At 48.2% G+C, this 137,276-nt stretch overlaps 7 protein-coding genes and 2 long non-coding RNA genes across 27 annotated transcripts; 4 read left to right on the forward strand and 5 right to left on the reverse strand.

Annotated features, from left to right (window-relative positions):
- Positions 1–507: 507 nt before the first annotated feature.
- Nphs1 (NPHS1 adhesion molecule, nephrin) lies at positions 508–19,314 on the reverse strand. Of its 6 annotated transcripts, none has more exons than XM_013149819.3 (29): positions 18,715–19,314; positions 18,405–18,620; positions 18,208–18,330; positions 17,922–18,050; positions 17,285–17,366; positions 16,808–16,911; positions 16,391–16,518; positions 16,132–16,321; positions 15,794–15,951; positions 15,438–15,582; positions 15,283–15,347; positions 13,769–13,955; positions 13,457–13,586; positions 13,200–13,372; positions 12,524–12,664; positions 12,303–12,443; positions 11,650–11,771; positions 10,550–10,721; positions 10,296–10,452; positions 10,069–10,220; positions 7,991–8,102; positions 7,739–7,920; positions 7,361–7,417; positions 4,633–4,752; positions 4,470–4,494; positions 4,297–4,372; positions 4,069–4,162; positions 3,871–3,977; positions 508–1,562 (listed from the first exon to the last, which is right to left on the reverse strand). In XM_013149819.3, exons 1-29 carry the CDS (start codon positions 18,806–18,808, stop codon positions 1,431–1,433), a joined length of 3,714 nt encoding a protein of 1,237 aa, XP_013005273.1. In that variant the 5' UTR covers positions 18,809–19,314; the 3' UTR covers positions 508–1,430. The 6 variants fall into 6 exon arrangements, with proteins under 6 accessions (XP_013005273.1, XP_013005272.1, XP_013005271.1 ...); XM_013149818.3 differs by having other exon boundaries at positions 15,274–15,347; XM_013149817.3 differs by having other exon boundaries at positions 15,223–15,347.
- Positions 19,315–20,964: 1,650 nt separating this feature from the next.
- Kirrel2 (kirre like nephrin family adhesion molecule 2) lies at positions 20,965–30,847 on the forward strand. 6 transcript variants are annotated; one of them, XM_013149822.3, is made up of 15 exons: positions 20,970–22,404; positions 22,592–22,741; positions 23,855–24,004; positions 24,182–24,342; positions 24,727–24,877; positions 25,142–25,247; positions 25,444–25,592; positions 26,024–26,151; positions 26,352–26,484; positions 26,724–26,824; positions 26,998–27,217; positions 27,730–27,834; positions 28,198–28,301; positions 28,609–28,674; positions 29,908–30,847. In XM_013149822.3, exons 1-15 carry the CDS (start codon positions 22,353–22,355, stop codon positions 30,241–30,243), a joined length of 2,112 nt encoding a protein of 703 aa, XP_013005276.1. In that variant the 5' UTR covers positions 20,970–22,352; the 3' UTR covers positions 30,244–30,847. The 6 variants fall into 6 exon arrangements, with proteins under 6 accessions (XP_063108691.1, XP_063108692.1, XP_063108688.1 ...); XM_003467217.5 differs by having other exon boundaries at positions 20,971–22,404; positions 27,730–27,828; XM_063252622.1 differs by lacking the exon at positions 27,730–27,834 and having other exon boundaries at positions 20,966–22,404.
- Positions 30,848–31,929: 1,082 nt separating this feature from the next.
- Aplp1 (amyloid beta precursor like protein 1) lies at positions 31,930–41,361 on the forward strand. Of its 5 annotated transcripts, none has more exons than XM_013149826.3 (17): positions 31,930–32,159; positions 33,039–33,182; positions 34,177–34,309; positions 34,480–34,592; positions 34,830–34,963; positions 35,060–35,241; positions 35,699–35,829; positions 36,201–36,275; positions 37,273–37,431; positions 37,509–37,637; positions 38,477–38,576; positions 39,699–39,806; positions 40,049–40,075; positions 40,267–40,337; positions 40,533–40,595; positions 40,729–40,872; positions 40,964–41,361. In XM_013149826.3, the coding sequence occupies exons 1-17, from the start codon at positions 32,013–32,015 to the stop codon at positions 41,060–41,062; spliced, it is 1,959 nt and encodes a 652-aa protein (XP_013005280.1). In that variant the 5' UTR covers positions 31,930–32,012; the 3' UTR covers positions 41,063–41,361. The 5 variants fall into 5 exon arrangements, with proteins under 5 accessions (XP_013005280.1, XP_063108693.1, XP_013005281.1 ...); XM_063252623.1 differs by having other exon boundaries at positions 40,052–40,075; XM_013149827.3 differs by having other exon boundaries at positions 35,075–35,241; positions 39,696–39,806.
- On the reverse strand, positions 32,077–32,995 carry LOC134476846 (uncharacterized). Its single transcript, XR_010048613.1, has 2 exons — positions 32,507–32,995; positions 32,077–32,227 (listed from the first exon to the last, which is right to left on the reverse strand). It is a non-coding gene; the product is annotated as an uncharacterized LOC134476846 (long non-coding RNA).
- Positions 41,362–41,557: 196 nt separating the features above from the next.
- Positions 41,558–42,784, forward strand: LOC111756000 (LYR motif-containing protein 2-like). Its single transcript, XM_063252624.1, has one exon. It carries the CDS (start codon positions 42,501–42,503, stop codon positions 42,738–42,740), a length of 240 nt encoding a protein of 79 aa, XP_063108694.1. The 5' UTR covers positions 41,558–42,500; the 3' UTR covers positions 42,741–42,784.
- Positions 42,785–47,773: 4,989 nt separating this feature from the next.
- On the reverse strand, positions 47,774–55,880 carry Nfkbid (NFKB inhibitor delta). Of its 5 annotated transcripts, none has more exons than XM_003467323.4 (12): positions 55,682–55,880; positions 54,190–54,293; positions 53,929–53,989; positions 53,350–53,567; positions 52,943–53,130; positions 52,755–52,860; positions 52,452–52,598; positions 52,283–52,334; positions 52,043–52,191; positions 49,298–49,414; positions 48,848–49,012; positions 47,774–48,404 (listed from the first exon to the last, which is right to left on the reverse strand). In XM_003467323.4, exons 1-12 carry the CDS (start codon positions 55,854–55,856, stop codon positions 48,351–48,353), a joined length of 1,536 nt encoding a protein of 511 aa, XP_003467371.3. In that variant the 5' UTR covers positions 55,857–55,880; the 3' UTR covers positions 47,774–48,350. The 5 variants fall into 5 exon arrangements, with proteins under 5 accessions (XP_003467371.3, XP_063108698.1, XP_063108695.1 ...); XM_063252628.1 differs by lacking the exon at positions 55,682–55,880 and adding an exon at positions 54,795–54,808; XM_063252625.1 differs by lacking the exon at positions 53,350–53,567 and having other exon boundaries at positions 54,801–55,876.
- Positions 55,881–59,549: 3,669 nt separating this feature from the next.
- Tyrobp (transmembrane immune signaling adaptor TYROBP) lies at positions 59,550–62,837 on the reverse strand. The gene is made up of 5 exons (XM_003467220.5): positions 62,660–62,837; positions 62,272–62,298; positions 62,003–62,137; positions 61,604–61,647; positions 59,550–59,774 (listed from the first exon to the last, which is right to left on the reverse strand). Exons 1-5 carry the CDS (start codon positions 62,718–62,720, stop codon positions 59,706–59,708), a joined length of 336 nt encoding a protein of 111 aa, XP_003467268.1. The 5' UTR covers positions 62,721–62,837; the 3' UTR covers positions 59,550–59,705.
- A 33,675-nt stretch (positions 62,838–96,512) lies between these two features.
- Positions 96,513–107,467, forward strand: Lrfn3 (leucine rich repeat and fibronectin type III domain containing 3). The gene is made up of 3 exons (XM_003467222.5): positions 96,513–97,697; positions 99,523–100,952; positions 103,624–107,467. Exons 2-3 carry the CDS (start codon positions 99,538–99,540, stop codon positions 104,087–104,089), a joined length of 1,881 nt encoding a protein of 626 aa, XP_003467270.1. The 5' UTR covers positions 96,513–97,697; positions 99,523–99,537; the 3' UTR covers positions 104,090–107,467.
- A 7,116-nt stretch (positions 107,468–114,583) lies between these two features.
- Positions 114,584–130,830, reverse strand: LOC134476847 (uncharacterized). The gene is made up of 2 exons (XR_010048614.1): positions 129,738–130,830; positions 114,584–114,866 (listed from the first exon to the last, which is right to left on the reverse strand). It is a non-coding gene; the product is annotated as an uncharacterized LOC134476847 (long non-coding RNA).
- Positions 130,831–137,276: the final 6,446 nt, after the last annotated feature.

A 137,276-nucleotide genomic window follows, 5' to 3' on the forward strand; every position in this document is an offset into this window, starting at 1 on the left:
TGAATGTTCAACTTCAAAAAATGATGTCAAATGGGATTTTTTAGGCAGTTGCACCAATTTAGCCCTATGATTTTTTTTCTTAGCCAACATGGGCCAGTTAGATTTGGCCCATCTGAAATTCAGAATAAAGACCCTGTACATCAGATTGGGAATCGAGGTGCTATAGAATTGGGGCAGCCAGTCCTTGGACAGGCAATAATCAGGGTCAAAGAAGAAAGCAAAAGATTCACAAGGAGAGTGTGGAGGAAATTTGCTAAGAGATGCAGACAGAATATGATCTAAGCACTGAAAGAAGAAAAGTGCTGGGTAGAATAGTGTAACACCTGAGATCCAGTAACACATCTAATCCCTTGCTTTCTATGATACTGCCATGCATCTTTATGAGAATTTTTGGGTTTTGGTGGGATTTTTGTTTGTTTTGGGGGGTTTTTTGGTACTAGGGATTGAACTTGAGACCTTGCACTTGCTAGGCCGGCACTTATGCCAATGACCTAAATCCCCAGCCCCTTATGATAACTTTTAAATTTTAATTTTTCTATAATTTCAGATCTACAGAACAGTTCCAGTAATAATACAAAGAATTCCAATGTACATTTCACCCACATTCCCAGATGCTAACATTTTACTGCATTTAAATTATTCTTTTCTATTCCCTTATAACTGTACATATTTTCTCAGCTGTGTGAGAATAAGTGAAGCCACAATATCCTCTAACCTTAAATATATAATAGTGCATACTTCCCAAGAACAATGCATTCTCTTGTGTAACATGAGTATGATAAATTAGTTCTGCCTATAAATGAAATCATAGAGCATGTATTCTTTTTGCATTTACCTTCTCTCAATAGAGTTTATTTATGTTTGCACATGTGTCAGAGTTTATATAGCATGTTTTTGATACTATAAAAATAATGAAATAAAAATAGGCAGGATATAACCATTAGCTATTTCAAATGTAATCAAACTCTAAATGAACTTAGTTTTGTTTTTGTTTTTTGTTCTATTGTGGTACTGGGGTTTGAACTCAGGGCCTTCACACTGAGCTATACCCTCAGTCCCCCTCTTTTTTTAGATAGGTTCTCTCTCTAAGTCACCAAGTTGTTCTGGCTGGTATCTTCCTGTCTCAGCCTTCCAGAGTGCTGGGATTACAGGTACGTGCCACAATATCTGGTTCTGTTTTTTGTCATTGAGATGGCATTTGCAAGTAACCCTGTCACTTTGGAGAGGCCAACCCCAGGAGGAAACTTGCTTATACTCTGACATTAGGTTAAATCATCTTCTATCACTTACACAAACTTCATTTGGCCTCTTCAGAAAAAATCTATCCTTTTGTGTCCTATGAAGCTCACTTAACAGGCTTAGGCTGGGATGAAAAGGTCCAGTAGAGAATTATGTCCTGTAGATGCAGGAGAGGACTGCTGAGAAGGCTGTCACACAAGATCACCCCTTAGCTCAAAGGGAAGAGAATCTGATCCCATCGTGCCCAGATCTCCTGCCACCTGGTCATAGATTCTTCCTGGATCGTCATACTTGTCCATAGGCCAGCGGAGGTCATAGGGGCCCTGACAGAAAAAAAGTGGATTTAGAATCACAGAGAAAGGACCTATGGGTCATAACCACAGCTCTAAGGGACATACTGTCCTGCTCAACTTCCCAGGAAATATATTTTAGCCTTTAATTGTGGAAAATATCTAACAGCGAGAAAATTAACACAGAGAGAGGTTATGATTATTAGTCTCACTCATCACCTAACTTTAACAGTACTGATCTTGGAGGCTGGGGATTTAGCTCAGTGGCATAAGCGCCTGCCTTGTAAGCAGGCAGTTGTGAGTTCGATCCCTGGTACCAATAAAAAGGAAAAAGACAAAAAAACAGTACTGATCTTTATTTCCTGTTTATTTATCTACAGTTCCTTCCTCTACCGGCTGAGCTATCAAAGGGTACACTTCTTATTTATCTAAATCTCTATTTTCTCATCCTCCACTTCCACCAAATGGATTATTTTCAAGCAAATCCAAGATACCCCATGATTTCATCTCAGGAAAATAATTTAAATGTCAAGAATATGAAAATTTTAAAAAGCTTGTGGTGTGAGTTATCACATCATGATTTGTTAGTCCTATCTATTTCCAAAATGTTTCTCCAACAAAACAGAAGAGGGAAAGGGCCACAAAGGCTGATATTTGCTGGGGATGTTGCTTTGTTCTAGAGCTGGGGGAAAACAGTTGTTTAGCTCAGCCAACTAGAGCAGATTGGCCCATGAGTCAAAAATGGCCTGTTGCCTGATTTTTCTTTAATAGCCTGAGAGCTAAAAGTGGTTTGATATTTATAAATTGAGAAAGATTGAAAGAAGGGTAATACTTGTGACATATGAAAATTATATGAAATTCAAATGTCAGTGTCCAAAAATACAGTTTCATAGGAACATAACCACACTTAATCATTTTTACACTAGCTATGCCTGCTTTTACCTGTCATGGCAGAGCTTAATAGTTCGGAGGAAGGCCATATGTCCCATAAGCCTAAAATATTTACTTACTCTCTGACCCTGCAGACTCCATCTGTGCTTTTGAAGGCACATACGGCTCAGCACCATGGACAGTGCTTACACAGTATATTTCCTTCCTGGTGCAGCGCTGTGATCTGTGAACAGTGTATCTGGGTAGGATGTTGTTACAGGGGGAATTCCTTGGTCTAAAGGTGCCAAAGCAAGGCCACGTAGAGAATCAGGTGTCCTGCCCCACCTCTCTTACTGTAAGACAGTTGGGTGGGTGGGTGGTCAATGTTCCTGTCTGTTTTCATGAATCCACCACTGTCTGTACTTTCCTTGGGTTCCCTGTCACCTTCTACTCTCAGTCCAGTGAAATGAGTAGGGCTGGCTGCTATTGCCCGATCCCGTGGGTGGGCACTGATTCAAACCTGTACAATTGGTATTTCTATCCCCTGTTTTAGTTTGGTTTGGTTTCTTGAGACAAAGTCTTGCTATGTAGTTCAGACTGGCCTTGAACTCACAATGTGGTGATCCTCCTGCCTCACCCTCCTGAATGCTGGGATCACAAGTGTGTGTCACCTGTTCTGATGATTGGCTCAAAAATAAGTGTATGAGCCAAGCTAGACCAGTGTGTCAGTGTTGGGCATTTAAAGCCATTGAGAAATAGGTAGTCTGTTTATTCGAAGACTTCTAACCTAGCAGGACATCAAGCTGGACTTGCTGAGAAATATTTAGGGAGAAAACACTGTGTCCAGATGGTCTTAATGACAATTCTGTCTCCTAACTTTTCTTTTTTTTCCCCCCATTCGATTCCATGGGATGTCTCCTAACTTTTCAAATGAGTAGACAAATTGTTTTTCTTTTCAGTTATTTAACCAGTGTGACAGAGACAGCTAAGTCTCCAAGGAAGTATATTCTCCTTTTCTTCCATAAGAACAGAACTGTAATGAGGCATATAGCTGCCAGGTAAGACTACATTTCCTAGCCTCCTTTGCAGTTAGATGTGGCCAGGTGACTATGTTCTCACTGATGGGTGTGTACAATTTCTGGGCCTGGGCCATAAGGCTGGATTATACCTCCACCATATTCTCTTTTCCCCCTTTCCTGTAGCTGAAACCTCCAGTAAATCTGCCTATCCACATAGACCAGGACAAGGGATGTGATTAGAGATGGCAAAGGAACATAATGGAAAGAACTTGGGTCTCAAATAATCATGTACAGCAGGGCTCACCTTTGACAGCTATGTAAAAAAGAAGCAGACTGTTCTCTCCAGACCCTGCATTAATCAGGCCTCTTTGTCATAGCAGCTGGATTACCCTAATACAACAGCATAAAGTGGGTCATCAGCCTACATGGGCGGGTAACACAAATCTGCTCACCATCTGCACCTCATCATACAAGGGCCCCCAGACCCCTGGTGGGGCATACATCCTCTCCACCTCATCATACAGGTGTCCAGGGAAGGCCATGTTCTCCTCTTCAAGACCTGTGGGGTGGGAAGTTGGAGGATTAGGGCACCCGGCCTATATGGCAGCAGTCCTGCAGGATGCAGAAATCCTGATATTTTTATAACTCACCTTGGGCATAAGCCACTTCCTCCAGTGTGGGGGGCAGCTGGGGGCTGAAGTCCCTCAAGGAGTGGTAATGTGACTGCACTTCTATTGTGCTAACCTGTCACATGTGCACACACACAGAAATCAAGTAAAATCTTTTCCATAGATCCAGAAAAGGGCAACGATTAACCTGAAGCTATTGGTGGAGTTTGTTGCCCCTGTCCACGAGGATGTCCAGGCCACCCCACTTACTGTAGAGCTTCGAGTGTCCTGGTCCCCAGTCCACTGGCTCTCCTCATATTCATTCCTGACTCTGTCCTCCTCCGACCTTACAAAATGGAGATGGCAGTTGGATACTATCTGCCGCCTGTCACCCCCAGACCTCTTCTCTTAGAGACTTCTCTACGGAAAACATGCCCACTTACCCTGCCTCTGTCTTCTCTGAGATACCTTGGAAAAATAGGAAAAGAGTCAGAGTCCACCTTGTTCCAGCCCACTTGGCCCTAGAAAAGTCTTCATCATGTGATAACCTGAGGTTCTGCGTCACTCTTGTGTCTCTAGCCCATCAGGAAGTGGGTATCTACTCACCCTCAGTGCGATGTCTCAGTCTTCGCCACCAGAGGAGCCCCACCACACATGAGACATTGGAAAGCAGCAAAAGACTCCCAACTGCAAACACCACAGGCAGCAGAGGCAGTCTGGGGGATTCTAGCAGGGGAGAAGATGTCCCTTAGTGACCTCAGGCAATGGGCTTTATGCCTCGAGCAGACTCAGGAAAACCTGTCCCGAGCTGGGTGTGGTGGCACGTGCCTGTAATCCCACCTACTTGGGAGGCTGAGAGAAGAGGATTGCAAGTTTGAAGCCACTCTGAATAATTTTTTTTTTTTTTTTTTGTCTTTTTTGAGACAGGGTCTCGTTATGCAGTTCAGGCTGGCCTTAAGCTCACTTTGTAGCCCAGGCTGGGCTCGAACTCGCAACAATCCTCCCACCTCAGCCTCCCGAGTGCTGGGATTACAGGCGTGAGTGAGCCACTACGCCCGGTGCTCTGAGTAATTTAGTAAGGCCCTGTTCAAAATAAAAATAAAAAGGGCAGCAAGGCATGGCGATGCACACTTACAGTCCCAGCACTTTGGGAGGGTGAAGCAGAAGGACCAAGATCTCAAGCTCAACCTGGGTAATTTAGTGACTTAGCAAGGCTTTGTCTCAATAAAAAAAAATTTAAAGGGCTGAGGATATATTTTAGCATGAAGGCCCTGGGTCTAATCCCCAGTACTGCAAAATTTAAAAAAAAAAATAAAATGGACTGGCAGTGTAGCTCATTGGATTTGATCTCTAGTAGTGAAAAGAAAGAAAAAATGTGCCTCATAATCAAAACCCCTCCAGATCAAGATGAAAGAAGTGAATGAGCAGGGATCTCTATTCTCATCCCTTTTGCTGCCCAGAAGCAAGTGGCTCCTTTCCCAAGTTAAGGGATTAGCAGCAGGTCCTACCTTTGCCTGAGCAGTGACTATGGACTGAAAAGAGAAGCTCAGCTCCCCAGCTGGGCAGTCAGCTCTGTGACCCGGTCTCTTCCCATAGCTCCAGCCTTACCTGTCAATCATTGACCTTTGTTGACCTTCCACCCACACAAACCCACTAGCAACAGATTCCAGAATCACTCAAGCAAACTCATAATTCTGAGCCTTAGAATAATCAAGAATCTGTCCTCAAAGTTTTTCCCTCTTAGGTGCATTTCAGGTCACCCTGCAGAGTGACCTATTTCCACCAACTGTCACCTCAGTCAGTATCAGGCTGCCATGTCTCTGAGAACAGACTTCTAAGTAAACATCTGCTTGACATCCATTTCCCAGCCCTGGAATTTGTTTTCCTTTGGGGAGCAGGCACTTCCCCGCTTGTGGCCCCTATGACCCAGGCAGGACTCCCTGATAGGCACATGGCCTAGCCTGGCTAATAAGATCACCTGTCTCCCTTTCCTTTGGTTCAGAGACCAGCTTTGACCTAGGACAGCTTTTTGCCACAACAATTAGGATACTTCCATGGGCCACTAAGAGGTAGAAAGAAAGCTGGCAGTGGAGGAGGGCTTCTCCCCGCTCCCTTGTAGTACTAGTGATTGAACTTAGGTCTTTCACACTGAGCTACATACCAAGCCTTAAAATTTTTTTTTTTTTTAATTTTGAGACAGAGTCTTGCTAAGTTGCTAAGATGGCCATGCTAGGCTTAAACTTGCAATCCTCCTACCTCAGCCTCTCACAGTGCTAGAATTACAAGTGTGTGTCACCATGGCTGCCTCCTTCTTTGCCCTCTTGAGAGAAAAATCTGTGAAAGAAGCTACTGCAGATGAAGGTCAAATTAAGAGACATGAGAAACAGATTGCTAGTGAACAGTTTGAGCACCTGAATCCAGCCACACCTGGAATGTTCAATTTTGTTCACCAAGCAATTCTTTTTTAGTGTCAATGACAGCTGAATTTCTGTCACTTGCTACCTTCCTTCCAAACTCTGAAGGAGCCTGTCCACCAAATGGTCACAGTTCCCCTCCTGTATCCACTGTTGCATCATACTCTCCCACACTGACTCTTCACTAAGCTTTAGTAAGCAAAAGTAAATGTGACAGAATTAGGCCCCTGGAACATTCTAGCAAGCTGCAGCTTGTCCTTTCTGTCATTACTCATACACCTGTCACCACTTCTATGTGAACAAATCAAGGAGAGATACATGGCTATTATCTCTATTGTCCCAATTACGAGACAGGTGACAGTCAGACACATGGCCCAATCCAGCCAGCTTACTGTAGAAGTGATTTAAACCAGCCCAGACCAGAACTGTTTCACTGGACTCAAAGAATTATGGGAAACAGTGTGGTTTTTTTTCTTTCTTTCTTTTTTTTTTTTTTTTTTTTTTTCTTTTTTGAGACAGGGTCTTGCTATGCAGTTCAGGCTGGCCTTGAGCTCACTTTGTAGCCCAAGCTGGTCTCAAACTCACCATGATCCTTCCACCTCAGCCTCCCAAGTGCTGGGATTATAGGCGTAAGCCACCATGCCCGACTACAGTGTGGTTTTTCTATATGCACAATGTTTGGGGTGGTTTGCTATGTAGCTAAAGCTAACTGATACAGCCTCCTCCCAATTCAGCTAACTGCTCTAGAGCTAAACTAAATCAGGAAGAAAGAGAATGTATCACTCTAAGCGAGAGGATAAAATGAGTTAAGGATAAAAATGAGAGTCCACTGGGACAAGGCTGAGTCTTAAGCAGTTGCAACCAACAAGGAAGTGGAAATGGGATCAGGAAAGAGGTCGGACTCAGGATTGAGGACTTGCCTGTAGGCTGCTCTGTAGGCAGCTGGTCATAAGGCTCTCCAGAAGGCTGGTCCAGGCCTGGGGGATGGATATAGAGATTGTGAATTAATTCTAAGAGCTGCAGATAAGCCGTAAGTATTTCTTATCCTCTTATTAAGCTTTTCGGCTGACTTTGAGACTCAGGATAGTGGCTAAAAGCTGGTCTCTAGAGCTCATCTGCCTGAGTTTCAATATTATTGCCACCTCTCCCTAGCTGTGTAACCTTGGCCATTTACTTATCTTCTCTGGTTTTAGTAGCTTCATCTGTAAAAGGCAAAAAACAACAGAATCCACTTCACTACTCCACTCTATAAATCGTCTGAGGAACTCTCCAACCTCCCCGACGCGGTCCCTTCCTACCTGGGGTAGTGATGGAGAGCTGGATTCCCTTTGCACCTAATCCACTGTCCCCCATTGCATTGCTGGCCAGCAGCCAGACCCTGTATCGTGTGGAAGGCTGCAGCCCAGTCAGCGTGAAACTGGTGGCCTGAGGTGGTAGGACGTCCACGTAGAGAAACCCTGGAGTCTCCAGCGCCTCATACCTGCATGACAGGGAGGAGTCAGTTCAACCCTTACTTCTGCCACCTCGTATCTGCCTCAACAGCGACCCACCTGATTCGGAACCTCTGCGGCAATCCCCCGTCAAAACCAGGCCTCCACTCCAGCCCCACTGAGCGGGGAGTCAGGCTCACCACCTTCAATCCCAGTGGTGGGTCAGGGCGGCCTTTGGGCAGAAGTATGGGAGAAGCAGTCAGAAGATACACAAAGGTTTCCTCCAGGTTTTTACTAAGAATGATTTGTGGTGGTGTACACCTGTCCTGCCAGCACTGTGGGAGGATAAGGTAGGAAGATCACAAGTTCAAATTCAGCCCAAGTAACATACTGATTAGTGAGACACTGTCTCAAATTATTTTCTGTCTCACTCTCTCTCCTTTTTTTTTTTTTTTTTTTTTGGTACCGGGGATGGAACTCACGACCTTGCGCTTGCCAGGCAGGCACTTAGACCACTGAGCTAAATCCCCAGCCTAGACACTGTCTCAGATTTAAAAAAAATAAAAAGGGCTAGAATATCGCTCAAGGTAAAAGTCTTGGGTTTAATACTCTATTGCAATCAATCAATCAATCAATCAATCAATTGATTCTAAGTATTCATGGTTATTTTCTTCAATAAGGTCACTATGAGTGCTGAATTAGAAAATACCAAATGTTCTTTCTAGGGGAAATGAGGGATTGGGGCCTTTCAGACCTCTCTACACCGCATTTTCACCAACCAATCAATACACAATCTTATTTCATATGTGTTTCTGTTAAAGGTATCTTATTTAGTATATATTGTTGATTCACCCACATTGAACTCGTGGTCAACAGCATATCACTTGGATCCGAATGAAATTTATGTTATAAGACATGTATTTTTTCTTTTTTGGTGCCGGGGATCCAACTCACAACCTCGCGCTTGCCAGGCAGGTGCTTAAGCCACTGAGCTAAATCCCCAGTCCCGACATGTATTTTTTCTATAAGCCACTTCACAACCTTATTGCATTTAGGATGATAGATAGTTTCAGTTTTGCGGCTGGAGACAATTTTAAACAGCAAAAACACCCAAAAAAGTATAAAAATGTGAAAAAGGGCACTTCATAAACCAGAAAAAGGACAGTTGGTTACTGTTCAAGATCTGGAACAAGAAGGCAGAGTGTCACCTTGTTCCACCTTAGCTAGGAACATGCACACTGAATTACTCAAACTATTCATCCCTCAGTACATGTCTCCAAGTGACCATAAGAGTCCCATAAGTATTGGTTTGGAGATTACAAAGAAACTTTAGCAAATATGTGAATTTTTAAGAATGAGGATGATAATATCTATATATCTTTATATAGATATATATTGATATATTTCTTGGTGTGGGGTTGTTTTGTTGTTGTCTTTTCGAGACAGAGTTTCACTATACCATTCAGAGGCTGGTCCTGAACTCACTTTGTACTCTATATCCTCCTGCTTTAGCCTTTGGAGTGCTGTGGAGTGCATTTTTGTGTGTATGCTAATATCATAGTCATTCCTTTCATCTTTTTTTTCTAATTATTAACACTCTGCACTTCCTATGGAGAACCACCTTCCACATTCTCAGGTCACATGCTTCTGATGGAAGTAACCCCAGTCCCAGTAAGATGGACATGTGGCCAGTCCTGGCCAATCAGAGTGTTGCCTTCCTCTGACCAGATACTTGGTTCGTTGATGAGCTGGAACCCAAATAGAATCAATGACATTTAATTCTAGAATTCCCACACACCTGTTAGGAACAGGAAAAATTTTATTTCCTCTGGGAATTCTAACAGACCACTATGAGAAGGCTTAAAATAAAGCCAGTATGAAAAGCAAACCTAAGAGTTGGGCCAAAATTCCTGATGGCAGCTAACTCTAGATTCAGTAACCCTTGAAAACTCACTTTTCAGTAACTTAAGCCAATAAGTCCCCATCTTTGTGCATGCATGCATGTGAGCATGCATGTGGGGCAGGGGGTTTCCCTGAAGATCTAGTCTCCCGTGAGAATTTCAGAACAGGCAAAACCTTTCTCCTCCTTCACAAACACCTGTCAGGTGTCAGAAACGCTTCAAGATTGGGGCCACCACAGACTTGGGAGTTGACCAAGGGGAGCCTCCCAATATCCGCCCAGCCCCCACCCATCATACTAATGCTGACGAGCTGAATGTTGGTGTGGTCCGAGCCAAGGGGGTTGGTGGCTGTGCAAGTGAAGAGGGCATAATCCTGGGCTGCAGACACATTGGCAATGGTCAGGAGACTGCTATGGACTCCACCTTGGTGGTATGTGTGTTCAGTGTACCTGGGGAGAAGGGACATGCTCAGAGAGGGGAACTGGGGCTGGAATATCACCTGGTTGGGCCTGGGCTGGGCTCACCTGGGATCTTGGAGATCCAGAGGGATTCCATTTTTGGTCCAAGTGAAAACAATGTTGGGAACACCACGGGCACGGCAGTGGAGGGTGGCAGAACTGGTGCTGTCCCCAGCTGCAGCCACTTTGGTTAGGGGAGTAGGATGCTCCACTTGGGGGGCAACTAAAACAGCGGGGTTGTCAACATTAAGTATGTGAGAAGATACAAAAGCAGTGGGTTTAGTGGGAGGCCTAAAGTCTGGGGTTTGGGTTTTACCTACATCTGACAACAAGACGGACGAGGCCTCGGGCTGCAGGTGCCACTCCATTGTCCACAATGCACTGGTAAGCACCTGCCTGGGACAGTTTGGCATGGCGAATTTGCAGACGCCCTGTGGACCCCTTTGACATCCTCTTCATGTCATCCAGGCTCTGTTCCTCCTCATCTTCCTCCTGGAGACCCAAGACTGGGAATTGGCTCCCGGACTGGGCTAAGGTCCATCACTCCCCAAACTATGTCCCATCTTTAGCCTCATTCTCCCAGCCATAATCATCCTCCAAAGAGCTACGGAAGTAAAAATTTCTCCTGTCAATCATCCAACCACTTATCCAGTTCAGCCACTCCCTCACCAACTAGCCAACCATTCATCCATTTATCTAACCACTCACGCCTTGGACAGTCTACACACCCCTCTATACATCAGCCCACCCATTCATTGAACCATTTCTATAGGCTGAGTATGTAGCTTAGAGGTAGAGAGTTTCCCTAGCATGACTGAGGCACATTAAAAGATGTCTATCCATTCATTCACTTATCTTTCCACTCATCACACTCATCCATTTATTCAATCATTGGTCTTCTTTCAATGCACCAAATATCTATAACTCCAGCTCTCTATCCATTCACCCTGTCTACTTACTCACACATGTACACATCATACATAATGCACCTGTTCAGCCTATTGTCCATTTGCCTGTTTATCCATTTTGCCACAGATTTATCCATCCCTTGATCCAACCATCATCCTTGCAGATATATTTCTACTGATTGTGTATTTATCCACTCATCTACTCTCTAATCTGATCTATTTATCCACTCAATGCTCTCATCCTGTCATCCACCCCACGTTTTGCTTTCACTTTATCTTACACTTCACTCTTTCATCCACCTGTCTACCTATCCACCACCTATCCACTCACCTAACTACTCACTCATTCACCAATTTTTCTGCCACTCAACAGTCACTAGTTCCTGGGGCATACTCCAATGAATATATAGTAATGCAGGGTCACACAGATGTGAACTGTACTCCCAAGAACCTTATCAAGAAACCACGCCCCCTGCCCCCTCCTCCATTTTTACCAAAGCTTAGGTCCTCACCAGCCTCTCCCAGCTGAACATGTTTGGAAGGATGGGATTGGCGTCAGCAGTGCAAACTATGTCCACAGAACCCCCAACATCCACTTCGGTAGGGTCCTGGAGGGCACGGATGGTAGGAGCATCTGGGGGAAGACAAGGACGTGGGGAAAGGCACTTGGGCTCAGACAGGCCATGGTGGGAGAGTGCTCCAGGTAGGAGAGTTATCTTTTTTTTTTTCAAATTTTGTGAGAATAGAAGGAGAGGTATCTTATAGGTGACCAGAAAACTTAGGAAAGTAGAGACAGTTTGCCCGTTATGTGGAACATTTGGAGGAGAACTCTCAGAGAGTCTCAGGATTGGTGAGACTGTCCCCATCCTCTACCATTCCTGTGTGGTAAATATTGGAACCGCGGCCAGAATCATGTAAGGGCGGGCTTCCACAGTTTAGTTTCCCAAAGGTGGGTTCCCTTTCTGGGTAGAGATTCCAAATTGGGTCTATAGTGGACAGGGGTTCCGTGGTGGAAGGGATTTAAGAGAGGTGCTTATTCCTGAGTGGGTAAAATTTCTATATTGCGGGGACCCTACAGTGGGCAAGATTCCTTGGGTGGGTGTGGCTTCCAAGGTGGGCAGGACTCCCAGTGACCCTGATTTCCAATAGCGCTGTCTGGGCTCACAGTGCACATTCAGCCGCACCAGCGCTTCTGCGGTGCCCTCCGAATTCTGGCAGTGCAGCTGATAGGGGCCATCGTCCGAGCGAGTCACATTCCACAGCTGCAAAGCCCCGTTAGACAGAATGCGATGCCGGGGACCACCAGCTGAAGAAGTCACAGTAAGGAGTTGACAGGCCTTCCCACCATCAGGGACCTGCATCCCACTGCATGCCCACTCCCCATACCTGGGCTGAGGCGATAGCCACGGAAGGTCCAGTTGAAGGCGTCGGGTACGGGGTTAGCAGACACCGACACAGGCAGCAGTGCCTCACCCTGCTCCACCGCAGTCACCACCAGCACTTGTTCCCCCAGGAACTGCGGAGGGTCTTCAAAGGGGGTGCCATAGGGAGTCAAAAGGTCAGGTCGGACTCAGGGGTAGAGCTGAGGTCAGGGACAATTTCAAGGGCTAATGTCGGGGTCACAACTAGGTCTAAGATTATGGCAAAGTAACGGTGAGCTAAGCTCAGGAATAATATTCAGGATAGAAAGTATTTTTTGTTTTTTCTTTTTTATCGGTACCGGGGATCGAACTCACGACCACCCACTTCAAGGCAAGGCGCTTATGCCGCTGAGCTAAATCCTCAGCCCCTCAGGATAGAAATTAAGATCCAATTTATAAAGAGTATGGGGGCTAGGGTCAGGTCTAAGGATGGAGAGAAGGGTCAGGATAGGGGTCACGGGTCGTCACAGAAGGCAAAAATACGATGGGAGGTTCAGCAGGATAGGTGTTCATGCAGGGTCAGGAGACAGACTAGGAAAGTTGCAAGATTCAAGACAGGGACCAAGTGTCAAAGTGAAGACTGGAGTAGTTTAGGGTGAGAGAGAGAGACAGAAAGAATGGGTTCCTGTCGGTGTACATACATAGCACGTTGAAGCGGTAGAAGGAGCTCACGGTTTCGCGGAGCTCCGCGCTGTAGGCTCGGCAGGTCACGCGGTGGCCGTGATCGCGGGATGACACCCGAAGAAAAACGCTCCTGGACGCTGCGGAGCCTTTGAACGGGGCGCTCTGGGACGGCGCAGCCACGTCTTGCAAGCTGTGCTCCAGACAGGGTATCGGGTTACGCAAGGGGCGGGGGGATGGGCGTGGCCATAACCCGGTGGGCGTGGCCGTCCGTCACCTCTCGCCTTCCTTGTCCCAGGACAAGTTGACCGGCGGGTTGCTGCTCACGCTGACGCACGTTAAATTTAAGGCGTCCCCCGGACGCAGCGCCGACGCGTTGGCCAGGATCGTCACGTTAGTTGGGGGAACTTAGCAGGTCGGAAGACAGCGGCTCAGAAATGAAGAGTGACCCGGTCCACTTCCGCGGCTTCCAGGCCCCGGGCCTCGCCCCGCCTTGGGTCCCCCTGCCGGCCCCGCCCCGCCCCCGGCCCCGCCCCTCCCCGCTCCCGGCCCCGCCCCTCCCCGCTCCCGGCCCCGCGTGGGCCCTCACACAGCACCACGATCTGCGTGGACGCGCTCAGCTGGCCCGCCTTGCACGAGAACTTGGCCTTGTTGTCCGGTGGGCCCAGGACCAGCACCAGCTCGCGGGAGAAGGTGCTCCCGGACTTCTCCAGATTTCCCAGCTGCACCCGCCGCGGCTCCTGGGGCGGCCGCGGCTCCGTCACGATGCGCGCGTCCTGTGGACCAGACCTAGCTGGGAAACGCAAGTAACCCCACCACCCCCACCCAGCCCTGAGACGCCCCCATGGGGCGGAAAGGGCCCCACCAGCGGGTACCCCGCCAGGTAAAGGAGTGCGACTGGAATGGAGCACACCCAGCCCCCAGTCTGTCCCGCCTCCCCTGAGCCTCCTGTGCGCCCCCCCCCCCCGCCCCAGCCTCCAAAACTATAACCGCACTATTTGCCAAACACTACGTTCCAGGAAACTCCCTTGATATTCCCAAGTCTGGTGCACAATTCCTTTTTTCATGTATTGCTTAATTCTTGTTCTTGAAAATTTCCCAGTTTCTCTCTCTTTGGTGAACCTTTCCCTTAATACCAGTGTCTCTTCACAGATTTCTCAATCTTTCCTCGATATTTCTTTAATGGCTTAATCTTTTACTAGAATCCTCTGCGTTGCATTCTTGGCATTTTCTCAATTTTTTTTTCAATTAAAATGTAATTCCATTGTCATTCCTGTAAACTCACCCCTAGAATTTCTTTTGGTCTCAAGATTTCCCCAGAATGGGGTTGGGGATTTAGCTCAGTGGCATAAGCGCCTGCCTTGCAAGCAGGCAGTCATGATCCCCGGTACAGGGAAAAAGACGGGAAAAAAAAAAAAAAAAAAAAAAAAAAGATTTCCCCAGAAGTCTGTTAAATATTCTTTTTTTTTTTTAATGGAATTTCATTTTCTAAATGAATTTCAAGAATTCAGTTTAGTATTAATAGATTTTCAATATTCTGTGGAATTATGTCTTCCCTCCCCAATAACTAGCTTTTATAGTTTATAACCTTTCTGTAAAATTTCTGACATTTCCCTGAACTTTGAGATTTTTTTCACCAGAATTTCCTTTAACTTAAATAGGATTAATTGCCATATCTGTATAATTCCCAATCTTGATCCAGAATTCCTTCTTTTATCTGGAAACTATGTTCCCAGAATTCCTAGAATTCCATTTTCCTTATGGCATTTGTGTCTTTTCCAGTTCCCTTCAGAAATCTAGAATCTCCAGTATGTTTCAAGAAATTTGTGTCTTCTCACGATTTTTTTTTTTTTTTTTTTTTTTTTGTCTTTTTCGTTTTTATCGGTACCAGGGATTGAACTCACGACTACCTGCTTGCAAGGCAGGCACTTATGCCGCTGAGCTAAATCCCCAGCCCCCGTCTTCTCACGATTTTGAAGGAGATGAGACCTTTGTCCTTCTCCCACATGCCTGGCCACCCCACGGCCCTTGCCTGGCACCAACCTTGTACCAAGTGAGGGAGGGGTCTGGGTTGCCCCCAATGGCCAAACACACCAGCCTCACCCGGGTCCCACTCCGGAGGTGCTGCCCATCTTGGGGTCCCTCAATCCACAGCTTCTGAGCAGGATCTGGGAGGATAAGCAGGAAGGATATTCTGGGCTGGGGGGGGGGCAGGTTTCAGGGGCCTGCAGTGTTCCTGGGCCAGGTTAGTGGCTTACATTTCACATTCAAGATGAGAGACTTCCTGAAGGTCTCCTTGGCAAAGGCATCACTGAAGGCCTCACAGGTGAGGCTCAGGCCATTGTCTTCCCGGCGCACCAGCAAGGTCAGGTTAGACATGGAGATGTGACCACCATGCAGGCCCTAGCAGATAGCAAGTTTCAGACTTGGAGGCTGAGGTGCCACCATTATGATATAAGAGGCCTGTTCCACCACCCTAGACCCCAGCAGGGACACATGAAGCATGTCCACCTCCTCATCTCCCAGGCCTGGAAATTGGGGCCCTTGTGCAAGACCCTTGTTCATGCCTTCAGCCCCCTTTTGGCTTGGACCCAGGACCTGGCCCCCTCCTCACATCCATGATTGTCTCCTCTGTGGGCTGCAGTTGCCGCCCACCCAGCCACCATCGCAACAGGACCCTCGGGCGACTGGACTTTGTGAGGCAGCAAAGTGTCACATTCTTGTTCTCAGACTGTGTTACAGATCCCAAGATGGTTATGGCACTGGGAGGAACTGCAGGACAGATGGACAGAGGAGAGATCTGTGGTCAGGCAGGGGTCCTCAATACCACTCCAAACAGACAGAGGATGGGGAACATGCCTGTCTGACATCAGACAGGCATGATTTGGGGGCATAAACAGAAGGTTTACTGGCACAGGAGCTGACAGATGGACAGCTGATACCAGAACTCACAGGTGACCTGCAGTGTGATGCTTTGTTTCTGGGTCTCTGTAGATACACTGTTGTAGGCTTCACAGCTGATTTGGGCTCCATGGTCTTCTGGTCGAACAGTCATTGTGAGTACACTTCGAGCAGTAGCATGGACATGCTCTGTACCCCATGCTGTGGGCACAGGCTGGCCATTCTGGAAACAGGAACAGGCCTAAACCAGCTCAGAGCCAGCTCTTGGCCCCTGATCTCCTACCAAACCCATGCCTGCATCTGTCCTTACCTTCAGCCACTGCAGTGTAGCTGGTGGGTTTCCCCCTCGGGCTGTGCATGGCAGCTCCAAGTTTTGCCCTGCCCTAACAAGCCCCTCATTCAGGTCTGGCCACTCAATGATGGGAGGTCCTGGGGGGACTAGAGACCAGCAGCACTTAGACCTGGGAAGCCCATCCAGTCTTTCCAGTCCCCATAGCCTGCCTTAACACAGGGTTTTGGTATGTAGTTCAGGCTGGCCTTGAACTCACTATGTAGCCCAGGCTGGCCTCAAACTCAAGGCAATCCAAGTGCTGGGATTATAGCCATCACATCTGGCACTCTCATGTTTTTTCTTTGCCTGAATTTTCCATGGTCCCTCTGATCCCTCAGGACCCTCAAATCCTGTTTACTACCCTCAGTGCCCACAGTAGCTCAGCTGTCCACTTACACAAAACATTCATGGTGATTGAGACCTTGATGGGGCTGACCAAAGCTGGGCTGGACCCCTCACAGACTAGTAACTTCCCATTATCCAAGCTCTGGGGTGTCACCCTGGGATAGGAAGTTGGGTTACTAGAGTCAGAGTCGTCATCTGAAATTTAGGAAGGTGAAGGTGTAGAGGTAGGATCCTAGGTCCCCATGCCTGGTTTCTGTCTCCATATGAATTCTTCTAAGATCTAGAGTTCCAAGGGAGAGATTCAGGGCTTATATGTGCCACATCTGGCCTAAATCTTTGTGTCTGATATCCAGGAACTGGGGTTCCAATGACAAAATTTTGAGTGTCCAAGTGAAGAATTGGGTCTCCCTCGAAAAAAGAAATGGGTCCCAGATACTCATACCCAACCCTAGTTCCATGCTTGAGCCCCTGAAGTATGGGACTCTTATAGGTCAGGTTCAAGAGAGAGGAGGTTCCCAACCTACACACCGGGCTGTGGCCTCTGTGATGAAGAGTTTCTCCTGGGACCCTTCACTCACGTCGATAGAGATGCTGGATACTGTTTGTCCACCTGGGGCAACAAGAAGGCTGGAGGGATGATGGGTTCCCCCAAAGACAGATCTGGGAAGCATGGTCTAGAAGTCTTGGGGTAGGTACAGTGTCCCTTCCTAGTGGGGGTGCCAGCTATGTGCTCTCCCTCATTCAGGACCCCTTGAATACCAGAGTCCAGAGGGGAGACAGTGTCTTGTGTCTCTCCTTTCTCCTCCCCTCCTGGTTGTATCCAGCACTCCCATCACCACTTCCCATTTCTACACTTGCTCTTAGTCAATAGACCAAGCAGCGATCCACTTCTCACTTGTGCACTGCCATCACTGCCCATACCTCACCTGAGTGTCAGCTTGGCCAGGTCCCCAGTCCAGAAGTGCTGTATTCCCCTGGATGCCTCCCCTGGACACCTCCCCCCACCCAGCAGTTTGCATTTGGGTCACAGCAACACCCTTGCCTGCCCCTAGATGCCTACCTCAGGGATGACATATTTTCTGGGCCAAAAAGGCACTGCTCTCGAATAGATCCCATCCCTACTCCAGGGTGTCACACTGCCCCCTTTCAATTCACAAACACTCACTCTGGAGGAAGGTGATGTCAGGTGCTGGCTTCGCATCCCCAGATACACAGCTGACCGTATATTCCTGCCCAGCTATCCAGGTGACTGTGGTCCCCACCTCAGGAGTCATCTGAAGCACCTTGGGGGGAACTAGAGACAAAGATCTGGAAAAAGCCCCCACCTCAGAGAAAGACATGAAAATTTGGATCAAGACTCCTTGCTCAGGAAATGAGTTCTGTACCCAGGGTCTGAGGGAGGAGGAGCTGGGAGCCCTGACTCCTGGGTCCTGTGGGTCTCTCACCCATACCCAGGATGGAGAGGATCACTCTGGGAGACACGAGTTCAGGGCCTGTCTCTGAGCGGCCAACCTGGCACTCGTACTCTGCATCGTCGCTGAGGTCACATGCTTCAATGCGCAGGTGGAATTCACCTGTGGATGGACTCCACAGGTCAGGACCACAGCCTCTGCTGGTGGCTTAGAGTCCCAGACTCTGATCCTCTCACCTCTAGCAGGGTCTCCTTCCATGCGGTATCTCGGGAAACCTGGGATCCCCTGGTTGGGGCCCAACAGCAGGCCATCCTTGGCCCACTGTACCACACTGCCAGGTGCACTGACACCACACTTCAACTCCACTGTGGCCCCCTCAACGGCTGTCAGGTTTTCAGGTAGGGCCCAGAAGCCTCGAGGGACTGAGGCAGAGATTGGCAACTGGGTCAGGCCTGGGAACAGTGGAAGGGAAAGAGGGTCAGTATAGGGGAGAAGGTGGGAAGCAAGAGCCAGCAGACACTGGGTGCAAGGCAAGATCCCACTCACCTGTGATTAGCATCCCCATGAACAGCAGGGGCGTCCCAATGTGGGTCCTCAGGGCCATTTCAGTGCCTCTGACCATGGCTGCCACAATGTCCATTGTCTGCCACCTGCATCTGCCTCAATCTGCCTGTAGGTACTTTATTCTGTCTCTGTCTCCTTCTTTCTCCTCCTTCTCCACCCCTTTCTCCTTCCTCTTTTTACCCTTCTCCCTCTCTCTCCCCTTCTCTCTGTTCTTTATTTCTGTTTCATCCCTCCTCTGCTCTCCGTCTTAGGGTCTCCTCTACCTCATTCCCTCTCTTTCCTTGTTAAACAGTCTTTCTCTCCAGGAGTTTCTCTGAGTCTGCCACTCCGATGTCCCTCTCTCTCTCCCTTTCCCTTCCTCCCTTCCTTCCTGCTTCTCTTTCTGCAACAATCTTTTTCTTCTCTCCTCTACCACTGTCTCTACTCTTCTTGAATCACAGCCTCTTCACCTGCACCTGCTGCTTAGAGTCCAGTGGCCCCTTGAGCCCAGGAGAGCCAAGAGGCTGATTGTTCAGTGTCTGCGATGAGCCAGTCCTCGGACCCAGCCTGAGCTTCCCTCTCATACTGCTGCTTCCCCAGAACTCTCCTGAGCCTCCAGCTCCTACCACTGCCCAGCAGACTCCTCCCTGCCCAGCTGGAGTAAGAAATCCCCTGTCAGCACATGCCAGACATATTCTTCAGTGCCTCCCCAAACCCCTTGACCCCAAAGGCCTGGGAGAGCAGGTCAAACCTGGACCATCTCCCAGTTCAGCATGGAGAGCAGAGAGCTGGGCCATGTGGGCCTCAGCTCTTCCCTGCCTAGATGCATGACCTTGGCAAGGCCCTTGTTTCCCTGAGTAGACATCAGCCTGTCAGCGACAGCAGGAATCTTTGCTTAGAGGTGTGCAAGAGTGTGTGTGAACCTGGGAGAGTGTGGAAGGGAGGTGAAATTATCTGTGTGCATTTAGGTGTGAGCATACCTCTGTGAGTGTGTAAGCATGGGAGTCAGAGTGCAGTGTGATCTGTGAATGCACGTGGGAGTGTGTGTGTGTGAGGTCATGTTCAGAATGAGGACGCAGGGAGCAGGACACTCAGCAGCAGTAATGAAAAACAGAGTTCAGATCTGCCAGCAGCCAGGGGGGGTGCCCTTTGGTCAAAGGCCATGTGAGCATCCTTCTGCCCCTATTTCCTTCTTCTCCATCTCTTCCTTCCTCTCTGTGTGTCTCTCTCCTCATCTTGATTTATTTTTCTCCACCTCTATGAGACACCTCTCTCTCCCTCCTTCTCTCTCTCTCTCTCTCTCTCTCTCTCTCATTAAATCTTTAACTGTTTCACTGTCTCCATTCCTCTATGTGTCTCTGTTTTGTCTTCTGTCTCTGTTCTCATCTTGATCACTCTGGCTACCCTACATTCTGTTTCTTGCACACCAGGAGCTCAATAAATATTTCTCTGTCAGCCTCTGCCTGTGCCTCTTTCTCATTAGTTTCTCTAGCTTCAAGTCCTGATCCTCCCATCTCTGCATTTATAACCATATGCTGCCTAGCCTGGCCTCCCACCCCAGTGTGCACATACATACTTGCATGGGTTAAGCTCCTTCTGCTGCTTATCTACTGCAGGAATTGCAACTGTTCGTTTTTCCCCCTTCCTGAGACCTCCCTTCCTGGTCCTCCTCTAGGAAAACGATGAAGCATCTGGCTTGAGCCCCCAAAGATACTTCTCCATGCCCCCCACTATTCTTTCCTTCCCTTCCTTCCACGTTCCCCTTCCCAGCTGTCCTCTCATACCTCCTGGGAAATGGGCTAGAGACAGACCTGGGGGTTGTCATGGGACCCTTACCAGATGATGTCCCGGAGGGCCAGGGTGTAGAGCTCTCAGTTAGTTGTAGGGACCTTTAATTAGCACAAACCTTCTATCCTCCACCTTGGCTGTTTTCCTTCTCTATATGCTCCTGGGATTCAACTCTCCATTTTTTTTTTTTTTTTAAATGCCTGTGGCTCCAGAGAGCCAGGATGGGGAAGCAACAGCAGGTGTCTGGAAAAACAGCTTCATCACCTGACTTCCTCCCCAACACACTGGAGCCCTAGACCCAAGCCCATCCTATGTCAAAATCCAAGTGCTGAATTCATATATAGAAGTAGAATTTCAGGACCCCAGAATTAGGACCTCAGGCCCCTCTCTCGGATTCAGTAGTCCAGACTCCCAGCCCTTCTCTCCAAAGACCCTTGAGTCTGGTCTCTAATCCTCTAGCCTTTGCCTGGAATACACAGGCCAGATGTTCACTGTGTTGATTTTCAAATCCTCCTGGGCCTGTAAGGGGGAGAGAGAGAGATTGGTAGTTAAATCCACTGGCTCTAAGACTTAAAACCAGATATTCTGACCCTGGCCTAACAGTCCCATGCTGCACGCCTCATGGCACAGGGAGTCCAGATAAAGCATCAACATCTCAGCCAGCAGAGCCACCAGTGCCTTACATACAGCCTTTGAGGTCCAACCCCCTGCCATGTAGGTTTGCAGAAGCCCCAGCCCACGAACATCTAAGAACCTGAACATGGACTTCCAGTTGCTACAGATCTAAGTATGTCAGACCCAGGGTTCCAGCCACTCAGCCCCTTTGTAAGCTCAGAGTCCCTCCCACCTGTCTAGCCAGCTGCGCAGCGTGGGAACATCCCAGCTGGACTGCATGGAGCCGTCAGGACAAGCTGCGCAATTCCCAGCCTCCCGGCTTGCCAGAGCCAGGACACCACCACCTCCCATCCGTCGCCCAGCAACCAAGGCCGAGGGGCCCCATCGGCTAGAGTGGAGACGGGCAGGAACGGCACTACGGGGTCCTGGGAAAGAAGGGGCTGGGGTCCCGGATTCTTGAATCTCAGGACGTGCTACGGTTTGAGGCGATAACAAGGCAGTAGAGGGATATTTTCAGAAACGTGGAGAGCTGAGTCCCCTTTTTCGGGGATCCCAGCTGGACTCCGGGACCCAGCTGCCCTCTCCCCGACCCTCAACCCCAGGGAAGTACCGGGCCGCGCCTCCCAGGGCGCGGAAACTGGCTAGGCCCTGGGGACTCCCATTTATAGCTCAGTTTCCACTCAGCGCAGTCCCTCCAGGACCCGAGCTGAGCAACTTTCTTCCATTCTCTCCCTTCCCTCCTCCTCACCCCCAGCCCTCACCCCATACACACACACACCCCGACACACACAGGGCGCAGATGTCCAGCCTAGGCAAGACCCCCACTTTAGATCCAGGTGTTCCGACTCCCAGACCCCAACTGGGGTGAGCGCCCGCCCTCGGAGTAGCCCCTGCCCCGCGCACCCCATTCATCCACGTGCAGGCAGCGGGAGTTTCTCAACGGGAAGAGGGCGGGGCGAGCGGGACCCGGCTCCTCTACCCCACTCCCCACCCCCAGAGTCTTGCAGATTCTGGGGCGCAGAACTGGCAGGCGTTTCAGACCGACCGAAGCTGTGGATGAGTAGACTTCGGGGACCCGGGACAGTGACGGGAGGGGGGGTTCTCCAGGCACTGCACGCGAAGAGTGGGGCCCGAAGGGGTTCCAATCCGGGTAGGGAGAGGTGTGCCGCTCAGTGAGAAATTGGAGGGAAGCCAGAGCAGCCCCAAGTCGTGAGGACCTTGGGGGACACACACCGAGGATGCTGGTCGCCGCCCTCCTCGTCCTCCTCTTCTGCTTCAGGGGGCGCGCAGGTACCGGATGGGGAGCAGATGGATACAGTTTGCCAGTCTCCGCTTTACCCCCCTGGGGGGGATGGCGAATGCTGCGGCTAAGTGGGGAGCGTTGAGTTTCTGATTCTGGGGACTGGACTCCTGCGTCGTTGAATGAGAGAGCTCTTGAATATGCAAAGCTCAGCTCTGCTGACCCCTATTCTCCTAGGTCTGTCGCCCCACTTCCTAAAACAGCCGGAGGACCTCGTGGTGCTGCTGGGGGAGGAAGCTTGGCTGCCCTGTGCTCTGGGAGCGTACAGGGGGCTTGTGCAGTGGACTAAGGATGGGCTGGCTCTAGGCGGCGAGAGGGACTTGCCAGGTGAGGCTGTCCTCTCCTCGGAGAAGGGCTGGCTCAGGGAGGGGGGTGGGGAGCTGCTGTAAGTTGGGCTGTATCCGATATTTCCATCCTGATATTTTCAACTTTGGGAAATTAATGGACTAAAATAAATATCTGGGAATGAGGTTTTTGAGCTGCTTCTTTGGGGATGACCCGTATAGTTTGGGGATATAAATACAGAAAAGTGCAGTAAACCTAAATGGACAAGTTGCCAAATAATTATAGACAGTCACACTAGATCATTGCCAGTTCCCTGTAAGCCCCCTCATTCCTTTCTCCTGTCATAGCCTGGAGGTAGTACCTAATGTTTTTTTTTTAATTTTATTTAAAAGGAAAAAGAGAAAAAACAAAACAAAGCAGTGTAAAGGTACAAGTAACACAGAACTAGAGCTACAAAAAAAAAAAAAAAAACAAAAAAAAAACAGTAAGAAATCACCAGTTAATAGATTACACATTATCGTCTTAGAGATAGTTGCTCAAGTCACAGTATCAAAGCATACAAAGTGAACATTCAAACAGAGAGACTGCAAACAGTTGTGTTCAGTGATCCAACCAAAAACATTAATATGGTCAGCTATTTAACACCCCTAAACACACTTGCAGTTGTATCCTTTAGAGCACTTTTTTTCCCTCTCTTTTTTACAACAAAATTGTAGTACCTAATGTTTACACAATTATTTTCTTGTTTTGCTTTCTAACTGCATGGTCCCTAAGTCTGCAGTGTCTCTACCTTAGGACAGACGTTGTGTTAGAGTCTCTCTGGATCCAGGGCACACTTCCCCATCCCCTACCTCCAGCCCAGCCTTTGGTACTGGGGATTGAATCCAGGGCTTTTGCACTGAACTACATTCCTAGCACTTTTTAATTTTTAACTTTAAGGCATGACCTTGATAAGTTGACCAAGTTGGGCTTGAAATTGTAATCTTGCCTCAACCTTCCAGAGTGCTGATATTTCCACACCCAGCTCAGAGCACACTTTGAAGCAGTATCTTCCCATGGAGTGAATGCACCAGTTTTCTAGTGAGGGATGTCTGGGTGAGGGCCTGATGCCAGGTACTCTGAGTCATGATGCAACTATCTCTTCCCTGGTTCCAGGGTGGTCCCGGTACTGGATATCGGGGAATGCAGCCATGGGCCAGCATGATCTCCACATTAGGCCCGTGGAGCTAGAAGATGAGGCATCATATGAATGTCAGGCTACACAAGCTGGCCTCAGATCTCGACCAGCCCAATTGCGAGTGTTGGGTAAAGGCTCAGCCCACCTGTTTCTTGGGAGCTGGGGTGGGGGTGGGGGTTGGGAGGGAGGAGCCAGTATTAACTGAGACTATCAGTTCAGGATGCTCAGGCGGTGGTGGATTGGAGCTGAGAAGAAAAGGCTCTCTGGGCCCAAGATCCAGTTCTGACCCTATCTTTACTATTCAGTGCCCCCAGAACCCCCCCAGGTGCTGGGTGGGCCCTCTGTGTCTCTGGTTGTTGGCGTTCCTGCAAACCTGACCTGCCGGAGTCGAGGGGTTGCCCGCCCTACCCAGGAGCTTCTGTGGTTCCGAGATGGAGTCCAACTGGATGGGACTACCTTTCACAAGGTCAGGTCCAAATCCTTTTGCCAACCCCTCCCCATCCAATGAAATTTGGAGTCTTCTCTGACTACTGGTTCATCCAAAAGAGGAGGGTGAGGTTCAAGGGTTGACTCTCTTGAAATGTGACTTAGGGTGAGGGCTTTAGGGCCAGACTACTCAAGTTCAAATTCTGCCTCAGCCACTTGCTAGCTGATGTTACGTTGTTTAACCTCTCTGTGCTTCAGTTTCCTTATCTGTATAATGGGATAATAGTGGAATGGTACTTTATAGAATATTCATAGGATTAAACAAAATAATACTTACAAGTACCCAGAAGAGTGCCTGACACATAGTTAGCACTATTTTGTATAAAGAGTAGGTGAAGTCATTGTTATTATTCATACCCTCCAGACTCTGCTGAAGGAAGGAACCACTGGGTCAGTGGAGAGCACATTATTCCTGACCCCTTCCAGCCATGATGATGGAGCTACTCTGGTCTGCAGAGCCCGGAGCCAGGCCCTGCCCACAGGAAGGGACACAGTTGTCACGCTGAGCCTACAGTGTGAGTTCAGCTGAACGTAGAAGAGGCAGGTGGAGCCTGGACTCCTGGGTCTGTGGGTTTGGGGTCCCTGAGGTAAGAGGAAGGCAGGTCCTGGATTCCGGGATATAGAGCAAGGCAGGACAAAAAGATAGCGCAATAGGCCACCTGGGGGAATTGGGAACTTGAAACCCAGACTCCTGGCTCAAAGGGAGAAGGAACTAGAGCAGTTCCTGGGATGGAGGAACTGGGGAATGGACTGCAATGAGCACTCTCCCACTCACCCAGATCCTCCAGTGGTGACTCTGTCTGCTGAGCCACAGACTGTTCAGGAGGGACAGAAGGTCACTTTCTTGTGTCAGGCCACAGCCCAGCCTCCAGTCACTGGCTACAGGTGAGGACAAAGGCCTCTCTTCAGAAAGGAAAGCATAGTGGGGCTGGGGATTTAGCTCAGTGGCATAAGCACCTGCCTTGCAAGCAGGCGGTCTGAGTTCGATCCCCGGTGGTGGTGGGGGACTGTAAATAAAAGAAAGGAAAGCATAGGTTTAGAGAGGGGTATGATAACATCAACAGCATCATCACCTCCACAGGTGGGCAAAGGGGGGCTCCCCGGTGCTCGGGGCCCGCGGACCAAGGTTGGAGATTGTGGCAGATGCCTCGTTTCTGACTGAACCTGTGTCCTGCGAGGTCAGCAACGCTGTGGGTAGCGCCAACCGCAGCACCGCGCTGGACGTGCTGTGTGAGCTGGGTCGGGGTCGTGGGTGTGGCTAAATTGGGCGTGGTTGGGGAGGGTTATCAAAGGAGTGGTGACGGAGGCTGTAATCCGGCCCTCTGGGAGGCTGAGGCAGGAGGGTCACAAATCCTGTCTGGGCAATTTAGCAAGGTACTGTCTCAAAGTAGAAAAACAGGTCTGTAGATGTAGCTCAGTGAGAAGGCCTTGGTACAAACAAATAAACAAGAAATGAAGAAAGAGAGAGTGGAAAGAAGCAGACAAGCAAGCGGAGTTTGGCTGTGTGGGTTCAGTCTGAAGTGGACAGGGACAGCGCCTGTGGGCATGGACAATTAGTAGGAGGGGAGTTATGGACTGAGGACCTACAGCCCAACCTTTATGCTTTTTTTCTGACAGGCTGTTCCCTTCATTTAGCCTTCCCCTTCTTCTCTCACCTCCAGTTGGGCCAGTCCTGCAAGCAAGGCCGGAAGCCAAGTCAGTGGACGTGGGGGAAGATGCCTCCTTTAGCTGTGCTTGGCGTGGGAACCCCCTCCCCCAGATAACCTGGACCCGCCGTGGTGGTACACAGGTGAAGCCCAATCTGGAAACTGTGCCAGTAGTTGGCGGTAGGGTAGGCTTGGCCTCCTGGCAAAGTCTGGTTTCTTTTCTTTTTTCTTTTGGTATGGGGATCGAGCTCACAACCACAGGCTTGCAAGGCAGGTGCTTATGCCACTGAGCTAAATCCCCAGCCCCAAAAGTCTGGTTTCTGATGCCTCTTTCCTGTTCCAGGTGCTGAGCTCCGGGCCCATCCTGCGGCTTCCATCCGTGGCACCTGAGGATGCAGGCGACTATGTGTGCAGAGCTGAGCCGGGGCACTCAGGCCTGGGGGGCGGTGCAGCAGAGGCTAGGCTGACTGTGAATGGTGAGCCCGGGAGGGTTCACAGCCAGTGAGTAGGCAGAGGAGCAAGTCTAATGGGAGTGGGCTTGGCCTTGGAATGAGCTGATAGGTGACAGAGTCTAGTGATTGTAGCTGGATCTGAGGCAGATCAGAGTAAGTGGAGAAGCATGGCCTGTGGCCTGGTTGGTGGGGGTTAGTGGTGTGCCCAGGTCTTGCTTTGTTCAGAATCAGCACTCCTAAAAGGCTCACAATCTCTATTTCAGCTCCCCCAGTAGTAACCACTCTGCATTCTGCACCAGCCTTCCTGAGGGGCCCTGCCCGCCTCCAGTGCCTGGTATTTGCCTCCCCCGCCCCAGATGTTGTGGTAAGGAAAAGTTTCCCCTACCATGACCCACTCCTCCATAGTCCCTGACTTCCCATTGGACCCCTGAAATGGCTCGGAGTTTCTCTGACTTTCTGGCCATCCTGCCAGTTCTTCTGGGCTCCCATCTCCTCAGTGATCTTGCTTTCCTGTTTTTTGTTCTTTCCTGCCCTTAGGTCTGGACTTGGGATGAGGGCTTCCTGGAGGCGGGGTCCAGAGGCAGGTTCCTGGTGGAGACTTTCCCAGCCTCAGAGGGTCCTGGGGGTCAGGGTCTAGGCCTGATCTCTGTGCTGCATATTTCGGGGACTCAGGAGTCTGACTTTAAGAGGAGCTTCAACTGCAGTGCCCGGAACCGGCTGGGGGAGGGAAGCACTCAGATCCACCTAAGCCGTAGAGGTGAGACCCCAAATCTGGGGATTTGAACCCCACAAACAGAGGGATCCCCTGACTAAGCCTTCCAAACTATAAGGTTCTCAAATGGAGTCCCCAAATGTTGGGAACCTCAAAACTATAGGTTTCTTCAATTCTGGAGACTATCCCCCAACAATACATTCCCTCAAAAACAGAATCTTACACTGAAAGACTCCTAACACTTGGGAACCCCAAAGAAAGAAACCTATAAATATAGGATGCTGTGAAGCCTCAAACTCTTAAGATTTCTCTAAAGTCAGAGAATTTGAACTTCCATATTTTCAAACTTGTGGAGCCTCAAATTCATGAACCTTTAAACTACAAACTTAAGAACTATAAACCTTGGGAATCTCCCAACTTGGTGAATTTTTTTTTTTTTTTCCTTAATCCAACTTGAATACTTGGTGAATTTTTGAGTCCAGGGATTACCAAACCCAAGCCTGGAGTCTCTTTCCAGTTGTGGCTCAGCCTTCTCAGGATTTTCATACTCCTTACAGACTTGCTTCCCACTGTGCGGATTGTAGCTGGAGTAGCAGCTGCTGCCACGACTCTTCTTATGATCATCACTGGGGTGGCTCTCTGCTGCTGGCGCCACGGCAAGTGTCAGTGCCTAAGCCCTGCCTCTGTCCCCTCTCCACGAATCCCAACCCTCCAGCCCCACATTCCCTGCCCACTGACTGCTAACCTTGGGCCTGGCTCCAGTCCAGTCTCCAGTCCTGCACAGGGCCGAGCTCACCTTCAGGGCCTCGTCAGTATTTTTTTTTCCTCCTCAGTATTAACTTGGCCTCTTCAAGGTCACACACACACACACACACACACACACACACACACACACACACACGGTTCTTACTGGTTCCCAGCCTCTCCAGCAATTGGCCCTGTCCTCTAGTCTTCCTGATTATTGGTCTCCACAGACTGTGACCCTGCCATTTGCTTATCTCCATCTCTCTCCCTCTGGGCCTTAGCCTCTTTCTCCAAGCAAAAGAACCTGGTGCGAATCCCAGGAAGCAGCGATGGCTCCAGTTCACGAGGTCCTGGGGAAGAGGAGACAAGCAGCATCGAGCATCGAGTAAGAGGCCGGGTCCCCAGACCCAATAGTGTCCTAGTCCAACAGTATCCTCAAACTCAAATATTGCCCTAGTCTAACAGTGACCCCAGGTCCTGATGTCCCCCAAGTCCACACGTGCCCCTGAGTGCTGATTCCTTAGGCCCAGTATGTCTCCTTTGCGTTTGTGTTTCCTGAGTCCATTCCCCAGTACAGATGCTCCCAGGTTTCCTCCTACTTGACCTCCACTGCCAGGCTGAAGGTCACTGGGGTCTGACTCTGGGGCAAGAGGGTCATCTGATAATTCCTTCTCATTGTGTTCCCTCCCCAGGGTCCCATTGTACCTGATGGCCACAGTGACCTGGTTCTGGATGAGAAAGAGGTTCTGGAGACCAAGGTGAGTGTTGAGAAGGGAGGGTCCTTTTGTCATGCTCTGTTCCTTCTTTTTCATTATGTCTCCCCTGGAAGTAAGACCTAGCCCCTCTCCTGCCTCCTGGGTCATCTTATCCAGCTCCACTGTAGTCATATTTCAGGCCTCCTAAATGTATCTCCTTGATCGCCCCTGCTCTGTCTGACAGTCCCATGCTGGCCTTATGTCTCCCCAGACCTGTTCCCTCTTTGGAGTCCCATCTCAGTATAGCCTCACTGATTCCAGTCCTTTTTCCTCTGTGCCAGGCACATGCTATTTTCTTGGCCTGAAACACTTCCACCCTTCATACACTTAACTAGTTGCTTCCTGTATTCTTCCAATTTCAGCCCAGACATTGCTTGTTCTAGAGAACCTATGCCTCTCCCATAAGGGCTGTTATTCTGGCTGTATCTTCCCATCATGCCACAACCACTGTAAGCTGGGCTTCTCCATCACAGCTTAGCATTGTGCTGAGAGTTTCCCCATCACAGCCCCAGTCACTGCCTGTGCTTTCTTCAGTTACAGAGCTGATGCTCAGCAAACCTATATCTCTCTGTCTTCATCTTTTTTGTTTTTTTTGGTACTGGAAATTGAACTCAGGACCTTGCGTTTGCCAGGCAGGCATTTATGCCACTCAGTTATATAACTGGCTGTCTGTCTCTATCTTGCACTCTCTTTTGGTTGTTTTTTATTTGTTTTTTGTTTGTTTGTTTGTTTTGCTTTGGGTTTTTTTTTTTTTCTTTGTCTTTTTCTTTTTTATCGGTACAGGGATCAAACTCATGACCACACACTTGTAAGGCAGGCGCTTCTGCCGCTGAGCTAAATCCCCAGCCCTATGTTTTTTGTTGTTTTTTTTTTCAGACAGGGTCTTGCTATGCAGGTCAGACTGGCCTTGAGCTCAGTTTATAACCCAGGCTGATCTCAAACTTGCAACGATCCTCCTGCCTCAGCTTCCTGAGTGCTGGGATTACAGTTGTGCACCTCCATGCCTGGCTTCTTGCTCTTTTTGTCTCTATCTCTGCCTATCTCCTTCTCTCCTTTTGTGGCTGTTTTTCTCACTTTGCCTCTCTGCTTGTCTATGTGTCTGTCTGTCTTTTGGTCTCTGCCTGCTCCCATTTCTGTCTTTTTTGTCTCTAGATTTGGCTCTTTCTCAGTGTGTCTCCCCATCCTCACCTCTCTGTACTGACACATATCTCACCAAGTCCTTTTTTGTCCCCTCAGGACCCAACCAATGGTTACTACAAGGTTCGAGGGGTCAGTGTGAGCCTGAGCCTTGGTGAAGCTCCTGGAGGAGGCCTCTTCCTGCCACCCCCATCCCCCCTTGGACTTCCAGGGACCCCTACTTTCTGTGACTTCAGTCCACACCTAGACATGGTGCCCCCCTGCAGACTGTACAGAACTCGGGCTGGTTATCTAACCACACCTCATCCTCGAGCCTTTACCAGCTACATCAAACCCACTTCCTTTGGCTCCCCAGACCTGAACTCTGGAATGCCCCCCTTTCCATATGCTGCCTTGCCCACACCCACCCACCAGCGACTCCAGACTCATGTGTGACCACTTTCCAATTGAAGAGGCCTGAGATCTTCAACTTGCCATAGTGACTGTTCTGGATTCTGAGGTGCCAGAACAAGTTGACAACCTTAGTCCTCCAAAACTGAATACTGAGTGAAGGAGGAAAGGGCATAACAATTGCCAGGATCAGCTCAGCCAGAGGGGATGCCTCAGATGGGAGCAATACGGTCACCATGTGCATCTGTTCTCCTATGTAAAAGACACTCAAGGTGGTGGGCAGACTTTTGCAGAGAGATAAAGTGTGTGTGGGGGGAGGGGTGACAGGAGTAAGGAATAGGACTGAAAGTCATTTCTAGCTCTTGAGGGAAGGTATTTCAAGATGACCTCTGGCACTGACAAAGAAGGTAGTACAGGGCATGTCAAAATGAAAGACAACAGGTCTCATCTTGTCCTGCCTTTCCTGGAACTTCATTTGGCCACTGAAAGTGCTGCCAAGATGGCCACCATCTTGATTCCATCTACTTTCCTTACACACTCAGAAAAATGTTGGGCCCAAGGAGTAGGGACAGGGTGAGAACTATCACTGTGGAGGTGAAAGGGAAATGGAAGATAAGAATATTAATGTTTAATTAAAAAAGTCAAAGCATGTCTTGGACATTCTCCTGGTATTATTATTACTTTCCTTCAAGGAAGAGATCCACTGGCTCTGTCCCAAAGGCCTTCCTCTATTAGCCTACAGAGTATTGGAGGAGCAAGACCCTGGGCCACCATTCGGCTCCTTGCCAGTTGTTTAGCACTATAGACTCTTTCAATATTCATCTACACAAACATACACATATAAACTTGCAAATGAGACACAGACACACATATTGGGATGTGCCCACAACACACAGTCATAGAGGTCCACCAGATTCACACACAGCACAGGGCTGCCCCAGTTGGCCAAGGGAAACAGAATTCTACAGTCTGAGGAATTAAAGCAGTGAGCCCTGAAGGGAGTTGGAAAGCAGACCGGGGCAGGCAAATGAAAATTCCCTGATCCTTAAATCAGGATAGGGATGGGGTGGGGGAACGCCTTTTTTCTGAGGTGCTATGTCCTTGATATGGGTATGATTTGGGTGATTGATTTTGGTCATCCTTAAAGAGGTGTGGGGACTTAGGTTCAGCACTTAAAGGCCAGGACAACCTGAGCCCAGTGGTAAGCACAAGACTGAACTCCGAGTCCCAGGGAGAAAGGATGGGGGCTTTGGTCTCAAGGGCTAAGACTGCTGGATCTAAACGAGGCGGGGAAGGGGTCTTAACTGATGTGTTCTTGATTTGGGAAAGTTTGGGAGCCTGTATTCTCGAAACCTCAAGAGAGGGATATCCTCCTTTTTTGAGGGGAGCAGGTTTGGGATGCTGGCATCCCTGGTGGGAGGACAAAGCCCAACCGCAGATGTGTGGGTCTAAAGGGAGAGAGGGGTGCGGTCGCAGTCTTTGAGATTAGTTAGACTCAAAATCCAAATCGGCTGAACCCACGACCCGATCTCGAGGCTTGGCCTTGGCATGGGGTGGGACGCCCGGAATCTCTCCGGGCGGGGGCCTGGCGCAGGCTCCCACCGGGGTTCCCGAGCTGCTCGGCTCTGCGCAGGGCTGCCACGCTATTGTCCTGGCCAGGAAGGCGGGGCCGGCGCGGGGCGGGGCTGGCGGCGCCGGCGCAGCCCGGGGGCGGCGGGAGGAGGAGGCGGTGGCGGTGGCGCTGGGAGCTCCTGTCACCGCTGGGGCCGGGCCGGGCGGGATCGCAGGAGACCTGAGGGCGCCAGGGCCGGGACATGGGGCCCGCGAGCCCCGCCGCTCGCGGTGCAGGCGGCCGCCCGGGCCCGCCGCCGCTGTCGCTGCCGCTGCCACTCTTGCTTCTGCTTCTGCGCGCGCAGCTCGCCGTCGGGAGCCTGGCCGGTGGGAGCCCCGGTGCGGCCGAGGTGAGGCCGGGCCAGGTCCTGGGGGATGGGGGAAGGGGAGGGACAGGGCCGCAGGACCCGACGCGGACCTGTCCATGTCAGAAAGCGCAGTCCTTTCAGTCAGGTGGCCCGCCCCCAGGTGCCCCTGACCGGCACTAGGTATTCATGAACCCAGTCTTCGTGGCCCGGACCCCCCCATCATCTGATACCCTAACCCCCTCCAACCCTGGTTACAGAAGTCCAGCCTATCCCTCTCAGCCCTCTCACTCCAGACGACTAGGCCTCAGCCCCTTACCACCTGAGCATAGGACCCATCAGAGAGTAAGACACTAGAATCCGAGAATCTAGGCCCCTTGCATTCTCTGTACCCAAATAAATAAGGGTCCTCACAGGCTCTCAGGACCCAGGAATCCAGGCCTCCAGCCACTACCAACTGCGATGTAGCTCCCAGTCCTCAAGGACCTGGTGTCCAGGCCTGCAGGAAGCCAGGCCTTGTGGTCTTTGCACCCCCGCAGTGGGAAGCCTGAACTAGGGATGGAAGGAGGAGGGGCCAGAACGCCTGGGTTTAGACTTCCTCCCCCAGGATTCAGATTTAACTCCTTCAAGCTTCAGCGGGACTGCTTTGGGGTGGGGGCGGAGTCTGTCTCGCAGCAACAAGCCTCTGGAAATCAGGGATGTGTGGAGGGGTTGGGTTGCCATAGTGACGGAGAGCTGGGGTGCCTTCGCCCTGCGGAGCTGTTTCCCAAGGAACGTTGTTTCCAAAAAGACGGATGCAGAGTGCTTGGGGGAGGGGATCGCAGCCAGGGGTCTGAATATCTGGTTCTTAGGGAGCAATGAACCAGGGAACCCATATGCCAATGTCCTTCGGGTCCTCACTGCCCTTTCCACCTCTACTGCTAGGCTCCGGGGTCGGCCCAGGTGGCAGGACTATGTGGGCTCCCAACGCTTCACCGAGACCTGCGCACCGGCCGCTGGGAACCAGATCCACAGCTCTCACGACGCTGTCTCCGGGACCCGCAGCGCGTGCTGGAGTACTGCAGACAGGTGGGCGGGGCTATGGAGGGGCGTGGTCAGCGGGGAAAGGGTCTCAGATCCAGCGAGGTCGCCTCTGAGACTTTAGACTCTTAAAAGAGGCAGGATTTCGGGAGATGAGGGATCTAAGGCGGCTAAAGGAGCTGGGAGACGACCTGGCCAATGAAAAGCGAGGTGGTGACCTGTTTTGAGAAATTCAAGTCTGGAGACAGGAGAGCAGCCCAAAGACACAGTCTAAGGAAGATGGCCAGGGAAAAGACGGGGTTTAGAAACCTGGTGAGCTTTGTAGGAGTACCGGCATAGGTGGGCGTGGCCAGTGGAGAGGCGGGCTAATACCAAGAGACCTATGGGGCAGCAAGATGGGGTGAGGGGAGCAGTAGAATCCAATGAGCAAGCGGATAACCAGGAGGCGTGGCTATGAGAAGGCGGGTCAATAAAAAGAGAAGGAATACTAACAGGAAAGGCCAAACGTAAAGGGGGAGGCCTGGAGGAGGATAAAATCTAGGGAGAGAAGAACCTAATTCTGGAGGAAGGGTGACCAGAGAAATGAATTTACAGAGATTGAATTTATAAGCAGATGAAGAGACTTTCATAAAGGAAATGGACAGGAAAAGAAGTGCCTAAGAAGAGGATTGTGGCCAAAGACATGGAGGATTTAAGATACCTTAGTTGGTTCTATGGAGGAGCAGAATCTCAGGAGATGTCCTTGTGAATGTTAGAGTCTTGTGACAGGTGCAGTGGTGTGTGGCTGGAAGGCTGAGGAAGGAAAGTCACAAATTTGAGGACAGTATGAGAAATTTAGTGACTTATCAAGACCCTGTCTCAAAATGTAAAAAATAAAAACATAGATAAAAGAAGAGTTGGGCATACTGCTCAGTTCGAAGGCCGTTGGTTCGATCCCCAGTACAGAAGTGGAGAGCAGAGCCTCAAAAAAGAACATGACCAGTGGGGGGGGGGGTAGCAGGAGCTGGGTAGTGGGCTGATTGTCCCTTCTTGGTGCCTCCAGATGTATCCGGAGCTGCACATCACACGTGTGGAGCAAGCAGCCCAGGCCATTCCGATGGAGCGCTGGTGTGGGGATAGCCGGAGTGGCCGCTGTGCCCACCCCCACCACCAGGTTGTGCGCTTCCACTGCCTACGTGAGTCTCTAAGAAACATTTCTGAGCCCTGTCTCTGGCCCACATTATGTGGTTAGGTGCTTGGGTCCAAAACAGGGCAGAGAAGCCTCTGAGAATAAGATATCTGAGTCCTGACAGGGAGGAGCTGGTGACTGTGGGAGAATCTCATCCTGGTGTCTCCCATTCCTCAGCTGGTGAGTTCGTCAGTGAAGCCCTACTGGTGCCAGAAGGCTGCCGGTTCTTGCACCAAGAACGCATGGACCAATGCGAGAGTTCAACCCGGAGGCATCAGGAGGCACAAGAGGTCAGGACCCTGGCCCCACCCATGCCTGTCTCATTAGAGCCCAGAAGTCCAAGCCCCTATCACCATCCTTCACCAGCTGTCTTGTGACAGCTCCTTGTGTCCACGGGGTTCTGGAGGAACCCTTTCCTCCAAAACCAAGAATCCAGGCTCCCAGCCTTATCAGCCCCCAGGACCCAGGCATCCAGTCTACACCCTCCTACTCCATAGTCCTGGCATCTGGACCCACTCTTCCCACAGGCCTGCAGCTCCCAGGGCCTCATCCTACATGGCTCAGGTATGCTTTTGCCTTGTGGGGAAGATCGGTTCCGAGGTGTGGAATATGTATGCTGTCCTCCTCCAGTGACTTCCAACCCATCTGGGACAGCAGTTGGGTAAGTGGCCATTCTGATGCTCCTGGGGAAGAGGAAGGAAACCAACCTTGGGGCTTACACTCAGGATCTTACTTCCTGGGTCTCCTGCTTCCTCAGTGACCCCTCCACCAGGTCCTGGCCCCTGGGGGGCAGAGCAGAGAGGGGTGAGGATGAGGAAGAGGAGGAATCCTTCCTACAGCCAGTAGATGATTACTTTGTGGAGCCCCCTCAGGCTGAAGAGGAAGAGGAAGAAAGAGCCCCACAGCCAAGCTCCCATACCCCTGCTGTGATCAGCAAAGGTAAGGTCTCCTCAGTTCTCTCCCTCAATAGGGAAAGGGTGATTTAGGAGAGCTTTGCTTTATGGGTCCCTTGGGGAGGGACCTGTGGAGAGAGGCCCAGGTGGGGGGAATGGAAAGAGGTAGGAGTAACTTTGGAAAAAAGTAATGAGTGGCAGAGGGTTAGTTCATGAAGAATGCAAAGGCACAAGGTAGTTTGGGGATCATTGAAAGTGGAGGGCCCATTTGCTAGGTCTTAAGGGTCACTTGGGGAAAGCTTGGAAGACAGCAAAAGGGATTTGCAAGCTTTGCAGGAACAGGAAAGTCCAGAACAATATCTTCCATGATGTTAAGCAGCAGTGATAGCTCAACTGGGTGTGTCACGGTCTCCAGTGCACTCTAGGAAATTCAGTTCTTCAGGCAGGAAAGGTGACTTGGAGGTGCACTACAGGCCAACCTCCTGGTCCTGGTGGTCTTGCAGTCACCCCAACCCCAAGGCCTACTGATGGTGTGGATGTTTACTTCGGCATGCCTGGGGAAATCAGTGAGCACGAGGGGTTTCTGAGGGCCAAGATGGACCTGGAGGAGCGCAGGATGCGCCAGATTAATGAGGTACTGGGAACCCTAGGAGCCCACCATATCCATCATGGAGCTCCCTAAAATGCTGGAAATCTCCTGAGGAGCCCATTAACCCTCATACTTCTGAGGGCTGCCCTTCAACCCTCATCCCTTAACACCACCCCCTAAGATGACCAGAGATCCCTGACCCACCTAGAATCCTAATGAGATATCCCCAAAATCTCTGGAAACTCTGGCCCATCATGCACTTTGACTTTAAACTCCCCTGGGTCTTCCCCCTTGGGAATACATGAGCTAGTGGGACGTAAGGGCTCTATGTCCTCCAAAGTCTTGGTAAGGGGTTGGGAGACTCACAAGATAATCAGGATGGATTGTGGGGTCCTGAAGCTCCATCCCACTCCTAGGTGATGCGTGAATGGGCCATGGCAGACAACCAGTCCAAGAACCTGCCTAAAGCTGACCGACAGGCCCTGAATGAGGTAGGACAAGGGGCTGGATGGTCTCAGCCTGGCTCTGGCCAAGTCCTACGCCATCCATTTCAACCCCCTCCTGCTCACCTCAGTGTTTCCTGGCCCCACACCCCCATTTGGCCCTGTCACTTTTGACCTGACATTGCTGTCCTCCTTAGATTAGCAGGGTTTAGGCCTCCCCTCCCCCCTTTTGAGTCAGAGTTTCACTCTGCAGTTCACGATCACCTTGAACTCACTTTATAGCTCAGGTTGCCCTCAAACTCACAGTGATCCTCCTGCCTCAGCCTCCCAAGTGTTGGGATTACTGGTGTGCACCACCACACCTGGCCAGGCTTAACCCTTCTTGACTTCTTTCTGAGGTATGGCTCTGGAGTCCTCTCCCAAGCCTGTTCCTCCAAAATTATAGCTAGGTTCTTCTCAGCTTGTCTTGGAGGCATTCACATCGCTGTTAGGCCCACCGTGACTCTGGTCCTGCCACTTTACCTTACTTTTACTCAATTCCTCCCCAATAAATCCTGCCTCCTAACTTTTGACCTCACCCCCTTCAACCTGATCTGGATGCAGCCCTACCCCATGCATACCCCTCTCAGGTTAGGCTGTATTCCAACCCTCAGCCCTGCCCCATGGGTCTCACTGAGGTGCAGCCCGTCTCTGGTTTGGGCTTGCCCAGGTCTGGCGCCCTGCTCTCCCTACAAGATTTGCAGGGTCTTAACACTGATCAGTTCTGTTCTCAGGTTATTCCCACCCAGTCTGATCATTTATACACTCAGATTTGCGTCCAGGAAGCCTAGTCCTGACTCTACACTATCTGTCCATGTGGCCCCCTTCTAGGACGTGTCCTTTGACTAGTCGCATCTCAGGTGGCTCTGTCCAGGCCAGACCCACAGAACCCTACTGTGCTTGCCCCAATAGTCCTGCCTCTCCAGACTCCCGTTGACCCACACATTCACCTGTCTTTACCTCTCCTGTCCCCGTGCCACTCCTACCTCCCCATCCCCAACACCAGCACTTCCAGTCCATTCTGCAGACCCTAGAGGAGCAGGTGTCTGGTGAGCGACAACGCCTGGTGGAGACCCATGCCACCCGAGTCATCGCCCTGATCAATGACCAGCGCCGAGCTGCCCTAGAAGGTTTTCTGGCAGCCCTTCAGGGGGATCCGCCTCAGGTACAGGGTGGTGGGGGCAGAGGACAGGAAGAGAGAAAGGCTACAACAGGCCTGGGCAGCCTTCATCTGTCCCATAGGCAGAGCGAGTCTTGGTGGCCTTGCGGCACTACCTGCGTGCAGAGCAGAAGGAGCAAAGGCACACACTGCGACACTACCAGCATGTGGCTGCTGTGGATCCTGAGAAGGCCCAGCAGATGCGATTCCAGGTGCTCATATGCCTCCAACTCCCAGAGGCCCTGCTAGCCTGCAGATCCCAGACCCTCGACTCTTCTCTTGTTCCTTACATGCTATCCCTGGGACCCCCTTCCTATACCTGAAGCCCCTTCCTGGGCCTAGGTACTTTCCCAGTCCTCATCTCCATTTTCTACCCTCCAGACCCTACTTCCCGATCCTAGAACACTGCTCCTCACCAACACTGTGCCTTTGATCCCCTTCTCTGCCTTTAAATTCTTTCTTCCTGTCCCTTGGATTTCTACTTTTTCCAGAATCCTTTTCCTGTGCCTTAAATCCTATTCCTGTCCTTCAACCTGCCTTCCTCCCTAGTCCCATTTGTTTTCCCATAAACCCCCTCTCTGTGTCTTCAGAATCTAATTCCCGTTTCTTGGAGACTTGCTTCCCGTCTATAAGTTCTCTGTTCTGTGCTCTTAACTTCAAATCTTGCCTTTGAACCACTATCATTTCTGTATTACTCTCCCATTCTACTTCCTAACTGTGGAACCTATCCAAACCCCACTTTCTGTTCCTCACACCTGCCCCACTTACCCTACTTCCTGTCTTCTATACCATATCCCTTGTATCCTATATTTACTTCTTGTGTCTCCCTTTTCCTTGGGACCAAGGAGTTCACACTTAGTAGGAAAGCACTAACCATTAAGTTATATCCCAACCTGTTTTATTTCTACATTGTCATTTGCAGACAGGGTCTAAATTCTTTTATAAGTTGTCCAGGTTGGCCTCAAACTTGCAATCCTGCCTCGACCTCTTGAATAGCTTGGATATAGGTGTGTGCTACTAACCAGCCATCTCTCATACTTACTCCCCATAGGTACAGACCCACCTTCAGGTGATTGAGGAAAGGATGAACCAAAGCCTGGGGTTGCTTGACCAGAACCCTCACCTGGCTCAGGAGCTACGGCCCCAGATCCGTGAGTGCCCATTGCCCTGGTCCTCACTCTAGACCTCTGAAGGCCAATTTTGCCCCCCTAATTCAGTTATTATTATTATTATTATTATTATTTAATATAGGGTCTTGCTATATCGCCAGGGTAGTCCAGATTGGCCTCAAACTCACAATCTTGTTTCTGCTTCCCAAGAGCTAGGATTACAGATATGTAATGTTGACCAGCTTAATTTTCTATCCTTGTGTAACAGACTCCAAAACTTAATATTTTTATCCTCAAAACCATTTTTCTTCTTGGTGTAGTGGCTTACGTCTATAATCCTAGCACTCAAGAGGCTGAGCTAGTTCAAGTCCAGCCTGAACTACATAGTGAGATCCTATCTCAAAAAAACAAAACAACCCAAAACTAAAAGCTAAAAAACATTTTTCTTCACTCATAATACTGCCAGCTGGTCTGGATTCAGCTGGAGGTCCTCCTGGTGAACTTCCCAGGAGTAAGTGAGCAGCCATATTTAGCTAGAGGATCACTGAGGGATTGGGACTCTGGCAAATGTGCCGGTCCCCCTCTCCAGGTATGATCAGCGCCTCTCTCCTCCAAGGTGCCTCTCCATTGCAGGCATTTCCTACATGATGGTTCAGACCTCCCAGTGCAGAAAAGTGGAAGTTCCCAGATGATTTATTTTTTCAGTTATCAAGACTGAACCCAAGGCTTTGTACATGCTAAGCAAACTGCGCTACTGAGTAATAAATCCAACCCCTGCAGATCTGCTTAAGGCTTGAGCCCACATTCATTTGTTTAGACCAAGTTACAAACTGAGAACCAGATTTAATGGAAAGGACCTGCACAAGAATGTGGATGCCAGAAAGTGTGACCTTGTATAGCCTCTGGATCTATTGCAACTTCCTCCTGGATAACTCATATCTAAATATCTTGATAGTTAATGAAACTAGATTCTGAAAACTCTAGCCCCCACCCTCCCTGCCAGTGGTATCTCTGGCCACTTTGCCAGTTTGCATTTAGGGCTGCCTCTGCTGCTGCATGATCTCCCAAGCACTCCACTAAATGGTGCTCTGCACTTATGCTGTCTGGCTTGTGGCGTTCCTATGCTGACCACCTCAACCCCTCCTTGCATATTCCCCTTAGAAGAACTCCTCCGTTCAGAACACCTGGGTCCCAGTGAATTGGAAGCTCCTGTACCTGGGGGCAGCAGTGAGGACAAGAGTGGGCTGCAGATTCCTCCAGATTCCAAGGATGGTGAGTGAGCCTAAATATGGAGAACCCCACAAGCCTCCAACTTCATCACTAATCCTCTGGGGGCGGGGGTCCTAGCCACCACAGTAACGGGGAGAGGAAGGGGAGGAGAGTCTCAGGGTATGGAGACCTCCATAGGGTCCTCGGTCCTCCTTTGGTCCCTGGGAGGGTGTTTCTTCACTCTTTCTTTGATGGTGCCCCCTTCTCTTCATTGTTTCACCTGCCTTGTACCCTTTGGCTGCCAGAAGACACCCCTGTGACCCTTCCAAAAGGTGAGTGTCACAGAAGGTAGACCTCAGCCACTAAAATCTCATTGAATCCTATGTCCAAAGTGGACAAGAGTCCGTACATGAATAAATTTAGATCTTCTGGGGTGGAGTCTGGTGCCCTTTCTGACCCCCCTTCTCAGGTGGGGGCAGCACCCCTCTGGATCATCAAGAATGAGATAGGACTTTGGGGGTAGGGTCCACAGAACAAGATGCTGCATCCTCTGGGAAAGAGAAGACATCCCCTCTAGAGCAATATGAGCTAAAGGTGAGTAGGACCTGTGGGCTCCTGAAGGAAGATCAGTGGGCACCTGGGCTCCTGGGTGTGAGGGAGGAGGTGCTGGGGTTTGGAGTGCTTGGTCTGAGGGAAGAGACGGCTGAAGATATGAATGTGAGTGGGTGTTGCCCTCCTGGACCCTGGGAAGGAAGAAGGTGGGGTCCATGACACTTCCTGCTCCCCCAGGTGAATGCGTCTGTCCCAAGGGGTTTTCCTTTCCACTCCTCGGAGATTCAGAGAGATGAGCTGGTAAGAGAAGGCATAGCCCAGGGTACTCAGGGAGAGATGTCGGAGGCCAGTGTCTAGGCTGTGGCTCCCAAAGCCGCAGTAGCCCTTGATGAGCCTCAAAGGTATGCTGGGTCCCATGTCCTTTTCCACGCAGGCACCAGCTGGGACAGGTGTGTCCCGAGAGGCCGTGTCAGGCCTGCTAATCATGGGAGCCGGCGGGGCCTCCCTCATCGTGCTTTCCATGCTGCTGCTGCGCAGGAAGAAGCCCTATGGGGCTATCAGCCATGGGGTGGTGGAGGTGAGAGCACGAAGCCTGCTGTGGGTGTGGACAGACCCTGTGCTCAGCGCAGCGAGGCCCCAGCCCCAACCCCCTTCCACCCCTGCTGCAGGTGGACCCCATGCTGAGCCTGGAGGAACAGCAGCTGCGGGAACTGCAGCGGCATGGCTATGAGAACCCTACCTACCGCTTCCTGGAGGACCGACCCTGAGCCCAGGCCTCATTTCTTCCTGGCGCCCCACAACCCCAACTCCCAGCCTAGGGGTGGGGAAGGGAGGTCTTGACAGATGTCATTCTGACATCTCCTTTCCGATTCCAAATTCTTTCCCTAAGAAGTCCCGCAGGTGTCCCCCGCTGCCACCTCATTTGGTACCTCCTCACCTTATTTATGTTAATTTATTGCTCCTTAGGGTGATCACCACATTGGTTCCAGTGTCTGTTGCTCCCTGGAATTCACTCTCCCACATTCTCCCATTAACATCCCAATAAAGTCCCTGTCCCCACAGCCCATCTGTGTCTCTATGGGAGATTCAGTGTGTAAATTCATCTGGAGCGGGTGACTGTCTACCCGAGGCTCCTTTGCCTCGGTAAACTGGATGAGGGCGCTTTAAATCTGGGCGGGGCCTCGGGAGGGCTGACGCGCAGGGGCCGGGGCCAGAGGCTTGAGCGTAGACGTCTGCGCCTGAGCGCAGGCGCTTTCCGTGGTGCTGAACAATCCCAGACGTCTATCTGCTGGTCGCCAGAATGAAACCCACGGAGGTTGGGCTGTGGCAAATTTCTCCAGCTTTACTTAACCCACACACTCAATTACACACAGCAGCTGCCCCAACCTGAAAACCTTGAGGACTCTTCCCTATCCCCATACTGGGAATGAACCCAGGATTTTTGCACTGTGCTGCATCTCCTGCCTTTAAAAGGATTTTGGGTGGGTGGAGTCTCAGTAAGTCACTAAGTTGCCATGACCAGGTTTAAACTTGTGATCCTCCTGCCTCAGCCTTTCAGAATGTTGGGTGACAGGTGTGCACCATCAGGCCCTGGAATCTTGAACAACCTCATTCCTAAAGTCTTCACTGTTTCTTGAAGAAGTTCCCTGGGACTGAAAACTACAGTCAGGTGTCCCAGCAACGGCTGTGCGAGGTCAGCAAGCACCTACTAGCACACATAGCCTCTCGTGTTCCACTGGAGGACATGGTGAAGCTGGTCCTCTACCTGTGCTGATATCTGTCCCGAGACAATTGTAATGAGGGTTAACAGGGCATCTATGTGGAAATATTAAGTATGCCTGCACTTAGCAGGTATTGGTGAAATAAATTAGAATGTTATAGATGCAAACACGCAAATGGTGCTCACCCTAGACCAGGAACAGCCCCAAGGGCTTTACACGCAGTGCTGCACTTAATGCTTAATTCTACCCCAAGGAAATGGAACCAATCTATCCCTGTCTGGAGATTAAGAAGTTGGAGTTACATCACATACCTAAAGTCACCATCTACGAAAAATGGGAGCTAAGAATTTATTCTAGGTAGCCTGGCTTTGAGGCATACACTCGGTCACTTACTAGGCTATGTAGTACTTCAAGGCTGCCCTACGTGGTTTTCAAATTATGCACTTCAAAACTCCAGGCCAAGCCAGATGCCCATTAGGCCGACATGGCCATCTCCCACGTACTTGGAGCCACACTGTCACTAAAGCAGTTCCTGAGAAGGCAACAAATCCTCCTCCTCTGCAGAAGGATTTTGCAAGCAATCTGGCAAGCTCCAAATGTGTGTGATCACAAATACCTGAAGAACTGGGCAAGGGAAGAATTCAAAAGAAATAAAAGTGCCACAGAAGAGGATACAATCCAGATGACGATTACTCAAGGCAACATCCAGCTAAAGGAGTTTTGAAAAAAACACTTGCATTAGAAAAATCCTAACTATAGAAATTTTCTGAAGGATTTCCAAATATGCATGTTTTGCTGCATTTAGGCTTAATGGACAACTTAAAGTCAAGTCAAACTGCTGGCATATATAGTACTTATGCACAATTTCAGATAATGGAGCATAGTATGTTACGGAGAGCAAAGAAAAGCACAATGAAGCAATAATGCCTTGAAAGTGAGAAATATACCTGAGTTCTGGATGTGTTGCCAGTTTTCATAAGAAGCAGAAACTATTAAACAGCCAGCTGCACATGAAAAGATGCTGAGCACAAATCCCGAAAACCCATATCAAAACCATGAGATAACCTTCACTTTACAACGGCTGTAATTAGAAAGGAAAATAAACATTGGTGAAGATGTGGAGAAATTGCTTGGTAGCACACACCTGTAATTTCAGCACTCTGGAGTCTTCTTGAAATATCCTTCTGTATGACCATCAGAGTACATTGTTCAGCTGTGCCATGATTTGATAGACAAAGGACTCTAAAATGACCATCGCTGGAAAATCTGGATCTCTGCTGAAAAAAAAAGGAAGGGGAAAGTAAAGAATTTAATGAACACACTGAAACACCAAAAAGAACAGGGAAAACTTTAGGCAACTTATAGGTGAAACTTCCACAATTACCTTAATTTTTATGTGAATAGAAGTATACCCTGAAGGAAAATCCTTGGTGTGTCAGGTTCTTCTCCAGGAACAGAAAAAATAAAGAATTTTGAAGAATACATCAGACATAAATGTGTCACAACCAGAGTTGACTAAGGATGTTTTTGAAAGCAGTTAAATGTATAATATACTTTTTAATTTAATCAAAGACATGGAAGTGAAAATTTATGGAAGTTGCTGGGGTTATCAATCCTGCAAGCTTAAGTCCTGTTCAACAGGACAGAATTAAGAAGTTAATCCAAGATGGCCAGATGTAGAATCTGAAAAAATGTAGACAAAATTCTGCAGAATAAGACACAGTGCCTAGTAACTGCACGTAAGCCAGAGGAGTCACATTAGCCAGTGGTACCTATGTCGATGACCTGGATTGCTAGGTCCCACTTCCTATAGCCTCAGAATTCACAACACAAAATACTTCTGATATCCTTCTGAGAGAGTAATATACTAATGCAAAATGCCTTTAAGAACCAACTTTCGGGTTCTGAAATAAGTATTAATGTGTTGCAAAACCATCTGACAAAAAGGAGAAGCATTTGTGAACTTTCTAAATAAAGAATATGTTGGGGGAACAAAACAAAACAAAACTACAACAAATCTCCAGTCCAAGCAATACCTACCATTCACCAGAGTGGGCGTATACAACCTGCAACCCACCAAGCCTTCACACTGAGTTACATCAGCCTTCCTGACACTTTTTAAACCTTCAAGACAGTTTCATTATGTTGCCAAGGTAGGGATCAAACTTGCAATCCTCCTGCCTGAACCTCCCAGACTGCTGGGGTTAGAGGTACATACAAACGCAACTAATTGCCCTCAGTTTTTAAATGTCACAATAAAAATAATTTTAAAAGAAGCAAACTATCTACATTGTGTATTTCACATGAGACCCAAAACTACCTCTTCAGTCAAAAGAAAAAAGAAAGACGAAAAAAGAAAAAAGGCAGCCTGCAGATTGAACATAGGCACTACAGTACACTTGACTTCATACCACAGTTTCCCAACAGATGGCAGTAAAATGCTGTGTTCCGGTATCCGTGTGTCTCACCCTTTTCTGACAGATGGCTTGGGGAGGGAGAACCTAATTCTCCCAAAAGCAGTGATTCTTCATGATATACCCATGCAAATATAAGCCATGTATATTAAATGCACATCTAAGTAGGTACAAGGAGATATCTTTATGATGCAAATTGGATACAATATCACTGCTTTATTGAAGAATTCAGTTTGCATTCCCCCCACCCTTGATACTGAGAGTTGAACTGAGCTACTTCTCAGCTTTTTTTTTTTTTTTTTTTTTTTTTTGAGGCAGGGTCTTGCTATGTTACCCAGGCCTGTCTTGAGCTTTCTATCCTCCTGCCTCAGGCTCCCAAAATTCTGAGGTTAAAGACAGGGAAAAAGCTGCTTTTGTATTTTCACAACCATGAGTGGTAACATGCTAACAATAGGAAAGAAACTTCAAGTAGATGAGACTGGAAATAAAAGGCCATTTTCTTAATATGACTAGTATGATTTTTTAATGTGATGTCAATATTTAGAGTAATTTTTAAATGCTGTTATTAAAATATTTTGCTATTACTCATTTGATGCTCCTAAGTTATCCCTCCTTTCAAGTTGAAAATGATTTTGTTAGTTCTTTTAATATAGTTTTTTTTTACTAGGCACAGTGGTGCACACCTGTAATCCCAGCTCCTCAGAAAGCTGAGACAGAAGGAACACAAATTCAGGGCCATCCTGGACAACCTAGGGCTAGCATGCTGGGTTTAATCCCTACTGCCACATGCACATACAAAAATGTAGCTTTCCAGGGACATTTTATCACATTAGGTGGTTGTGTGTGTGACTGCATGTGTGTACGTGTGTGTGTGTTATGTGTCTTAGTTCGGGCTGCTATAACAAAACACTATAGTGTGTGGTTTAAACAATGAACATTTGTCACAGATTTAGAGGCTGGGAAACCCAAGATCATGGTACTAGCAGATCCTATGACTGATGAGGCCACTCTTCCCAATTTCCAATTTGTGCTGGCTATCTTCTTCCTGTGTCCTCACACTGTCAGAACAGAGAGAAAGAGCTACTTTCTCCTGTCTCTGTCTCTGTCTTTCTCTTTCTGTTTATCGTTATTTTGTTTTTTCTTTTTCTTTTTTTTTTTTTTTTTTTTTTTTTTTGAGACACGGTCTCACTATATAATTCAGGTTGGCCTTGAACTCATAGCAGTCCTCCTGCCTCAGCCACCTAAATGCTGGTATTATGGGCATGTACCACCATGCCTAGCCTTCTGTCTCTTCTTATAAAGGCATTAATCTCATCGCAAGGCTACATCCTCATGACTTAATTGCCTCCCAAAATGCCTACCTCCAAATATTCTGCTGGGGCTTATTGTTCCAGTACATAAATTGAAAGGGGACAAACTCCCAGTGTATAACTATACAAATTGGAATATGTATCTTATATGTGAACAAAATCTCTGATACCATCAATAACAAGAAATAGTATTATTAGGCTTGGGATGTGGCTCAGTGGTATGGCAATTATCAAGTATACACAAGGCCATTGGTTCAATCTCCAGCACAAGAAAGAAAGAGGAAGGGAGAAGGGAGAGACAGAAAGGAGAGAACAAAAAGAGGGAGGAAAGGAATTTTTTTTATGTACCATCAAAAAAAAAAAAAAGGCAAAAATTAAACTAGGTCACACAATTCAAGTCAGCTATGGTAGCGCTCGGGAGGCTGAGGTCAGAGGACCACTATGAATTTAAAGCCAGCCTGGGCTACATAGTGAGACCATCTCAAAATACCAAAAATACATAAAACAAAATAAACATCACACAATGATGAATTCTGATTCCAACTAATTTTTTCTTAAATCAGTGAAATATAGCACATTCATATGAATTGTTCATTTGCCAGCTGCCACTCCTGTCAGTAAATACAAAAGCACATTTGTGCTGGCACAGGGCAGCTGACATGGCCTCTGATAACTCTTTCTCCCGATTTTCATGCCCTGGGATGATGTCCTTCTTGTGATGGCTTGTCCATGACACTGACTTTGATCACTGAGATATTGGCAAGCATAGTGCAATTTTTTGGGATTCACTCTGGAACCCCTGCTAACCACCATGCAAAGAGACCCACAGGGAGTGAGAGATGCTTTCTTGTTCCCAGCAGATCCAGCCATGTCTGTGAGCTATCAGACGGCTGAAACAAGATGCCTTGAATTCCTCCCCAGTGCAGCCAGGAGCAGCCACAGCAAGACAGCAGTGCAGCCAGCTGAGCACAGCTCAAGTTTGCAGAATCACAATGAAGTGGTTGTTTTATACCTGAAGTGTTGGGACGCAGACTCTGGCACCTGCCCTGCAGTGTGCTAATATGTTCTGGCTTGTTGTCTATGAGAGGCTCTGAGCAAGTGGGCTCTGATAGGCCATGGAGCTTTCTGGGTAGTGGCACTTCAGGTGATCTGACTGTGACAAAGCCAGCGTGGGGCAGGGGGGAGGGGCTAGCAGGAGAATAGTGGGCAGAGTTGTCTCAGTGTGGGTTTCCCCAGAAGCAGACACAGAGGCAAGCACTGTAGGGCAAGTTTATTAGGAAGGGATGAAGATATTGGTAGGGGAGGCAGGACAAAACAGAAAGGGAAACAGCCAAGTGCAATGCACACATCTGTAATCCCAACACTCCAGCTGAGGGAGAATCATAAATTCCAGCCTAGCTTGGGTAACTTTTGAGACTCAAGTCCTGTCTAAAAATTAAAACATTTTGGGATGTAGCGTAGTGTGAAGGCCTTAGGTTCAATTCTCAGTACAAAAAGGAAAACAGCCAAGACTGTATGTTATGAAGCCCAAACACTACAGAAAACAGGAGCTTCTGTTGGGGGGGCTCTGGGATCCTGAGTAAAATTTCAAGAAGTACACTTCTAAGGGACTGGAGTATTTACACACTATCTTCGATCAGTCGCTGATTGTGGGCCACTGGATTGAAAAGCAGACATGCACTCTCTAGCCTTTGTTTTTACAGTGCTGGGCATCAAACCTAGGACCTCAAACACTCAGCAAGTGCTCTCCCACTGAGCTCTACCTCAATGAACTCCTTGGCTTTTAAGGCTTGCCATACCTTTCAAAGGGCAAAGTGGTCACAGCAGGAATATGACCATATGCAAACCAGGAAATATGCTCATTTGGACTGTGGCACCTTGACCTTTGACTATTTAGGTCCTGGAAGTGAGGATAATCCAGGGGCTGCATGGGTAGACAGAGAGGGGATGGCATCAGTGTATCTTACATGCTCCACCAGGCACATCCATCCAAATGTGTGACCCTCAGTGCCCCCACAGATGAGACAATGCAATTCTAGTTTGATTGCGTTTAATAAGAAAGTTTAGAAACACTCAAATTAGGGGAGGGATTCACTAGGACTGTGGAGGTCTGGGACAGGGACTCTGCCAAATTCTGAGTCAGAAAGCAGTAGGAACCAGGTCACAAGAGTCCCAGAAGGCCTTTCCTAGATCTCAGGGGTATGGCTCCTTGGGGCCATCTGAGGAGGCCTGCTGGGAAGGTACTGGGACATCCTGAATACCTCAAAGGCGATGACATCTGTGTTCTGGGTACAGGGGGCTGAGCTGGGAGAGGATCCTGAAAGATCGTGGTGGGTGGCAGTTAGAGGGGTCTGGGGTGTTTCACAGAAACAATCAAGGGGCCTCGATTTCACAGAAATCATTAAGAAGGCTCCTTGTGTGCGTGAGGGGTAGCATACTACCCCAAATATTGGGGATTATGCACCCCCTGCAGCCATTTTGGGGTTTTAATGTAAGACCCTAATGGCAAGACATTCCACATACATTATCATGGGTTTGCATCATTAGCATACGCTGACTGTCCCACGGGACGGTGGGGACTGGAAAATCAGTCCAGGTCTGAATTGAGTCCTAAGAGGACAAGCCTGGGGGTGCCACACGGCTCCTCTTCAACAGCTGCCGGAGCTGGGGACAAGAAAGGGGGAGTGAGAAGTGTAAGCGGTAGGAAGGAGAAGTAGGGAGAATGAGTGTATAGTACAGTTAGGGATCAGACCTGGGGAAAGGGAAGGGACAGGAGCTGCTGGCCGGGGGCTCCCACCTTAGAGTCAGCACTGAAGGGAAGAAAAGCTACGGACAAGGGTTGGAAGTCTCATTTGAGGTTAGGACTCAAGAACAAGGGATGAGGGTTTGGAGGTCACACTGAGGGAGGGTGGAAGCCACATCCTGGTCAGAACTAAGGGTTGGGGCAGAGATCAGGAGGCACCATACTGAGGGTTCATACAGTGATGTCAGAGGTCACTTTGTAAGTCAGGGATGGACAAGGGTTGAGGTCACCCACTAAGGTTAGGGTTGGGTGAGGCAGCCCCCCCCCCCCTGGCTCACAGCCACTACACCCTTGTGAGGCTCACCCCTTCAGGGCCTGGCCCAGGGCGCAGCAGGTGGATAGGCTGCTCATTCTCCAGGTTGCGAAGCGTCGGATCCGCCCCTGCTGCCAACAGGTGGCGCACGATGGCCTCCTGGAGAGGTCCAGGGGGCAGGGCTGCTGCCATGTGGAGGGCTGTGTTCCCATGGGCCTGGCACAGTGAAGGGCAAACTGATGCAGATCTGTGCTCAATCGGCTGGGTTCCCCCCACACCTTATGTCTGCCACTTCCACATCCCACACTCCCTTCCATGGCCCACACTCCCTTCCACATCCCAGATGTCTCCTTCCCAGCCACACTCCACACGCCCCTCGGGGTCTGTGTCCCATGCATTCCCCTTCCTGCCTCCACTGTTCCCTTCATGTCTCACAGGCACCCAACATCCCACCGTCTTTTGCTATCTCGTACAACCTACACACCCAGCCCAGGCCCCCACCTTCATGTTGACAAAGGTCCGTAGGTCCCCCCGGGGCAGTTCCAGCAGCAACTGAACCAGGGTAGGGTTGGCGGCCTGCACAGCCAAATGTAGAACCGTCTTGTTGCTCTTGATCTCCTGTGGAAGGCCAGCAGTAGAAGTCAGGCTAATCTTCCACTCAGATCCTATCCCAAAGAACCCAGAGCCTTTAGAGACCCTATTCCTCCTCTCCAAGACTCACCCCGGGTTCCTTACATAGCTGTGTGCGTTATGCACTACAGGACAGTACTGAATTCAAGGGGCAGCAGTTCATAGCACACCAATCACAGAACTGTACATTTACTGTAATTTTCTTGTGCAAGTGTCTGAGAAACTGGCTTTTTTAATCCCTTAAAGGAGCTCTACAGGGCAGTATTTGCCCTGGCCACGTGCATTCTATTTAAAATGCAACCTGTCCCATGCAGACTGTATTTTATCCAAAAGGACAGGGGTTGGGTGCATCTATTGGTGAACTCACTAAGCTATATCCACTGCAATGCTGAGTCATTCTCTTCATGTTTAAAATTTTATTACATGCCTTTAAGGAATATATGTTCTTTTTTTTCTACCCTCTGTCACACAGTACCAGGAACTGAACCCAGGACCTTCATATTGAGCTATATAGCCCCAATCCTTTCTAAAATTTTGAGGCAGGATCTTACTGTTTGCCTGGGCTTGAACTTGTGATCCCTGTTCCTCAGTCTCCCAGAGTACTCGGATTACAGCCATGTATCACCATGCCTGGCAGAATTTATGTTCTTTAAAAATGAATATTAAAGGTTTTGCCAAGTGTGGTGGTGTGTGACTGTAATCCCAGCACTTGGGAGATTGAGGCAGGAGGATTATTATTGAGTTCAAGGCCAGTCTAGGCTACAAAGTGATTCAAGGCTAGCCTGAACTGCATAGTGAGACCTTGTCTCAAAAAGACAAAAAAAAAAAAAAATGTTGTACAAGGAAACCAACATAGTTATAAAGAAAAAAAAAAGATGGAAGAAGCAGCTCTATATTAAAAATAATTTAAATCCTTGTGTGGTGACACACACTTTGGGAGGCTGGGGAAGGAAGGTCATATATTTGAATCCAGCCTCATCTCAAAAAATAAAAAAAGCCTGGAGATGTAGCTCAGTGTGATGGTCTTGAGTTTAATCTTCAGGACCACAAATATCCAGTAACTTTTAAAAAAGACTTGTTATTGTAATATGTGACCTTTATTCAGATCTTTTTGGGGGGGGGATTAAATTCATGACCTCAAGCTTGCCAGGCAGGTGCTTATGTCACTGAGCTAAATCCCTGGCCCCAGATCCTATTTATTTACTTATTTTTGGTACCAGGGATGAAACTCAGGACCTCGCACTTGCCAAGCAGGCGTTTGTGCCACTGAGCAAAACCCCCAGCTCCTAGATCTTATTTTTTTAAGGGAAAAAAAAAAATCACTTTACAGCCAAAAAGAAACCTGACACTAACTAGTATATTTGTGATTATGAGACACCAATGTTTTAAAAGTAGGACAACAGTAATGAGGGTAAAAGAGTTATCTTTTAAAAACATAAGCAGCTCGGTGGTAAAGTATGTACTCTGTGGATTCAGTCCCTAGCACCATGGAAAAGGACACAAATATATATGGAAATAATCATGTAATTTTATATGCTTGGATTTAGATTTGCTTAAAAACAACATAGGGTTGGGACTGGGGATTTAGCTCAGCGGCATAAGCGCCTGCCTTGCAAGCAGGCAGTTGTGAGTTCGATCCCTGGTACCGATAAAAAGGAAAAAACAAAACAAAACAAAAAACAACATAGGGTGGTAGAGCAAGGTTATTGGTTCAATCTCAGCACTGTCAAAAAAGAAAAATAAATGACACGGCAGAGAACGGATGAGGCAGGGCTAGCCATGAGCTGCTGGTTCCTGATGGTGGGTACATGGAGCTCATTTCCTATACTTTATCTGTGTTCAAAATTTCTTTTCTTCCAGTACTAGGAATTGAACCTAGGGTCTTCACACTGAACTGCGTCTCAGCACTTTTTTTTTTTTCAAAAAAAAATTTTTTTTTCTTTTTCCTCTTTTTATCGGTACCGGGGATGGAACTCATGACCACCTGCTTGCAAGGCAGGTGCTTATGCCACTGAGCTAAATACCCAGTCCCTCAGCACTTATTTTTAATCCTGAGCTAGATCTTGCTAAATTGTCTAGGCTGGGCTGGAACTTGCAGTCCTCCTGTCTCAGCCTCCTAAAGTGCTGGGATTATAGAAGTGTGCCACCAAGCAGGTTGTATTCACAATTTTTGAACTAAAAAAAGTATTTTAACCAAGTGATATTTAATTCTCGGCCAGCCTGCAAAGAAGCTACTATCATGGGAAAGGAGGATAACAGAATTAGGATCTGAATTCTACTCTCCTCTCTTGACACACAAGCTCTGAGATTTCTGAACTCCCAGTACCTGTTTCCTTGTCAGTAAAATGGGGAAATAGTATCTGCCTCAAAAGGTGTTTGTGAGAATCCAAATAAATCTATTACTCTCAGAACTTGGTTAAATAGTCAGTGGTTGACAAATTAAATTAAGATCAGTAATATTATTGCAAGTTGACAACTAGTGCACAGAGAAGTGAAGTCATACGCTCAAAGTCATACAGTCAGAAAGAGACAAAGTCACCATTAGTGCCCTGGATCACCCTGCTGGCTCTGTCCCACATACCCTCCCACAGGCTAGCCACCCACAGCCCAGCTCACCTGGCTGGTATGATCTGCACCCATGTGCAACAACATCTGGACACAGGTCAGTCTGTCTCGAGCTTGGGTACTCAGCATCCGAGGACAGAGGCTGGGTGGGTGCACAGCAGCATTGAGGGCCAGGATGGCTGTGTGGAGAGGGGTGAGGCCTGCAGAATGACAAGAGTAAGGTATATGCACCTCGGTATCCACCCTACTCAGCCTCGCCTGTCACAAACAATCCTGCCCACACCAGCTCACCTTCAAAGTCTCTGGCTTCCAAGTTGACCTGAACGCCTGCTTTAAAAACAGCCTGGGAGAAAAAGGAGGAGGAAGAATGCTGTGGAAGTGACTCTCAGGCTTCCTAGCCTAGAAGCTAGCATCTGAGCAACTAACCCACTCCAGACACCCTCATGCCGGCTGGCCATACCGAAAGGACCCCAGGGAGCCCGTAGGTGGCAGCCACGTGCAAGACAGAACGTCCCTGATGGTCAGTGGCGTTAGGCTCTGCACCCAGGTTCAACAGGTCCTCTACGATCAGCGGCTGATTGGCAGCAGCAGCCACCAGGAGAGGGGTCTGCAGGTGACAGGAAAAATCAATCTGGGCTCCTAGAAGCCTCCCCTTTAAAAACCACGAATCCAGGCTCCCAGGCCCCTCCATCCTCAGACTCAGAATTCAGGATTCCATTGCCCTCTTCTCCAGGATCCAGAGCTCTGAGCCCCTAATTCTCACCTTCCCCTTGTGTTCACGAATGTCCAGATGTCTGTACATCTGGAGTACCTCGGCTGCTGCATAAGCTGCCCAGCGCAATCCTCGAGCTGCAAACAGGTGCAGGAGCCTGAGGACAGGTGAGGGCAGCAGTGAGAACAGCCCCTGCTGGGCCAGGAGGCTGCAGATACCCCACTTTCCCATATACTCACGTGTCTCCCTCCTCATCCTGAGCCAGCAGCTGTTGGGGCCCCAAGGCCAGTATGTGAGCTCGGGCTGTATCCAGAGATGGTCCTGAGCATGGAGCCAGCTGTGGGGGGACTGGGGGAAGTCCAGAAACTCTCCAAGATCCTGCCTGTTGTAGGGAGGGTTCTGCATAGAGGCGAGTATCCAGGGGATCCTGAAGAGTACAGGTAGTAGACACAATCAGACAGCTGACAACTCTCCTCCCACTCTACCACACAGGCCCTGCATTGAGCGACCTTGAACCTCTGGATCTTAGTTTTGCTCATCTGGGGAATGGGGTCTTACCCTAGCCCTTGACATTTTAGAATGCTGCATGAAGACAACTGGGAACTTTTAGGGGTCATCAGCATCTTCTCCCTACTTGGTATCTCACCTCCATCCCCAGGGGAAATGGGCCCGGCCTTTCTGAGTCGGAGGGTGGGTAGAAATCAGGAGTCACGAAACCTTCAGCAGCGGAAGCAGGGTAAGAGCAGGGACTGTCTGTATAGGCAGCATGCGTGTTGGGGTCCCAGTCTGGAAAGCTTGTGGAGGGGGCCAAGTTGCCAAGTCCAGGATCCAGAGTCTCCTGGAGTGCTGAGAAGTGGGTATGGCCTGTGTGTGAGAGGAGGGGCCGGGCAGGCCTGGTTACCAAGGGCGGGGGAGTCACAGCCAAGGCACCTTGACTTCTAAGACCATTAGAGCTAGGACTTCTGGGACACTAAAGGGCTGAGGCCTAAAATCCTGGTACACCAAGGGCACAGAAATCTAGATGGCGGTGTAACCAAGGGTCTGGGCTCCTAAAGGACTATGTGCACAGACTACTGGGCTCATGAGAAAATCAAACTTAACTGACTCCCAGTAAGAATGAGGGCCTGGCCCCTAGGTCCCCCAAAGTTCTGTAATTTGGGATGCCCAAGAGCCTGAGGGGAAGCTGGTAGGGAGCTGAGGGAAGCAGGTGAGTTTCCATACTTACCAGCCTCTGCCTCATTCACAGATGGGGTCAAGGACTGAGCTGAGGAAGGGGAGAACTGGGTCTACAGGAAGAAGCAAAAATGAACAAGCGTGAATTTCTGTATAGAGCAGATTCTCAGCTCTAACTGAGGGTATCAGTCCCAATTCAGGGTATCAGAGTGAGGACTACAAACTCTCATCGGCCCTAAGGACCAGCAAGCCAGTAAATTCCTGCAGGACGTCACATGGCCTACAATGAGCTATAGGGATCCCCAGGCCTCACCGGTGCCCCGCCATCAGTGTCCGACTGCTGCTGGCGACGTCTCTGTTCTTCCAGGAGTTTCTTCACAGTCTGTGTCTGGCAGTGGCTTCGCTCATTCCGGCTCACTGGGGAGGAGGAAACAGAGAGTCATCAGGGGTCCTTAAGGCACCCAATGCACGGGGTGGATGTGGGCGCCCTCCCGCGCGGAAAAACTGGCACACTGATGCCGCCTGAGAACTCCAAAGCCAACAGATTTTGAGTGCTTCGCCCGCCTCCGCTGTTTCCTTCCCTTTGCTTTGCACTCTTCCTCTGACCCAACTTTCCACCAGCGTCGTGGAAACTGAGGAAGGGGGAGGAGAGCGTCCCCACCACGGCAGCAACCCCCTCCACTTCCGTAAAAAATTCCACCCCTTGTTCACTCAATCCTGAGGTCTACGTCCACTGTGGGGCGCCAATATCGCCGCTTTAGAGATGCACATGTAGGTCCCAACAATCTCTCTGCTCTAGAAGTTGACCCGCTTGCTGCTCTCTCCCGAGGAAAGCAGGAGTCCGAGTACCCCAAAGGAGCCGCGAGTGCACAGCGCCCGGACTCATCAGGGATCCGGAGATCCAGACCTCATGCCCACCCGAACCTCTGCAGGCTCAGCGGTCTAGAGCGCACTCTGCAGACGAAGCGGTCCCGGAGCCCAGCACCCTCTTCCCCAGGACCCAAGAGGCCCAGACCCGGAGCGCTCAGCGTCGCAGGGCAGGTTCCGGGGAAGCACGGGTTAACCGCCGGGCCCAACGCGCTGACGTCACGGCGCTACGCAAGGGAATCTTCCACCGCCCCGCCCCCTGGCGCAGGTGTGCGGCCCGAGGCTGGTGCGTGGCGGAGCGTGGCGCTCGCGGAATCCCCGCGCGCGGGGAATTCCTGCGCAGCCCGGGGGTCTGGGAGCTCGGCGCCTGGGGAAATCCCGGGTTGGGGCAGAGTCGCGGCCGGCGTGGACCCCAGCAGCCAGGACCCCGACCGAATCCGAGGAGGCCCGAGGTGGAACAACCACGCCCCCAAGGCCTCAGTCCCGCTCCTCCTACCCGGGGCCCAGAGGTCCGCCCCCACCGGTCTCCACACCCGGGACCCAGATTCCAGATCCACCGTCCCCGACGCCCAGGACTCAGGAGTCCAGAGAAGGAGCACGGAGAGAGGGAAGAGGATTCCCCCTCCGTCCCGAGCCGCCTGCAAACGACCGGCACTCGCACTCAGCGCCCAGGAGGGTACTCCGGCTCTGTCCTTCGCAGAGTCCAACCCCAGCCTGTCACTGTTCATTTTCAGTCCTAGGAATAGCACCCAGAACTTTGCACTGAGCTACCTCCCCCTACCTTTTAGGTTTTGAGACGGAGTCTCGCTAAATCTTCAGATTGACTGGGCTGAGTTCAAATTTGCCATCCTGCGCATTCAGCCTCCCAAGTACCCGCGCCCGGCTTGCCTCTCTTAAGTAGCTGAGCGTGTCCCACCTTTCCTCCCTCCATCCATTACCTCGGGGGTTCCGTGGCGCGGATTGCGGGCCCCCAGGGCCGCGGCCTCGGCGCTGCGCCAGCCTAGCTGTTTCCCCGCGGAGCCGCCGCCGCGTCCCAGATGTTGGGTCTGGTCTCCCGCGAGGTTTTAAATTGGGGTTCTGGCACCGCCCAGTCCCGGGCGGGGCCATGCCCATAAGCCTGGGAGTCCCCGTGTCGCGCTCCAGCAAACTCGGTTTCCGAATGGGCGGGTCTGACTTGGAGGATTCAACTCCCGAACGCCCCACTCCACAAAAGGGGGGTGGGTAGCTGGGCACCTCAGGTGCCTGATCCGAAAGAGCTGAGGGCACCTGATTCCGGGAGGATTGGGAGCCTGGACTTCTGAGACTCTGTCCAAGCACGTGTTAAAGGCTTTGACTCTGGAACCCTAGACTGAGGACAGGCAGAGCAGTATTATTGGGTCCTAGAAAGGGAGCCAGGGCTCCAAACCCCTGGTGTCGGAGTTGGAGGTCTTCCCCCACATTGCCTCAGTAGTTTCATGTTTTCTTAATCGTTTAAAATAATTTGCTATCATACATGACGGCATACGTGATGTCACATGCCTGTAAGCTTAGTGCTCTGGCAGGCTGAAGCAGGAGGATTGCAAGTTGAAGCCCAGCAGTCACCTTAGGGACCTAGTTAGGCTATCTTAAAAGTAAAAGAAAAAAAAAAGGAAAAAGTTACAGGCACTTTGCTGGCTGCTGTGGTAGAAAGCTGTGAATGAAACCAGTCAGCAGGAATTCCCAGCCCTCAAGCTGACTGGCATTCCCATTGAAGGTGGTTCTCTGTTCCCACTCGTTGACCATCTCAGCACTGAGCATGGTGTCCAGATTTTTCTCTTGCTTTCACGACTGTTTTCCTGGGTCATCTCGCTCCTTCCATGCTCCTCCTCAGCGTCTCTGGCTGATTGCTCCTCTTCTTCCATTCTCCTTGTGGGTGCTTAGAAAAGGAGGAGAGTTCTCTGTACAAACTTCCTTGGGGATCTCATCCAGTCTCAGGGTTTTGTTTTATTTTATTGTTCTTTGGTTTAGAGACAAAGTCTCATGATGTAGTGCAGGCTGACCTTGAACTCACTTATGTAGGCCAGGCCGCGAACTCCCTGCAATTCTCCCGTCTCAGCTTCCAAGTGCTAGGATTACAGGTGTGTGCCACCGTGCCAGGCAAGTCTCAGGGTTTTAAATACCATCCTTAAGCCATCTAGTCTCGAATTCTCATTTCCAGACAGATTTATCCTATGAAATAGTAAAAGAGTTGAGGAATAATCCCAGCACTCTGGAATGCTGAGGCAGGAGGACCATAAGCTCCAACCCCTTCATGATAGGGGTTTAGCTCAGTGGCACAAGCTCCGGCCTGGCAAGTATGAGGTCATGGGTTCAATCCCCAGTTTAAAAAAAAAAAACAAAACAACTATAAGCTCCAGCCCAGTCTGGACAATGTAGCAACTTGGGGAGACCCTATCTCAAATATACACACATACATACATACATACATACATACATACATATATACAGCTGGGCACGTAGCTCAGTGTGAGGGCCTGGCTTCAATCCCCAGTATGAGGGCAGAGGGAGAGAGAGACTGAGAATTGAGCACTGTGGGCTTTCAGCAACTCCACAGGGAGCTGTGTCAGGCATTTTCAACACTGAGTGCTCACTTCAGCACTTCCCTTCACGCCAGCTTGCTCCATCCTCTGTTAGTCCACTCCACCTTTTCAGCTGCTTACTCTAAAAGCCGAAGTCACACTGGATCCTTCTTCTCCACATCCACACTCCCTCCATCAGCCAACCCTTGGCTCTACCTCCGAGCTATTTCTAGAATCCTCCCATGCCTACACACCCTTGTCCACCTGTCACTCCCACCTGGACAACCATAGCAGCCTCTGGAGCTCTCTAATCCCACCAATCACTCCCCAAAGGCAGTCACAGGGTCGCCCACCCCCCACAAACACATGCACAGGAACTAGGTGGCCTTGCAGGGTGTCATCAGCTATTGCCACCACTCTGCTCCCCTACTGTTCCTTGGAATTTCTCTGGACCACAGTGTGAGCCAGAGCCCTTAGTTTCCAGCCCACTATGGCCCCTGCAGGCTGAATCCTTCTGCTTCTGCTGTCAGGTGGTTAGCAGTTCCTGAGGATGGGGGTGGGGGTAGGGACACAGTACCTGTGGGAAAGGTGGCATTGATGCTGTAAGCACCCCTTTCCCTGATGCTTCCCTTCCTGGAGATTCACTGGATCAGAGGGCCTGGGCCCGTGGGGTGGATGGGACATTCTAGAGTCTGTGATCTCCCCTGTGTCCTACTAATCTCCCCTTATCAGTGCCAGTCTAGTTCCAGATTTCTTTTTTAGGGGGGTGGGGAGGATGGGGTAAGTATTGGAGATCAAACCCAGGGTCTTTGCACTGAGGTCCATTTCCAGCCCTTTAAAAAAATTTATTTACGGGCTGGGGATTTAGCTCAGCGGCATAAGCGCCTGCCTTGCAAGCAGGCAGTCGTGAGTTCGATCCCTGGTACCGATAAAAACGAAAAAAGACCAAAAAAAAAAAATTTATTTACTGATTGGAAACAAAGTCTCACTAAATTACTGAATTGCCGAGCATAGATTCAAAGTTGGATTCTCCTGCTTCAGCCTCACAAAGTGCTTGGGTTACACTTGTGCTTCTCACATTCTGTCCTTCTCTGTGTCCCTGGGAGCTCCCTTTTCATTTGGCCCACCTCTGCCATTCGCCTGATCTTACCGCGCGAGACATCTCCTTCCCTACTTTGCGGACTGTTCACTCTCATCCACTTTTGCTTTCCACAGTGATTGCAGCTCAGATACCCCCAGGTGAGAGATCCCTCCCTTCCTTTGGCACCCAGGTACCAGTTCCATCCCTGAAGGAGAGGGCCTCAGAGTCCTCAGCACCCCCAGCTGCTGCCCAGTCTCCAATCCAAGCCCCCAGAAGATGTGCAACTCCCTCCAGAGCCCACCTTGCCCTATTCACTTCCAAACTGAAGCCGGGGACTCAGTGACCACCCTACTGCTTGGGACACCCCAGCCTCTCCAAATCTCCATCTCTCCTTGCAGTCCCCCAGGTGTAACCCCAGCATCTGGGCTCCACCTCGGTCCCCCGGTCTTCCTCTTCCCCCTATGCCCAAAAGCACAGCAGGGGATCTAGAGCCCCTCAGTCATCTTTTTGCCTAGGCCCCACCCTCCAGGTTCCGGCTCCGGATGTGGGTCGCTTTCCCTGCCCTCCAGGCAGGCCTCGTGGTTGCAGAGGCGGTCAGGTCCCGGCTCATCGTGGGCGTGGTCTTCACTTGTACCAGTTCCCGCCCCGCCACAGCCCCGCCCGGACGGTGACTGCAGAGACTAGGTGTGGCCTGGAGGGAGGGTGGTGTCCCTAGGGAGGGGGTCCCATGGAGGGGGCTCCCGGGGAAGCCCTGAAGGAGATGCTGGGGAAACCCTGAGGGAGGTGCTTAGGGGAACCCCTGAGGAAACCCCGGAGGCAGGGGGTCCCCAGGAAGGTGAAGTGGGGCAGATGGTGGGTGGTCAAGGTTCATGATTTCTCTCCCCCACCCCCAGAAGACAGCAGAGTCTACATCAACATATCAGGCCGGGGCTGACCCCTGCAACTTCGACCCTGACTTCTGACCTTCTCGTGCTAAACTCTTGAGTGGCAGCGTGGAAAGACAGGCACAGGCACACACCCCTCCCTTCTGGATCGAAAGGAAACAGTTAACATTCTCCAGTTTTATTCTTCTTCATAGAACCTCAGGGTTCCCAAAGCCTTCCTCCCATTTAGCTATTTCTAGACCAAAGACCCCTCAGGACCCCACATAGCCCCAGTTCCTCAGCCCAGGGATCAGACGGAACAGCCTTTTGTTTTCCTTCTCCATAGTTTATTTAGGCACAGTACTGGCTGGGGGAGGGCACTGTGTGGCTCTGCATCCCAGTTGGAGTTGAGATAATCTGCTTCTTGGGCATCAGAAATGGCCAGATCCAGGCATCAGGTGTTGACAGATGTGACCTGTACTCATTTGTAATATGGCTGCCGCTGTGTTTTGAGGTCGCTGTAGACATCTGATCTCATACCTTGGAGTTCCTGAAGAGATGGAGATCATCAGTAGAAGGGGCCCAACAAATAAACTTAAAACAAAACCCAACCTTCTTCTAATGGCCTGCAAGCTGCTTCACCCTTATAGGTATGGAACAGATCTGAATTTTAGTTGAGTACATTCTGTGTTCCCCATTCCCCTCTGTCTCAACGTTATGCTCTGGCCTCAGGGTCTTTGCACAGGCTATCCCCTCTTCCTAGAATATGGGTCCCTGAGATCTTTAACCTCCCTCTCCTCCTTCAAGTCTCAGCTCATGTCACATCATCAGAGGACATTTCTCAATTTTCCCCCTCTTATTGCCCCCTCTGATCACTATAATATCAGCCTGCTTTGTTTCCCTCATGGTGGCTCCCCCAAAATGATTCTGTTAATTTGCTTCAAATCTATCTCCTCAACTAGGCTGTAATCTCTGTTGCTGTGGCCCCAGCATGTGGCCCATAAAGATGTTCAGCAAATACTGAAGGGCTGGATAAAATTGGGATAATACCTCACCCTAAAGTTTTACCACTCTCAGTACCTAGGACACCCCTCAGTACCTGGATCTTACCTCAGTCAAGATGTCTTGTTTTTGGGGCTTTGTTTTTTGGGGTTTTTTTTCTTTTCTTTCTTTCTTTTTTTTTTTTTTTTTTTTTTTGACACCAGGATTCAAACTCACAACCTTGCACTTGCCAGGCAAGCACTTGTGCCGCTGAGCCATATCCCCAGCAAGATGCCTTATACTTTGCAAAGAAACTTTTTATCCACAAGTTAGGCAAATGGGGAAAGCTGGTAGCAGACAATAAATTAGACAGGGTTCAAGGTGGGGGTCTATGGAACTAGGGGCCAGGTCTCAGGCAGCATCAATGAATCACGTACCAATGGATCACATCCCTTACTCTGGGAAAGGGTCTCAGAGGATCCTGTGACCCCTCCCTAAAGGAGGAGCCTTGATGGAAGGGGAGAGTTGGGATGATGCTGGCCCACATTGTGATATTTTTGTGTTTGTGGTGCTGGGGCAGGGACCCAGGGCATCATTGTTTGTGCCAGACAAACCCTCAACCACTCAGCCACATCCCAAGGTCACACATGATTTTTAAGAAGGGGTTCAAAGATCCTTGCATCACCCCAATTATACAGAGGAATCTGTGTGTGTGTGTGTACTTGTCCTAGGAATCTGTAGCTTTTGTTAGCTTCTTAAAGGGATGTAGGATTCACTATCCCCAAAAATTCTGAGGCTCCTCTCTTTAGAGTTGCCAAACTAGGCCTGAACTATCGTCTGCCCCACTGAAGCCTTCTTCCAGGAATCAGCATGTCCTAGGGCCAGACTTCTGGAACAACTCTGGGCCTTTACCAGGCCTAATCTTGCTCTCCCCCCCCCCCCCCCGTCCTAGGAATCATGAATGAAGGGGCTTTGCACTAAGCTATGTTTCTCAGACCGTTTTTATTTCTTATTTTGTTTTTTTTTTTGGGGGGGGTGTCTTTTTCCTTGGTACCAGGGATCGAACTCATGACTGCCTGCTTGCAAGGCAGGCGCTTATGCCGCTGAGCTAAACCTCCAGCCCCGTATTTCTTGTTTTGAAACAGAATCTCGAGCTGAAATTATAGGCTTGTGCTATTATTGTGGACTCTTTTCTTGACCTCATAGAGTCATATTTTCTCTCTATGCATTTTATGCTTAGCATAAGGTTGGGACAGTCTCTTAATGTGGGTTTAGATAGATCCCAACCTTGCTTTCAAGGTTGGGGGAGCTGCTGGGAGAGAAGTGTTAGGGGTGGTTGGGAGGGGTGTTTGTGGGCAGGAGTGGGAGGTGAGAAAGGTCTGGGGGTGATTTCCTTACCTGATACGGTGACTCAGTCTCAGTAATGGGCTGCTTCCGGGTCACTAGAGTTGGAGTGGGGAAGAAAGGATACAAAGATGGACAGGGTCATGAATTGTTTTGTTTGTTTATTGTTGTTGTTGTTGTTTGTGATCCTGGAGATTGAACCCATGGCCTTCACACTGAGCTCCATCCCCAGGTCTTTTAAATATTAAAATAGGGTCTCACTAAGTTGCTTGGTTGTTCCCCAGCTAGGCTTGAGCCTGTGATTCTTCTGCCTCAGCCAGAGTGCTTGGACATAGGTGCGTACCATCTGCAAAGCCAGCCCTTCCCTCACTGTCCCCGTGGATGTCTGTGATGGGGGGTTATCCTGAGCCCCCACTAGGTCAGTCCTCAGTATCCCTAGCCCACCCCACTTACCTTGGGCGGTCTTGCGGCCCCGAGGGACCAGTTGGCCCAGAGAGTACACAGCCAGGGCGATGAGCAGGGTCAGCACCAGGTCCCCCAGCACAATCCCCGCCAGTACCCCGGGGCTCACGGGGGAGCAGGTGCATTCTGTGAGTGCAGCACAGGGGTCGGGAGGTCGGTGTGTGCTGGGCACTGGGGGTGGGTATCAGCAGGAGGAGGTCTGGGACAAGATGGGCAGGGTGGACAGAGGTGGACAGAGGGACTGCTGAGTCTAGCCTTACCACTCTGAGCCTGAACAGGACTGAGACCTGAGGAAGGAAGAAGAGGTAAACTGAGGCATGGAGCTATGACTGAGCTGAGGTAGGATAAAAGCCTGGGAAGGTGGAGAGCTGAGTCTGGTGGGACCTGGTACACTGGGGTCGAGACTGTGGCACATGTGTGGCTTCCGTGCCTGCCTGTCCCGTTGCGACATCCTCACATGTCCCCTCCTTCTGCTTGTACCAGGGACCATAGCTTGGGATCTCTGTGGCTCCGGGAGAGACCCACAGGTTTTGGGGCACCTGTTCTCACCAATCCTCTCCTTGGAGTTTCTCTTTGTACACAGCTCCAGGCCCTGCCCCTGGCTGAGCTTGGGGAATCGAGAGGTGGCTGCAGAAGCCCCCAACTCACCAGCCACAGCCAGAAGGAGAGGAAGAAACGGAAGCTGCCAGAAGAGTTCCAGGCCCCCCATGATATCGAGACACTGCCGGACAGTCCAGGGGTCAGTAGATGTGGTGTGGCGTCCAAGCAAGTGAAGGAGGAAGTCTGAGGCGGGTGGTGGCAGGAGGAGGAGGAGGGGACACTGCGGGAGGAGGAGGGACAGACACGTAGAACACCAGAAAGAATCATGCCCAGTGGCCAAGCTGCTGCCCCTGACGCTGAATGCAAAGGACGAACAGAGGCATGCCTCCATCCTTGACCTCCATCCCCAATCGAGGATCAGACTTGGTTGTAACAAGAGGCCCAGCAGCTGCCAGTGATTGAAGCCGGCTCTGCCTCTTCTTAGCACTCATTTCACCTCCCTAAGCCCATTTCTTCATATGTAAGACAGATCTCCTCCAAAAAGGAAAGGGACTAAGAGATGGAGGGAGGAGAGAGGGCAGCGGGAGGGAATGAAAAAAAGAATCCCTGTGTGTCGCGTACGTGTACCCTCGCCCCGTGGCGCATGTCATCATTATGTTCTAATAAATGTTTTTTAAATTGGAACTAAAGCAGTATGTATTTGGTAGGTTTCTTGGGATTATATGAATTTTCGTACTTAGAAAAAGGTCTGACACTTGCTAGCTTTTTATAAGCATCAGCTACTTATGACTACTGTTAAATCATCAGACCCTTGTGGTACTTGTAGGATATTAAGAGAGAGCCACCAGCACTGGGCACTAATGATGTACAGGACTCGGTCATAAGTGTTAAATCGTTTAACTCCCAGCCCTTCTTCCATGGTGGATATCTTATGCCCACTGCGCAGGAAGGCAGATACTTGCCCAACGTCACAAAGCAAACAAAAGTGGAAGTAAAGCTCAGGGTCCAGAGAGAGAGAGAGAGAGAGAGAGAGAGAGAGAGAGAGAGAGAGAGAGACAGAGAGACAGAGAGACAGAGACAGAGAGAGAAAGGCTGAAACTGAAGCAAAGCAGAGAAAAGGGGTGAGAATTAGCATCACAGGTACACACACCCCAGACAGGCTTGGGCTTGAGGTGAGGCAGGTGGGGACAGCACAGTGACCACTGGGCCAAGCTGGGCCACCCTGGTCAATGAGGAAACGGGAGCAAGGTTTCAGGCGGCCACCCAGACAGAGACAGAGACTTCTAGTCCCCTGAGGGAGTCCAAGCTGAGGCTGACAAAGGAGGAAGGAGCTGAGGTCAGGGTGCGGAGGATGACAGCTGCAGGAAGCCCCCTCCCCCATCCACAGTCACACCCTGGTGCTCCCAGCCTGGAGAGAAAGGGGAAGCTGGACGCAGGTCACGGGGACAGACACTGGGTGCCAGCGGGGAGGGGGGGTGTCTGGAGATTGCAGGAGACTCAGGCTGCTCATGGCAGCCAGCCAGGCCTGGCAGAGCCCTGACACGCTGCAGAACCCATTAGGGCCTGGACAGAGCGTGGAGGCTTGGACCCACAGCTTCCTGCTCTCAAGGCAGCCTGAGCAGAGTGAGTAAGGGGCAGTGAGAGGCTGGGGAGACCCAGCTCAGGTGGTCACAGGCTCTCTCTAGTTGTGGGTGCGGACACACTGTGGGGGCCCAGATGGGAGCAGGAAACTGGGCCACTGTGCTGGTAAAATTTATTGTGAGGACTTTAGGTCGATTTGAGTGATGACTGACAGCTTGCATTGCTTGTGAAATGTTAACCACCATCATCATCATCATCATGACTGTTATTAGCATGTCCAGGGTTGAGTTCTGGGCTCCCTTGATAAAAACTCTTCCATAGCCAGGCACAGTGGCACACACCAAAATCCCAGAACTCTGAAGGTTGAGGCAGAAGGACCACCTCAAGTTCAAGCCCACCCTGAGCTATAGACTAAATTCAAGGTCAGCCTGAACTACATAGTGATATGTGGTCTCAAAAAAACAAAAAATATAAGTTAAAAATTAAGAAAATCCAAAGGACTGGAGATGTATCCCAGTGCTACAAGTGCTTACGTAGCAAGTGTGAGGCCACGGATTCAACCTCCACTACCACAAAACAAAGCCATATAAATCAGCCAGGTATGGTGTAATCCTAGCACTCTGGAGGATGAAGCAGGTGGATGGATCAGTGGGATTTTGAAGCCAGCCTATGCTGCATAGTGAGTTTAAGGCCAGCCTGAGCCATATACCAAGACTCTGTCTCAACAAACAAAGCAAAAATCCCTCCCGTAGTCCTTTTGCATCAGCCTCCTGAACCCATCCTCCAACTCCCACTGGGCCTCAGCTGTCCCCCAAAGACAGCAAAGGCACGTGGAGACCGTCCAGTGAGAACAAATGTGGCCAGTGGGCTGGGTTGGAGTCCTGGAAGCCCTCTTTAGTTGCTGATTTGTTCCAAGGGTTCCCAAGGGAAGGGACTGAGGTGGTGGCAAGCATGTATGGGATATGAACTATAGCATTTTTACCAGCTCAAAAGGAAATATTTTTGCAACCGATAACAACCACACTGGTGCAGACCATGAAACACAGGACTGAGCTGCTCTCTGGGCCAGGTGTGCGGATAAGGCCCCCCACTTTGGGGGAAGGAAGAAGATGAAATGGAAGGCATTCCATCAACTGAACTGTGCTCCAGACAGATCCCGGCTGTGGGAAGCTGGGCTGAGGGCCTCACCCAAAACCTGCAAAGCAGCCCAGTCTCTCCTGGCAGCCCGCCAGCAGCAGGGGAAGGTCAAAGCCAACTGTCTCAGAAAACAGGCTGAGCGCTGAGCCTGTGGTTAGTGACCTCGGTGGAAGCTGCAGTTTGCCATCCCCTCAAAAGTCAGAAGAAGCTTTTGAAAAATCAGGCAAATGTGGCTGGGGTGTAGCTCAGTGGTTGAGCACTCTGTCAACGTGAGCAAATCCCTGGGCTCTGGCTCTGCAGGCAACTAATTCAGACAACTTAATCTTTTAAGTGGCCAAGAGATTTTGGAGCAGACACTTTATAAAAGACTCACAAATGTTCAGTAATAAGTATGTGGAAAAGTGTTCTACATCATTAGTCATTAGGGAAATACAAATGAAAACCACAACAAAATACCACTACACACCCACTAGAATGACTACAATTAAAAACACTGACCCCATCAAGGTTCGGCAGAGAGGTGGAGCAATGGGAATCTCACACACCACTGGTGGAAATCTGAAACAGAACAACACTTTGGAAGCTGATCTGGTGGTTTCTTGTAAAGTTAAGCACTTACCTACCCAGAAATCTAACAATTAGTTATTTACCCAAGAGAAATACAAACACGTTTATATCAAGATGGGTAGGGTCTGCAAGATCTCTTCCCTCCCACCCCTCTCTCCCTTACACTATTCACTGGTTCACTGAAGACACTGGCCTCGGAGCTGTTCCTTAAATGACTCAAATTCAGCCTTGCCTCAGGACCTTTGCACTTGCTGCTTTCCTTCTGCTATGGTTTGAATGTCCCCTCCAAACTCATGATGCTATTGTAACAATGTGAAGCAGTGAGACCTTTTGTGTCAGGAAACACCAAGTGTGGTGTCTTGGACCTGTAATCCAAGCACTCTGGGAAGCTGAGGCAAATAGATCACCAGTGTGAGCTCAACCTAGGCAATTTAACAACTTAGTCCTGTCTGAAAGTGCAAAGTCAGAAGGGCTGGGCATGTAGTTGAGTGTAAAGGCCGTGGGTTTAACTCCTAGCACCCTCTCCACAAACACACAAAGGGGGATGATGTCACCTCTTGAATGCTTTAACACCTTATCAGGGGAGTGAGTCCCCTAATAAGGGTGCATCTGTCTGACTCCCATCTCTCCTGTGATATCTTGCCCTTCTGTCTCCTGTGACTCGGCACAGAAGCCCTTGCCAGATGCTGGCACAGTGCACCCAGACTTCCCAGCCTCCAGAACTGTTAGGCAAATTAACTCCTATTGTTGACAGATTACTTGGTCTGCACTTTTCTGCACAGAGACAGAGAACAGAACGGGCCGTGCCTGCCCTTGATTCTTTTTCGAGAGCACCTGTGTAATTGGCACTTTTGTAAAACTTCACAGCCTCCAGGTCTCAGCCCAAGTGTCCTCCTATGCCCAGGGCTGTGCCTGATGTCACTGCCAAAGTCCTCCCCCCGCCACACACACACACACACACACACACACACACACACACACACTCACAGAGCAGTTTCTTTTTCCCCCTGGTATTTGTCATACTTGAAATTCTCAGATCTGTGTGTTCCTCATTTTTACTGCCTGTCATTTCCTGTAGAATGGAAATTCCATGAGAACAGTCATGTTTCTGTCCCATTCATGGTTGTATCCCCAATACACAGCACAGGGGCTCAGTAAACATTCTTCACACATTGATTAAATGACTACCCACAGTAAAAGGCTGGATTAAATGTGGCTTCTTGTATCTAAAGAGGTTTAAGCATTCCAAACATATTTAATCACTTGGCAGATAAAAATACTAGTGTCAGTTGGGCCTGGTGGCAAATGCCTGTAATCCCTGCACTCTGGGAGGCTGAAGCAGGAGGATTGAAAGTTTCATCCAAGCCTGAGCAATTTAAGGACTTAGTGAGACCCTGTCTCAGAATAAAATTTCAAAAGGGCTGGGACTGTCACTCAGTATAAAGGCCTTGGGTTTGATCACCAGTACTAAAAACAAAAAAGCTAGTGTCTCCCAAATATCATATGCTCTCACTTATGTGGCGTACTCAGAGTGGTAAAATTCACACACAGAGAGACTAGAATGTTGTGGGGCTGGGGATGTAGCTCAGTGGCACAGCACCTGCCCAGGCCCTGGGTTTGATCTGCAATATGCAAAACAATAACAGCAATAGAATAATGGTTGCCAGGGCTAGGGTGGAAGGTGAGATGGGAACTGGCATTTATTGGGTGTCTTGGACTGTTTTGTGCTGCTGTAACAGAATATCTGATAAGATATATATATAAAAAAAAGAGATTTGTTTCTTAGAGTTCCAGAAGCTGGGGCATATGAGGTCAAAGGGTCCCACCTCAGGCGAGGGTTTCTTGTGCACTGTCACATGGCAGAGGGCAAGAAAGCATATGAGTGAGAAAGCATGCAGAAGAATCCCAGACTGCTCTTACACAAACTGGCTCCCAGGGCGATGGACCCAGTCCTGAGGGAGCATGTTCATCCATGCACAAGGGCAGACCCCTGCAGGCCTTGATCTCTGCCCCACTCCGGCCCTGGTACTGCAGATTGAAACCTGGGCCTTTACACTGAACCGCATCCCGGCATCTCCTCCCTTTTTTACTTTCTGTTTTGAGACAGAGTCTTGGTAAATTGCTGAATTCTCCAGACTGGGCTCAAATTTATGATCCTCCTGCCTCAGCTTCCCAGAGTCCTGGGATTTCAGGCGGGCACCGCCTTGCCTGGCCTGATCACCTCTTGAAGGTCTCCACCTTCATCTCAGTTGCATTAGTGAGACAGGAGATTAGGGGAGGCGAAAGAGGCTGGGCTAGTAGGCACAAGCTGTGAATTACGAGATCTCAGACACAAGAGCAGAACAGCTCCCAAATCCCTGTGCGTGGACTTCCTGTGAGAGCTTGAGCAGGTTTTCAATAGGGTTGCCCGACCTGACCTCAGCTTGAGGCATGGGATCGCAGCACCACCTCTCGGGACTTGCTATGGAATTTCCTCAAGATCTGGACCATATAAAGGACACACCCCTTCCACGAAGAGCTTGCTACCATAACTTTCCACCCTAGTCCACGCTGTGTTTCCCAGACACAGTACATAATCTTTGCTTTCACCCTCTTTTTCTCTTTACTCAGCCCAAGCGCTCTGCAGAGCCAGTTTCTCCCCCACTTTTCACTTTTACTTTCTCAAATAAACTTGGCCACTGTATTTTGCTTCTTATGTTCAATTCTTTATTCAAGAGAAGAAGAATGTGGACTCTAAGTCCAGCGGGAGAGGCGAGCAACCCAGAACCCGGTAACGTTTCGCTGGTGAGCCACTTTTAGAAGCAGGCTGCCTGGCAGGGAATAAGTTCCAGTGCGTGAAATTTATGGGACACACTCAAACCATAACATTGGGTGGGGAGCTGCAGTTTTAGAAGACACATCTTGGAGGTGGATGTTGGTGGTTGGTGCAGAACATCATGGTATATTTAACATCAAACTCTGCACTGAGTGGTTGAAAGGCAAAAAAAAAATTTTGTTTTCTTTTTTTTCAGTACTGGGGATTGAACCCAGGGCCTTCATACAGAACTCCACCCTCAGCCCTTTTGATTTTTTATTTTGAGACAGGGTCTCACTAAACTGCCCAAGCTGGGCTCAAACTCATGATCCTCCTGTCTCAGCCTCCCAGAGTGCTGGAATTACAGGCATGTGCCACTGTACCTATCTTGTTATGTATATGTTACCACTAAAAAATCTTAAAAATAAAAACAAGACTAGCAGCACAAGGCACCAGACTGAGGACCATGTTTCCCAACTCCATTTGCATTTAGACAGCCACAGGGCTCATTCCGCTTGCTTGCAGTGTGGGCTGTGAAGTGGACACTTTGGAGCTACTATGAAAGTCTGTCCCCTGCTCCCCGGCTTTCCTTTTCCCCCTGCTGAAATTCACATGCGTGAAGGGAAATCTTGGAGCAAATCCACCAGTGAGTACCATAGAAAGAAAGAGAAACAAGGCAGAAGGAGCCATAACGCCTCACTTGGAGGAGCCACACCAGCACTAGACTGCTGAGCAGGAAAGAAACTTTTAGCTTGTTTAAGGCCATCTTTGGCAGAGTCTCTGAAGTCAGTGACCAAGAAATTCCTCCTTTCTAACACACACACACACACACACACACACACACACACACACACACATTGTTCCTCCCATTAAGGAATCTGAGCTGGCCTGTGACTTGCTCCCCACCCCTACCCCAGTACTGGGGATGGAACCAAGGGCCTTCACACAGTTACTTCCTAGTCCCTTTTTTTTTTTTTTTTTTTTTTTTTTGGTGGGGGCAGGGAGTGGTGGTGAGCGGGAGGGAGGTGATTTGAGATAAGGTCTCGCTATTTAGTTCAGGCTGGCCTTGATCTCATTATGTGGCCCAAGCTGGCCTCAAACTCACAGTGACCCTCCTGACTTTACTTCCTGAGAGCTGGGATTACAGGCATGCATCACATGCCTGGTTTCCCAGTCCTTTAAAAAAATTTTTTTTTTAATTTTGAGACAGGTTTTTGCTAAGTCCCTAAGTTGCCCAGGCTGAGCTCAAACTTGTGATCCTCCTGCCTCAGCCTTCTAGAGTTCTGGGATTGTAGGCACGTGCCTCCGCATGGGACTTTGTGACTTGCTTTAATCCAAAACACAGGCCTGAGCCTGAGTTTTAAGAAACCTACACATACAACTTGTGCTTGTGCTCTTGGGACTCAGCCACCATGCACCAAGGAAGCCAAGCTCCCTGGAGAGCAAGGCCACACCAAGCAGCCCTGGAGGATGAGAGACTGGGCCCACTGACCCAGTGACACATAGAAATTAAAAGCTAAGCCACTAAGTGTGAAAAGAGACAGGCAGAGCTTGAATTGGAAAGTAAGAGAAGGTGGGGCAGGAACTCCAGCCTGTAGAGGAGAGCTAAAAATAGCACAGGCCTGAGAGAAAACCCCAGGTTGGCCTCAAAATTATAAGGCAATAAACAGGACAGATATGGGGATGGGATGTTAAAAAAAAAAAAGGACAAATAGAAAATGAAGACGAGGCTTCATTCTGCGTTAGTCACCATTGGGCCTTCCACTGTTTTAGCCAAAGCATCAGTGTCTATGAATGATGCTTTTAATGAGGGATGAATTAAAGGGCCCAGGTCCTCTGTCCCTCTGTGATGATCCCAGTACTAGTTCTGTTTTCTTAGTTCGTTTTTGGAGACACTTTGCCAAAGGCCTCTTGCCTTTAATGGCACACCTGGGTTGTGAGGTTGATGAGACTGTTTGAGAGGACATAGGGTAGGGTCCTGAGTTTTTAAGGGGTCTTGAATTAAGGGCCATAGTGTACCTGCCCTCTGTGCCCATGGTGACTCCTAACACCATGTGGCGAGAGGCTTATGGATGAGAGCCAAGGCACCCTGGGAGCCGGCACTGCTAATGCCTTAGGCAAGCAACTGGAATCACCTCGGCTTTCCACACCATCCCAAATAACCTCCACCTGAGTGACCCCAGTCAGCGCCTTGTGGAGGACTATCACATTCGTCCACAGAGTCATGGGGAATTTAAGTCTTGGTTTTAAGTCACTGCACGAGAGGATTCTCTTCCAAGCCAATAGACACTGAGAAGAACTCTGATGTCTTGGGTGCTTGAGACAGCTGAGGTGGGAACGATGTAGATGGCAGGTACATGCCTATAATCCCAGTCAGCACTCTGGAGCAGGAGGATCACAGGTTCAAATTCAGCCTAGCCAACTAGTGACAGCGAGATCTTGGCTCAAAAATTGTTTTTAAAAAAAAATTTTTTTAAAGAAACGTGGGGTGGGGTGGGGTGGGGTGGGGTTGTAGCTCAGCGGTGCAGCGCTTGCCTGGCAAGCACGAGGCCCTGAGTTTGGTTCCCGGTACCAAAAAGAAAATAGTAAAAGAAAGAAAAGAAAGGCTGGGGATACAGCTCAGTGTGCAAACCCTGGATTCAATTTCTAGTACCACAAAAAAAAGGAAAAAAAGTGTGTGAAGGTCTGCGGTTATAACACGAGCGTTAAGGGAAGGGGTACCATGCAAACAGCAGAGGAAGTGACAAGCTGAGCAGCTCTGGACTTCCTCTGGGCCTCCCTCCCTGTACCCTGCCTCTGCGTTTCACCGGGCCAGCTCTTCTCCTCCTCACTTCAGCCCTCTTGGCTCCTTAGAGAGCCCCAGAGCTTCTGCCATCTCATTGGCACCATTAGTAGAAAAAAGTTGTGGTCTGGGGCTTGAACCCAGGACCTCCACACTGAGCTACATCTCCAGCTCTTTTTATGTTTTTATTTTGACACAGGGTCTCATTATGTTGCTGAATTGTCCAGGCTGGACTTAAACTCATAATTCTCCTGCCTCAGCCTCCTAGAATGCTTAGGATTCAGGCAGGTGTTGTTCCAGGGCTCTTTCTGACACTGGAATCCATCCTGCCCAAGGGAAGGGCGTGCTGAAGGAGCACGAAGTTAACGCCCCAAGAGGACCCTTCAGCCCACAATTGAGGGAAGTTGCTCTTGTATGGCACTGTATAGAGAGAGGCACAGTCCGCCCTGGCTCCTAGATATCCCCAGTGAGATAAGCTCTGATGGCCTGGATAAAACGCCCTCTGCTGCTCAAATAAATCTCTTGCATTAGAATCCTGCCAGTATGTGGTTCTCGGAAAACCCACACAAGGGACAAGGGAAGCGTTATCCCAGAAGAAAGGATGGACACTGAGTCACAAAGACAGCAGAGGCCATGGCATCCTCGTACCCCTCCCTGCTGCCTCTCGAAGAAGCTGCCTCTCCCCCAGTCTGGAAATGTGAGCTGGCTGCATTGTCCCCTGGCTCTGACACGGGGCCCATCAGCAGGCAAGGTTCTTAAGGAAATGCCTAGAAGCCACCGCAGCGAACAGGAAAGGGATGCGTTTGAGGATTCAGACCCCGCTACATCTCTACCAGGGCTGGAAACACCAGTCCTGGGCTACAACCTTTCTGCTGCCACGGCAAACAGCCGCCATCACTCTGCTGCTAATGTCACCTAGGACTTGCTGCCAAGACTTCTGCATCAGACGCCTGGGAAAGTTCCTCACAAAGTTAAATATATACTTACCATGTGATCCAATAGTCTCCTTTCCGAGGTATTTACCCAAGAGAAGTGAAAACTCAAGTTCATGCAAAAACCAGAAGAATATGTGAATAGTGGTTTTATTTGTAATTACCTCAGGCTGGAAACAACCCATTTGTTCTTTAATGGATGAAAGGATAAATAAAGCATTATTTCACACAGTGAAATAGTATTCAGCAATAAAAAGGGATGGGCTATCAATACATATATTAGTAAAGAGGAACAAACTAGTGACATACAAGACAAAGACCACCTGGAATGCAGAGTATTAAGTACAAACCAGATTTGAAAGGCTACGTACTGTGTGATGACATTTACATGACATTCTGGCAATACCACAGAGACAAAAGTCAGACCAGAGGTTTCCAGGGACTGGAGGTATAAGAAGTAGTTAACTTCAAAGAGAAATGAGGAAACTTTTAGAGTGACATAATATTCTACACAGGAGTACTGGGGATTGAACCCAGAACCTTATGCTGAATTACATCAAAATCAAAATTTTCTATTTTGAGAAAAGATATGTATAAATTGCCCAGGCTGGCCTTGAGCTTGTGGTTTTCCTGCCTCAGCCTTCTGAGTAGCTGGGATTACAGGCATGCACCATAATGCCTGATGAATTCTCTCTGTGTATATATTTGTGTGGTTTGATTATATGGCTATGTGCTTTTATCAAATTATACCTGAATTTAAAGTCTGTTTTAATGAAATGGGAACTAAAAGCACAAATCTCTTTAATTCCTATCAGCTACAGTGTTGATGACTGTCCAGGCATCTTGTCAGTTGCCAGAAAGTGCTAGCTTTCTAAGTGAGTGAGGCAAAATGCCAGTGTCCACTAACAGTCCTCTCTCTCTCTCTCTCTCTCTCTCTCTCTCTCTCTCTCTTTCTCTCTCTCTCTCCTGGTATGGAGGATTGAATCCCAGGCTGCACTCTGATCTACAACCCCAGCCTTTTGGAGAACAGGGGGCAGTGTCTTGCTATGTAGTCCAAGCTGGCTTTGAACTATGCAGCATAGGTTGGCCGCAACTCACAGCAATCCTCTTGCCTCAGCCTCCAGCACCATGCCTGGCTTGCTTCTTCTCTTGAAACAGAACCTGTAATTGGGAATGAGGTCCTCTATAGGTAAGATTGTGTTTCTTAGCCTCTGCAGCAGGTGTGTCCATATTACTGTCTTCTGGTCAATGGACCGTGGCAGAAATGATTTGAATAACTCCTACTCTGTGTAAGGAAAGGCTAAGTACATGTGCTCCTCTTTCTGTGCTTCCTCTTTTCTCTTTTCTTTTTTTGAAACAGAGTAGTAGTTCAGGTTGGCCTTGAGTTCACTATATAGCCCAGGCTGACCTGGAACTCAGGTCGAGCATCCTGGCTCGGCTTCCTGAATGCTGGGATTACAGATGTGCACCACCTGATACAGTACTGGCAGTAGGTAGCCAGTTTAGACAACAGCTAGCTTTTCATTTATTTGTAAAATGAAGGCTTTTAAAATATAATTTAAGTAATATTTAATTGGTTTTGTTGGTTGTGGTTCATTCACATCATAAATGAGTCATTACTGGTAAATTACAACTTTACAAATTGATTGGAAGGAACTGTAACTGAAAACAGAAGATGCAGAGAGGTGAATATGGTACAATCCTAAACAATGACCAGAAAGAGTCTCGCAGGATGTACAGATGTTTATATATGTGAATGAGGATGGAGTAAGTTGTAAAAGGACATATCTCAGTCTGCTAAGTGGTAAGGTGGTGACCCAGGCCAGGGTAAGAGATGGGGAAGGGTAAAAGTGAGTTAAATACATCACAACATTCTTTTGTATATCAGGATGCCACTTACGTATTTGTATATGCAAAATTGTGTACATATGCAAAGAAAAATATGAAGGTGTAGTTAAGAAAATATCAACAGAGGTATCTCTGAAGCTAGCACTTAGAATGTATATGTACATTCATATAGCATATACATTTTCTAATATAAAAATTTTTTTTCGGTGTGGGGATAGAACTTACATCCTTTATAATGACCTACATTTCAGCCTTTTTCTATGTTTTATTTTGAGACAAGTTCTCCCTAAGTTTCCCAGAATGAACTTAAATTTACAATCCCCCTGCCTTAGATTACTAAAGTACATGGTCTTGGTTTTTATTTTTATTTTTTTTTTTTTGATTAAATTTTTTACAGGGTAAAACATACAACTAACTGACCTCAATTCTGTGGGAGATAAAAAAACGCTGAATTTCTGCTTCTCTGTCTAAGTCATCAGAAACCAACCTCTACCCAAGAAAAACTGAAAATGCCAGATGAACCTGGGTAAAATGGTACAGTAAGCAGAAGACTGAGGCAGGAGGAGCATTTGAGTTCAAGGCCAGCTTGGGTTACATGGTGAGTTCAAGGCCAGCCTGACTACATAGCAAGACACTGTCTCAAAAAACCAAACCAGCTGGGGATATAACTCAGCAGCATAAGCACCTAGTTGACAAGTGCAAAGGTCCTGAGTTCAATTCTGAGTACCAAAGGAAAAAAAAAAACATGCTAGGTAAAAGCCACATGCAGTGGTATCCATCTGTAATTCCAGCTACTTGGGAAGCTGAGGCGGGAAAATTGTGAGCCTGGGAAACTTTAGCAAGACCTTGTCTCAAAATAAAAAATTAAAAAAAGGACTAGGGACTTATCTCAGCTTCAAGACCCTGGATTTGATCCCCAATAGTCACTTATTAAGTAAATAAATAAACACTTTTCCTCTGAGATTTGGTGTGAGACAAAGATGATGGTTGTCACCATTTCTGGTCATTTTGTCCTGAAAACTTTAGCATTATAGTAAAGTAACAATATAAAAGTTATTAGCATTATTATCAAGGGATGATATGATTGTGGTTATAAAAAAATTTACAGACTTCTGAAGACTAATGTATTGGAATTCATAACAGAATGTAACTAGATTTCCGGGAATAAAATCAATACATAAAAACACCAGTCACAAGCCAAAGTATAGAAAAGTAACCACTTTATCATAAATGGCCAAGTACCTAATAATAAATCTAGTAACTAAATGAAAAGCCTGTGTAAGGAAATTTTATAGAAGACTTTAAAAAGAACAAAACAGTGTGATATACTGTTGGAAGTCAGTTTCCTTCTGAATTTACATATATACATAATGCATTTATAATCCAAGTTAAAAAGAGTTTTTTTTCCCTCTAGAACTTCCTCATGGATTCTGAGTTTTACACAGAAAGATGGAGAGTCAAGTATAACAAAGAGAGTCATGTTGGAGGTCTCACACTAGCTGGTACCAAGGTAAGCTCCGGAAACTAACAGTGACAGGAGAACTTGAACAGGGCCGAGTCTAGAAATAAACTCACGTAATGTGGCCGGCCACCTGCTCTGCCGCAGTGTACTTCAAGTGGCGGAGGACACAATGGTCTTTTCAGTAAGTAAGCTAAGCAAAATTGCATCCAAATGGATAAAAATTGCATCCAAATGGGTAAAAATGTCTTGGACTCCTACTTCACACCAAACAGAAAAACCAACTCTAAGAAGGCTATAGACCTAATTGTGAAAAACAAAAACAAAGCTCGCTTAAAGTTAATGTAGAAAGACAAGTACATGACCACAAGGAAGGGAAACAGTTCTTAATTTAGGTCCGAAAAGCACTAATTATAATAGAGAAGGGTGATATCTTTGAGTAATTAACATTAAGAATTTGCATGCATTAAAAGATTCTTAGAGTGATGTGGTTATTACATTTAAATTTGTATTTTAAAAAGTCATTATTGCTTAGAGAAAGCAATTTCCTACTGGAAATTTTTGGGTAAAATAATAAGGCATCCAGAATTTGTTTAAAATAATCTAAGAGAGAATAAGTTGGTTCAGGTAAAGAAGACAAACGATCAGTCATAAATTGACAATCACTGAAGGTGATGATAAATCTGTGGGAATCCATTTATACTATTTTGTTGTTGTTGTTGTGAGAGGGGGTCTCACTGCGCTCAGGCTGGCCTTGAATGCTTGGTAATCTTTCCCTCAGCTCCCTGAGTTCTGGGGTAATAGGCACGCACCACTATGCCTAGATATTTTTTCTACTTTTACATAATGGTCACAGATTAGGAGAAGAAGATTTTTATGATACATAATACAGACAAATGACCTGAATTCTGCATTCATAAAGACTTAAGAACAAACCACAATGAACCCACAGGAAAAATGAGCAAACTCTCGATCAGACACTTTATGAAAGAGGAAATCTAAGTGGCAGTAAGGGTGTGAAAAATTGCTGAACCTTAGCATGAAGTGCAAACCCACTGCACACCTTCCTCACCACCCTCCATGTACGACAAAATTTTTAGAATCTGACAATGGCGAGTGTACTGGTCAGCTTGCCCATGACTGGGACAAAATACCTAACATCCACAACTTAAAGGAGGAGAGGCTTGTTTGGCTTACAGTCAGAAGGTGCAGTCCCCGACTGGCTGGGTCCCAGGAGCATCATGGTGGAAGGGCACGGTGGGGCGAAGCTGCTCATATCACGGTGTCCAGGAAGCAGAGTGCAAGGGAATAGCACCAGAGAGAAAAGGCTGAGCACCAGCTATGGTCGCCAAGATCAAGCTTCCATAACTCACACCCACAGGCGTGCTTTACTAATCAGGTAAGTGTCTCTTAATCCAATCAAATTGACAACCGTGATTATTGGTCATGCCAGGCACGGCGAAGGCGTGAAACAGCAGAACACCTCGTGCAGTGCTGAAGGAGCAGAAGTGTTTTAGCTGCTCGGGAAACCAGGACAAGGCAGAACAGGACGGAAGAGGACACTCTGGCCCTGTCCTCCTGCCCCTGTATGCAATCTAGAGAAACTGGTGCTGTGGGCACCGGAGGCCTGGGCAGTGCCCTATCAGTAAAGTCCTTCAAATGATTAACACAGAATGAACACATGGTTGCATATTCACACAGCGGAACACTGTGTAACAATGAGAGTAAATATCCTGGATCTAATGGCCATAGCAAGGACTAAATCACAAGATAATGTTGAATACAAGAAGAAAGAGGTCATACATAAGAGTACATAATGTATAAAAATAGTGTAAATTAGCATGCCTGTAGTCTCAGCAATTGCAAGGCTGAGGCAGAAGGATCACTGTCATTTCGAGGCCAGCCTGGGAAACATAGCAAGACCCTTTTTTTCAAAAAACAAAAAGTGTAATTTGATATTTAAGTAATGCACGCAGGGAGGCAAAACCATGAAGGAAAGCGAGCAGAGATTTCATCAGAACCAAAATGGCAGCTATTTCAGGGGAGAGCAGACCTTGTGAATAGAAAGGAAAAAAACAGGGATTTTGTAAAACACACTGATGCGGTCTTTCTTCATCTGGAGGTAGGTATCCAAGTATTTATTCAGTGATTCTTACTCCCTGCACTTACCCTTTGCTTTTTTCAGTTTGCCATGATGAATAAAATTTCAAAGATCTAACACACATACTTGCTCATTACAAAAATTTTGAAAAATACAACAAATGAAAGGAGGAAAGAAAGAAAGAGAAAGAAGGAAGAGAGAGAGAAAGGAAAGAACTCTGGGAGGCTGAAGCAAGAGATCAGAAGTTCAAGCCCAGCATGAACAGCTTAGTGACTTGGCAAGATCCCATCTCAAAATAATAAAAACAGAAAGACAGAAAATGTAGCTTAGTGCAAAGGTCAGGGTTCAATCACCAGGATCACAGAAGAAAGGAAAGAAGGAAGGAAGGAAGGGAGGAAGGAAGGAAGGAAGGAAGGAAGGAAGGAAGGAAGGAAGGAAGGAAAGAAGGAAGGAAGGAAGGGCAGATAGAAAGATAGAAAGAAAAGAATGGAAAGGAAGGAGAGGGAAGAAGGGAGACAGTTCGCCTATCTGCAGAAGCAATGTCTATTAGGGTTTCATTATGTTTCTTCCCCATCTTTTCTCTGGGCATATTTTTATATATTCTAACCATAACACATAGGCAAATTCATATCCTGCTGATTTTCCAGACAAACTGCACTCACCTAGAATGAACAGCTTATGTTGCCTGTGACTGCTCACCTGTGGTCTGACCTCGATATTAGAAATAGTTCTTTGCCTTGGAAAGTAACAGAGATGACCTTTCTAGCAAAAATTAACCATAGGATTATTGGTCCTCAGTTCATCTGTTTAGAAAGAGCTGAGGAGTGGGTCTGTTTCTCTCTCCCCCTTCCCACTTCCTGGAACAGGGTTGTGGCGGAGCCATTCTGAACCACACAGGCTGAGCCCTCCCTGGGGAATGGCAGCGCCCCAGGCAGACATAGCCTGCATCCCGGCCAGCCATGAGAGCCTCCATACTTGGCTGGGACGTTGTGTTTGGTCTATGGTAGTTTCTCTTATTCTGGGGGATGTGTCCCAAGTCCCCCAGTGGCACTGGAATCCAAGGATAGTACTGACAATCATGATAAATTTAATTTATAATGTAAGCGCTAAGGGACTAACAACAATGAATCATAAAATAGAACAATTTAAGCAATATATTTTCTCAAAGTCATGTAAATGAGGCCTCAGCTGGACATAGCGCACATTGCTATGATCCGAAGATCCTGGGAAGCGGAAGCAGGAAGATCACCAGTTTGAGCTCAGCCTCCCCAATTTAGTGACTCAGTGAGACTGTCTCAAAACAAAACAAAGCAAAAAACTGAGTATGTAACAGTATCTTTCTCTTTCAGAAAAGGTTACATGAAGTGCACTCCAATATGCTGACAGTTGGTCTGATAATCAAGATGCCTACAAGTTCTCACAGGCAAGCAACTCAAGTTGTGTGGATACACTGGTCAGACATAATTTGGATTCTCAATGGGACAAAATGGAATAGGCTGGGACTTCATCCTGCTACTGAAAATGGAGAACGACTTACAATGATGTTTATTTCTGGACTTTCCATTTAGTATTTTCAGTATCTGAAACTGTAGAAAGTGAAACCATGGGTAACTGTATTCGTGGGTGAGGAATAAGGTTCTACTTTGTTTCAGCTACTGTTATACTGAGTTCTGTTTCAGTGTCCATGTCCTTTTCTATCCCAGCAGTGCTCATTACAAATGAACAACTGTTGTCTTTAAATGTCTTAAGGAATAGCAGTCTTTTGTTGTTGCTGATTCTTTTTTTTTTTTTTTTTTTGAGACAGGGTGTTGATTTGTAGTTTAGGCTGGCCTTGAACTCATGCTGGTCCTGCTGCTTTGGCCTCCCAAGTGTTGGGATTATAGGTGTGTGCCACCACACCTGTCCAGAAATAGCAGTCTTGAAGGGTCATAGTTGTCTATTCTCTGAAGTGACGGATCTTTTATTCTCTCATTATCCATCGCATATTTATCAAGTGTCTACTTCGTCCTGGCCCAGAGATGGAGGATTGGAAGCAGCTGCTTCCATGGAGCCCATCTCCTAGTGTCAATAAGCAAGAAAACAAATAAATAGACAATATAACCTTCTGTATTTTCAGAGATGACACATCCCAAAATATGTTGCAGACATGAACTGCTCACCAGATTCTTGCTTCGTCCAACACAGCCAAACCGCATTTCCCCTCCCCCTTACAATTCCATATGGATACATTATAGGCTTCTAGCCAATGGCATGTGAGCAGATATTGTGCAACTCCACCCTTAGGTGTGGCAAACTTCCCACGTGGGAGACCTCAGTGCCTTCAGTTCCACTGAATGAGACAGTGGAAGCTGTACAGAGGGAACTAAGGAGACCACAGCTGCTCGACGGAAGGTCCTGGAATCTCCATTTGCCTCTGAAGACCAATCACCCCACTGACCATATTATCTTTTTTTTTTTTTTTTTTTTTTTTTGACCATATTATCTTATGGTTGGTACAAATGGAAAACAGAGCAAGCCACTGAGACTTGGGTTTTTTTTTTTTTTTTTTAACCTTATATAGTGTTCCTTGAACAAAGGACTCTATAGACTGATAGTTCTAATTTTTCACACCTCTTTATCTCCTTGCCTTTTCACTACCTAACTTCCAACAATGCTCATCAAAAACTACAGTGTATTGCTCACTCTGAGCAGGTCTTGAGCCCAATTTAGCAAAAGAATAAAGCAAAAGAATGTGTGACACTTGCAAGCAACAGCTAACTAATACACTTTCCCTGTCCAAATAATTTCAGAAATTACTGCCTACAAGGTCCCTTCCCGTACAGTTGTCATGGACTGTAACATGCAAATAAATATCCCTCCAACAAGAGCTCATCTAACTTCATTAAAGCTAGCATTCCCTATTTTCATTCAGCAAGGAGCCCTTTTATCTTCAAGTATCTATTAACATGCTGCATGCTTATTACCAATTTGCTTTGGTCTTTTTTTTTTTTTTTTTTGCTATTATTCAAAAGTGGCAACCTGAAAATTCTTACAATGAAATATTTTTCTCACTTGCTGGATTACTTTAAGAAACTAAATTCCTAGAAATACAAAAGGGTGGACTGACAGATTTGTACCTTCTTAGCTTTGGACTCAGATTGTCCAATCTTTTTCCAGTAATGTCATTCCCATTCATAGTCCAATCACAGAGAATAGGATCTCTCATTTCTGTGAGCTCTCTCTTTTGCCTTAGGGAACCACGTTTCAAACATCTTTCCTGATAAACAGGCAAAGAGAAGCATCTCAGTATTTGGGGTAGTGTTATGGTTTGAGAACTAGTGGTCAACTTAACGCCAGCTGGATTACATCAGCATGCATTAAGAGAAGATGCTCCACCTGAGGAGGGTTGCCAGGATAAATAGGTGCAGAAGAAAGGAGGTGTTGAGAGGGGTTGAGGTATTAAGGAGGCATTGTGGGTTTTCCTAAGAGTTGCTGTCTGAGCTGTTGGTTCTCCTGGAGAAGCTTTAATCCTCACATCGAGCATTGCTTCCTGGCTCCGGAGGGGAAGACATGCGCTGCCTGGTCTCCAGGATGAACTCGTCACGCTGCTTCCTGGTACGTACCTGACTGTGCTTGTCGTCATCGTCGGAGCTCAGGGCCTCCGTGTCGCTGAGGACAGCTGTGGTGGCTTTCAGGACAGCCCTGCTCTTTGTTGTGAGTGTGACTTCTCAGCTCCAGCGTAGAACCCTCATCCCACTAGCACAGCTCCTTCATCCTGCTGGCATGGACTTTCTGGCTTCCACCGCTGACCCTTGGGTCTTCCCGGCACGGATCCGTAAAAGAGACTGGCGTGAGTCCTTCTTGTGGGCTCTGGGCCTCCAACTGGACTCGTGGGAGGCATTGTCCTGAACTCTGGATTTTTATCTGGACTCATGTGGGACATTGCTGTGGGGTTTAGGCTCTTGACTAAATAATCTATGTCTTTGGTGTTGCGGGTAGATTTCCTGCGTTAACTTCCGGTGACCATTATAAAAATATTATAAACTCCATGCCTTGATCGTAATTGTTCTCTGTGTACAACCCTGACTACCACAGGTAGTAAATTATTCAAGTATTAATTGAAATAAATCTGGTTTTTATTCATTGTTGGTAGTTTGTTTTATAGTCTGGGGATTAAGCCCTAGGCCTTCACACTGAGCTACCTTTTTATTTTATTTTGTTTTATTTTGAGACCAGGTGTTGCTAAGTTACTCAGTTGCCCAGGTTGGGCTCAAAGGACCTGCCTTCAGTCCCCAGTGTCTCAGTAAATAAATAAATAAATAAATAAATAAATAACTTTAATTTTGATCCTGTCTTCTTGAACAGAAAGAATAGTCAACTCTTTATACAGTCAAACCCATCAATCTTTTCCTTAGTGATTTGTTTTCACTTTCAAGCACAAAAAGTCTTTCCATACCCAGAGGTTCTTAAATATGTATTCCATCTCTAGGACTTTTATTGTATAATATTCTTTCCACATTTTACTTTGGTCCATCTGGATTTTATTTCCATTTATCATGTAAGATGAAGCTACAAATTGATATTTTTTCCCCAAATGGCTGAGATACAAATCCAACTGATGTGACATTATGCTTCTGTTCTATAATACATTCCTTTTCTTTCTACTCTGTCTTTGGCCAATCATTCTGGTATATTTCCCAGGGTGACTGTACTCAAGCTGAAACCATACTTTAAATTATGTGAGCTCAATGACTGTGTGTGTGTGTGTGTGTGTGTGTGGTGGCGGTAGCACTGAGAATGCAGCACAGAGCTTTTGTAATGAACTACACTCCCAGTCTGTTCTCATTTTTTAAAATTTTGAGGCAGGATCTTGCTGAGTCACTAAGTTTCCAAGACTGGATTTGAATTTGTGAGTGTCTTGCCTCAGCTTCCCAGAGTTCTGACATTATAGGTATGAACTGCTTAGCTCTTCTCTCCTCCCCTTCCCTCCCCTCCTCTCCTCTCTTGTCTTCTCTTCCTTCCTTCCTTCCTTCCTTCCTTCCTTTGCTTAAGCAAAATCTCACTATACTACCCAGCTTCAAACTCCTAGAGGATTTTCCTGCCTCAGTCTCTCAAGTAGTTTGGCTTAGTTCTCACCAGGCCCACTCAGCTCCATGATCTTATGGCCCTGTCACCAGTGTTCATAGCAACTAAAGTAAGGCACTTGGTAGGGACTCAAAAAATACATGCTGAAAGAATGAATGAAAAAATGAATGAATACAACCTGGCAGGCCTGATGTAGGGAATGAGAATATTTATATTAGGACAGCATCCTTCCTTTGTGAGGCCTGCAGATAAACAGGAAACAGTTTACTCACCTTGCCATATGTTGCCACACAACAAAATATCCAAACGCCAGCACCTTAAAATAGGAACCATGTTGTTAGAAAAGGTCACTGTTCTATGTTTCAAGAGTTTGACAGGCTGGGGATATAGCTCAGCGGCACAGTGTCTGCCTGGCAAGTGTGAGGTCATGAGTTTGAGAGTCCTGGTATTAAAAAATGTATGTCAAGAGTATGACAGAAGTCTCTGCTCCCATGACATGGGCCAAGACTACAGCACCTACAATAGCTTATTCACTTCCAGGTCCACATTGTTTTGAGTAACTTAAATGGCTAGGCTATAACGGTATAGACAGAGAGAGAGAAAGAGAGAAAGAGAGAGAGAGAGAGAGAGAGAGAGAGAGAGAGAGAGATTATGTAAGAGAAGGAACACAGAGGCACAGTTCTTTGGGAGCCACAGAATAACCATCTTCTCCAATCTATTGCTTAGCTCATTCACGTGGCCTGGAGGCACCACTAGGCCACACAGACACAGCCTCCTATACACAGCGAGCCCATGGGCCCATGCCATTATGGGATCCTGAGGCCGATGCCACCCCTAACTTGGGCGGTGAGTGCCCGGGAAGGCTTTTGCAGAGGAAGTAACCCTACCCCTGGTACCACTCTGTATTCTGTTGCTCTGAGAGGTACCAGGAGCTAAGTAACTTCTAAAGGAGAAGTTATTTTGTTTCGTGAGTCTGGAGGCTGGAAAGCCCAAGATTGGGTGCTGGGATCTGGTGAGGGTTTCTGCTGCTTCACCTCATGGCAGAAAAGTCCTAGGACACAGCAGGCATGTGTGCAGGAGGCACAGCGGGAGGACCTTAGTTTATAGCAGCAGCTAACCCGTTTCAGAGAAAGGCGTTTACCACCTTAACAACCTTATTGTCTCTCTTTTCTTTTTTCTTCTTTTTTTTTTATTGGCACTGGGAATTGAACCGAGTCACTGTACCACTGAATTACATCTCTCCCCTCTTTATATTTTTAAATTTATTTTGAGACAGGGTTTCACTAAGTTGCCTGGGGTGGGCTCAAACTTTTGACACTCCTGCCTCAGCGCCCTCAGTGCTGGGAGTACAGGTGTGCCCACTACACTGGTTTATCACCTCCCAAAGCCCATCTCCCAACAGTGCCACAACGGCCATCACAGCTCAGCATGAATTTTGAAAGTAATGAATCATATTCAAATGATAGCACCTAGGTTTTAAAAATGAGTAGAGCATGGCCATTCAAATGGAAGATCACGTGAAAAATACATCAGAGTAAAACCACTTAAGAGATTCAGTCTTGCTGAGTCACTAAAGCTCAAGTCACAAAGATGAGGCTGTAGGGCAAAGCAAGGGCCATGTAATGCGGAATGAGGGAGGCCCTGAGCGCCACATAAAGAGATTTGGGTTTTGTCTTGGAGAATGGTAATTCTCAGCCAGCAATCAGAGTTACTCAGGTCTAGCCAGGTATGGTAGTACATGCTTGTATCCCAGCACTCAGGAAATTCAAGGCCAACCTGGACTACATAGCAAGATTCTGGGCGGGGGGGGGGGGGGATCGTTCAAGTCCGAAGCTAGATATGATATTCTGATTTTGAGATATTTAAACAGCATCTGGGAATACAGGGGATGGTCAGTTGGTGATCATTCTATATGATAGAATTTTCAGGCGTGGAAGGGAACCACCTGATAGGATTTTGGCACAGCTAAAAGATAAGAAATATGAAATGTAAGAGACCTTTATTTTAAGAACATGGGGAGAGACCCCCTGACCCTCTGGGGTCTGGCATTCTCTCCTCCAGACACTTGGTGTGGGAGCATACATTTAGTTTAGGTTTGGGGTGGTGCCTAAGGGGCATTAGTGATGCACAGGTAGCCCATTGGTATTCATTTCGCACCACAGGTAAATTCCTAGGGGCGGGGAAAGGTGGCCTCAAGATAGAGCCCCTTGGTTCCGCCTCCAAGTCTTCACCGGCTACAGTGTCCCATCTGGGGCAAAAACTTTTCACTATACATTACAGAAGTGTAGGCTGGTCCATGCAGATGATTGCCAAAGCCACAAGAATAAAGATCATCAACAGGAATGTTTAAAGTCATCAGAGAAAAGGACTCTTTTCAGCACCTCAAAGAACAGCTTTTGTGTCAAGATGTGGCCCCCATTTCCTCACACAGAGTTGGCATTTGTGGAGCCTCTCGGCTGAGCTTGTGACTGTTGCAACAGAGAAAAGCAGAAGTGAGGTAGTATGACTTCTGAGACCATGTCAGAAAAGGTCACATGCGGTCTGCCTGGATCTCTGGGGGCATTTAGCCTAGGAGAAGCCTGCCGCAATGTAAGACCTCAATGCTATAGTGGCCATGTGTGATTGCTCTGGTCAACAGTCCAGCTGAGCTCTCAATTGACAGCCAGCAACGCTGCCAGCCATGTGAAAGAGCCGCCTTGGACGTGTGCCCAGCTGGTGTTACAGCCTCAGCCAGCATTCGACTTTGCCCACAAGAAAGACACCAAAGCAAGACAGCTTGCTGAGACCTTCCTGAACTCCTGACCCATAAAATTGGAGGAAAAATAAAAGGGTTATTTTAAGCAGCCTCATTTGGAGGTAATTTGCTATGACAGACATCAAAATACTGGGGCTGCAAAGTCAATCATAACCCAGAGGCGGTCAGATGCGGGCTGTAAACCGGAGAGCAGGGACTGGTGCTGGAGGGTAGGCGTGGTGGGAAGCCAGCAAGCGCTGCTCTGGGCAGTATTCGCCCCTCGATTTGCTCTTTGCACTCCCTTCTCTGCCGGCACTGAGGCTGATTTCTGGTCTTCCTGCATCTGGATTCACCTGGTCTTAGGCCAGTAGGTAGGAGGAGCTTGCAGGGGAAGGGGCCAGGGTGATGCAGTCCTTCTCCTGTGGCGGTCCCTCCCTAGCTCCTGCTCCTGCCAGCCAGACACCCCTTATGCTTCCAACCTCTGCTAGGTGACTTCCTCTCTGGTCCCTGGCAACCCCACCTCTTCTTTTTGCTCCCTCAGCCTGCAGTGGCAGCAACTTCCTGGTACTACTCATTTCCACTTGCTTCACCGGCTCCCACTTGGCTCAAACAAAACTATAATATCCCTCCCTTAAATACTGAGGACTGCAGAGTTGAAGAAGGTTAAAATGCAGAGGGATTTTCGGTCCTCTTCATCTCTCTGCTAATGGCAGGACATAAATTCTCCTTTGGTAGAGACAACTTCTATCAGCTCAGAAACAGGCATCAAGGAGCTGCAAAACAATGTGGCTCCACCAAATTCTTCCCAGATTTGAGGCCCACAAGTTTCCTTTCTTTAGCTGTGGTCGTTTGTCCTGTCACTGAAGGGAGATTGATTGTTCTTTGTCTAAAAAGTGTAAGAGCAGGAGGATCACAAGTTTAAACCCAGCCTAGGCAATTTAGCAAGACCCTGTCTCCAAATCAACAATAAAAAAGGGCCAGGGATGGAACTCAGTGCCAAAGCCCCGGTTCAATCCCAGTACTGCAGTGAGGCGAGGAGACAGATGAATATCTGCCCTTGTACGCGTGCATCACAGAAAGAGAGACACACAGGGATGAGTAGTGTGTGTCTCTACAGCTACTCAGCACGCACAGGGGAGTCCAGCTTTAGTTGGTGGCACAATGGCAGCTCTGAGACAGGCATTGGAGTTGAGACTCGAGGAAAATAAGGGGCCAGCTTTGCAAAGATCTGGGAGAATCATGTACCCAGCAGAGAGAATGGCAGTTACAAAAGCCCTAAGGCAGGAAAGGCCAGGAGTATGCTAGGAACAGCCAGAAGATGGGTGTGGTGGTGCCAGAGAAGCCAAGGGAAGTGTGTGGGGTGATGAGAGCACGGAATTGGAGGTGCTGCACCACAGAAGCCAGCTTCTAAGACAGGAATGCTCTAGGGGGCTTCTCAAAATGCAGCCTGCTGGCCCTACTCCCAGAGATGCTGGTTCAGTGGGTCCCTGGCAACAAAGGATGCACATTTCAAACAAATTGTTATGTAATGCTGACGGTCCAGGAATCATCACACTTTAAAAACCATTGGTCTGAGCTGGGCATGGTGACACATACCCATAAGCAGCACTATGGGCAGTTGAGGCAAGAGGATAACAAATTGCCTGGGCAATTTAGTGCGTCTCTGCCAGTCCATACTCATAAGTAAAATAAATCAGACTCGCATGTGTAAACATCATACTATCTCCCTAATGTAAGAAGCTGAAAGAATAAATAAGACCCAAAACATACAATAGATAGTGTGAAATGGGAAGAAACTATTCAAAAGGAAAGAACAACTGGGATGGGAGAAACCAGAAAAGAAGGAAGGGAAAAGGAAAAATACATAAATAAATAAGCACATGAAATAGTTAAAATAGTTATATTACTAATTGCCATTAGTTCACTGAAAAGAAAGGTTTATGGCTATATTGTTTGATCAAAAACCTAAACAATATTGACTTAAAACTATCTAATAGAAATATAATGAGACTCACACATATGACATTAAAGTCTCTAGCAGAGACACTGGCAAAGTAAAAGAAACAAGTGAAAGCAATTATAATAAAACATCTCACTTGTATTTAATCACTGTATTAATGAAATCATTAGTATTATATTAATATATCCAAAATGTTTTTATTTCAATTTATTAGTATTTTTAAATGATTGATAAAACATTTTACATTCTATTTTTTTGTATTAAGTCTTCAAAATCCCAGCATGTAATTTTTTTTCACTACTGAAGATTGAACCCAGGGCCTTTTCACTCTGCTACAACCTCAGCCCTCTTTATTTTTTATTTTGAAAAAGAGTCTCACTAAGTTGCTAAGTTGCCCCGTCCAGGCTTGACCTTGCAGTTCTCCTTTCTCAGTCTCATGCACCACCACGCCTGGCTCCTGGACTGTTTCATACTTGCAGTACATCTCAGTGAGGAGTAGTCAAGTTTTCAACAGCCACTGGCAGGCCCAGAATGTCAGGTATTCTTGCAGGACGCCTAAGCTGATGATGAGGATATGTTCCTCAGTTTAGCAACAGGGAGGAGTTTAAGCAATGACTTATTTTTGTGAAGGAGAAGGAAGGAGGGGGAATATGTGGACACTTCCTTCCTGAAGCTTGGTGTGGTTTTATAACAAATGAGGCAGAGTGGGTGGTGCACGCCTGCAATCCCAGCACTCGAGAGTCTGAGGCAGGAGGATCACTGTGAATTTCAGGCCACCCTGGGCTACATAGTGAGTTCAAGACCAGCCTGAATGACAGTGACACCCTGTCTCAAAAATAGATACAGAGGGCCTGGGGTTCAGCTCAGTGGCATAAGCACCTGCTTGCCTGCCTGCCAAGCACCATATTGTGAGTTCAATCCCCGGAACAAAACAAAACAAAAAAAAGTAGATATAGCTATATATGGCAAATTGGTCAGACTCAACATCAACACCAGAAATTAACATAACACAAAAAGACAATCAAACATCATTTCCCTCCTGATGGAAAAACCCAACATCAACCATGACATACTTACCCCAAAACTGAACCTAAGTCTGACCCAGTCTCTAGATCCATGAGTTTGCAAGACCTACAGGGGACAGTAGCACACATGAAATGACATCAAGAGGTGCAACTACCCAAACCATACTGAGATGAATGAAAGAGGGGAACTGCTATAGAACAAAAGACAAAGAAATACTGAACCAACCTGGGTGTGGTGGTGCCCAGTACTGTGAGAGACTGAGGCAGGAGTGTTGCATATTAATAGATATGAGGGACAGAGGGAGGGAAGCTAGCATGCTTTGTCATGTAATAAAGAAACAAAGGTGGCTGGGGATTTAGCTCAGCGGCATAAGCGCCTGCCTTCTTACAAGCAGGCAGTCGTGAGTTCGATCCCTGGTACCAATAAAAACGAAAAAGACAAAAAAAAAAAAAAAAAAGAAAAAAAGAAAGAAAGAAACAAGGATGTCAGTGTATAATAATTTGTTAGGTCTTGGGGGCTGGAGATTTAGTTCAGAGCATAAGCGCCTGCCTTGCAGGAGCGTGGTCATGAGTTCAATCCCTGGTAGCAAGAAAAAAAAATAGTTAGGTCTCAGACCTAAAGATATCCTACACAGCACAATGACATTTTAAGGTTACACGCTGTGCACCATCCTTTTGATACGCGGCCACCTGGCTATCTAGTTCCAAAACAAGCTATTCCTGGCTGCCATAGCCTACAGGCCAATGATATCAGGAAAGGAGATGTTCCTTAAAGACCCTCCTGTCTTGGGGTGGGACCTGGTTAAAATTAAGAACTTTCATAAATTTCTTCCTTAAGTTTCTTTTTTTTTTTTTTTTGTCTTTTTCATTTTTATCGGTACCGGGGATCGAACTCACGGCTGCCTGCTTGCAAGGCAGGTGCTTATGCCGCTGAGCTAAACCCCCAGCCCCTTAAGTTTCTTACATGATTAAAGCCCTTGAGGAAACACTGACCACCTCAAAAAGATAGACATTTTGGAATTCCAAAGTAAGTTCTTAGTAAAATGTCAGCAAGTACCATAATCACCATAGTTCTCTGAGCCCCAAAAATAACTTGTGTGTGCATAAAAACATCTCCAAACTTGAACATAGGGCTAATGTCTTTCTGGCACTACCTGACATCTCACTTGAAGGCATAACTCTTTATATCTACTTTACAATAAATTTCACCTACATTTTTGTATGGCTACGTATGCCCTTTTTTTTTCCCACTATGTAGTTCACGCTGGCCTCATGCTGGGAGTACAGGGCACCTATCTTCTTCACTGAATTCTTTCATAAAAGAATCAAGAACAAGGATAGAAAGGCTGGGATTCAGAGTGGCAGGAGGATTTTGAACAAGCTGAGAATGAAAAGAAATTTTAAATACAACTGGGGAGTTTGGTGATAGTCGAACACTAGATATTATTATAGAATAATTGTGAAGTTTTTAGTGCTCTAAAAATGTTCTAGTTGAGTTGGGCATGGTGGCACGCTTGCCTGTAATCCCAGCACAATGGGAGGCTGAGGCTTGAGGATCACAAATTCCATCCCAACATGACAATTTAGCAAGTTAGCAATTTAGCAAGATCCCATCTCAAAATAAAAAAAAAAAAGAAGCCTGGGGATGCAGCTCAATGAGAAGGCCCTGGGTTCAATCCCCAATACCATCAGAGAAAATAAGAGTTAATCGTTTTTTCTTTAACTTGGTATTTTAGATACATATTTGTGGATAAAATCATAGGATGTCTGGGATTTGCTTAGAACTAATTCAGGGGGAGATAGACTAAAAATTGGCCATATGTTGATAATAAGCTGGATGATGGGTACTTTGAGGATCATTATAAGTCTGTTTTCTGTTTGGCTAAACATTACCATAATAAAATTTTTAAGTGGGAAGGAGTAAAGAAAAATAGAAAAGAGAACGTTTTCTCTCCTTTTCAACCTCAAACAGGCTGAGCCGACTGGGTAAGAGGGGAAAGAGTCGATGCAGGGAAGCAAGAAAGCTGCTGAGGTGGCTCCAAGGCATACGAAGTCCTGCAGGCTGTTAGTCTCGCTTTCATTCGAATAAGGGACCAGGGCCTCTTAACTGCAGCTCTAACAGCCGCAGCCCCTACAGCCGAAATTCAGCCCTTACCCTACTCCCTAAGGCGCAGTAAGCTCTGTAGGGCTCCTGCGCCTGCGCAGCACCGTCCTCCCCGGGTCCAGGAGCCCACTCCCGACACCCCATAATCCTCCGCGCCGCTGAGAGCAGCGCACTGAGCGGCTGAGGACTCAGCCTCCGGACTAGAGCAACGTGAGGCAGAGGATGTCGCATGGCCTTCTGGGAAATGCAGTTTACTAGCCAGGCAAGAGCCACCTTTTAACTGATGTACGAGACTACAATACATCGCACGTACAGCGGCTGAGCGGTGTATTGCTGCCCCCACGTGGTAACTGAGCGGTTATGCCTGAGTCTGGGAATCATGCCGAGAGATGGAGTGAAAGCGATGCTGGAAACTTTGTGGGTCTGCCTGGGAACCTCTGGGAAGCCTTTCCAAAGGATAAGGCTCCCAGACTTGGACCAAGAATGGGCGATAATAATGAAATTGGAGGAGGGCCTGCTATGAGGATTAAATAAAATCATTACAGTAACTGATGGTTGTAAGCACTTTTCATGTGCCAAGCACTGCTCCCAAGGATTTACATGTATTAGCTTATTTAATCCTCTCAACAGCCATTTTAAGCATTATCAATTCCTGTACAGGAATGAAGTTGAGGCCCAAAGAAAGGAATAATGCCTAAACTCATTTAGTTGATCACTGCCAGCACTGGGATTTGAACCCAGGCTGTGGGCCTTCAGAGTCTTTGCTTTTTGACTGTGAATATCTTATCACCCAATTGAATTATCCTGAGGTCGTAATTAGCACATGAATCAATTCAAGATGGCTATTTATGTGTGGATCTTTTGGAGTTGGTGACTATCAGTGCTTGTTCTTGCCCAAATTAGCGACACAACCCTGATCCAGGACAAAGTTTACAATCAACATAGATTTATAATTAGCACATGAATCAGCACAGTTTTCTGTTCACAGGCACCAGATTTCTGATTAGCACTTGAATCAGCAGTGGTTTGTGTCACAAGCTGGAGACATTAACTTTCTAATTGGCATGGCGTATGCAGATCGCTAGGCAAGAACAAAATCTTGCCTAGAAAGGCCTATCCCTTTAGGTCCAGGTGACCTCCTCTAACGTTGCCCCCATCTCTCCCTAAAACCTGCCACCATTGTCACTAACAGGTAGGTTCCCTTCATCTTGTTCCTAATGGACTATCACAGGGACAAGCATGGATTCAAATATTATTTCTTCTCCTTCAGCCTTATGAGGACAAACAAATCTGGTTCATTGGTATGCTTCCAGTACTGGGCTGAGCACACAGTGGGGCTCTGTAAATGGCTGAGGAAAAAGTACTGGGTGCTCACTTCATCTTTCTACACTAAATTACAGACCAAGCCAGTCTCATTTTGCTCTCAAAGGTGAGAGCTGTGGGTGCATACTTATAAGCCCATATTCTGGGAAGCTGAGGCAGGAGGGTAACAAATTCAGTCCTACCCTCAGCAATTGAGCAAGACTTTATCTCAAAATAAAAGGGCTGGAGATATAGCTCAATATGAAAACCCTGAGTTCAATCACCAATCTTAGGGGGGAAAAGAGAGGTCAAATTTGTTGTCACTTACTTCAAGAACAAGGTAGGGACACAAGGTAAGTAGGTGGGTGTTCAGCATGGGACTGGCAGTGGGTAGAAGGAAATCCCAAAGCTTTCTGGGGTTATGGATATGATGGTAGTGGTTAATGCTGGGGGCATAATAATTCATCCTACTTTTGCATAGCTGTGGCTGGGCAGGAGGTGTCTAACCTGAAATATATTCTCAGCCCTTCTTGTATTGTGCATGGCTATGTGGCTAGTTCTGCCAACATGGATAGAAAGAAAGACTGTAAGTCACTCCTGGACAAGTCTTTTCTTTTTTTCCCCAGTACTGCGAGTTAAAGGGAGTGCTGAGCTCTATCTCCAACCCTTTTTGTTATTATGAGACAGGATCTTGCTAAGTTGCCAAGGCTGGCATTGAACTTGTAGTCCTCCTGTCTCAGCCTCCCTAGAACCTGAGATTATAGGCACATACCTCTGCACCAAGCTGGAAAAATCTATAAGAAGCAGACAGCCTCCATCCAGCCTCCTCACAGTTACTAGGTGGAACATAATCATTCTAAGTCCCCAGGAAATAATTGAGTCACAAGATTAACAAGTCTAGCATGTGAATCACCAAATGGAGAACTTCTGCCAACTAACTAGGACACCTGTGAGAAATAAATATTATATGAAGTCACTGAAACCCCAGAGGTTATTGGTTTTGGCAGCTAGCATTACACTAATACACTTGACCCCTCCTTTCTGGGTCCCTGATATCCATAGAGCAGTCACTCTATGAAATAAGCCTCTAATTCCCAATTGTGGCATTCAAGCTTTCCTATGGCCCATCTGTACTGTGGTTCAAAGTCTCTATGCTTGCTCTCTGTATGTTTCCATCCATTCTTTGCACAAATATAAACTTTCCCCCCACGTGTTATGGAAGCCTTCTTCCATTCTGATAGTTGGAAGTTGTTAAGGCAGACCCTGACAGTTGTGTTTAAGTCTTCCACCATTGTTGGGTAGAACACTCTTCTGCAGAATCTTTGTGGTGGCACTGCAGAAGTTGCTGATTGCTGGGAACCCCTCGTATGATTTAGGGTGATCAGTATTGTGGGGGAGGGGGAGTGCTCATCTTTCTGCTCTTCTGTTTAGACCCCATTGTGTGAGGTACACCTTCAAGCCTGATCATTAGTAAGACCCTGGTCCCTACTCTCCAGATCCATGCGCTGATTATAAATCTGAGCTAATGCCAGAGAATCCTGTTGGCTGGACTGGGGTTGGTGGCTGCTACTTGAGGGACAGGAAGATACTAACTCTATCCTCCTTTCTCTGACAACCTGCTGGCTTGGAAAGATACTATCTATGTCCCTTTATAATGTGACTTTTTTGCCAGGCTAACTTCATTGATTTGAGTGTACATACATGAAAGTATGCATATGTGCTTGTGTGTGTGCATGTATATATCCATCCTTTGTGGATGTTTGATGTGAATCTATTTCATGTGTGTGTGCACATGTGCACACGAGAGAATCTGTGTGCAGATTTGTTTCTATATGTGACCTCTCACATGTGCAATGTGAGGTTGTATTTATGTTTGTGTTCTGGAGAAATGTTTAGTAGGCATCTGTGTATGTCTCCCTGATTCAACACGAGCCCCTGCAACTGCTTGCATGTTCAATGAGCCTCAGAGTACACGTGCATGTGTGAGTGTGAGTGTAGGTGTGTCCTGGGAGAACGTGTACATTTGGCCATATTCTGTGTGCACTGGACTGTGCATGGATAAGAGCAGTCTCCTTGTCCCCAAGCCCTCCTCATCTCTTAGGCAATTTAACCTCATTCTTTCTGCTGTGGCTGTTTCCGCTGCTTCTGTCTCCAGATGTTGCAATTAAGCAAATGCAGCAATTAAGCAGAGTCCCCCAAACAACCATCCCAACAGGATCCCCTTCCAGAAGCTAATGAGGGGTTGTAGCATATGCAGACCCACGCAGCACTCTCCAGGCACTTGGGGATGCCAGGCTGCATACGCTGTGGCACACAGCTACAGGTAAGCTGTACACAAATAGCATGAAGGGTGCCTTTGCCCACCTGTTCCACACGTTTCTTCTTCAGGTCTTATCATGATGGCCTCCAGTTTCAGGCAGCTTCTCAGGCTTGGGATTGGGAGGCCCAGACTCTACTTATGCCACCTCCATTTCTTCCCCTATCAGAGCCTGGGCCATTCTGGCCTGTGCTTTATCATCATAGGCTTTACTGTGTTGCCCTGCACTTTTTCATGTCACCATCCTGATCATCATGGCCTGTTGTTCCACATCATATTCCTAATCTTTCTAGCCTGAGCTCCTCCCCTACCAGTACTAACCACTCTAGGCTGGCTGGAGATGTCACTTCTCCCTTTTGAAATGAGCGTTCAGTGAAGGTAAGACCTGAGCTGTCTTGGTCACCATGTTTACTATAGTATCAACACAGTAAAGCCTCGGTAGCCAATGCCGAACTTGGTATGCATAGCATCTTGATCTATACCTGTCTGATTTTGCATATACTTGGGCTGCTATTGTCCCTCCACATGGCAAGTTTTACTATAGTGGTCGAGCTCAAGCTGGGCACCTCTGCTTTTCTATCTCAGATTTCAAGTGGCTCTCAGTGCTACTCCCTCCCGGCTCAGAGACTCTCTTCACTCAAGGAGGGGAAGAAGTGGAGGATAAATGCCCAGCCTCTCTGAACTTCGATACAGAGCAAGGTAGGGAGATACTTCTGATGTGTTCTCCAAGGTTCAGCAGAATGGAGCTCCATTGTCCAGAGAGGTACCCTGCTCCTCATCACAGCTAACTTCTGTTAGCTTTCTCTGTCCCGTTTCACTCTCCTCTCTTACTTGCCCCTCTTTCCTAGGATCACCCCCCTAAACTTAGTCCTGCTCTTAGGATTGTCTCCATTTCACTTCTGTCTCTCCCAGCTCTACCACCTCTGCAGGTCTCTGAAGCTTTTGCAGTCCTTCCCTGAGTTTCTGAGTGACCATATTGAATGTACCAGGCCAGGAGCATGATGAACTTTGCTAGTGATCTGGAAAGGCAGGCCCTAGGGTTGAGTTAATTTTAGCTGCATTTTTTCAATACACATAAGTAGAAGGGGCCCGAAAGTCTACTCTGAAACCTTCAGCAGAGATAGGGAACCAAGGGTGGATATGCATTCACACCCCACTCCCAAGGTCACTTGACTCTTCGGCTCAGATGTGATTCCCAGAGGTGGTTTCCAGGACCACTCAGGCTCCCCTGGGTAGGGCATGTCCACCTCAGGACACCTAGACCAAGGCTGGGATCCCTTTGGATCAGGGCTCCAGGTAGATCGGGTGCCCTCATGCTGCTATAAGCAAGTTCCCTAGCCAGGTGTAAAGTCCATCACTCACACCTCTTCCTGAGACAGCATCTGCCAGGACAGTGTGGGACACCTCCTCTCCTCCCCTGCACCCTGCACCAGTCCCTGTGAGTCATGTGTCGGCACAACTCCAACCAGGGTCATCCGTGGGCAGTGGACCTGAGAGGGAGGAAGGGAAGACAGTGGACCAACCTGACCAGACCCCTGCCTCTGACCCATTTCCTGTCTTCTCACTCCTCCTCAGGACATGTAGTCAGTGTGTCCTGACCCCAAACAACCATCCCAACAGGATCCCCTTCCAGAGGAATCCTAGAGGGCACAGGGTTTTGGAATCAAGTTTTCCAAAGCAAAACTTGCAGCTAGGGAAAGGAGCTTTGGGGAGGAACAAAGATCAGGCCTGGTGCTGAGCAGAGCTCAGGTAAGGAAACTTCACCTGTGGAAGGGACACCCCAAAAGGTGGTGCTGGCGGGGGGTGGGGGGCTACATTCAGGGCTATAAATGAGTACACAGTACACACACACACACACACACACACACACACACACACACACACATCCTCACAGTCAAGGTGCCCCAAGTGCTGTTACAGCCCGCGTGTGTACGTGTGCGTGTGAACATCTCTGTTTCTGACTTGTCCTTGCCTTCTGTCTCTTTCCCCCCTCTGAATCCGTTGCTGTCTGTATTTCCATCTCTCTTTGTATTATCTCTGTATTTCTAAACGTCTCTCAGTTTAAGCCTGTCCATCTTTTTGTCTCTATTATCTATTCTCTCGCAATCTTTATCTCTCTACCTCAGTCCCTTTACATCCAGGGATTCTTGCTCCTAGCAGCGGCAGGTCTCCTCCATAAAAGGTGGGGCCAGGGGCGCGCCTTTGGGGGGGGGCTGCCTATGCCTTTAAGCGCGAGCACGCGCAGGGCCTGCGCCTTTAAGCGCGGCCGCGCGCGGCCCTGGGTTCCCGGAGAGGAGGCCGCGGGAGCGCTCGGACCCAGCCCGCCTGCCCGGCCCCCGACCCGGCCCGGCGGGGGAGGGGTCTCTGAGCGCGGCCCCTCCCCCCTGCGTCCCCGCCCGCGCTGCGGTGCACCGGCCCGCGTGTTCCTGTCGGTTCTGTCTGTCCGTCTGTTGGCGCCCAGGCCTCGCCCCACCCTGGTCCTGGGGCTGCCCCGCCGCCCCCCTACCAACCGCAGTGGACTTCCTCCCTCTGGGCCGACCCACCCCCCCCAGGAGGCGAGAGGCGAGGCTGTCACCCTAGACCCGGGGGCCGCCCGCACCTGACACCGGGGGTTGCACCCCGAGATTGGACTGGGAAATCCAGAAACCCGAGTTTGGGAATCTGATCTGGTGTAGATACCCCGAGATCCGGCTGTGGAACCCAAAGACCTGGACCCTGAACCCTATACCTGGGGCTAGAATCCCAGCATCGGTCCTTGGGACCCCAAGATTTGGAAGCTGAATTTCATGGTTTGGAGCATGGACCCCAAGATTTAGAGCCAGAACTCCCAAGATTTGGAATCTAAACCTCTAAATGTGGAGCTGAACTCTGAATTCTGTGTTTAGCACCTTTTAATCTGGAGCTGGATTCTTAAATCTACACCAGGAATTTACTATTTGGGAACTGGACTTGGAATTTAGGCCTCAAATTCCAAGATCTGAACCTGGGGACTCCAAGAGCCCTAAACCTGATTTTGAGCCAGAAGTCCTTGCTGCAGACCTGAACGCTGAAATCTGAGGTGAGACCTCCAAATCTTGACTCAGCATCCCAGTATCGGAATCCCACGAAACCCTAATATTGGATTCCAGGACAGGACTTGGGACTCAGACCCTGAACCATTTGGCTGTTTGGCACACCAAGCCTGAAGCTGGAAAACCCTGACCCTGAACAACCAAAACTGGATCTCTAACACTGGACCCTAAGGCCCAATATTTGGATGTTGGAGACTCAGGTATTCAGAGCTGGAGACTTCATGGCCACAGATTTGAGCTGAGGCACAACAGTGTCTTCACAGACGTCTTGGGACAGAGATGACATGACCAGACACCTACTTGAGAGCTCTGACCTCTGACCCCTTGGAGCCTGAGGACTCTGCTCCCTGGGGTGGCTTCCAGTTCAGGTAAGGCCCCCCACTTCACTGTGGGGACTCAGAAAGTGGGGTTCTGTGGCTATGAGTGGAGGTGAAAGTAAGTGGGAGCCAGGTCCTCTTTGGCACTCGGGTTTTCCCCTAGAAAAGTCATTCTTCCATGAGTCTGCCTCCGGCTCTGTCTGCAACATTCTCTGGACACTTGGCAAGCTCTGCCTCTCTCTGATCACCTCATCCCCCGCTGATGGTGTCTCCAGGCCTCTTGACGCCACTGCCCTTACCACTTCGCACCATCTGTCCTGTCTGACCATCTCCAGCTGCCTCTTTTGTCCACCACTGCTCTTCCTGGTCTCCTTTCTCTACCTTTCTTCTTTTATTCTTTTAAACAGGGTCTTGCTGTTGAGTGGCCTTCAACTCACCATGTAGCCCAAACTCACAGTGATCTTCCTGCCTCAGCCTCCCAAGCGCTGGGATTACAGGCATGTGCCACCACACCCAGTCTCTCCACCTCTTCTGAAAGACCATTTCTGTTCACCTTTCTCCCTCTGATCATTTATAACACCCCTGTCCACAGTTCCCCTCTCCAGCCACCTCTGTCTAGTACTTCTTAGAGGGATCATCTTGGACACCTCTGTCCATGGTACTCCTCATCATCTAACATTTTTCTCCCCAGCCGCCCTGTCCATTTATACCCTCTGACTTCTTTTTTTTTTTGGTGTGTGTGTGTGTGTGTGTGTGTGTGTGTGTGTGTGTGTGTGTCTTTTTCCTTTTTATCGGTACCGGGGATCGAACTCACGACTGCCTGCTTGCAAGGCAGGCGCTTATGCCGCTGAGCTAAATCTCCAGCCCCTACCCTCTGACTTCTAACTCCCCTCTCTCTGACCATCTTTCATCATCTCTCTTGCCTGCTGTCACACTCCAACCCTACTCAGCTATCTGTCCCTGTCTCTACTTCTGTCTCTGTCTCTCTTTCTCTGAGAATTGAATCCAGGGCCTCATGCATGCTGGGCAAGCACTCTACTGAGTTGCATTCGCAGTCCTTTTTATATGTTAAATTTTGACACAGGGTCTCACTAAGTTGCCCAGAAGGCTGGCCTTAAACTATGATTCTCTCGCCTCTATCTCTTGCCTCTTGCTAGGATTACAGGCATGCACCACCACACCCAGCTATCTTTCTTGTTCATTGGTTTCTCTGATCATTTCTACCATCTCTGGTTGTCTTGCCTCCCCCTAATGAGCTCTTCCCTTACCCCTCATGCTGGCCATTTGTCCTGGTCTTCGGCTGTCCTCTGTCTTCTCTGACCTCTCTGGCTTTTGACTATGCCTCACAACTCTCTCTAACCAGCACTGATCAGCTCACCTGGATGGACCACCTCAACCACCTCCCATCTGCCCACCTCTCATCTTCTTGACCAATCATTTTCTCTCTTATTGCCCATCTTCTTGACCATCTCTGACCACTCTCCTCTTAGAACATATATGATCTCTTCTTGCCATCCCTCCCACCTGATCACTTTTTCTCTCCACAGCCATCTGTGAGCATGTGTTTGACCATGCCTCAAGCCCCCTAGCTTACCTTTACTCATCCTAGCTGGCTCTCCTACTGTCTGGCTATCTCTAGCCAGCTCCTTTCTTCTGACCACTTTTGTTCATTTTTGCTTCCTCTGTCTCTGGGACACATCTTTTGAGTCTTTCACCATCTCCTCTGGCTTTGGATCTGTTTCTTCTCTCTCCAACCATCTTTGATCAGCTCTGCCCCCGTAGGCCATGACCATCTCTCCTCATCTCGGACCACTCAACCCCTCTATGAGGCCCCACTCTGGCCTTGCCACCCACGATGCCTCCCCTTTCCCTGCAGGCCGCCCCACCCGCAATGGCCGTCTTCCCGTTGCTCCTTTGCCTGCTGCCGCTGGCCCCTGCCTCGTCTCCACCCCAGCCAGCCACATCTAGCCCATGTCCCCGCCGCTGCCGCTGCCAGACCCAGTCACTGCCCCTAAGTGTGCTGTGTCCAGGGGCAGGCCTCCTGTTCGTGCCACCCTCGCTGGATCGTCGTGCCGCTGAGCTGCGCCTGGCAGACAACTTCATTGCAGCTGTGCGACGCCGCGACCTGGCCAACATGACGGGCCTGCTGCACCTGAGCCTGTCTCGGAACACTATCCGCCACGTGGCAGCTGGTGCCTTCGCTGACCTACGAGCTCTGCGCGCCCTGCACCTGGATGGCAACCGGCTGACCTCGCTGGGCGAGGGTCAGCTGCGTGGCCTAGTCAACTTGCGACACCTCATCCTGAGCAACAACCAGCTGGCAGCCCTGGCAGCTGGTGCCCTGGACGACTGTGCCGAGACACTTGAGGACCTGGATCTCTCCTACAACAACCTCGAGCAGCTGCCCTGGGAGGCCCTGGGCCGCCTGGGCAATGTCAATACATTAGGCCTCGACCATAACTTGCTGGCTTCCGTGCCTGCTGGCGCCTTTTCCCGCCTGCACAAGCTGGCACGGCTCGACATGACCTCCAACCGTCTGACCACCATCCCACCTGACCCACTCTTTTCCCGCCTACAGCTGCTCGCCCGGCCCCGTGGCTCCCCTGCCTCTGCCCTGGTGCTGGCATTTGGTGGGAACCCTCTGCACTGTAACTGTGAGCTGGTGTGGCTAAGACGCCTGGCCAGGGAGGATGACCTCGAGGCCTGTGCCTCGCCGCCTGCCCTAGGGGGCCGCTACTTCTGGGCCGTAGGTGAGGAGGAGTTTGTGTGTGAGCCACCTGTGGTGACCCATCGATCGCCACCCCTGGCCGTACCTGCAGGTCGGCCAGCTGCCTTGCGTTGCCGGGCAGTAGGGGACCCAGAACCCCGTGTGCGTTGGGTGTCACCCCAGGGCCGGCTGTTGGGCAACTCGAGCCGTGCCCGTGCCTTCCCGAATGGAACTCTGGAGCTGCTGGTCACTGAACCTGGCGATGGTGGCATCTTTACCTGCATAGCGGCCAATGCAGCTGGTGAGGCCACAGCAGCTGTTGAGCTAACTGTGGGTCCCCCGCCACCTCCTCAGCTAGCCAATAGCACCAGCTGTGATCCCCCGCAGGACGGGGATCCTGATGCCCTTACCCCGCCCTCTGCTGCCTCTGCCTCTGCCAAGGTGGCTGACACCGTGCCCCCTACTGACCGTGGCGTCCAAGTGACCGAGCATGGGGCTACAGCTGCTCTTGTCCAGTGGCCAGATCAGCGGCCTATCCCGGGCATTCGCATGTACCAGATCCAGTACAACAGCTCAGCTGATGACATCCTCGTCTACAGGTGCAGGGGCCAGGCAGTGGGACAGCTCGGGTGGGTGAGTGAGGTGTGGGAGAACTGAGGGTACATCTCCAGATGCCCTGTACTAAAGCAGAGCTGCTGCGAGGTTGCAAAGGAAATCATACCACGAGGAGAAAGACATCAGGCAGCAGGGGAATCCAGAGTCAGGCAGAAAGGGTAAAAGACATCTGGCAGCATGGTAAAAAGAAAGCAGACAGTAAGGATAAAATAAATTAGTCAGCAAATGTTAAAATAAGTCAGGCACAGGGCCAAAAAATATCAGGCAATGAGGAAAGAAATCAGGTTACAGAGGTAAAAAGAAAGAAGGCAGCAAGAGTAAATGGTAGCAAACAAAAAGGAAATTAATTAGCAGGAATAAAAAACAATCAATACAAAAGAATAAAAAGTTAATGGGCACAAGGGAATAAAAACAAATTTCAGCCGTAAAGGTAAAGAGAAAACCTGGGTGTGGTGGCCTGTAATGCCAGCATTCTAGAAGACTGAGGCGAGTGGGTTGTAGCCAACCTGGGCAATGTAGTGACTTGGCAGGATCCTATCTGAAAACAAAGACTAAAAAATGGGCTGAGGATTTAGCACAGTGCAGAAGCTCTTGATTCAATCTCTAGTACTGGGGAGAAGGAAAAGAGAGAGAGAAAAAAAAAAAAAACCTGGGTTTTCCACATGATGGTTTGATATAAGTCAGGCTGCAGAAAGAAAAAGAGATCCAGCAGGAAGGTACAGGCATGTCAGGAAAAATGAAGTGAAACAGACCTATTACAAAGCAAAGGAGGTTAAACAGAGACTAGGCTTCATATTCATGTAGTGTGCATCCTACATGTTTGGAGTTCTAATGTGGTGACATAAATTTTTTATTTGCTAAATCAAATCAAACAGACTAGGCATGGTGATATGTGCCTGAAGTCCCTGCTACTCAGGAGGCTGGGGAAGGTGGATTGCAAGTTTGAGGGCAGCCTCAGCAACTTAGCAAGACCCTGTCTCAAAATAAAAACCAAGGGCAAGCTCTACTTGCTATGTGAATAGAAATAACTGGTTTAGGCAGGCGTGGTAGCACACACCTGAATCCCTGCACTTGGGAGACTGAAGCAGGAGGATTGCCACAAGTTTGAGCTACATAGTGAGTTCAAGGCCAACCTGAAATACATGGCAAGACCCTGTCTCAAAAACATAACAAAACAAATCCAATTTGCCACTCGGCTCCATTTTTCTCTTCCATGGTTCAAACACAAAATCTAGAGTTCAGCCACTCCATAGGGTAGGTCTATATCACTTTTGTCCCCAAGTCAGGGTCAAAAGTGGTGGCTGCTGCTAGTTCAACCTTGCATAGGCAGCTGTAGATGCTTTCCTGTCCTTGCTGCCAGGCTGACCCAATGGTGCAGTCCCCAAGGCTGGGTTGCAAGGACTGGGCCTCCTAAGGACTGGGGTCACAGCTTGGAAACTTAATACCTAGACTCCCTTCCCTCTGCTGGGGCCATGCTTCAAAAGATTATCATTTCCTTTTCGGTCCTGATTCCACTGCTTTTCTCAGACAAGACTACTCAGTAGATTCCATCTCAGCCCTGAAAATCACTTAAGTCCTGGTCACCCTGGTGGAGGATGGGCCACAGGTTCTTTTAGATGGTCTCCCTACTACAAGCAACCGAGTTCCCTCTACCACTCTCATTAAAGCAGCTTAAGAATAAAATAGATTATAAAAGAAGTTAAATCTCCAACAAGGTACCCTGTGACCAAAGAAAATATAGTAGAATTGAGTGATAAGGAGAAAAAGGAAATGGGAAAGGTAAGAATAAATAGAAACCAGGCAACAGAGATAAAAGGGAACTAAGTGACAGAGCTAGAAAGAAATAAGGCAATAGGGAGAAAAAGAAATGAGTGGTGATTCAGAAGCAAGAACTCCCTGGGAAAACACACTATGTATGATAATAAAAAGGCAATGGGGCTAGTGGGAAATTTATTGGCATGTTGGAAAGAAAATCAGGCAGCAGGGGTATAGAGGAATCAGGTGGTTAGATTAAAGAAAATTCTGATTTTACACTAAGGGAAAATCAGGTAGCTGAAAAAGGGAAATTAGAGAGAAGTCAGATGAGAACCTGAGGGCAACGGGGTGAGGAACTGGAGGGAGGTCAGAAATAAAGGGCCCAGCAAGCTAGAAGGAAACCAGATTAGGTCAAATGGAAACTAGTAGGGGTAGAGCAAAATGGGGCAGTGAATGGAGAGATGCCTAACAGCAGGCTGGAGGGAACTTTGGTGGTAGGACCATAGCGAAACCAGTTAGAGAACTGGGGCAGAATGGGCAAGGCGGCAGCTACAGGCTGGAGGGAGGGAGTCGGGTGGTGGTGCAAGAGAGGAATGATATTGGGTATAAATATGGGAACTGGGAGGACCTCCAGTGATGGGCTGCAGAGAAACTGGGCGTCGCCCCCAGAGCAGAATTTGGGGGAGGGGATGGCTAGAGTTAAACTGACTACAGTAGAGAGACATCAGAAGGTGGATGAAGGGGTGTCAGACCAAAAAAGTTGGGGTGCTGGCTAGAGGAAACTGGATAGGTTGGAAATGAGACAGGGTTAGTGGGAAATGTAGCCACACAGGGCCTCGGATCAGGAAAGGAGGGGTTTTGTGCAGCCACAGCCCTGACCCCACCTGCCTGTCCCTCCAGGATGATCCCAGCGGACAGTCGCTCCTTCCTGCTCACCGACCTGGCGTCTGGCCGTACCTACGATTTGTGCGTGCTCGCCGTGTATGAGGATGGCGCCACGGGGCTCACGGCCACGCGACCCGTGGGCTGTGCCCGCTTCTCCACTGAGCCTGCATTGCGGCCATGCGGCGCCCCGCACGCACCCTTCCTGGGCGGCACCATGATCATCGCGCTCGGCGGGGTCATTGTGGCCTCCGTGCTGGTCTTCATCTTTGTGTTGCTCATGCGTTACAAGGTGCACGGTGGGCAGCCACCCGGCAAGGCCAAGGCCTCTGCACCCGTCAGCAGCGTTTGCTCTCAGACCAATGGCGCCCTGGGACCTACGCCCACTGCACCTATCCCTGATCCGGCTGCACCCAGGGCCCACACCGTGGTCCAGCTGGACTGCGAGCCGTGGGGGCCCAGCCACGAACCTGCGGGACCCTAGCCGGGTGACCACCTCTGTGGCTTCTGTGGCCCCAGGGATAACAGGACCCGGACACCCGGCGGGACCTGGCCTCAGACTCACCAAATCACTCACGGTTTTTAAAACTCTGATGGGGAGGGTTGGGGGCACTGGGGCACAACAAGAAAGTCCTATTTTTCTAAGCTTGGGCCTGGGCCTTTGCCCTTGTCTCTGTCTGTGGTGCCTGGGGGACTTTTGCAGGGATCTGGGGCTGGCAAATACTTCCTCTGGGAGAGACTCCCCAGTTCAGTTTGAGGGCCCGGGGAGCCTGGGGCTGAGAGCGGTCATCCATTCAGTCAACAGATATCCCTGGAAGGGCCACCTGGGTGGGCCCTGTGTTGTGTCACTGCAGTGACACAGACAGCCCTGAGTCCTGCCCTCAGGGAGCCTGAAGTCTGGTAGGAGACAAACATGTCTTCAGACAGTGATAATCCAGAGAGACCAGGGATGTAGTGACCAGGAAAGCCTAGGAGATTGTATAGCCCAAAAGAGGTACCTAGCTCAGCCAAGGATGTGGTCAGAGAGAGTGTCCTGGAAGAGGAGACATGAGGCCTAAGAGAAATACCTGAGGGAGATAACTGGGCAGAGAGCAAAAGGAGAGCTGTTGCAGGCGGACAACACAGCTATGCAGGGCCTAGTATGTACCAGGCTCTCGGGTGCTCTGGTAGAGGTGAGGCAGGAGAGCTGAGCAGGGTCCAGGAACTCCGGGCTGAGGCGCTCAGATGGTGGCCTGAGGTGTTGGGAAGTCATGGATGATTCTACACGGGAGGAACAGAGTCACATTTGGACTTGAGGAAGATCCTTCTAAAGGAAGGTGGGCCAGAGGAGGAAACTGGGAGCTGGGAGCCCAGGGTGGGGCCAGGGCAGGGATCTACATGGTGGGGAAGCTCAGACCAAGACAGGACTAGGGGGAAGAACAGAGTGGGAGGCAGAGGGGCTGTGGAGTGGAGGGTGATGGGCAGAGGGTGCCCAGGACAAGGCCTGGGCCAAGGGAGAGGGGTGGAGGAACTGCTCAAGACCAAGGAGGAAGGGTAGGCCTGGGGAAGATGCTGACTGGGGAAGATGGTATGGGACTTGGTGGATATGGGGTGCAGAGGATGTCCATGGTGGACAATGTCTAAGAGGCCAGAGGACTCTTGATCTGAGGCTGGAGCTAGGGACAGAAATAGAGCTTTGTAGTCAGAGATGGGAACTGAAACCACTTGGGGTGAGACAGGCTTTGAGAGTGCCAACTCCCAACCACAGCGACTTTTGCATGTTTAAAAGAGAGACAAAGGAAAAACCTCGCAGACTATACAGGAGCATTCAGGCAGGAGGAAGAAAACCAAGAAATTCAAACCCAAATGACTGTTGTGCCTGATAACGTAAAGACTGCAGTAATCTCAGCAGAGCATTGTTAGGGGATTGGTGGGGAGAGATGCCATATTCAGCTGACTCAAGAGTAGGAGGTAAGAAAGTATAGACAGGAAGTGTAGGCCCAGGCTTCTGTGGGCTAGATCCTGGGTCAGGTTGATCTGGAACTTCCAGCCCTCACTCGGTCTTTGCCCTAGGGCCCTTCAAAGTTTATAGGACCCACACTTGGTCTAGGAAATGGCAGCCCTCAGTAGAGACCCAGGAAGGGGCTTTTCTAATGTGAAGGGGTATCTGGGCACAAATGTGGACCTGTCACCTGTCTGGAGTGATGCTGGTATGAGCAGCATGGTAAAGAGTTCAAGACTAGACTGGCCATTCTCATGACCTGGTGCACATGACCTTGTCCTGTCAGGCCAGCAAATCCTAGATTCTGCCACAGCTTTTGTGGCCTTGGAAATATTACTCTGTTAGCCTATAGGAACAGCCCAAGTCCAGGGGACCTGATCTGACTGCCCAATCCCTCAGCAGCGCCATGAGTCCTTCCTCTTGTTGGTTACTCTTGGGTAGCACAGGTCAGGTGAGGTCATCAGCAAGAGGGAGGGCATGAGTTTTTTTGGAGAATGGGCTCGAGGGAGTGGACCTAGTGCCAGCCAGAAAATGCCAGTTTCTGGTGGGAGTGGGGGCGCCAGAACATACTTCCTAAACTCTCGATTTTTGGGTTTTTTTTTCATTTTTTAAAACTGTCAATCTTTACTGTGTGCAAGCGCTGGGGACTGAGTGCTAAACAAATAGGTATAGGCCCTGCTGTCCCATATCTCAGCATCTGGTGGGGACACAAATGTTAAATAGTCACATGCAAGGGTAAAGCATCTTTGGTAACAAAGTGGACTATGCCAGAGAGATGTGGACTGTAAGACCCTATAATCAGGGGAACTGCCCCATGAAAGGAGATTAAGGAAATCTTCTGGAGGAGGTGAGGCCTCAGCTGAGTCCCAGAGGATGCTCAGGTTGTTAACTAGCAAAGGGTGGAAAGGATTCACAAGGAACGGCATGGTATCTAAAAGGAAGTGAAGAAGGCCAGAGCTGGAGGTAGGGTGAGGGAAGGGATGTGACATTGTATTGAGACTGATGAGTGGGAAGAGGCCACACCCAGACACCTGGAGGCTGCTGGGAGGACTCTATTTCATTCTAAGTGGCACGGAAGCCGTTGGAGGGTTTTGAGCTCTAAGGAGAATAGTGTTCCCTGATCTCATGGAAGCTCTAGTGACAGACTGTTTATATGTGGAGGGTAAAGAAAAGAGGATATTGCAATGGCCAGGCAGAGGGTGACCTGGACCAGGCCAGGCCCCAAAGTTAATGAATGGAAGGGAGATTTGAGATTGTTTTGCCACAGGTCTCCATCCCCTACTGAAAGCTGTAGGACCCTGGTCTATGATATCCATGGATACATCTCTGAGTGGGGAAGCTGACTTCTCTGTAGCATGCGAATGAAGGAAATTCTTAAGGTACGAGTACCAGGAGAAAGGTTAAAAAGCAGAGGCTGTGGTTGGTCAGGGAGATGTAGACACAAAAAATGCAATACCGGGGCTGGGGATTTAGCTCAGCGGCATAAGTGCCTGCCTTTCAAGCAGGCAGTCGTGAGTTCAATCCCTGGTACCGATAAAAACGAAAAAGACAAAAAAAAAAAAAAAATGCAGTACCTGAAATGGGAATATACAGCCAGGGGTTGCTTACTGTACTATGGAAGCAGAAGGTCAGGTGTGGTGGCACATGCCTGTAATTCTAGTACTCTGGGAGTTAATGACTTAGTGAGATCCTGTCTCAAAATATTTCCTTTCTTTTTTTTTTTTTTTTTTTTTTTTTGTGGTACTGGGTATCAAACTCACAACCTTGTGCTTGCCAGGCAGGCGCTGTGCCACTGAGCTATATCCCTGGATTTTTTTTTTTTTATTCTTTGTGTGTGTGTATGTGTCAAAATATTTTTTAAAAATTTTTAAAGGTCTGGGATATAGTTTCATGCAAAGGCCCTGGATTCAGTCTCCGGTACTCAATCTCCTATACTGACCAAAGGAGAAAACAAGTTTGAAAGCAAGGAAGATGGGGAAAGGGATGTGGGGCGAGCTGGTCCTTCTAGCATGGTCCCTATGGTCCTCACAGGATGCCAGACCATCCCTTAAGCCTGTGCAGAAACAAATGAGCATATGTATCTAGGACTGAAAGTTAAAATTCAGCTGAGTTCACCAATTTTCCGAGCTCGGGGAGCACTGCCTCTGTCTATTCCCTGGCTGACATTGGAAAGCAGCCTGCACAATTTGGAGCCTAGTCCCAAGCTACTGCAGCATGTTCTTGAAGTGACTGTGGTCCTGATACTCAAATTCTGCCTTGTCTGTGTGCTGCTACATCCAACACAAGTGTCTTGATGTGGCTAAGTCTGGCCACATCAAGATACCACATCTAGAGATACCCATAATCCTTTGCAAGGCCTCCATTATGACCAAACTTTTGCAGCTCTCTCCAAAGGCTCATATGTGGAAGATAACATGGTGCTCTCAAAATATATGGTTCTCTCTTGGATAGAACATGGAGGCCCTGCCTGTGGTTCCTCAATGGCATCTGTACTTTCACATGCTTCCCAAAAGCAAGGATAGTTGATGCCTGGCTTCTGTGTAGTGATGGTGGGGATGTAGTGGTGACCAAGTAACCCAGACTCTGCACTCTCATAGTTCTAATTCTAGTGGAGCAAATAGCAACCCACAGAATGGCAACCAGAGGGGAGTCTCACCTGAACCTCGGAGATGGGGGGTGTTGAAGATTTCCAGAAGACAGGGCCTACTTTATAGCAGCGCAACCTCCAGAGTCAGCCAGGACCCCACGCTTGCAATGACCTTATGTTTAATGCCCTGCTGCCGCCACCTTAAAATTTGTTGAACAGACTGACCACCCTCATTTTCATTTTGATTGGGCCCTGAAAATTATCTACCCATTTCTTCCTGAAGGAAAGTACTCTTGAATATACAAAAAAGCAGGGCACAGTGGTGCGTGCCTTTAATCCCAGAACTCTGGGTGGCTGAGGAAGGAAGATTGCAAGTTCAAATCCAGCCTAGGCAATTTAGCCACTTAGTGAGGCCTTGTGTTAAAATGGGCTGAGAATATAGCTCAATATGAAGGCCCTGGTTCAATCCCCAATACCAAGAAAAAAAGAATATATAAAGAAAACCATAGGCAGAGGGGGCTTCTAAGAAAGGAAGAAAGAAGAATGTGGACTTGAACTGCCTGGAGTCTGGTGTGGTAGGAGCCGAGGTGGGAGAAGAGGCAAAGTGACAGGTGAACCAGGGGGAAGCCAGCTGCCACACCAAGAGGCTCCAGTCCCAGGCACTATGGAGCCAGGAGAGTGATAAATAGTGGAGGGATAGCATCAAGGTTGTGCTTTAGAAAGATCCACCTGACTTCCTTCTGGGAGGGAGGATAGAAATTCATGGCCAAGAAGAAGGCTCTGCCACCTGCAGAGGAGGCTGGGAATATCCATGACCCTGGGTAAGGGCTGGGGAGGACAGCTCAGTCTGGCCAAGCTCTGGAGGAGTATTGAATGCTTGGGGACAGATACCTCAACACACTAGGACGTCAACTAGGGGGACCCCAAAGCCACAGGGCATGCCCAGAGCTTCATTTTCCCTTGGAAATTTTCTCTGTAGGGGTTAGGGAGGGAGCACAGAAGGGCAGGGTACCAAATGTCAGTGGTAAGGACTTGAAGTTTTTCTTTTAATATAAGAATTCGCATGGCTAGACTGATGGAGCAGAATGCAACATTGGCAAGAATTTAGAGTATAAAACGTGAGATTTCAAAGGAGTTTATTCTGGATATATTCTGGCTTCAGCTTTGTCAAACCTCTGGGACACATCTCCCTCTCCCCAACCCTTGGGATACAACACTAGTTCCCTGGGAATTTCCTCTTTAGCTTCTCTGTAAGTGCTATTCTGGCCCCTTCTGCCTCCTTTGCTCACCTCTTCCTGGAGCACCCCCCCCCAATGCCTCAGTTTCTCTTCTCTACTGCCAAACTCCACATTTCTGCCCATGCCCGATCTCTCCTAAATCCTCACCTGGCTGATCCTGGCTTCCTGGACCCTCTTACTGTGTATCTCCTAGGTTTGTACCCCAATACTGGCCTCAGCTTCTGTCCATCTAAAGGAACCCCTGCTCAGCTTGCTACAGATCCCTTCCACCTACTCCTTCTCCCTTATCTGGCCCGGTTCTGGTCTAGCATGGCCTCTGCTACCCAGGTCCTAACACTGGCCTCCTAGGATTCTGGCCTCAGTCACGCTCTGATCCAAAGTTTTCCTAAACCTGAACGTGCCCCTCCTATGCATGGAAACCTCCATGGCTTGCTGGTGGTGCTCCTGGGACAGTCTGAGCTCCTCAGCTTTGCATTCCCACGCCATCCTCCTCCCACCCACTCCCCGCACCATCTCCAGCACATATGTTCGGCAACCCCAAGCTGGAAGGAGATTTTAACCACCCTCTGAAAGGCAGGGGACTTTTGTGTCTATCTTCATGTTCCTGTGCCCTCGCTGGAGCCTGTCCTTGCTTCCTCTGCTTACAAAACAAGTGAAGGACCTTAAGAAGTGCGGGGGAAGCTATGGAAAGAAAGGTTCTGCAGCTCAGCACCTTCTGGGAACATGGGCTGAAGTGGAGGTGTCTCCCCTTGGGGAACTCTGTCCTCACATCTCCCACACCACCAAATCCAGAGAGCTGATGCCCTCTCCCACCTCAGGCTCCAGTCACTTTCCTGACCTAGGAGTGTAGACTCTGCCCCTCCTTCCCTGAACTCAGGAGTTAAAGTCCTCAGTTGAGGGCGGAGTGCCCCTCAGTGGAGAGGCACTTGTCTAGCATGCAGGAGGCCCTGAGTTCTGTCCAAACACAGTAACAGCAGAAAGTCTCCAGACCTCCCTGCATCAGAAAAAGCCCTGGCTCCATTTTCTTCCTTCCTCAAACCCAGCCCCGTCCTCTGACTCCCACAAGCTCAAGCCGAAGCTTCTCTCTCCACAGCAAGCTCAAGCCCTGCTGCTGCTTTTTTCTTAGAGTGGCCTTCAGGCCTCACTTTCTCTGCCTGCTGCTTTGATCCCTGTTCTGTCACAGAAACAGAAACCTTTCACCCCCTCCAAACACAAGCACCTCTCCACACTTAAGGGCCCTCCTTTCTTCGAGTTACGTGTCTGTGCTCATCTCGATCTCTTACCTCCCCTCATCTGGTTCTCTTCAGTCCTTTCTCTGTCCCTCACTGCCTCTTTTCCATCCCCACCATTAAGCCTCATGGTGATGAATGGGATGGGGTCAGGCCTGAGGCAGTGCTAATGGGGACATCTGTGTACTGGCCTGGGGTGGGTGCTGAGGGACAGACCCGGGCATCTAAGATGAACTATGGAAGTCCCCACAGTGTGCCTGGCTTTGGCCTTGCTCTGGACAGGTGAGACCACTGGCCTTGCTTATTTCCCTGAGCTTGGAGGCCTGATCCATCCTTACAATGTCACCCGAGCCTCCTGCCCATGCAGTGGGAAAGGGAAGGGGAAGACTGACAGGTGGGGCACTGTGCAAACTGTCCAGAGTTTTCCATCCCCTACACAGCCATGGCTGTCCTTTCGCTTGCCCTGCTGGGCCTTGGTGGCCTGGGTTTCCTAGGCACTGAGAATGGGAGCACTCAGTCCCCTGAGAATGGGGACTCAGAAAGCTGGTGAGCTGGTCTGACCTTACAGCAGAGGACTGGTTGTGCTGGCTGGGGCTGGAGTACTGCCTGGCATAGTTCTGTGATAAGGAATTGGCCACCATGGAGCTTTTTGGGACAAGTCCGTGGCCAGCGGGGACAAGGGATTATTTGGACAGACTCTCAGAGCATTGGCCAAACTGGTCTGGGACAGAAGCTAAATAGATGGCCCCAAAGCAGCAATTTTAAGCCAATATTTATTTGTTGGTAGTACTGGAGATTGACCCCAAGATCTTAGCACAAAATTAATCTCCAGTCCTTTCTTTTTGATTTTTTATTTTGAGACAAGTCTTGCTAAATTGCTAAACTGCCCAGGCTGGGCTCTATCTTTCCCCCTGCCTCAGCCTCCTAGAGTGCTGGCATTGTAGAAGTGTGAATCACCACTCTGATTTGGGTTAATATTTAAATCCCAGACATTGTTCATAGCCTTTCCATCCATCTCTCCTCCATCAATCCCCATGGCTTTGTGAAGGGCACACCAATAACCCCTCTTCCACATAAGGTAATGGAGCCCCACAGAAGTACCTTGTCACATGGATACAACGTGGCGGAAGCAGGATTAACACCAGATTTAATTGGCCTCAGAATCCACCGGGTTATTCTGGCTCCCTCCTCTCCACTCCCAGTTCACTCAGACTCAACAGCTGCGTTCGTGGGCTTCTAGGGCCGCCACTTCATCACAGTTTTCTTGGAAAACGGGGGCGCTGAGAAGCCCAACTTCCGGCTGTGTGTGTTGCCACCGCCCTGAGGGCCCTGGCGGCGCGGGCGCCTGAGTGCTGGCAGGTGATGAGTCTCCGTGGGCGTGCCTCCGTGGACCCCAAACTGGCGCCGCTGCGCCACCTGCTGGGCATCCGCTACTTGGTGGTGAGGCAGACCCGCGACCCACACAAGTTTGCTGCGGTGGCAGGAACTGAGCTCAGGCGCCTGGGCCTCGGTACTCTGCTGCGGGTCATACTGGACGGTGTCAAGTACCCTGCCCGCTGTCCCTTCTTTACGCACTCCCCACCCCCTGCTCCTGGAGATGAAATCCAGAACTACATTCCCATCGCTATTTATTTAGACAGGGTCTTGCTGTGTTGTGTAGTTTAAGCTGGCCTTGAAATCACTGTAGCCCAGGCTGGCCTTGAAATTACAGTGATCGGAGCTGGGGATTTAGCTCAGCGGCATAAGCACCTGCCTTGCAAGCAGGCAGTCGTGAGTTCAATCCCTGGTACCGAAAAAGACAAAAAAAAAAAAAAAAAAAAAAAAAAAAAAAAAAGAAAGAAAGAAAAAGAAATTACAACGATCCTTCTGCCTCAGCCTTCCTAGTTCTGGGATTGCAGAAGTGCCCTACTAAACTCGGATTATGTTTTGAGACAGAATCTTGTCAAATTCCCCACGCGGGGCTGGAATTTATGATCCTCCTGCCTCAGCCTCCCAGAGTGTTAGAATTATAAACATACATCATCATGCCCTGCTCCTCTTGCACACTTCTTGCAGCCTCTTCCAGGCTCTGCCCATGCAGAGCTCAGGCGGCCCATTTGGCTCCCGTGTCGTGGGCACCCATCCCGTCGTGCTGGTGGCTGGCCACAGCTGTCTGCCAAGGTGACAGAGGCTGTGGCTCCGTGTTGGAACAGCTGCTGCCCCGGGGTCTCTGGGGCCCTGTCTATCAGGTACCCGCATTAGCAGTAGGGATCCCAGCCCGGACCACGTGTGTCAGATGCCTGGGAAGCCTCCACTCCTCGGGGGCGGCACTGGGTGTGGCTTCGCTTGGCCATGGCCCCAGTGTGCCCGCTGGTGTTTCCTTCTTTAGCAGTGTGCAGGTGCTTTTCCTGGACTCAGCCAGAGCTCGAGAGGGGGCCCGTTATGACTCCTCCTTTGCTTTTCTCCCCCCCCCCCCCCGGGTGCATTCAGCAGCAGCCTCAAGCTCACTGTGCCGCAAGACTTTTCCAGCATGGTGGCGCGGAGGGCACCCACGCCTGCCCTGATGCTGTGGCCGCTGCCTGACTCACACTGGGGCCTCGGTCCTCCTGGTCTGAAGCCGCATTACAGGCAGCCATTTGGCCAAAGCCTTGTCCCTGTTCAAGGTTTCGCCCACAGGCGTGGGCTCAGCACTGTGCACCACCTGGTGATGGTGATAGGCGGGTGGCCCATGGATGTGCTCAGCTTCCACCGAAGACACTGGCTTTGGGACTTAGGCCATGGGGCAACCCAGGGCACTTGAGTAGCTCTGAGCCAGTCTTCTGGGGAAGTGAGCAGACGTTGGAATCCGTGCGGGTCTGGGTTGGGGAAACTCACAGCGCTATCTTTGTTTGCTCACACAGTAGCCAGCGAAGACAATTTTTAAATGCAAGTCACATTCCTCCTCCACTCAAAACCTCCCATACAATTATTCCACCTCTCAGCGAAAGCAAAGTCCTTACAGTGGTGTGTAAGGCCCTACAGACACTACTCCCATTGCTTCTCTTTCCACTGTGTCCCTCCCTCCCTCACTGTAGACCACCCACTTAGTCCCCTTAAGGTCTTGCCACAGGGTCATTGAACTGGCTGTTATCACGATATCTCTATTGATCGTCCTCTTGCTGCCTTCACATCTTTGTTCACATGTCACCTTTTATCCCCAGGACTGGGATTGAAGTGAGTTTTTAAGACACACAAATAATTATACAATATTTGAACATCTAGCCTTAATGAGTATACACACACACACACACACATATATATATATATATATATATATATATATATATATATATACTCACTTAAATGAAGCTATAGAACATTTCCATCACTCCGGATAGCTTCATGAGATCAGATTCTTTAAAAACATTTTTAAATTGCCACACTTATGGCAATCCGCAACACTAAGTAAATATTTACAGAATGAATAACAATGGTTATAATTTGGTAGGTATGCATAACATCATATGCCAGATGCTTGGTTCAAAAAGGACGTGGATGCCCAACATCTCTTTTTTTTTCTCTTTATGACAGTGAAAAGTGTAAACAATGGAGAAGATGGGATAGCGTAGTGATGGATAGTACTGAGTGTTAATTCTCATAATTGCTTTTAAAATTCTCACTAGCCTTTGAGATGCATGCTATAACAATATTGTAACGATTCTTATTTCCCGGGGAGTGAAGAAGGGGCAAGACTCACATTTCTTGTCAAATTCACACAGGTAGAAATTGGTAGAGTCAGGATTTGATCTGGGCCTCTTTGCTTCCACAGTGCAAGCTCTGAACCACCTTTTAGTCGTTTGGTGGTGTGTGGGCGTTTGTACTGCCTCACTAAGATTTATAAATAGTCCAGACGTTATGGGTTAGGTGATAAGTGCTTTTATATATAATGTATGTACATTATGTAATATATTCCTCACGGTCAACCTGGAGGCAAGTCTTTTTATTATCTCAATTTTATAGAGAAGGTATTTGAAGGTTAAAGGCACTAAATCTTTGCCCAGGGCCACACACGGACCAGGTAGCTGCTCATACCCAAACTTTGCGGGATCTGCTGAGAAGGAAGCGGGTAGTCCCAGAGGGTGCTTGCATTTTGCGCACACTCAGTGTGGCTGGTTGCTGGCCATGGTCCTGAATACATTGTGCTTCAGGACTCAGGATTTTCCTGTATTCTTGGAATGAAGAATCTCGCTCTCAACTTTTTTCTCGTCCTGAAAACCAGCAAGAAATGAGGGAGATGAGAGAAAAGTGGGGGGAAATGCTTATAGGGAAGTTAACGTTTCTCAGATGTGAAGGTATGGATTTCAATTCGTTTGTTCATAATGGCTTAGGTCTGGACTCCATCCAAGAGGATTCAAATCTAATTTCACATCTCTGACTTGCTACTTCATCCTCCGAAAAGATAATAATACCAACAATATAATGAAGTTGTTATGGCATTTTAAAATGAGTTAACAGAACAACAGCTTGCATGTAGTAAATAGTTGCTGTTATTTCTTTCAAAAATATGTTTCAGCCCTTAGTTCAATCCAGGCTCATGCTAGACCCTGGATACAATAATAAGCAAAACAGAGAACATCTCTACCATCAGGGAACTGACCCTCTTGCTCAAACTATAATCTATTCCAAGCTCTGTATTCCTTCTTGATAGAAAGTCTATAGGATAGAAAAGTTCTTTCTTAAGATTCTGTATGAATGGGTCACTTTATAGGTAGCCAACTTTATGTACTAACAGCTATTAAAAATTAATGGCTCTGCCCAGGAGGAAGAAATAAATGTCTCCAGTTACCCACAGAGTATGTACATACACATACACATGCACACATACACTACTCTTAATACTGTTTAATGTTGCAAGTTAGGACCAGGGATACAGCTCAGCAGCACAGTGCTTACCTGGCAAGCACAAGGTCATGGGTTCAATTCCCCTTACAAAAAAGAAAGAAAAGAAAAAACATGCTGCAACTTAAAGTCCACCCTGGCCAAAATCAACCATCAGATGTATTTGGACTAACTGGTTATGTGCTTCTGTGTGTGTGTGTGTGTGTGTGTGTGTGTGTGTGTGTGTACGTGTGTGCTGGTCCCAAACATGCTAAGCCCACACTCCATTGCTGATCTGTACCCCCAGCCCCAGGGTTTTAGAAATAATTGAACATGGCCATCTTTAGATACAGCCTGTGCTCTATGGTTCACTGCAGTCCTAGTCTGTACCCAGGCTTCCCTGATCATTTCTGTATTGTCTTAATCCCATCTGTCTTTTCCTCTTTCAGCTGATACTGGCAGGCTTGCTTCATTTTAGATTAAGAACTCTGCTAACTTCTGATGTTGTTTCCCAAAACAGGGCGCCCTTAGAGGCCTAGTGATGGAGGCAAATCAGTCATGTGGCTAAGTATTGGGATCCAATTCTATTATCTTACCACCAGATATTCGAAAGAGGAACCAACCCATGCATGGAATCTGGTCCCCTCTTACAGTCTTCCTTCCTGATGTTACTTCAGTTCTCAGTCTCCTGTAAAGTCCATTCCTTCTCTGATGGGACCACACATCATTTCAGGTTTTTTGTTTTGAGACAGAGTTTCGCTATGACTTTGGGCTCACTTTATAGCCCTGGCTGTTCTCAAACTAGCAATGATCCTCCTGCCTCAGCCTTCTGAGTGCTAGGATTACAAAAGTGCACCACCACGTCCAGCTACACATCATCTTGTGATGTATAAGCCTAAATATGTACCCAGAACCCAGGCTATATATGATTTCAAAGTGACATTTCTGCAGGGCTCCAAAATAGGATCTATTACCAGCTCCAAGGTCATGCCAGTGGCTAAACTAGTATCAAAAATCACATCTGGGGCCAGGGATGTAGCTCAGTGAAACAGCACCAGCCTAGCAAGTGCAAGGTCCTGAGTTTGATTTCCAGTACCAAAAACAAAAATCATATCTGAGCTAGGTGTGGTGACGCACAGTTTTAATCTCAGATACTTGGAAGGTGGAGGAGGAAGCACTGCAAGTTTGGGACCAACCTTGGCACTTAATAAGATCCTGTTTTAAAATAAAATAAATAAATATGGCTGGGGATATAGTTTAGCACTCCTTGGGCTCAATCCCCAGAACCTGAAACTGAACAAAGGTTTTCATCTGTGGTCATAACTGAACCTACACTTGAACATATGGCCATGATTTGTCTAGGGCTTGTACATGTGATTCTAGATAAACCCTGGCCTGAAATAGCTGTGACTGTACCAGTGTCTGCACTTATTTCTAAGAAAGAACCAGTTCCTACAGTTCTGGCTGAGGCTATACCAGCATCTGCCCCTATGCCCTTGTCCAAGCCCATATCCATAGCTAAATTGGTGCCCATAACCAGGTCAAAACTAAGCCAGCATCTGTATCTGATATACAGGTGGTAGTGGTGACTGAACCAGGACCAGAGGCTATGGCTGTGGCAAAGCCAAACTTGAAACTGTCTCTGAGTACAAACCGATACCTGCAGCCAAATCAGAGGCAGTGATCATCTGCATTTTTTAAAGTACCATGGCTCAAACCCAGGGACTTCACACTAAGTTATATTGCCAGCCCTTCTTATTTTGAGACTGGGTCTCACTAGTTGCCCAGGTGGAATTCAATTTTCAATTCTTCTTTCTCAGGGTTCCAGAGTGCTGACATTTATAGGCAGGTTCCAGTATACCTGGCACATCTGAGCTTTTTTTTTTTTTTTGGTCTTTTTGAGACAGGGCCTCACTATACAGTTCAGGCCGGCCTTGAGCTGACTTGATAGCCCAGGTTAATTTCAAACTCTCAATGATTCTCCTGTCAACAATTCTCCTGCCTCAGCCTCCTGAGTACTGGGACTATAGGCATGTGTCACCACACCTAGCTCCCATTTGAGATTTTGATGCCACTAGTTCTCTATGCTATGCCTTGGGGCTACACCCACATCCTGAATTATTTTCTCAGGACCCACCTAGGGGCCTCTCTGTCTTCACACTACAAATTGCCTGTCCTGGAGGAGGATACCTATGTGCTTTGTCACAGTGAGCATGTTGGATATCACTGTCACTGCCACTAAGCATCAGTCTGGCTTTATTTGAGAAAGAATCATAATGGAGCTGATGGTGGTACAGCATACTTACAAGCACTCTAGGAAGCTGAAGCAGGAGGATCACAAGGTCAAGTCTAGTCTGGGAAACTTGGCAAGACCCTGTCTCAAAATAAAAAATAGTTTGGGATGTAGCTCAATCCCCAGTACTAAAAAAATCATAATACATGGGATCTTAAAAAAAATCATCCTTTTCTATCCATCATTTTGTCATCTCTAAAATGGAGGCAATTATACAGCCTTCAAAGTCATGTTTCTAAAATGTTTTGAGGCCAGGTGCATTTCAAATTTTTGAATTTAGAATGATCAGACCATATGAATACCACTTATTATATAACACTCCCAGTGAATGTTTACATAATCACAAACATTAATATCTCTGTAGTTAAGTGTCTGAATAGTCGCATTTAGCAAAATAAATTAAGACTATAAGAAGACACATGAGTTCAGGTCAGCTTGTGCTGTTGCCAGTTGAATTTTAACATCAAATACACAATACCCCTTTCAGTCTTCAGAGCATCTTTTGAGGATTTATAGATAAAGAATTAACATTTGGGGATTATAGATAAGAAATGGTGGCTCTTTAGCACCTACCTCATTGAGTTCCTATGAGGTGGAAATGAGTTAACACATAAAAAGCTTTTGGAACAGAGTCTAGGTCATGGTATCATAGAAGAGTGTTTGCCATGTTTATTGTCTCCATAACACTGTCATCTGGAGCTTCTGAATCCTCTGAGCTTTGAACATATCTCAGGACCACACGCATCGACTGGAGTATCCCTCAGGGAAGCCTTAAGGGTACTGTTCTGGTTGGAGTGCTGTGGGAGCCAGCGTTATTTAATCATGCATGCTAGAGAAGGGATTTGATGGAGGCTGTGGATGTAGAAAGACATCCCTCACCACCACTATGGAAATAAAATTGAAAGAAAGAGAAAGAAGGGAGACAGACAGAGCCAGACATAGGAGTGCACACCTGTAATCCCAGCATTCAGGAGCCTGAGGCAGAACTGCTGTAAATTCAAGGCCAGCCTGGGCTATAGAGTAAGTTCAATGCTAGCGTGTACTACACAGTGAGACCTGTCTTGAAACAGAGGAAAAAGGAAAGAGAGGACAGAAAGAAGAAAAAGAAAGGAAGGGGGAGGGAGGGAGAGAAAGAAAGAAGGAGAAAGGGGAGGGAGAGGAAGAGGGAGAGGGAGACAGGGAGACAGGGAGACAGGAGACAGGAGACAGGGAGAGAGAATGGACTATGGAACAATATGATCTGTGTTCAAATACCAGTTTGACCATTCATTACTGTGTTACTGGTGAGCAAGTTATTTAACCTCTTTGGGCCTCAGCTTATTTATAAAATCAGAATAATGAAAAGATCAAACTTTTGGGCTGCAGTGAGGACTAAATAAGCTAAGGTATGGAAAGCTCAGACGTGAGCAATGCTAGGACCTGATGTGTGAGCCCAATGCTCCATACTCCCCTCCCCTTCCCCTGCCACGCCTCTTGAGATGGGACCCTGTAACTCAGAAATCTGGGGTTCTCCAAGTGCTGTTAAGGCTACTGAGCATCCAACAACCTCTACCCCAGGCATTCAGCAGCTTTAGATTCTCAGGGCTCCACATTTATCCTTTCACCAGCTTGCACCCTTATTTCGCAGAATTTCAACATTCCTACATTTCTTTCTTAATAATTACGAAATGCTTCAACTGGGAGTGGTTGGTGCATGCCTGTAATCCCAGCACTCTGGGAGACTGAGGCAAGGAAGGTCACCAAATTCTAGCCCTGCCTGAGTAATTTAGTAAGACCCTGTCTTGAAGGGAAAAAAAAAAAAAAAGACAGGGATGTAAGTCAGAACAAAGGCCCTAGGTTTGATCCCCAATAAAACAAAACTATGAGCAAGGCTTCAAAGGAAACCTGTAAAGGCTGATAGAGAAAGGGATCCTCGGAATTAGGGGCTGGCTCCTTAATTCTGCTTCTTACGGGAAGATTTCAGGATTCCTGGAATAAGATAGCTTCTAAGTCCTGGGGAAGCTGAGCTGTTGGAGAGGTGGGTCAGAAGATTTCTAGGCCCTAAAATGCAGGGCTCCTGAGTCCTGGGATGGAGAACCTTGACTCTAAGGCCAGGACTTCTGGGTTTTTGGTTTCTGGGGCCTAGAACATGTAGGGCCTGAGAATCAGAGGGCTTTGTTTGTTTGTCTTTTTGAGACCGGGTCTCGCTATGCAGTTCAGGCTGGCCTTGAGCTCACTTTGTAGCCCAGGCTGGTCTCCAGCTCACAATGATCCTCCCACCTCAGCCTGCCGAGTGCTGGGATTACAGGTGTGAGCCACCACGCCTGGCTTGAGTCAGAAGGCTTTGAGTCCTAGGGCAAAGACTCCTAGGCCCTAGGTATCAGAGCTGCATTCTAAAAGAAACAATTGGGTGTTGTGGCACAGATCTATAATCCCAGCACTTAGGGAGGCTGAGGCAGGAGGATCACAAATTTAAGCCTGTCCTGAGAAATTTAGCAACTTAGGCGATACTATTTCAAAATAACAAAAACAGATGGAGACACAGCACAGTTCAAAGGCCTGGAAGTCAATTCTCCGGGAGGGGGCATAGATTCCTGGGTTTGATTCTAAGAAGTGAGAACTCTAGAATCTGAGGTGATACTTCAGAGTATGAGAGCCAGGCTTTTATGTTTTGAGAGGCAACTTTTGCTTTGTAAAGCCAGAAACATCTTTAATATGAATCCTTCGAAGGGCTTCTTGGTCAGGACACACTATGGCCAAACTCTTATTTTCTCAGCAGGGCCATGGGATCCTCTGGTCCTGCCTAGAGAGTCCAGCACCCTTGAGACTGGCACTGGGTCCCCAGAGCTCCCAACTTGACCTATCTCTTCCCAAAAGTGAGTCGTGCCTGCCAGAATCTGCCCTTTCAGGCTCTGGGCAGCAGTGCCCTCCTCTTCCCCTGTGGCTAAGGTGCAGCGCAAACGAGGCCACCTGGTGGGGCTGCATGCTAACTACAGTGGGGAATCCACAGACCTCCAGCTGCCCAGCACTGGCCAGCACCATCTGAGGATGCACTGGCTTGGGTGTTTGGCCATAGCTGTTTCGTGGGTTCCCCAGATACCACCACTACTGCCATCATGTCTCACCCTGTCAATCACTAGCACACATCCTGCTTTGCCCATATTTATGACTTTCTTTTGAACATGAGTTGCTTGTGTCAAGCCACCATTTACTGGCTTGCAGGAAGGATGTACACCTGGGCACTGGACCCTGCTCTATGCTCATCTCTAGAGTGGAAACTACTAGCAGCTGGATGGCCACATCTTTCTTGAGGGAAGTTGAGTATCCATCGCCTCAATCCAGCTTCTTGGTCTTTGTTCAGCTGGGGAACCTGGCCCCACTCCTGACTGGATTCAGTTCCATGGATCTTGCCCATCCCAGGGTACCAGACGCTCCTTGCATAATATGGACCCTGAGACCTCATGCTTCCTACAGTACCACCTCTACTCATGATCCAGACCCTCAGTACTTGCCCATCCTGAAGCACCAGCTCTGTTCTAATTATCCTCCTGACCCATGCTTATCCTTCCTGATTCCTAGTCCTGATCGTAGTGCAGTTCTTCAGCCCTTCGCACATCAAGGATTCAAAATCTGTTTATGGTCTATCCCCCAAGCCCTTACCTGCTCTAGTGACCCACCTGTGCCTCTCATCCACAGTTAGCTACTTTCTCCTTACCTCTCTGAGGATTCCAACTTCACTTCCACCCAGCCTGAGCCCTTATTCCTGCAGGGCCCCTGACCCATCCTAGTTCCAGACAGGAAGGCTGAGACTGACAGTCATTCACCCCAAATAACCCTCCATCCCAACTCCTTCTCACAAGGCTGATGTGCCCAGCACACTCACTACCCCCGTGTGTGCTCTGGGCTGCCCCACCACTTGTGCAGAGGAATGGTGCGTCTATCGTGGTGGCAGACTAGAGAAAGACCCTCTGCCACATGACGCTCACCACCTCAGGGCACACGTCAGTGACTGGGGGGAATACATCAAGGTAAGCCCTTGCCCTGTTACCCACCCCACGTCTGCAGCTGGTCTGGCGCTCATGCCCTCGTTCTGTTTCCATATTCAGCACCCTCATTCTACCCTGCTCTCTTCTTCTCCTAGTCCAGCTCCTTTCACCTCTCCCCTTCATCTTTCAGTCATCTTCCAGCAGGAAGGTCTGTCCCTCTTTGTTCCACGACACCCAGTCTCTGTGCGTTTCTCCTTTCTCTGCTCACTTTACTATGTCAGCGTACTCACCTCATCACACACCCCTAAGCCTCAGTCTTTATTTCCTCCCATCTTTTTCTCCTCCTCATGGGTCCCCAAGTGCTCTCTCTCCCAATACTCTCATCATGTCCCTCCCGGGTAACCCCTCCACCTCCATCCCTGCTACCCTGGGTCCCCTTCCTATGTGTCCCTCCCTCAGCACTTGCGTTCCTCTTGAGGTCCCCATCTCTTCTTCCCCAGAGTGTCCCCTCCTCTCTCCTTATATTTATAATGTTCCTTCCTGCTTCTCCCCTAACAGCATAGTCCTCCCCATCCCCTGGTCCAGATCACAGGCTCAGTCTGTCTGGGGAAGGGCAAGAGTGCCCTGGGTAGATGAGGCAGGAGGATTGTGAATTTATGGGCAACATAGTGACTTAGACAGAATCTACCTTAAAAAATGGCTGGAGATGTAGCTCAGTTTGAAAGCCCTGGGTTCAATTTCCATTACCATCAAAAACTTTTAAAAATAAAAATCCAGGAGTGGTGCCACATGTCTGTAATCCTAGCATTCAGGAGGCTGAGGCAAGAGGATTGCTGCAAGTTTGAGGATAGCCTGAACTATGTAATGAACCATGTATGTTATGTACACTGGACTACATAACAAGACCCTGTATCAAAAAATAAATAAATATAGGCCAAAGATTTAGCTCAGCGGCTTAAGTGCTTGCCTGGCAAGCATGAGATCATCATGAGTTCAATCCCAGGTACCAATAAATAAATAAATAAATAGGGCTGGGGATTTAGCTCAGTGGTTCAGGCGCTTACCTGGTAAGTGCAAGGTTGTGAGTTAAATCCCCAGTACCAAATATATAAATAGAAAGAAAGAATAAAAATGTAGAGCTGGAGATATAGCTTGGCAGCACAAGTGCCTCCCTGTCAAGGGCAACAAATTTGATTTCTGGTATCAAAAATAATGCCAACCCTTGAGGCTAAGAACTGTGGCTCAGGGGTCTAGAGCACATGCAGAACTAGGATTGAAGCTCCAGCAACAAAGGAAAAACTGCAAACTCTTTCCCTTCCCCAGACAGATTGAGCCAGACATTTTAGAGTGAGGTCCAGTAACCAAAGTTTGGGGGGGTTTTGTTTGTTTGGGGTTTTTTTGTTTGTTTTTTGGTACTGGGAATCAAATTCATGACCTCACCCTTACCAAGCAAGGCTAAATCTTGAACCGCTTGGCTAAATCTTCAGCCCCAATATGCTTTTTTCTTTTCCAAAGTTTAACAAATTCTCCAGGGTACTCTCATGTAAGGCTGGGTCTGAGAACCTTTGTTCTACTAGCTTTAAATTAACTCGTTGTCTTAGTTACTTTTCTCATTGCTGGAACAAAATATCCAACATCCAAAGTTAAAGGAAGAAAGGTTTATTTAACTGACAGTTTGTGGAGTTTCAATTCATAATCGGCTGGCTCCAAGGCAGGGTGGCTTCATAGAGGACAGCAATTCATGGTTGACAGAAGATAGCAAAAATAACAGTGGGTGAGACAAGTATCTTTCTGTCCCTTATATTGTATCCAGTCTACTGGGATTAGGTCAATGCCAATCCAATCAGTGGGCTGACCCAGCAACCACCACCTTAATTCCAGCATTGACTATGAATCAATAACACACTCTAGATTCAGCCATCTCTGAAAAACCCTATGACTGCATGAGGCTTTGAGCAGACATCTAGACACAAACCATAACACTCATGCCATCTTCAAACTGCCCTATGATTGAGAAAGACTAGCACTGTACTCAGTACTACAGCACTTGCCTAGCATGCACAAGGCCTTGGTTTGATTCCCAGCACCATAAACACACCCAAAAATGTCTATCCTACAAGACAGAAACAGTGGATTCTAGTAGAATCCATGGCTGCCTTCTATAATTAAGGAAAAAGAGGCACAGAGATCCCAAAGCCTTCAGAATCCTGGCTCTGACCTCTTAAATTATAACATCTCTATATAATGTAAAAATTGTTCCAATGATACTATAAAAGGAGAACTCATCTGATCTTTATTGCTAAGCCTTATATTACCTCAATTTATTCTCTCAATAGCCCCATCAAGCAATGCTTTTTTTCTGAGACAGAGCCTCTCTAAGCCATTCAGTTGCCCAAGCTAGGTTAAATGTAGAATCCTCTTGCCTCAGACTCCTAGAGTGCTGAGATCACAGGTATGCACAACCACACGTAACTTGACTTATTCTTTTTTGTATCAGTGTCCTCCGCTCCCTTCCTGACTCCTTTCTGTATTTAGGTTCAAATGCTCCTGGAGAGAATCTATGTGTCTTGCCCTTTACCACAGATTGATGCCCACCCCTCACCACCACACACACACACACACACACACACACACACACACACACATCTCCCTGACCCAATTAACCAGCTATGGCAGAAGTAGGGTCATGGGGACATGATGTGGCCAGGACATCAGGCAGGACTGTTAATGGCAGTGTCAGAATCCCAACTGGAATGAAGGGGGAAATATTAAAGGCTTCAATGCACACATAATTACAAGGAACAAAGAGGTATTTATATCTTCAGGATCAGCCAGATCAAGAAGTTTCTGGGCAAGGTAGTGCATGCTTGCAATTTCAGCTATTTGGGAGGCTGAGGCAAGAGGATTACAAATTCAAGGACACCCTGAAAAATTTAGCAACACTGTTGCAAAATAAAATAAAAAGAGCTGTAGCTCAGTGTGCTGAGAGACAGACGGAGAGACAGAGACAAGAGCTGAAGACTTTTTATTCACTTTATTCTCAAGCAGATTCTATCCCTGCTGGTAGCAGCAAAGTTCCAGCAACTTCAGACTAACAATACTACCAGCTTCAAAGTCCTCAAAAAAAAAAATGTAAAACGCTTTTTCTATTGGTTCCAAGAAAAAGTCCCAAATTTACCTCCTGTAAGTTCTGCTGGCTAATTATAGTGGGAAAGAGTCAGGAGAAACAATTTGATTAGCCAGCCTTTGGGGCCAATTTGCCCGCTGCCTAGAGTCTGGATGTGGATTTACCTCAGTTTATGTGGTGACAGTAAAAATGGGTAATTCTAAAGATAAGGTACAGGTATTATTCTTAGAAGACTGGAGAAGGCAAAAAGGACATCACTACTAGAATCCACTGACAGGTTCCCCAGGCCCATGAAGGCAGGGTGGGATCACTTGGCTGAAGTGATGATTAATCCTCTCAATGAGGCTGGAAATAGGGAAAGCAAGACCCCAAAAAGCACCAAGAGTAAGAAAGCCATGGTAGTCATATCTAGGACACATTAAAATAGCTAGCACACACTGCATGATATGCAGACCCTGCTTGATGTTGGCTGAGTATTATTATTGTGGCTATAATTAATCCAAGAGAGATGATACAATAATTCACCTAATAACTATAATTAACCTGGGGAGGATGCAATCAGGGGCTGCTAGCCCAACGAGGGTAGACCCCTAGCTCGCCCGAGCCTGTCACACAACCTCTCCATGGCCACACAGTGTTCCCACCCCACACACTAGAGATGTGCATGGACCCCTGCCCTGCTTGGCTGTTCAACAGGTGGCAGGGTCCACATTGCCTGTCCTGGAGGCTGTCAGTGTGATGACAGCTTCTTCCTGGCCTGGTGACTGCATCCCTGTCCTTGCTGTCTCAGAGGCCACTACTGTGAGAGCAGAGAGCATTCTCCTGGGTTTTGTTGGGAGTCCCACTTGTTTTATGTCCTTCCTTATCCAGCTCTCAACTCAGAGCCTCTCACCACACCCTCCCCAGGTCAGCCATCCTCACTAATGTCTGCTCCTGCCCCTGCTCCTGACAGCTGGGAGAGTGCATGACCTGTGTTCCCTTCAGCTACCCTATGGTGGAGACTTGGGCCATCACAGATGGAATCTGAGGCTGCTTACTGCAAGGTGACCAGGGCTATGGTCTGAGAGGGTCAGATATGAGGGTACAGCTCCTGAATTCTGAAAAAGAAAAGGATAAATGGATTCAGATCCATTTATGGATCTGAAATGCTCGTGGATCCTTAGTTTCTCTCTCCTCTGCAGCCATAGGGGTCCCTGCCTTGAGCACTTGGGCCCCACACTGGTTTCCCAACACTGTTCCTGAGCTCTAGACCCCAGTCCCTAAATACTCCTGATTTGTCCCATGGAATTCTGTGTATGCAGCCACATGAGCTAACCCCTTGACCTCAGCACATTGCAGTTACCCCTCTACCCCAACTTGCACGCAAGTACCTACCTGCTGCTACCACTATGTGCCCAGCACCCACCACTCTGCTTCCTCCACCAACACCAGTGCCCTGTCCAACCTCAGGGTCTGGATTACCAGGAGGCCCCAGTATTGTCTTGCCAAATGCTGAAGTTATCACAAAACTCCTTATATGGCTGGCAATAGCCACCTTTCGACCCAGTCTCCATCCAGCCCCATTGTCCCGGAGGAAGCATTAGTTTGAACTGCTTCTGGAGACTTCTTTTCCATGTATTTGGAGAAGCCCACTGTATCAGTCAGCTTTCCTGCCACTAGGAAATACATCTACAGCTTAAAGGAGGGGAGGTTTAATCTGGATCACAGTTTCAAGGGATTCAGTCCATGGTCAGCTGACTCCATATCAGAACATCATGATGGAAGGATGTAGCAGAGCATTGCTTAGTTCTCAGTGGCTGGGAAGCAGAAGCAGCAAAATAGTGCCAGAGAAAGAGTTGGGGCCTTACATAGTACCCAAGGTCACATCTCCATGTCAGAAATATCTTTTATTGATTAATTGCTAGGACACTCCCTTGCCAGTCACACTGACACAGTTAAGACTGAATCACCACAAAGCTGGCTGGCTGGTCTCTGTAGCACAGCTCATGGCAACCTTGAGCCCTTCAGCCTGAATCTGACTGCATTTCTATGAACATATTACTGCTGCAAGGCCTTTACCCTCTCAGCCAGTGGTCTGAGCCTGGACATAAACCCAAGAGACCTCGAACTACATCCAAATAAGATTCCCAAGACCCCACAGGTCCAATATCTTTCATTGTCCCCACTATGCTCAAATAACCTGTCATGAGCCCTTTTCTCATGGATGCCCCCTTTATTAACACTCCCTCTGACTCTCAAAGATGCCCATTTCAATTTCCTAATGGCCCCATTCATTCTCACAAGTGGCCACTGACTCCCTTCCCACTGATTTGCTTCTTCGCTCCTCTCCTGACTCTCCATTTGCCTGTTAACCACCACTGAGATTCTAATCACCCTTCCACCTACCCTCCATTGAGTCTTCAGTGATCATCCAATAAACTCCCTGACAGAATCCTCTTTGATCCACAGGCTCAGGCTAATTGAATCATCCATTTTCCCTACCAAATCTGTTGTAGTCAGGGGTTGTGATGGGTACAATTAGAATCAGGACACAGAATTTATATTATTTTATGGTGGTCACCCAGAGTTAAACACAGAAAGTGCCGGAAATCTGTCCACAACACCAAACACTCAGAATATTCAACCAAGGGCCTAGATCCTACAGCAATGTCCTGCATGAGCCCAGATGAAAATCTAGAGCCCATGACATGCCTTCCATTGGAGATCTAGAGCCCACGAGAAGGACTCACACCAGTCTGTTTTATGGATCCATGCTGGAAAGGCCCAAAGGTCAGCAGTAGAAGCTAGAAAGTCTATGCCATCGGGGTGAAAGAGTTGTGCTGGTAGGGTGAGCCGAGAAGTCATGCTCATAATAAATACCAGGGCTGTCCTGAAAAGCACCATAGCCATCCTCAGCAATACAGAGGTCCCAAGCTCCTCTGACAAATAGAACAACTGAGTACATGCCAGGAAGCCAGCATGACTTATTTGTCCTGGAGATTAAATGGCACACACTTTCCCTCTGGAGCCAGGAAGTGATCCTTACGTAAGGACCAGAGCTCCCCCAAAGTGAACCACAGCCACTCTCACCAATAAGGTCCCAAGCTCCTCTGATAACAACGGTTGAACTCACACTGGGAAGCTAGTAATGACCAGCTCCTCCAGGAGAACCAATGGCTCAAACAGCAAAACTTAGAGAAACCCACAACACTTCACTCATCTTCTCCACATCTCTATTTATACTGGCAACTCTCCTCAGATGGACCATCTACACGAAGCATCATACTGATTTAATTCAGCTGGTTGACCACCCAGTTTTTAATCCATAACAAGATCCTATCATTGGTGTATTCACTGGTATATTGGTTACTCATTAACCCCATTTACTGTCCTCTTGACCACCCCCATTGATTCGTACTGAGCAGTCTGCTGACCATCCCCGTTGATACAGTGGTTGGCCCATTAGAGTCCTCATTTACCCTTCTGAGGAGATTCCCAGGCAGCTGTCTCACCAACCACTGTCCCTCCCTTTGAACTTCCTATTGACTCCTCCACTGCATTTCTAGGCCTTTCTATTTTTCCCCTAATGAGTCTCTCTTTGAGCATTTCTTGCCCACTAAGCTTTCCAAAGTGTGTCCCATTAATTCAATGACCACCTTCTGATTTTACCATACCCACTCCCATTGCCATATAAAGTTTTGATCCTTGGTGACCTTTGAACTTGTCACACGTTTCAGTTTCCTTCATTTGCCACCACTTGCTCCATTTGCCAACTTATTGATCCTCCTGAGACAGTCTCTTACTTTCTAACTCTGCATAATGAATCAGCCTGTGCATCTCACTGACACCTGAAATTCTTGCCTGTAACAAGACACTAAGGACCTACCTAGGCCTAGTTGAGGTTCCTATCTCCTCTTTAAGGGGACATCTTTGAGCCCATCGGTGATACCCACATTGTTCCCTCACTGAACTTCCACTGACTTCACACAAACTCTTACCACCCAACAAATCTACCATTGATCCCCCCTCCCTAAATCCCCTCCTGACCCCCTACTAAGCTTGACTGACCTCCAATTTGCATATATAATGACCATCCCCATTAACCAACCTCTGATGTCTCCTGCCCCCTATCTGATCCTTTTCACTGACCCTTCCAGTGCTCCACAACACTCTTCCCCGGGTGTTCTCCCCACCCAAATGTAGGTAGAATTTAGGATCTGCTCCCATTTCTAGTTGCCTTTCTGCCTATCTCTGGGTGCCAGCCTTTGAGGACCGGACTTCAACCTCTCCTGATCTGGGACAGCCGGGCAGCCTGCCACGTGTGATGTTTCCAAGGCCCTCCAGGGGCCTAACCATGTGGACTCTGTAGCCTCAGCAGCACCAGTCACATCCTTGCCTGTCTGGACCTGGTCAGCTGACCCGAATGCTCCAGATACTTACTGCCTGGTGGCCTTGCCTGTCCAGTTCACAGGGACTCATTGCTGGCTGCTGGCTACAGCCGTGGGTGCCCAGGAGTCATTTTACACAGAACCAGACCCTTGCCTTGTCCCCCAACTAGTGCCTGGATGACAGGTGCCACCATCGCTGCTTCCATCGCACCTTTTCCTAAGCTCTGGCCTCTTACCCTGTTGTTTGTGGGACTTTGGATATAACCTTCAGCCCTGGAGACCACCTGACTTTCACCTTGAGTGAGAGACTGCCAGAGAGAGATCCGAAGAGCCACTCGGGAACAAAATGTGCAGCACCAACTGGAAAAGTTTGGCTCTGGGCAGGGCAGGGCTGGCCGGGAAGGTCTTAGGACCAGCCTGGTTCTCTTCTCGCATACCCCGTGCTGCCCTCCCCCGCTACACACACACACCCTCGGCTCTGCCTTCCCAGATGCCTATCGGTATCTCACCTGCACTCCCTTTTCTGTGCCTCGCTGTCGGTCCCCGGGTCTCCATCTCTGCCCACCCCAGCGTCGCGGGCCCGCTGTACTCGCCCTCCAGAGAGCTATGGGTCGAGGTGCGGGTGGCAACCGCTGCCATGAGGGCGGTGAGTGTAAGGAAGACTCCGTGCTGATCCTGCCGCCCTAAATTAAGGCCGAAGGCGGCAGCTTCCGCGCGGGCGGATACCTACCGCTGGGCACCGTCTGCTACCCTGGGCCTGGCCGCCCACGCCGCTGCCACTGCGGCCTGAGTTGGGGCGGGGACACCGTGACCCGCGCGGGTGCTGGTGTAGGTGCAGCCTCCAAGAAGGCACGAGTTGCTGTCTGAGCCCTGTGCTCTCACGCTGCTGCTGCCGGACCTCAGGTTTTGTGGGTTCCCTCAACCTGGCTCGCGGGCACCTGGCCCTGCAGCACTGTGCCCCATGATGGCTCAGGACCGCTAGGTCTGCACCTCAACCTAGCTGAGATGGTGAGCTGCAGCTCAACTGTTCTATCAGCCTCCTACCAGATCACTCACCATCCCTGGACCACAACCAGGCCCCGCCTTTTTCTTTCTAGAAGCACCTCAGTTTCCCCTGTGGGTAAAATAAGCATATCTGTCCCCAGCGTTTACAAGATGATAGCAATTTATATGACAAAGTAGAAAAGCCCTGGGATTACTATAATAGCTAAAGAGCAGCGGTGAGTGTTTGTATTATCATCTGCTATAGAGGATGGTAGAATATGCCATTCAAGAATCTTTCACATCAGGTGCAATGGGACAGATCTGTAATCCCAGAGCTCTGGGAGGCTGAGGCAGGAAAGTCAAAAGCTTGAGCTCAACTCAGGCAATTTAGTGATTTAGCAAAACTTTGCTTTAAAATAAAAAATACAAGGGGCTGGGGATTTAGCTCAGTGGCAAAAGCACCTGCCTTGCAAGCGTGAGGTCGTGAGTTCAATCCCCGGTACCGATAAAAATAAATAAAAATAAAAAATACAAGAAAGGGCTAGGCATGTAGCTCAGTATGAAAGCCTTGAGTTCAATCACTAGTACCACCACCACCACCATCAAAACCACTAAAAAAAAAAAGACATATATATATATATATATATATATATATATATATATATCAGTAGTTACATTTCGTGCAACGTCTAATTTAATTTAACTGTATTAGCTAATTCTGGAGCACAAACAACCTCAGAATCTTAGTGACTTAACTCTTGTGGTCTATTTCTATGAGTTAAGTGGCACTTGACTGATTTTGGTTGGGGCTGTGAAGCACCAACCATGTGCCATTGTTCTAAGTGTTCTTAATTCTCCCAACACCACTATGAAGTAGATATTTTGTCCATTTTACCCACAGATAAACTGAAATTCAGTAAAGCTAAGTCCTTTCTCCAAGTGTCACTGTCAATCTGTGGCACGATAAGTGTTATGGTTTAGATCTAAAAGTCCCACGTGTTCAGAAATGGGGTTTTGGAAGGTGATTCACTCATAAGGTTACTATACTTTTTTTTTTTTTGTCTTTTTCCTTTTTATCGGTACCAGGGATCAAACTCATGACTGCACACTTGCAAGACAGGCGCTTATGCCGCTGAGCTAAACCCCCAGCCCCAAGGTTGCTATACTTACCAATGTATATAATCCATTGATGAGTTCATAGCTGAATGTGATTTTAGGATGTGGGGCCCAGTCAGAAGAGGTGGGTCACTGGAGCTATGACCTGAAAAGATGTGTTCTTGTCCTCAGCGCCTCCCTTTTCTCTCTCCCTATTTCCTAGCTGCCATTGGTTGAGCAGCTTTGCCCCTCACCATTTCTGCCTTAGAGCCAGCCCACCATGAGTAGACTGAACCTTCTGAAACCATGAGCCAAACAAGCCTCTCCTTTAATTGTGGCATTTGGTCCCAGCAACAGAAAAGTGACCAATAAACTAATACATAGAGCTAAATTCATGTTGCCAGCAGGCATGGGACCAGGCTCAAGTTTCTCACTCCCAGCCCTGAGTCCTTTTTTCCTCATTAGGTGGATGGTAAACCCTGCCAGCTCCCTAGTGCCTGGGCCACACTGGGGGTCCCCATGTTATAATGCACACAGTCTGTGGCTGCACAACATAAACGACCTAGACAACTAAAGGTGCCAATCTGTGCATTCCATCCTCTGGGGCCAGCTAGCAAGACTCTGTGACCCCCCGCCCCCGGTGGGAAAATTGGCCCTCCTGACCTCCCTCTAGACAACAGCTCCTGACCCAAGTCTCTGTTCATTACTCTCTCTCTCTGCCCATTGTCCCAGCCTGACCATGGCTTTAGCATCAGCTGCTTCCATGAAAACTGTCCAGGGCTTCTAGGTTCCCAAAGTGTGTAGACTCCTGCAGATGCTTAAACAGCCCCTTTGGCCACTGCCTGGGTCACACCAGTACCAAGCCCATCCTTAGGATACAGCTATAGGATGCATGTCACACTACAGCCAGCACCTTGGCCTCTATAATCCCCTTACAACCAGCCAGAAGGGCCCAAAACTTCATGGTGAGTGTGCTGGATATGTATGGGATGCACCTGTTGGGAGCAGGAGCCAGGGGTCCGGCAGTGAACGGGTGTGGGAAACCACACACTGAAGCTGGACCTCAATCAGTTCCTCATCCTACAGTGATCTCAGCCTTCTAGACAAAGCATCGCGCTGATATTAACCTGGGAAAAGCTTCATAACATAAACAATAGAAGTTTCTCATGGGCCCAAGAACATGTTTACCTCCTGAGCTGCACAACATAGAAGTTTCTCACGGGCCCAGGAGCATGTTTACCTTTGCTGTGTGCACAAGAAAGTGTCCTGAAGTGACTTGTACTGCTCTTTGTTTTGAAACATTATAAAAACTCTGTAGTCTTTCAATAAATCACCTTTTGCCTCCTGAGCAACTGGTCTCCCTGTGTCTTCAGTCTCTCACCTGACTCCTTCCCCGCGCTGGCCGCGGCACCTGGCATGCACCCAGGACAGGTTATGAGTTGGAATAAGTCCCTCCCATGATTGGGCCAGCTCAGAATTCCTAACATAGGTGGAATAACTGAGATGAGTGTACAGGACAAGAATTCAACACAGAGAACTGGAAAAACAGAGAAATGGGAAAATATCAAGTAAAACTAGCCTGACTAGGGGCAGAAGGCAATGAAACTGGAAGGAGAATGGGATTGTTGGGAGGCACTGCAGACTGAACCCAGGGCATTCACATTAAGCTATGTCCCCAACCTTTAATTTTGTATTCTGAGATAGGGTCTCACTAAATCACTAAGTTGTCCAGGCTGGGCTCAAACTTGGGATCCTCCTGCCTCAGCCTACCAGAGTGCCAGATTACAGGTTTATGGTACCACACTGATCTGAGAAGTGCTCATCTAAGTGCTCATCTTTGCCATCCGCTTGCAGCACTGACTCCCCATGCCAGTGTCACTAGCACACCTGATTTGCCCATTCCAGTGTCACTACAGCACCTGTGCATGAGCTTGTGATGTGGACTATACTCTGCCCACTAATCCCACTCAGTGTGCATATGACCCTAATCTTGTTTTCGATGTCTGAGACTGTCTCAACCACTGTGGCTGCTTCCACAATGATGCTACATCCTGGTGAGAGGTGTCTCATCTCCTATGATAGGAGGGAAGTCTCCCATTGTATGTCATGAGAGATTCCCTGAATCATGACAGTATCATTAAACACTGTCAGTAGTAAACAAAAGAAAACGAAGCCAACTGTTTCAAATACAAAATGGAATTTATTCAAAACACATGGAATTTAATTAATTTTACTTATCTGTAAAATAGAGACCTTTAGTCATGGCTAGATTCAGGAACTCAAATTGATATAGGAGAAAGAAACTCCCAAACTACTACATGTCCAGTACGAGTTTATGTCCTCTAAAACTGAAAAATGAATTTTAGGAATAAGGGGGTTAAGAGTAGAATATATTTACTGAGAGAAAGAAAGCTTCTGTCTGAGACTGAAGGGGTCCTGAGTAGGTTGCCAAGGATCCTGCCTTTTCTAGGGATTTTTATAGAGCAAAACTACAAGGTGAGGAGGGTCCAAGGCAGAGGAAAATGGGAATGCACAAAGTGGACATGAAATGGGACAGAAATGTGGTCAACCAGTAAGATTACGAATGTGATTGCTCAGGTAAAATTGATTAAAATAGGATCAAATGGAAAAGCCAGTCACATAGCAAGAGGACACCAATATAGAACAAGCCCTTTGCCAGTAAGGAATGCGTTTGTGGCTCCTTCTGGCTTCCTCAAAGTGAATGGATGCCTATTTAGTATTTTCCTTCTTTTTTTTTTTTTTTTTTTTTTTTTTTTTATCGCTACCGGGGATCAAACTCAGGACCGCCTGCTTGCAAAGCAGATGCTTATGCCACTGAGATAAATCCCCAGCCTATGGATGACTATTTAGAATATCAACCCCTGAGGTTTATCCTCAGGGTGTGGCTGCATTTGTTTTTGTCTTTTATCTTGAGATTTGGCCCACAAGGAGAGATGTTAGTTTTCCCCCACAGCTGCAACTTACCTAACCTTCTGCACTGGCTCCTTGAGAGAAAGCAAGCTTCTGTCTGAGAGAGAGATAGAAGGGGTCCTGAGTAGGTTACCAAGGATCCTGCCTTTTCCAGGACTTATAGGGAAGCGCTATCTGCTTACCTATAATATTTCTATCTAACTCAGCTGCCTACAACAAAATGATGGCTCTAGGACTGGGTTTCTTTTCATTCTTCATCCCTGCCTTTTCCTTTTACTGTATTACCCTCTATATTAGGTAGGCTCTTGGTCCAAATCTATTAACAGAGGCTCAACCTTTACATGACTTACACTTGGCAGAAGTTTATTTTTGTCTCTTGAACAGTCCAAGTATAACCAGCTTGAGTCCTGATATAGGTTTCTTCGATTATGTGGCTCTGCTAGGTTGCATTACCATCATCTGCTCCCTGACACATCTACATTCAAGCAAGCTGGAAATGAGGAGAAGGAGAAGGGGGTCAGGCCTCCCTCCTTTCTTTAAAGGCACAACCCACGAGTGGCACATCTCTTCCACACACTTGCCAAAGACCAAAACTGTCTGGAAAAGATACCATCTGGCTATGCAGGGGGCTGGAAGGTGTATCTTTAGCTATGTGTACAGCTAAAAATTATACTTCTAGGGAAGAAGTGGAGAGTGGCTATTTGAAGACAGCCTCATTCTCAAAGCACCTGTTTGTGGTGGAGCCTCCCACGACTGTGTGTTTACCGCACACAATTTAGCCACCTTAAGGAAGAAGCAGTACTTCTTTCTCGAAACTTTTAGTAGAAATCCTAGAACTGATATTCACTGTCCCATTGGAGAGCATTTGTTCATCCCTAAACCAATCACAGGCACCAGGAGACAGGATACTCCAGTTTCTCTCTGATTGGCCAGGTCTGGGGCACAAGCCAAAACTGGATCCAGAGGGTAGTATATACCCAGGAAACTCTATAGCCTGAGAGTGGGGCTAGATTCCCAACGGCAAACCGGAGAGGCCATTATCAGAATACCACATCGGGCCCTAGGAAGGGGTAAGTGTATGCCCTTTGAGGTTTTGTAGCCCCTTTTGTCCACTGGAAATTAAGTAAGACCCTCAGGCTGATTCACAGTCCTGTTAGAGATTAAAGGCTACTTGATAAGAAAAATATGGGTGTTTAAACTCCAGTGTGAATCCTATGCCTTCCGTAATATAGTAGTTGTTTGGCTTACCCTCGTAATCTTATTGGTTGACCATAGTTCTGCCCCTTCTTATCCCCACCTTCTTCACAAGTTCCCATTTATCCCCACAGTGGACCTGCCATACCTCATGGTTTTGCTCTATAAAAATCCCTAGAAAAGGCAGGATCTTTGGTAACCCACTTGGGACCCCTTCTATCTCTCTCTCAGACAGAAGCTTTCTTTCTCTCAATAAATATGTTCTGCTCTTAGCCTCTGTTGTTCCTAAAATTCATTCTTTGTTTTTTTGGGGTTTTTTGGGTCTTTTTCCTTTTTATTGGTACCGGGGATTGAACTCACAACTGCCTGCTTGAAAATTCATTCTTTGATTTCAGAGCACACGACCTCATACTGGACCTCTAGTAGGTTGGGAGTTTCATTCCGTATATTATAATCACCCCATCAGTATCTTAATACTGCTTAGAACTGAGAGTGACTCACCTTTGCAATGAGCCTTAAAATAATCACTGCTTAAATGTAAGTGCATTGCATAAATAGCAATAGATGAAAATATCAGTTGTAAGAACTGCTTTCACAAAGTACTCCCCTCAAGAGTGAGAAAAAAATATCAGCTGTATCACTATACTGTGTATCTTATATTAACATACAATGTCACATACTCATAAAATAATAAAATGTTAAAGAATGTGGAATTAGCCGGACGTGGTGGCTCATGCCTGTAATCCCAGCACTTGGGAGGCTGAGGTAGGAGGATCATTTCGAACTTGAGACCAGCCTAGGCTACAAAGTGAGCTCAAGGCCAGCCTGAACTGTATAGAGAGACCCTGTCTCAAAAAGACCAAAAAAAAAAAAAAAAAAGAATGTGGAATATTACTTGCACATAATAAGTTCTCAGCAAATAATTACTATAATATGAAGGCATAGGTGAAAGAGATGGAACCCCTCTCTCCCTTTTAAGAAAGTGTTTATTATAGGAAATTTCAAGTATCACAGAAAGAAGTGTTATACAATCTCATGGACCCACCCATCACAGTTACAAATGTTCTATCATTCTTTACTAAGATCTTATTTCTCTAGCAAAGACCTCAGTATGTGTTTCATCTGAAACTCACCAGAGACACACCAATCAGGATTCACAGTGACTGCCCTCATGCCTCAACATCCCCGCCTTTCTTGACTCCCACACTACAATCCCAACCCCTCACCCCAGACCCACCTGTCTTCCCTTTCAGAGAACAAACAGCCAGCGCTCCTGTCCACCTACGTGTGTTGAGATGTTGTTTCACGCTGGGCAGAGGGCTTTGGAGTTATCCAGCAGTTCCTTTTGCTCTAGGCGCTAATGGGACCCCAGAGAGTCATCTTTCTGGGCCATTCTAGGATGTCTCCAGGCAGCCTGCTGAGACTACTAGAAAACTATGTAGATGATTTGAAGTATGGCATGCTCAGGATGCATAGGGGACTCTGCATTTTCACAGCTGCTAAGGACTCTCCCACAGCCCACAGAGGATGTCACCAATCCAAATCCTGGAGCCATATACCAGCTTTGTGGGCTTGGTGTCCTCATTCTTACTCTGCTTGTCTTCCCACTAGCATACAGAAGCATGTCCGACTGGCCATTACCCAACATTTCACTCTATGATCCCCCTCCCTCTGCATGTCTCCAGGGCTAACACCCTCTACAAAGACCTGAGAGAGAAAACGCATTCAGATTCCCCAGATGTTTTTAACTGATTGCAGAGAACACCGAGCTATGTCCCTGTAGTCCTAGCATTCAGGAGACTGGAGCAAGAGACTCGAAAGTTCAAGGCCAGGCTAGGCAACAC

The sequence above is a fragment of the Cavia porcellus genome, unplaced genomic scaffold, assembly GCF_034190915.1.
Source record: "Cavia porcellus strain 051 isolate PalLab524CR breed Dunkin Hartley unplaced genomic scaffold, mCavPor4.1 scaffold_7, whole genome shotgun sequence".
NCBI classification, from domain to species: domain Eukaryota; kingdom Metazoa; phylum Chordata; class Mammalia; order Rodentia; family Caviidae; genus Cavia; species Cavia porcellus.

Bases quoted from the DNA above. Each gene is read 5' to 3' on its own strand.
- Kirrel2 (XM_063252618.1), top strand. From the start codon at position 22,537: ATGAGAGAGCTCTTGAATATGCAAAGCTCAGCTCTGCTGACCCCTATT. The intron at 25,248-25,443 runs GTGAGGACAAAG...TCACCTCCACAG, and splicing joins CCTCCAGTCACTGGCTACAG to GTGGGCAAAGGGGGGCTCCC. The intron at 26,152-26,351 runs GTGAAGCCCAAT...TTCCTGTTCCAG, and splicing joins CCCGCCGTGGTGGTACACAG to GTGCTGAGCTCCGGGCCCAT.
- Aplp1 (XM_003467218.5), top strand. From the start codon at position 32,013: ATGGGGCCCGCGAGCCCCGCCGCTCGCGGTGCAGGCGGCCGCCCGGGC. The intron at 34,593-34,829 runs GTCAGGACCCTG...CTCTTCCCACAG, and splicing joins GGCATCAGGAGGCACAAGAG to GCCTGCAGCTCCCAGGGCCT. The intron at 36,276-37,272 runs GTAGGACAAGGG...CCCCAACACCAG, and splicing joins ACCGACAGGCCCTGAATGAG to CACTTCCAGTCCATTCTGCA.
- Tyrobp (XM_003467220.5), bottom strand. From the start codon at position 62,720: ATGGGGGGCCTGGAACTCTTCTGGCAGCTTCCGTTTCTTCCTCTCCTT. The intron at 62,138-62,271 runs GTAAGGCTAGAC...CTGCACTCACAG, and splicing joins TCCTGTTCAGGCTCAGAGTG to AATGCACCTGCTCCCCCGTG. The intron at 59,775-61,603 runs GTAAGGAAATCA...CCATCTCTTCAG, and splicing joins AGACTGAGTCACCGTATCAG to GAACTCCAAGGTATGAGATC.
- LOC111756000 (XM_063252624.1), top strand. From the start codon at position 42,501: ATGGCCATCTCCCACGTACTTGGAGCCACACTGTCACTAAAGCAGTTC.
- Nphs1 (XM_013149817.3), bottom strand. From the start codon at position 18,808: ATGGACATTGTGGCAGCCATGGTCAGAGGCACTGAAATGGCCCTGAGG. The intron at 17,367-17,921 runs GTGAGTGTTTGT...TTGTTGCCCCAG, and splicing joins TGACATCACCTTCCTCCAGA to GTGGACAAACAGTATCCAGC. The intron at 15,583-15,793 runs GTGAGGAGGGGG...GCTATCTGCTAG, and splicing joins CAGAGGAGACAATCATGGAT to GGCCTGCATGGTGGTCACAT.
- Nfkbid (XM_003467323.4), bottom strand. From the start codon at position 55,856: ATGGGCATGGCCCCGCCCGGGACTGGGCGGTGCCAGAACCCCAATTTA. The intron at 53,568-53,928 runs GTAAGTATGGAA...TCTCACACACAG, and splicing joins TGTGAATGAGGCAGAGGCTG to GCCATACCCACTTCTCAGCA. The intron at 52,335-52,451 runs GTATGGCCAGCC...TTTTTCTCCCAG, and splicing joins GGCTCCCTGGGGTCCTTTCG to GCTGTTTTTAAAGCAGGCGT.
- Lrfn3 (XM_003467222.5), top strand. From the start codon at position 99,538: ATGGCCGTCTTCCCGTTGCTCCTTTGCCTGCTGCCGCTGGCCCCTGCC. The intron at 100,953-103,623 runs GTGCAGGGGCCA...CTGTCCCTCCAG, and splicing joins GATGACATCCTCGTCTACAG to GATGATCCCAGCGGACAGTC.